Genomic DNA, 126,562 nt, shown 5'->3' on the forward strand with positions numbered 1-126,562 from the left:
GCATCAAAATTTCCAACCCAAAAAGATACAAGACTGAAGTACCTCAATACTGATTTATTCAATTAAGCAGCTTTTCCGGAACACACGTCGCTGAAAAAAAATTCGAATGAATATTTTTCTGATCCACTGATCGCAACGAAATCCCGAAACAAAAAGTTCGCTCGGAGATAACACCCATAAAAATACGCGTATTTTTTACACACCTCAAAAAATACATGACAGATCCCTTGACCCAAAAAAAAACCGAGCGTGTAAATTTTCAACCCCCCAAAAAATACGTCGGAGCCCCCCGTCATGTATACTTCGAGTACCCCCCCCCCCCCCCCTGGGCTAATTACTTCATTTTTGGGGTGCATACTTTATTATTACACTTTATTTAACGCTACATCCGGAACTACATCTGATTAAAATAACGGGAAAAAGCATTCCTTTCCTCTTTGCTGAAAAAATGTTTGGAAACAAAGTACAAAAAATATTCAATACCCCCTGCAATTCTCCAGTACACTCTGAAGCAACTTTTTCTTGAAATCACCCCCACCTCTTGAACAACCTAAACTTAGTCCGCAAATGTCGATCACAAGTTCATTTCAATGCATAGGAAAAGATAAAAGCGACATAAGTCTCAAATCTGGAGTCCTTTAACACAGAAGAACTGACAACACTGCAACAAAATAAACGAGGAACAGATCAACAGTCAAGGCAGACAACCCGTTCTTGGGTTTGGTTCCTTTTTCTCCGAACAGTTTTTCCACCAGCTTGTCATTTGGGTTGGATTTGGCATCTGTTAAATTCAACTGCAAGCAATCGGTTTCCTTGTAGACAAAGGTCGTTCCCCATATACTCTCGCAAAGATCTTTGCCACTGGTGTAATAATCGCTGAAATTCCCACATGGCTGTTTGCACGTGTTAATACCACTGGTCCAGTTGAACCCGGTCGCCCAGTTCTTAGCACAAGTCAGGTCCTCTTTGCAAGCTTCGAACCAACCATCACAGAAACTCGCACAAATCGGGGCTTTCAACATTGCCGATTGATACTGGGGATTCTTCCAGAAGATCGCGTTGTGTGAACTGCGGTAGAAACACTCTACGTCGACCATGAACGCCTGACATTTGCGACTCAATGTTTTGTTGCACGGAGTCCACGAGAAATTGCCGATTTTTCTGATCGGGTAGCTAGCCAGCTGTTTGGTGAAATCACTTGTGCAACAGGAATCGCTTTTGTACGCTTGACACGCGGACATGGACTCCTCAGCGGACGGTGCTTCCTTGTGCTTTTCACCAGGCAGGCATTTGTCTTGTCGTTCAAGGCACTCGGTGCTCACAACCAAGGCCGAAGTAAAAATTAACACTGCTGCAATCTTCATGATCTCTCAGAGATTTAAACCTCTCTCTTACCAGCTGGATTTTACAGATAGATATTGTAGATATTGATTCCGCAACAAGACTATTGTCACGCTGTGACCATGGGACGTTTGCCAAAAAAACGTCACATGGGAAGGGAAAAATCAATCAATCAATCTTATAACACAGGAACCCCAAGCTCTATGGGAGATATACGGTAGACTGTGTGACCTTTGTTCAGCGTTGTGTGAGTGTTGTTAATTGAGCGTCACGGCGGCCGTTGGGTAACAGCGAAATTATAAGGATTTGTATGGGAAATAACGATTCCTGCTTTAATTTAAAAATGCGAACTAGTTTTCAATAAAAAAAAACCCTACCTAAAGTCCTCTGTCTGTTTTTCTTTCTCCTATATATATATAGAGAGGAAGGCAATGGAACTATAACTCACTGGAATCCTGCTAAATCGCTCCAAAAACCACATTATTATGTAGGTTTTTTTTTATTGAAAACTAGTTCGCATTTTTAAATTAAAGCAGGAATCGTTATTTCCCATACAAATCCTTATAATTTCGCTGTTACGCAACGGCCGCCGTGACGCTCAAATAACAACACTCACACAACGCTGAACGAAGGTCACACAGTCTATATCTCCATAGAGCTTGGGGTACCTGTGCTTATAATTTACGAAATACGCATGGACAGCGGAGCATTTTTCCAACTGGGGGGGCTGACTAGTGACTTGAAGTGGGGGGGCTTAAGAGACTCTTCTCTTATTAATTCTTTTTTTTTCTGTAAAAGTGGGGGGGGGGGGCTAAAGCCCCCCAGCCTCCCCCTCCGGCTCCGCCGTCTCTGCTACGAGGAGATAAAAAGCAGTGAGCATGTACAGATGTAAGTCACTTTCTATCAAAACAGTGCCTTCAGACTCTGTCACTCTTGCTCGGGCTCTTGCTGAACCCTTAAACAACATTGCTCTCTTTTTTTCCTAACATCCGATAGATCCCAGTTACGCAGTGATACCACACGTAGAAACAAAACAGAGCTGACTGTTTGAACAACATTTGTGATATTTTTCTTCCGAATTGTGACATACTACGCTATAATAATAAATAAAATTCCTTATCAAGAATAACCGGAACAGAAAAGCTCAGGGCAGGATATCTCCCTGCAATGTTGATAAATAGCATTCAAAACTATATTCACGGTATACCGTGATCTACACCCTTTATATAAATGTCCAAAACTTTGCAGCCGGTGACGCCAACTCGCCTGTGGCTCGTGGCTCCACCTAAGGTTTGAACATTTTATGAGTTTGGTCGATTTGAAGCCTACTCCTTTGATTCTCGAATCCCAATCACCAACATTTACGCTCACCGAAAGCGAAAAATAACAACCTTGTTGTTATGTACGACAGAAAACATAAACATAAGCGCCGAAGCACAGGCTCAAGGGTGTCTGCACATGAATACGATAAGGGTAAGCGAACGGAAAATCGAACGGCGAAGCCACGTGCTGCGAATAGCGTGGGTGCAAGAAGGAGAACTGTTTTTCCGGTGTCTGCGACACTCGCTACACGTCACGTTACACGCTTTACTCGCTACTCGCTACACGCGGCTCGAGGCCTAGCCGCACCTATTGTACACCTAATTGAAGAAATGTTGACCGTGTACTGAAAAAGCATAAACCATGAACGATAAGATCGAGTGGCATTCTGGGTAGACAGCCTTGGTAAGCTTAGTAATATTCCTTTTATTGATGATCAAGATATTTTCTTCTTTTGCGGCCTTAAGAGCATGATAAATGCAACCTGTCATATCATAAGGTTTATTTTGTCTCAGATGAGGATTATTTTTTCCCGACTTCCAAGTAAACATTTGGGGCGCATCGTTCATTGCTTAAGCTATTCACAGGGCAACGTTTCGTCAATCAGGTATATTGCCTGCTTGCTATTTGTGCGTTCGACTCCACGAATATTTAGAGTAAAAGAGAGACTCGGTGTCTATCTGAATATTGGCACAACTACTGACAGACCCACTGGCAGGCATACATGTGTCCTGCGGCTTTTGATTTTCTAGTCTGTTTAATTGTCTGACTCCTCTCAGCTTTCGTATGCACGACATAAAATGCAATACAGTATTTGGGTTCGACGTAGGAGAACGCAAGCCTAATCAGAAGTCTATACCCCTAGACCAAGTAAATTTAAAATTTTTAGGTAGTGCACTATCATTGCCCCTCCCCTCCTTGACTTTGGCGAGGGCCATGCAACCACATTGCAATTGTGTAGATGTCATGCACTTCAGCTGCTGTTGTTTTCATATTGTTTGTTTTCAGCTTTTGGACATTCGTACGCGCAAACGCAACCTGTTTAGTGTGTCATTGTAAGAAAACTAAGACTACTATACCCTCAAGCGCAAGGGTAACTTTGGGACTAAGGTCACCCTCCTGCTTGTAATCAGAGCCTAAGAGTTACCCTAAACGAAAATAAAGTTAATTAAGCTTTTGTCACGATTAATAGAAAAATAATAAAAAATGCGTACCGTTTACTACTAAAGGCGCTACTGACTGAGCCTTCCCAGGATGTTTTTTATTGAACAACGATACACGCACAAGTTAAACAGATGTTTCGGACGGTCCTCTTTTACAATTGTATTTTTTTGAATTGAAGCAATAATTATTAGAAACGCTAATTGCAAAAATGCAAAAATGGCAGTGAGCTCAAGGAGTAATCTGCATAAAATATGTGAATACCCCACGTTGTTAGTAACAGAAACACTTTCTAGTTGGGACAGCAGACGGATTGGTTTCTATTCCTTAGTTGGTTACAAGTGATTTTTACGGGGAAGCTTATTGTTTGTCGTGAGAATTCAATTGAAATTCTCAAGGCAGGAAATATACTTAAAAACTCAACAGCGCTCGTCATAATTACGTCAGCTGTCACAAACTATGGTAAACTGTTACTCTATGGTTGGCCGACTGATCTTTGTTTTTTCTGACATAGTAGAAAAGCGGTACTTTTCAGAACGAGGTCTCCTGCGTTTGGCCAAACTGTTTACGGTATTTATGTGCAGAAACTTATCACTTTTCTCCAAATTGGGAGTATTTCGTTGCCGAAAACAAACTTCAGAATAGTGCCCTTGTGCGTTCACTCTGCCAGTAGTAATAAGGATATTTTCTTTTGCACGGAAGAACAGCTACATTTAGTTTAACGTATATTTGGATTTAAAGTTACAAGCATCTGCTATTCGACATTATTACGTTTACAATTGTTTACACTTATTTCCACACATCCCGTTATGTCAGATAGAAGTCAATATGTCTAACAATGGTTGGAATGGATCATTTGTAACGTAAGTACTCTACGTTGGGCCGTATTTTAGTAACCTTTTTAAAGAGATTGAATATATAATTGTGTGCAAAAGTTGTTCTGGGTGTAAGGTGGATATGCCGTATCAAAGAAAGACCATTTTGTAAAGCTATATGATGCCTACAATTCAATATAACACTATTGTCATCAGAAAACTGAGGCAAGAATCTCAGATAGCAGTTTTAAGTATTGAGACTTGTCGCTTTTAGTCTATAACAGGCATATGGTACAATCATTTTAATCTTTGTTCTTCTCCATATGTTGTCGTACTTCTCACTATCCTTTGTTAGATTGAGTTAAGGCAATTAAATTTTAAATAAATCAAGTTGGCTCTTAAGTTGAGCGAGATAAATTGTTTTCTCAGCCCAAGAGCTATAAAACGTATCACATGATCTAATTAGTAATAGTAATTGGACTGAGTGGAGTACAATTCAGGGAGTAATCGGGCGAGTCATTTCGAAATCGGCCGAGCGCGCAGCGCGAGGCCGATTTGAAATTACGAGCACGATTACTCTCTGAATTGTACGACACGAGGTCCAATTACTAATTAATCGTGTCAATAACAAAATTCGAGGTTAGGGAGTCTTTAGGAACCTTTTCTGTGAGGAAAAGTCAAAGGTGAATACAGTTGGTTGCACAAAAAGTTAGAAAACAGCAAGAAAAAACCCATTCAAATGCGCATGATTGACGCGCGGATGGCGTAGGTGTCCAATTACAGGTATCCAATTTGAAGTTGCTCAAATTGGATACATACCTGTAATTGGACACCCACGTGATCGCGCGCCGATTACGCGACAAATAGGCGCGCGCAGAACCAATCAAAAACGAGAATTTTGTTATAGATACGATTATGTGTAAAAGATGTTCTGGGTGTAAGGAGGATATGCCGTATTAAAGAAGGACCGTTCTGTAAAGCTATATATTATAGCTACAATTTAATATAACACGGCGGTTATTAGCCGGAAAACTGAGGCAAGAATCTCTATAGGCACTTTTCAGTATTGAGGTTTGTCACTTTCAGTTCTGCTACAACAGGCATATGGCATAATCATTTTAATCTCTTCTTAGTATTCATATCTTGTCGTACTTCACGTCCCAGTATCCTTCGTTAGAGTTATTTTAGTTAATTTAAGATGATCAAGTCGAACAGATAGCTTGTAAAATATAAGTTGAGCAAGAAAAATTGTTTGGCTTCAAATATACCAGTTTTTTACGTTTATTAGCCTAAGTGTTACAAAATGTATCAAATGATTTCAAGTTGAAATACTGGGTTTACAAATGACGTCACAGGAGATTGTCGTGAAAATGGTGTTATAAGTTTGGTCCGTTGAAGAGATATGACATTTGTCAACGGACCAGACTTATAACATCATAGACTAACAACACCTTTTCACCTGACTCTGAAGATGGCTTCTGCTCAAGTTGTCGTAATTAATTATAACGTCAATTGAATTGTCGAATTCGTGTTACATCCCCTCTAAAGAGGTCTGTATTCCGAGAAATTGTGACAAACGAAAAAGGTTCCAGAAAAATCACTGCTTTGTTAAAAGTTAAATTTCTTGTGCGAAATGAATGAGCTCCGCTTATAGGTTTGCCTAAATCTTTATGTTATTTATTGATGGAGGAAACCCCAGTTCAGCTGCGGATTTGTCGTTTTGTCGTTAATTTTCCATGGAAACTATGATTTGGACAGGCAAGTTATTAATTTTGCTGCTTTTTAATTTAAATTCTTCTCTTTACAGGAATAATTGTCACAGAAGCGTGGATCAGCCTTTCGTGTTGTAAACAGAGTATACTTGCTCACCATGATACTGCTTCTATTGCTGATAATGTCAATGAGGAATCATGCTGCCTTAGCTGCCAAAGGTTCGTAACATAATTGTTTTTCTTCACCACAGAACAATGTCTCACAAAACCCAATTTTACTTGTTTGATTTATTCCCAACCCTAAGAATCAGGACCGCTGGAAATGGGTAGTTCAATCGTTTATAATTTCGGGTTAATAACCCGCTGGGTGTTACTAAGGGCGTTTTTCGATTGACTCAGCCCCCCCCCCCCCCCACTTTTACAGAAAAAAATAAAAAATTAATAAGAGAAGAGTCCCTTAACCAAACCCCCCCCACCCCACCCCCCCCCCCCTTTAAATCACTATTCAGCCCTCCCAGTTGGAAAAATGCTCCGCCGTCCATGTGACTGTATCCGGAATATAAATAACAATTAAAATGTAGTTCGGAAAATCATTGATGTAGGCATGTTTGCCTGTTATATCTGCCAAAACGTGCTAACAACTTAATAACACGTGATGTGTTTTGTGTTCTAGTGACTTTAAAAAATTCTTATACGACGCAGTGGAGACAAAACGCTTCGAATATTTTTCCGACGTTGTGCAACTGTTTTAATAGTAATAACAAAACTCACTGCATGCAAGTTTCAGTCTGATAACATTAAATTTATAAGAAAGCTTCTGTTAAAGTTCTGTTTGGCTGTTTAGTTATTGAGTTTATACAACAGTGTTTTGCGGTTATTTTGCAATTTAATAGGTTCATTAACATTTTCGGTAACTGATTAATTTTATTACAGCTTATGTGTTTATTTGTTCTGGTGTTACTTTTTCTTTTCGTAGAATTCAGAAGACGTAGCTTTTTCTCGATCTAGGTTTCCACTCAAATGTTATATATAATATATATATGTTATTTGCCGGCTGGGAGGTCCGTATAGTGAAAAACTGTGACCGAGGTCTTGAAAATGCTGCCCGAGGCCGCAGGCCGAGGGCAGCATTTTCAAGGCCGAGGTCACAGTTTTTCACTATACGGACCGACCCTAAGCCGGTAAATAACTTATTTAATTTTTTCCTACTTTAATGTGTTGGATAAAAAAAAACACCTAAAAAACCTACAAAGACTTTCTTGCCAAATGTGTTTGTATTTATATACGCGCGCATCCAATGTTGAGTCGATCGCCATAAGCTACGGCAAGAGTAAATAATGATCTGTTTGCTATAAGAGCTCACTGCCAAACAAAATAAATTCACTAAAATGAACAGTACTCAAGGAAAATTTCATCTGAAAAAAAAAAAGAAAAAAAGCATCTGAAATAATAGAAAAGCACAATGTAGAACAGAGCAATCAGCGAGTTGCGAAACACTTTTAACTCCATTTCGGCTTGTGAGTTCTTTAGTTAATTAAACTTACTTTTCGGACTGGAAAGCACTTAGCTATTTACATTTGTATTTAACGAGTCAAAAACCTCTGTGTTGATTCCCACAGTATTCTGTTTTGACAAAAAGTTTGCGAAAGTGAAACTGAATGAAGCTGAAATGTGTAGTTTTGTCGCCTGCACAGTGACGGCAAAATATTGCGAGAATTAATTTGACTGTTTTTTAATAAAGCATCTCATTTTCTTGAATGGCGATTAGCAGTATTCGGTTTTGGAGAAAAGTAGCAGAGAAGCAAGGTGTTTGAAAGAATAAATCGAGTCTGTAAACCGGCGACTTGCAGTTAACCGCAATGGCGTGAAAATCAGTGCGAATGCACAAACAACGATCGGCAAACCACGGCCATAAAACTATAACTTCATTTTGTCACTAAAGAGAATAAATACTCGCCTTTTGGAGAACTTCAAAGCCTTTAATTCCACTGCTAATTTTCCCTTTCAAATTTACAACGGTTGGTGAGCAACTACATCGATTTAAATCATTTTGGAGAGCAAAACTGTCATGGGTTCGTTCGTCTCGCCGCGAAATGAAACTCACGAAAGCGTTACCGTGGCCCGTGGGCAGAGATAGGAGAATCTTGCCCGCGCTAATAACCAATCAGATTGCAGGGTTCGTTACCGTGCCCTCTTGGAAAAAAATAATGAACTATATTCTATTGTTGGTTTTTCCCCATGTTAGTATTGTATTTTCTTTTAATAGGTTGTGACTCGTTGATCAACAACTCACTGAAAAGTCCTCGATATCCAAACAGCTACCCAAACAATATGGACTGTAGTTATTCTGTTCCTATTCCATATGGCATGGCAATGAACATTTCTTTTGTCGATTTCAATTTGGAGGATGATCGATTGTGTAGGTAAGTGACTATGCGAATTGTGAAAAAAACCCTCACTGGATCCTGATATATGTTTATTTGTGTTTATTTATGTTTATTTGTGTTTCAACAATGCAATTTTTACGTCTGATAGCGGGAATGTCCGTGAGCAACTCTTTTTGTTTAAATATAGACTGATAATACAAATTTAAATTAAAAAAAAACCCTTTACGTGCGAAGATGGAACAATGTGCCTGTGGCAGTGTTGTTGTCGTTGCTGTGGGTGGCAGCCGTGAAGATGATGATGATGATGATGCTGATGACGATGATGATGACGATGATGATGATGATGCTGATGACGATGATGATGATGATGCTGATGACGATGACGATGACGATGATGATGATGATGCTGATGACGATGACGATGACGATGACGATGATGATGCTGATGACGATGACGATGACGATGACGATGATGATGATGATGGCGATGATGCTGATGATGATGACGATGATGATGAAATGATGATGATGACGACGATGATGATGATGATGACGATGACGATGATGATGAAATGATGATGATGATGATGACGATGACGATGACGATGATGATGTATGATGATGATGATGACGATGCTGATGATGACAGTATTTTGGTAATTTCACATTGTTGTTGTGCAGAGAGCAGCCAAGATATGTACCAAGATTCAAAACGCACGTGCAGAGTTATTGTTCTGCTCGTGAAACCTTTTGTTTATTGGCGTAAACAACAAAAGGTCACCGTTATCACTGTTTGTTGTTTTGATGCCCGGAAGACTTCAAAGGAGCAATCAAAATGCAAATATAGCTATTGTGTTTTGTGCACGGTCAAGACCAAATCATGCGAACTAAACAATGAACTTTGTCAAGCTATTCACTACGCCCTAAGCAACCATTCGATAGCTACTGCGCAGTCTTGGTTGCCCGGCACCGCTATGATTACTTTTTGAGTCGTGTAACAAAGGAAGTTTCTCTCCCCCCTCCCCCCCCCCCCCCCAGTTGCCATTACAACTTATAATTAAGAAAAGACATGTGACATTGCAGAATCAACAAAGTTTGCTGTTGCCCGTTGCATTTCCCAAATACCTACTCCCATGCCCTTTGTGACGATTCTTTACTACTAGTTTTTATTTTTTTCCAAGAGGGCACGGTAACGAATCCTGCAATCTGATTGGTTATTAGCGCGGGCAAGATTCTCCTATCTCTGCCCACGGGCCACGGTAACGCTTTCGTGAGTTTCATTTCGCGGCGAGACGAACGAACCCATGACAGTTTTGCTCTCCAAAATGATTTAAATCGATGTAGTTGCTCACCAACCGTTGTAAATTTGAAAGGGAAAATTAGCAGTGGAATTAAAGACCTTGAAGTTCTCCAAAAGGCGAGTATTTATTCTCTTTAGTGACAAAATGAAGTTATAGTTTTATGGCCGTGGTTTGCCGATCGTTGTTTGTGCATTCGCACTGATTTTCACGCCATTGCGGTTAACTGCAAGTCGCCGGTTTACAGACTCGATTTATCCTTTCAAACACCTTGCTTCTCTGCTACTTTTCTCCAAAACCGAATACTGCTAATCGCCATTCAAGAAAATGAGATGCTTTATTAAAAAAACAGTCAAATTAATTCTCGCAATATTGTGCCGTCACTGTGCAGGCGACAAAACTACACATTTCAGCTTCATTCAGTTTCACATTCGCAAACTTTTTGTCAAAACAGAATACTGTGGGAATCAACACAGAGGTTTTTGACTCGTTAAATACAAATGTAAATAGCTAAGTGCTTTCCAGTCCGAAAAGTAAGTTTAATTAACTAAAGAACTCACAAGCCGAAATGGAGTTAAAAGTGTTTCGCAACTCGCTGATTGCTCTGTTCTACATTGTGCTTTTCTATTATTTCAGATGCTTTTTTTCTTTTTTTTTTCAGATGAAATTTTCCTTGAGTACTGTTCATTTTAGTGAATTTATTTTGTTTGGCAGTAAGCTCTTATAGCAAACAGATCATTATTTACTCTTGCCGTAGCTTATGGCGATCGACTCAACATTGGATGCGCGCGTATATAAATACAAACACATTTGGCAAGAAAGTCTTTGTAGGTTTTTTAGGTGTTTTTTTTAATCAAACACATTAAAGTAGGAAAAAAATAAATAAGTTATTTACCGGCTTAGGGTCGGTCCGTATAGTGAAAAACTGTGACCTCGGCCTTGAAAATGCTCCCCTCGGCCTGCGGCCTCGGGCAGCATTTTCAAGACCTCGGTCACAGTTTTTCACTATACGGACCTCCCAGCCGGCAAATAACATATATATATTACAGTAAATATGGTTTTTTGCTGTAAGTACAGAAAGCAAAAATATATTATATTATTTTTTCTTTGTTTATGAGCGGGTGGTATTCTACAAATCCTGCGATCTGATTGGTTCCGGGAGCGGGCGGTATTCTCAAATCCGGCCCGCTCAGCGGGCGGTATCCGATGCGAGATGAATCGTCGAATGTGTTTTCCGCGCGAAATCATCAGTTTTTCCCAGTACGGACCTCCCGGCTGGTGAATAACCTATATATCTTATCATATGTTTCTTGATAGATCTGACTACCTGCAAATTTCCAGTGGATACAGCAGTAAACTGCGTGTGTATTGTGGTCAGAAGACCGGACAGACGGTTCTATTAACTGGAGACAATGTGATGATTACTTTCCACACAAACAGTAAGAAAAGAGAAAAAGGATTCTTGCTATTTTTCACTGCTGTTCCAATTGGTAAGTAAAATCAGAACAGAATTTTGCTCTTCTTAACAAAGGGATGATAATTAATGGGTTAGGTGATAGGGCCAGTTAGGTACTTATGGACTTTATGAAGAGAGCCAGTTCACTTTTGGATGGACACGTGTCAACAATTGTGTCATATCAAAACAAAATGATGACGTGGTTCACCTGCCCAGAGCCCGTTTTACTTTTGGTCAGCACCAAGAACGAGATCTCTGGCCAAGTTAGATCGATTCAAGCTACTTCCTAGCCTGCGTGCAGCCAACTCTACAATTCCACTGTACGTGGCTGCGGACCTCCGTTCATAAATGCTCAAACCTGATTGGCTGGTAGTCGTAAATGAGCCATCTGTGCATGCTCAAAAAAATGGTCCTGCCAAAATAAGATTGGGCTGTGGGAAAGAGACTGGGTTCGATTGCAAAATCAGCCACCTTGTGTCAGCCATCCGGTTATTCTTTTTTATTATATACGTACTGAGATTTACTCAGTGAAGAGCCGCTAAGTAAATCTTCGTTCGCAAACCGATATAAACCAATCAAATGGCGAGTATCGCTTTTTTCACGTGCGAGAAAAAAATGATACGTCCAATCAGAAGCCACGTATCATGTTTTTTTTTGACGTGTGAGACGTATCAAGTTGAAGTTTTCATTCAAGGCTGATTGGCGGCGTTTCGCACGCAGGCCATTTCTTGGCGTAGCTATAAAGCTATATTTTTACAATTATCATTCCAACGTTTACCTTGAAACTTTTTCGGTATTCCTGAGAAAAACAAATGTGAAAAGCCCACGGTTCTTTGGCATAAGAATACATCGAAAGTCAGAAAAACAAGAACACACAAGATAAAAGCAAAGCGGACGTGAAACTGTGGAAGAACTGAACAAGTATCTTGCTGGTTATCCGCTTCAGTTGATTTGGACAATCAAAACAAAAAGAACCAAAAAAAGAAGGCCGTGGAAGCAAATACAAAGCTGCTGGACGTGCCGTTGACCGATGAATACTTTGAACTGCTTTAGGCTGTTTACGAAAATAACTTGCTTGGACTGTTGGAGTATCTTCGACTGAATTGAATGTGTTGTTCACTGAATGACTTCAGTGAAAATCTCAGTACGTATATAATAAACACAATACCACATGGAAAGTGCTTTGTACGGTATTTACGCACGAGTTGTTTTGTATCAGAAATCTCAACTCGTTCGCTCCGCTCACTCGTTCGATTTCTGATACTTCACCAACTCGTGCGTAAATACCGTACGCACATTCCATGAAGTACAATATGGGGCCCAGTTCTCGGCCACTTTGGACGTAAACTTGAATTTCTTTCCTCAGAACTACTAAAGAAACTTGAAATATTTCTCCCAGAGCTAGCGACATCATTTAGCGTTTTGGTGTAAAGCTATCGATCTGTCAATAATAAATTTGCCCGAGCAATAATAAAAATAAAAGCACCAATTGTGGGCCCAGTTCTCGGCCACCCGGGCCCAGTTCTCGGCCACCAAAAAGCTTGTGCGTAATTTTCTGTATAAAAAGGCTTAATTAACTTTCACAGTCACAAAACCACTCTGTAAACTTATTTATGTTATGTCGATCCCAAAGTATTTTTATGAGGCTTTGTTTTACTTTAGAAAAGAAGGTTTTTAACGCGCCTAGTTGCTTGCCTATATATAGGTTTTGGCAAAACCGCAGAATTGCGTTGTGTGACCAATGCATTTAGATGGCTTATTTTGCAGTGAAAAGGTCTTACAGTTAGGTGTTGTAGAAATAATAGACAAGACAAGAGTCAGCTCAAAACTTAGATATTTAATTGAAAATTATTTTTAAATTTTTCTTTCTTTCACTCTGGCTACAGCAGATGAAAATATATTAAAAACCAAAGCGCTACGCTGTGATAGCGAGCAGGGTGGCCGAGAACTGGCAAATACGCAAAAGTCGAACGAAAAAAATTCGAAGCAAATTAAGACCAAAAAATACAACGCTTTAACGAAAAGTTAACGTAAGCAGAAAGCTGAATTATTCTGCGTTTCACATGCCAAAAATTAATTCCTTTGGTAGGGGCTTTTGTATAAAATACGAATTTAACTACATCCATGAATTTTAAGGAGCCGTAAACAAACAAGTTTTCGGGAAAACAAATTCACCTACCTCCGCTTAAACTCGACGTGTGAGCTTTCTATAGTGAATTGAAGGATCAAACTCAAGATACTTAGAGCACAAGTATCAGTCTATCGTTTGATGGAAATAACTTTTTCTTTTAATTCAACTGGGGCGTGAAAAACCGCGTTGAACACAAAGTGGCCGAGAACTGGACCCGGCCGAGAACTGGGCCCCATACTGTATTCTTTATTTTTAACTTCATACGAAATCGCACAACACAAATTTACAACAGCTTTTTTCGACCAGACTACTTCGAGATAAAACGCTCCAAATATCGGCCCGATGCGTCAATTTGTTTAATAACTGAGAAGTGATGTTTTGATGGTTTTCAGCATTATATTCGGTTGTAGTGGGAGTTCTTATGAAGTTTCGTTCTGTCGCATGCATTTCTATAGTTTTATTTTTTTCAAGTCCATTTTGGAAAAAACCTGACGTTTTTAAAAAATATGTAAACCATGATAGTAGGCCTTATGTGTGACGTCCATCTGCAAGTTTGTTTCTGGAAGTCCTTAGCTGCAATCATGCAGCATTCGACTGGGGAGAGGGGGGTATTTTGTAAAAGTTTACTTTAAAATCTTGCGATGAAAATGCCGTAAAAACCTCTATGAGAAGTTAATGTGTCAACTACTTTTGTCTAAGATGTTAGGTTTATATGACGTCAAAACTGACCCGTGATTAAATATATAAATAAATACAAAAATATATAACAGGGGTAAGAAAAATGGAAAAACCCAGGAAAGAAAGGTCGAACGTTATTGTCGTTAATTTTGTTTTTGTTTCAATAGGCCGTCTTTCTATGTCTAATAACTCACTGAACAGTCCAGGATATCCAGACAAGTATCCAAACAATTTGGACTTTTTCCATTTTGTTCCTATCCCACACGGCTTGGCGTTGAATATATCGTTTGATGATTTTGAAGTTCAGAATGGGAATGGATCATGCAAGTAAGCAGCGTGATTACTTCTAGACCATCTACCGTATTTACTCTGAAACCCATAAGGGTTGAAACGTGTAACGCGCGCGCACAGCGTTTGAATATTCATTTTGCTAAGTACCATATTAGGAAACACGAAGAATTTGTACGCGAATGTTTTATACACGTAATGACACACGCAACATAATTTTTGGTTTTGCGGTAAGTTTTTTGAATTTCGACCTAAACGCCGTAAATTTCTTACAGAAACTAAAGAAATACATTAAGTGTATCGAAGCAAAGTTTTCCAGACTACTTCAAGAAGTTGAAACAGGAGAATTTAACCAAATTTAGCTATTCAACCAAGCTTGAAATTTAATCCAAATATAGTATTTTTGATTGGTGAAATGGTTCTCGTAATTTTCCAAATATGGTACTTAGTGTAAACGAATATGCGAAGGCTTTGTACAATATGAATCATAGGGAGTTACACGTTTCAACCCTTGTGGGTTTCTGATTTACTCGAATAAGCGCCACCCCGAATAAGCGCCGCATTTGGGAGAAAAAAGTTAAGCGCCGCCCCCAAATAAGCGCCGCATGGATTGCCCGCGATTTCCCGCAAATTTGTTGTTGTTGTTGCCACCGGCGACGGAGCTTTCTTTTGTCGGGGGCGGCGACGGCAAACGAGGAATGGACGACGGACCCAAATCTCCATCAAATTATAAAAGACCACGCAAACTTCAAAAGATTAGCGAACTTTATTAAGCTGCCTTACAAAAGATCGCAACTTGGATCAAAAGATGCGAAATTCAGTATTTTGTGGAGCATTTCTTGCGATCAGTTAAATAAAGCCGAAGTCAGCCGTTACAAATTACAGTAAATGTATGAGATCAAACAGCGTCTCCTTAGTGGCCTCAAACAGTCTGGATAGCGAGACGTGCACTATCAATCCCATAACGCAAAGCGCACTGCGCTCGACAAAGGAGGAGGATACCTGGGGACGAGAAGGATTCAACCGATGTCAGGACAGCTGTGCAACACTGACAAGCAGGCAGTTCCTCTGCGAAGAATCCAAGGATTGTGACTGACGGCCATTCGGAATGAACTAAATACTTCATAATTAAGAACTCTCATTTAAAAAAAAAAAAAATCAATCTACTTTTTTAATAATTATAACCTTAAGCAGCGCAAAGGAAAACGTTTTCTGTTTTCTTGCCTCTTGCTTTCGTTTAATCAAATTGCGACAAAGAACAGCTGAAAGAAGTTCGAGCGGTCGTTCGTGCCTTTTACTGATTTCCTTCAGGTTACAACGAAGAGAGTTATTTCAGTTCTAATTTATGACTTTATTGCCCATAGAGCAGTTTTCAATTGACTGTCGTAAAACCAAAACCAAAAAAACCAAAGTAATTACTCTAACCAATCACAAAAAACACAGACAATTCAGTGAACCAATCAAAACTCAACGCAAATACATGTAGCCGGCACGAAGCGCGGGAAATCGTGCGCGCGCGAGTCACGATTGGTTTTGGTTTTACTTCTGATTGGCTGAGAAAGTGGCGCGAGAGTTTTACACCAATCACTAAGCGTAGCAATGCAAAACCAAAGCAAACGCAATTAACTTTCGACACTCAAGTGAAAACTGCTCTAATTTTTATAATAAATCCTTTATTGATCACCAAGCTTGTTCGGTCAAGAAGCGGGAAATTGGCCTCGTTTTTTTTGCGTGTTTATGGACTTCGAATTCGTCTCGGAAACACTACAAAAGTCACTGTTTAGCTATTACAACAACAAAGGTTTCTTTGTATATTTTCGAGGAAATTGTATATCTACATGTCCTCTCTATTGTCCTGTCAAGAGTGAAGATTATTCCAGGGTAATGGCCGAAGTTCCAGTTTGAGTTCAGTTATAAACGTTATTTCGTGATTTCGAGATTAAGCATGACGTTATACGGCAAATGCGAGCTTGCAGCTGCCTTTCATTTTGTTACCTTTTTATCTCACATTCACGACAAACACAAAACTACTCATTTCCGCGTTCTAACGGCAGACGGCAGAAGATGAATTTTTGCCGTTCGCAGGAAAAATAAACGACAAATATTGACTAAAGGCAGAAACTCGACTAGCAGATGTTCTTTTGATCTCTTCTAACACAAATTAAGTATTTAGTGTTATGCGTACATATGTTTTTGAAACTTAATACAAGAAATGTATGTTTCGAGAAACGAAACTGTTAAGCGTATAGTCGCGTGCTCCTATTTTAATTGTTTTAAAAGATGATGTTAACGTAAACTTGATCTACAGTTTGTACAACACCGTTTCGTTGAAGACAAAACGATTTTTTTGTACCCCATGGGTACGTACTTTCATAACCTTATTGTTACTTATTTTCGCAGGAACTTAATTTCGTGAAAATGGAACAGGCATATTTCGCGGGACTTAATTTTCGCGATTTAGCCAAAAATACGTAATTAACATAAAAAATAATACAATAGAAAACGTTTCAAATAAATATTTGCGGGTCTTTAATTTCGCGATTTTCAAAAAAAAAAAAAAACGCGAAAATTAAGTCCCGCGAAAATAAGTAACAAAAAGGTAGCTAATATCTCGGGTGGGGAGGGGCATTCCCTATAGTGGTCTATACGGGAAGCTCCGCCCGAATGGGGTACCTTTTTCAGGCGTAGGTACGTATAGAAAAGGCTAGGGAATTCACGATGGAGAGTTAGACTATACAAAAGGGTAAAGAAAAAATGTAACTTGGGTATTTCGAACGTACCCAGCGAACGGTCGAGTCATTTAGTATCTTAAGGAGTTATTCAAGTGAACAATTAAGAAAACAGACAAAGCATCCCTTCTGTATGTATGTGAAAGAGGTACCATCTTCTATGGAAGGTATACTAAGGGGTTACTTTTTCTGCCAAACATGGTTTACGAAAAAGTAAGAGTTTGGATCTCAGGAAGGAGCCCCCCCCCCCCCCCCCCCCCCCCCCCCGTATTATATAAAAGTTAAATTACCGTGCCTTGTAACTCTTTAGGTTGGTGCAATTGACATTTATGGTGCCTGGTAACGGTTTTCAGCACTTTCGAGCTCTAATAGTTTGTTCGATCAATCTTTCCATTGTCTATTAGTTGACGCTACAAAAAGTGACATGAAGCAAACGTCAAGATGATTGGTGAACATAAGTTTACCGTAGCAACAGTAGTGCCTGCATGTCTTAAACGCCCTGCGACGAGAGAAGTAAGCGCAATTGACTTACAATTGTTAAAGGCTATTTCAAATCTGTATACTAACCATAAATGTAACACGCTTTAACGAAAAATGTAATAAACCCAGTCAGCCTTTCTGTTTTTAAGTTGTTTGTATCTCCACATTTTGCTGATCAGATCCACTAGGATCCGGATTTGCTTTCCACGTTTTGAAAAAAATAACAACAGTTTGTGTTGGTCGTGGACAGGATTTACAATGCGCAGAAGTACATCTAGTCCAGTAGCCTGAATTTCAGACATCCCTCTGTGCTCGCCTGCTTGCCAGAAGGGACGTCTGAACACATTCGGGCCTAATGCCGTCCGGTGACGTCACTACGCTTTGGTGTTAATTCATGCGGAAAAGTTTCTGTCGAGGCCATGAAATTGTTAAACAAAAATCGCTTAAATAAAGGATTACAGGGTATAAAATTGTTTTAATAGTTAACTATTAAAAACTTGAGACAAATGAATGATATTTTAATCGACTGCAGGCTATATTCTTTTACGGAACCGATTTAATCTAAACTGATTTGCTTTATCTAGCGATCAAAATATAATATGTTACGCAACGGACAAATACAACACACTCGTGAGTAATTTAATAAATGAATCAATTTCGACGGTTTCAGAGGCATCAAGAAACGGAATTCAATACAAAAATATCCTACTTGACCGTGGGCACTGAGTTCAGAAATCACTGGCTCATCGAGGCTGCAGGACATAAGCGTCGCGCGGCTTTGTTGACAAAACAAGATTACATATAAATTTGGCAAAACACTGCACTGCATGTCGAAGCGACGAATGCCGCCAAATTAAAACCTACCGATTTCCATTACTATTCTTCATCCGTAGGTAAACTAATAAAGTAATAAACTCAAGGTAAATGACTAATAAATTCATTTCTGGGAAGGTGAACTCTTTCGAACTCTTTCCAAACGTTTTCAAATTACAATCCTCGCGCGGTAAAATTCAGTCATAATTTCACATAATTATGCAAATAATTTTTAAATCAACCAATCAAAATCACTACCCGGTTTTCGGGTAGTGACGTCTGTACTGTCGTGAATTGTAATAACGTCGTGAATTGTAATACCTGTCGTAAATTGTAATAACAGTTGTCGTGATTTGTAATAGCTGTCGTAAATTGTAATAACAGTTGTCGTAAATTGTAATAATGCACCTATCGCAAATTGTAATAACACACTGCCGTAATTTGTAATACTCTGAGCTGTCGTAAATTGTAATAACAAATTGCCGTGTTTTGTAATAATTCTATAAAATGCAGGTCCGTAACCAGACCATTGCCATAAACGAGGCAAGATCTTGCTAGTGGGTTTGTGGGGCATGCCCTCCAGAAAATTTGAAATCTAGAAGCTATGAATCTCTTTCAGAGACATTTTTCATGAGTTATTTCTTGAGAAAAATATTTTGTTTTTAATTTTGGGTAAAAATTTAGACAAGGCAAGTGCCTCGTCTTGCCTCTTGCTAGTTACAGCCCTGAAATAAGAATTAGGAAAAAAATCATTGAGAAATCTCATTTTCGTTATCTATAAGGAATAACAGTTAAAGAACGCGTGGCATAAATTTATTTTACTGCTTGATATCGTCTTGAGGGCTATCCAACATTATTAATCTTCTCACTGGAACAAATTTGCAGCAAAGCACATAAAGGGAAACGAAAGTTTTCATTGTAATTTCTCTATTCGGTCCCTTACAAGTCACTGGTCTTTATTTTTTAAAGTGGATAATGGGTTTTATTTCAAATATTACCTTCTTTAAAGGAACTGTGTCACGGCTGAGTTAAGTTTATTTTTTAAGTTTTGCCAAATACTTGCTATGAAACTTTCATGTTTGCAAAGCAATTACTCCTATGCATCCAAATGACAAAACCATAGCTTCATTGCATTGCAACCAAATTTGTCTCCCAGGCGTTATTGAAAACTGTTCAGCCCAATAATATTTCAAAAAACCCATATTGCAATCAGATTCAATCTTTATCACTTTTGGCCATCCGTACCTTCTTTTGTATTTGCTGAAAAAAAAATAAAAAAAATAAAAAAATAAATATGTTTATAGTGGTCATGCACTTAGCTTCATATCTCAACGAGATAGCTAGTTTACAGGCATGCCACTGAAACATTGGAAACAAATATTTTTAAATAAACATAACAAGGTTAAAAATAATCCCAACTGGCAGGGGGCAGACCAGTTGGCTATATACAAAGCGTGGTCGAGGATTTGAACTCGGGACAACCGAAAAACAAATCCAGCTAGTGGCAGAGACAGGTCTTGAACCGGGGATTACAAGATTATTGATTACATTATTGAAATGTTCCTTCACTGTTTTAGGGGCTATTATTATATTTTACCGAACTTGGTGGTCATTTCCGATGCCTAATTCTGGCTAAAATCCATGACATAGTTCCTTAAGTTTAATCAAAATAGAGTGATTTCACTAAACCCGTTAGTTATTACACTTTTTGATACTATTAGACACTTATTCCATTGTTTTCTTTTGTATATTTTTGACTATTACGCACTGACTGGTAGATAGTGTTTCACGGGTTAAATGAAATCACTCTAATGCACATTTTTATTAAAAAGAATACCGGAACCTCTTACTGACTCCCTTCGCTGTGAAATGCTTGCAATTAATAGATAAATAGATTTCCAGAGTTAAATGGCAAAATAATATATGATAATACTGGTTATTACAAAACACGGCAATGTGCTATTACAATTTACGACAGCTCGCAGGCGCGTAGCTGAGGTTTTAGGAAGGGTGTTCGTTTTTACAGGAATATTTTTTTGGGGGTTTTTAAATAGGCCCCAAGGGGGCGCCGGGGGGGGGGGCCCCTATTTTTTTTGGTTTTTTTTTTAAAATTTTTTTAAATTTTTTTTTTTAAAACCCCCCCCCCCCCCCCCCCCCAGGGGGGGGGGGGGGGGGGGGGGGGGGGGGGGGGGGGGGGGAGGGGGGGGGGGGGGCCCCCGCTCGGCGTATTACAAATTACGACAGCATGTTATTACAATTTGCGATAGGTGCATTATTACAATTTACGACAACTGTTATTACAATTTACGACAGCTATTACAAATCACGACAACTGTTATTACAATTTACGACAGGTATTACAATTCACGACGTTTATTACAATTCACGACAGTACAGACGTCACCGGACGGCATTAAGCCCAAATGTGTTCAGACGTCCCTTCTGGCAAGCAGGCGAGCACAGAGGGATGTCTGAAATTCAGGCTACTAGTCCAGTGGGTTAGTACCAAATTTTGCGGAAATCGTTACACACTGGACAAAAGCACCAAACTTGGTATACGAAGACCTTTGAACATAAAATTTCCAAAAATCCGATGCTCCAAAAAAATCGTCTCACTTGGAGGGTGAAAGTGACGTCATTTTTTACGTCAGACAGGTATTTTTGGTTGTTTTGTTTAATATGACAATGATTGGAATTTAGAAAGGGCTTCCTGACTTTCATGAAGACAGGATAAGCAAAACAGTTTGACAATCCTTTAAAATAACTGTCAATTAAAAGCATAGTCCTGTTTTGAAAAAAAGTTGTTTCGATAAATAAACTTCAGCGGATCATACTTACAGACAAACTAGATAAGAACAACCGACTTGGAAACTTGTGTGTGACTGGCATGGTTTGCTGCAGCATGCATAGAAAGATAGCAAACATTTAAGCTCTCTTTAAACAAAAATTAACAAACCACAGAATTCAGTAAAACGTGCCGCAATTGTATGGGGAAAAGTTCCTTATTGTGCCTGGAGGACTCAGTGCCGACTGCATATCGAGAAAACGCTGCGGGATGCCCTTGGGGCTCTGTTGCGTGGTACTGGTTGTGTAAATGGTTTGAAGAATCGGCGGATTGGTTTTTGAAAGCAACGCATATTACTCGGAAATTACTAATACATTATAAGGCGAGGAAACTAGTGCAAGCGCACCTTAATTAACAGGAGGGTTTCACGTAAAGCTGGAGGTAAGATTACAAAAAATGGCGACACGCAACGACAGTCTTGACAGAAGTATGTGCAGAAACAGAAATAGTTCCGTTGGCATTGATACATTCGCACAGAGAACGAGACAAGAGTATCTTCAAGACCTAGAGCATCTTCAACAACTTACGTCCCTCTTCTTTGCTTAGACAAAGAAGAGAAAAAAGCCAAAGTCAAGAGCACTGGAGGGGGTTGTGGAGCTAACGGAGAACCTATGTATCCCGTCTTATAGTGCACTATCAAAGAATTTGATTGTGAAACGACAATACAATTTAAACGTACCGTAAAGAAGAACTGTATAAAACTACGAAATCAATCACCCAATCAGCAAATCGAATCAAAACAAGCGGGCATGACGTATGCCGGTATATCAGTAGCAAGCAACGTAAAGGCGACCTTAGCATATTTTTCGCCCATAAAAACCACGCGTTTCCACCTTTTATACGATTATGACAATTTGGACGTCGATTTGTCTACTCAGAGTAACACAAGATACCGGGAAAACCCTGTGAATGCAGGGTTGAATGTGAAGTGTTTGACGGTAACGTCCTGATTTACAATCCTAGCCAAACATTACACAATTGTTTTCAGAGTATTCAGAACAAATCTTTCTGCCAATCGTATAAAAATTGGAACTGAAAACTGTCAATTGAGTGGAGGTATTGTAGGATCGCTGTCTGCCAGAGAGAGCGAGGAATGGCACAAAGGAGAAATATGGGCCTGGTGCTTAAGTAAAAGTAAGTCCCCTATAGGCAAGAACTGGAATGCCTTCTTCGCGATACCAAAAACAAAGATGAGTAGTTAAACTTTCTTTCAAAAGATAGGACTTGTGTAGAATGAGAACAATCAAAAGAAAGGGGATGGCACAAAAAGTACTTCGGTGGTTGCAAAGGGTAGCGACAAATTGATGATGGACTTCACTTATAAACATGTATAAAGAAGCTGATATCAGAGGAATAATTTATTTGTTAGACGCACTTGAAAATGGGCACTGTTTGGCCAATTCTTTAATATACAAGGGACGTCTCCGCGAGTAAACTGGCATATTGGTGACGTTTGGAATTGGTACACATTTTCTGAGAAGTCAATTACAATTCTGTGGAAATTTAGGCATGGAGCAATCAAAGCCAATTCGTCCTCGTAAATTAGGCACTCAAACTTTCCGCGGCATTTCTTTAGGATGGCAAATTGGCTGTGAAGGTCGATCGGCTTTTGATTGTGTTGTTCTTGAAGGTGTTTACCAATTACGGAGTATCTGTGCTCCTCGATGTGCAGGTGACGGTGGCGACTCGTGTAGCCAATATAATTCGCATCGCACGAATTACATTTATATTCATATACTACACTTTATTGGTTTACTAGAGAGGGCTTTGTTTCCGTGAACTTCAATTCTTCAGAGATTTTCTTGCTTGTGAAGACTGGTGTTATTTCACGATCTATTTTCTTTCCTAAAGATCCTTAAGATTCTTAATTAAAATTAAGAATCTTAACACTATCCAGACCAGGGGGCGGAAAGTTCCCGCGCCGACTTTGAACGTTTATAACTTTTTCAACATTCAACCAAACACTGCCAAACTTTGCAACTTGATCTAAAATACATTTGGAAATAATTTGATATGACAGGTTGCTGTATTAGAGACTTGATGTTGCCATGGAAACGGCATTTTGAGAGACATGTTTTATCAAATTTGCAATTTTTGTGTTTTTATAGATGAAAATTAACTTTAATACAAATATTTTTACCTTTTGGGCATTTTTTGCACCATTTTATTGTTTTTCAGTACTATTTAGTAATTTTTGGTGGTTTTCTTACATTTTGGAAAAATTTTCAAATCCAAGATGGCGGAAAGAAGATAACAAATATGTTGTCGATTTCTGTGATGACGTAATTGTCCTTTCTCGCGATCCATGTTCTTGGAGCATCGGATTTTCTTAAAGCCCATGCTTCAAAGTCTACGTGTGCCAAATTTGGTTCCTTTGTCCGGCTTGTAACGATAAGTTTGCTAACCCGCTAGACTAATCATAATCTTAATCTACTTCTGCAATGCGCAAATGTTATCGTTATCCGCAATGCGTTTATTAAATTTACTGACTTAATTGTAAAAGTTAATATTACAAGTTAGTACAAATATAACAGTAATATTTGTCTAAATGCATCAAAAGAGAGAGACTTGCCAGATATATATACGAAATTAAGGCACCATTCAGACAAGATATAAATGTAATGTGTTTTGTTGGTGACTTTGTTCCATAACTTGTTTAATATTGGTATTGTTTTAAAAGAAAGATTCATTTGAAGATTTGCTATGGTTAAATTATATTTTCGTGGCTAGTCTGACACGCATGTTTCGTCTCTGCCAAGAGACTCATCAGAGACCTTTCGGTGAAGTTAACTCGTCGAACATCGCGTTCGAAGTCCCGCTAGCGTTGAAATGATTGGCGCAAATTCCGGATATAAGCCCTGGGTTTATACAACTTTGAAAGGGTTTTGGGTGGGCTTATAAGCAGAGGGGCTTATATCCGGGAGGGTTTATAAGCGGAATAAAAATACCGTTTCGAAACGAGCCAAGGAGTGTTGATCGAAATACATTTTTAAGTTAAAAACGCATAATTAAGCAACATTTGACCCTGTTCAGTACTGTCATCAGGTAGAGGGGGGCTTATATCCGGGGGGGGGGGGGCTTATAATCTGATGTATTTTTTTTCAGGTAGTTGGGCCTATAATGGAGAGGGCTTATAAGCGCGGGGGGGGGGGGGGGGGGTCTTATAACCGGAATTTTACGGTAAGTGGTTTTCAGTGTCACGCAACTGTCACGCCGCAAAAAATATTAAATAAATAAACAAATAAATAAATCTAAAACTTTTGAGTCCTAAAAATCTTTGTAGAAAGTTACTAGATAAACTACTTGTCCAAGTCTCAGGTCTGTATGGTATTCCTTACTGGAGTTATCCGTCAAAATGTTCCACACAAATTTAGAGAGCACAGTATAGAGGAGGAAGAGGGATTTTTTTAAGCATTCGTGACAACCTTCTGGGTCTTCTGGCAGCCGTCTTTGACTTAAAAACCTTATCAACAAGAAGATATATGGACGTCTAATAGCCAGTGAAGGATAAAAACTCAGGGGTCGTGCGATTCTGGATTTTGGAATTTTGATGACGTCACGTGAAAACCATGAGTAAAGTTGAACAAATTTGTGTAGGCTCAAAATTTATTTATCGCCACGTTTGTTTTCGCCTTGGGCGAATGATGTTTTGAAAAACCCAGCTTTACACACTGCACTGAATTTAGCCTGCGAACAGCTTCCGCTTTCTAACTTGCCCCATCACTAGCCTGTTCCAGGCTCTAGGCATGAATAGATTGTGCTAGTAAATTCAGGAAAAGTTGCTTCACAATATACCCAAAAGTTGCTCTTAAGTTGCTCAAATATCAAAAAGTTGCCACCACAATTTAGAAAAGTTGCTTGCTCTCTAGAGTGAATTTTGCGTTTTTTAGAAAATTGAAACACTTGCAGGTTTACTAAGAGTTGCCACAGCGTCTATGGCAACCTCAATGTGGTCAATGTCTAAATTATGTCCATTTTCCTCGTCTGAAATTTCATCTGATTGCGTTGCCATAAGTGACTCGCACTTCAGTTAATACCAAAATGGTCCAAGATGGCCGGCGGCAGGCTCTATGTTGCAGCGAATAACCGCTGGGTTTAAGCGCCCGTTAGATAGATAGCCGCTGTCTAGATTTCGTGGGCGTAAAGCAAGTGTTATTTTATTGTCATTTTATTGTATTTCCTTAGTTTTAATAAAATCAGTTTTGATTAAAACAGTTTTAATCAAATCCGTAAATTACCTTTTATGGTTTGGATCGGTTTTATATCAATTTGTTGCTGAAAGTATGCCAAGGAAGGAAAAAGTTGCCCTAGGTTGCTGGTACTACAAAAAGTTGCTCAAAACGCTAAAAGTTGCTCAAAAGTTGCCGAGCACAATCTATTTATGCCTACCAGGCTCTCGGTAGTTATGGGAGAGCGAATAACGCGCGCGGGTGAGCGAGGAAAAAATGAGACGGGACGAAGGCGTCCCCCCCTCGTTTTTTTCTCGCTCGCCCGCGTTTTTCGCTTTCCCCTTCAACTACCGAGAGCCTGGAACAGGCTACCCCGTCACTGAATTCGGCAGAGAACTACTGACTTCATCGCTTAATGACTGACGTCATCGCGGAAAAATTACTCTCATGACTCTCATGATCACATCTGCATCGTTACCGGTGTGCCAAAAATAAACGCACGATTCTTAGTTACCAGCTCCCTACCGTCCAAATCCCAAACAGAGTCTTATATAAAGTGCTGTACCCTTGTTCCTCTTACAGTGTTAGTAATAATTTAACAAGTCTTCAGGTGCTACAAATGGGAGGTGCACAGTCTAACTTGCCTCCTAGACCACTGGGTTTTGAATATATGTGTATAGCTGTTCGCCCGTCAGATAAACTCCGTGTCATTTATGGAACAGACTATGAAATCAGCATCATTCGACAAGTAATCCAAGAAACATGGCTTCCGGGAATACAGAGAGAGACTGTCATGCTAAATGGGGTACACGAATTCAAGTTGAGGGGTTATCCATTTGCCGTGAACATTTCATCAAACGATGCTGTGCTGTCGAGGAAAATGGCCGGAAGTGTTTTGCACAGGCTCTATCGTGATGGATGGAAGCTTCTGATCTCGAGTGACTTGACAAGAACAATGGATCTTACGACGTGGATCTTCAAGAAAATGCCAGTTTCAGTGTTTTCCTCTCAGCCGTTTATGGTCGTAGGACTTAGCAGCACTGATACCTTAATGGTGCTTAATGCACCGGCCGATCTTCATCAAACATTCAAGGACGTGATCGACAAAACATGGCCTCGTGGTATCCAGAGATGGTCGTATGAAAATTCCGTGTTGTTGATCAAGTTGAAAGGTACCCCCTGGCATCCAGATGGCGATGAAACCGTTCATTCAAGACAGCTTCTACAGACACTTGTGAATGATTTGCAAGCTAGGCAGTGGAGTCTGTATGGAAATTCCAACCTTAAAAGTGGTACCAATACTCTGTTCTTTGAACACAACCCAAACATTGCACTTGGGCAGCCTTCCCCACCACACTTCACCATTAGCCTCAACAAGCATGACACACTTAGGCTGATTAGCACCCCAGAAAGCTTGATTTCTGCCGTCCGTGACGTCATCCAAACCTCCTGGCGAAGAGGAATCCAACAAGAGTCGCGCTACTTTGAGAGCTGGGAGTTCAAGCTGAGGGGAAACCCTTGGTGGGCATCTGGGGAGGAGGCTGTGGACTCCAGATATCTGATTCTAAAGCTGATTGAAAGCATGCAGGCCTATGGGTGGAGCATCATTGCCAGTATCGACAGCTCCAGGAAATTGTCAGATAAAAGTGCCCTGCTCTTCAGGCAATCTCAACCAAGGCAGTCTCCAGTTTTCTGCATGAGCTTGAATGAGACAGACAAACTGCGACTGATAAATGCACCAGAGGACGTCACAAAGGTATGAGCTAGAGAAGTGAGATGGTTACTCAAATGTGTTGTTCTGTTAAAAATAATTGTATTTTTTTCAACGGAACTGCACATAAAGGCATATAATAATTATTATAAAGGTAAATGCCTTTATTGTGACATGTACATGTTTTTAGGGTCCCTGTTTAACAGTGTACATGGATGTAGGATTAAGGTGACAGCAACATGTGACAGTGGTAAAATTGAAATCTGCAGACACATTGGGTATCTGTAGATCTTTACATGTAGTCCTTCTTTTCTACATAGATACATTAATGTAATGTTATTCATTGATTATCTCAATATTTCTCTATGGATTACAAGTTCGGGGTGCAGTACCTCACAAGACAAATATTATAAACTAACTAGCAGCTTCATTAAGCAAGCCTTTCAATTTGGTTAGATTTCTTATAGTAGAAGTTACAGATCTAGCTCAGGGGGGGGGGGGGTGCATATGATCATGAGTGCTGCAGACGCAATAGCAATAATCCTATTCGTTTAATGCTATTGAAACTGGGATAAACTCTGGCTGTATGGGCCACTTGGCTTGGACACAGACTTTACCTTTACTATTGGCAACTTCATTAATCAAGCCTTTCAATTGGAGACTTAAATTTCACAGTATTGTTGACATCAGATGTGGCGTGAGTGTTTGGCATTTCCAAAATCTTGTTATTTTGGGGTGTTACATGTTAATTTTTATGTGGGTGTTTTTGGAGCATTTACTCACAGCTTCTTTTTGGGCTCCTTTCTTCATGTACATCATTTTGATGTTAAATGAGTACCTCTAACCCCCAATGTTGTGAGGGTAGCAAAGGGTACATGTATATATGCAATATGAGTGATAAGGGTAAAAATTAGACTATGGCACATGAAATAGCTACAAGAGAAATGTGATTCATGAATTTGTGACAAAATCTGTTTTTTAACACATGAGTGTGAAGAAGGGATCATGACCTCCTCTCCGGCACAACAACTCCCCCTCCCCTTGGAAACCTGGTTCAGCTTGGTGTAGCAGACAAAACTAAACACTGTCTGCGGTGCACCACTATCAGTAGTCACATTAACTTACAGTAATTTTTATAAAATAATTAAGATACTACTCGCGCTCTCATTGGTCGATAGATGTGTTTAGATGAGAGTATGTAAACACGGTTGTGACGTCACGCTTTCTGTGTTTCCTGGCACAATTTAAAAACATTATAAAACTGCCAAAAAGACTTGCAAAGTAATTTCAAGGACTATATTAAAGAAATGGGAAACAATACCAAATTTTGATATGTGTTCCGGCTTTCTCTTCCCATATGAGCCCGAGAAAAAAAAGCAAAAGAAAGAAGAACCACAGCGCTTTGCCTGGAGTAAGCTCAAGCGAACGACAAAATATGCAACAAAATACGCAGTAAACATTTTTCAAGTATGTTTTTTGCGTTTAAGTACTACAATAAAATTCCCTACAAGTCATTCTTTATTAAAAAAAAATATAGGTCAACGCAAACGAAACTATAAGCTACAAACTTAAACTTTGCATGGCCGATCGGTTGCTGTGTTTTTACCGGCAAATCTGCTTAAAATGCCGCCGCGATTAAAATGACGCTTAAAATATATTTTCTCTGAGACTTTCCCAGCGTAAAAATTCTACTGTTACATTGGCAATGATAGTCGTGAACTTTTTTCATTCAAAATGGGCTTGGGGAAGACGAAAGAATGGAAATATTTGTCAGAAAACCAAAGCAGAATTTGTTGTCAATTTGAAGTTTATTCTACGCTTGAAGCACATTACAAAGACGGAGGAAACGACAGTAGAAGAAACTGGACCCGTTTATATCGCTATCTGAACAATTTACCGTACAATAAATGCATACCATTGCTACCGACCTCGCTAGATCCGCTGCTTGTGCTATGATTCCTAATTATCCAGCAAAACTTCACAAGACACGATGAGACTTTTCAACCGTGTTATCGGGCTGCCAAATCATTCAGGCAAGTTCACTTCACTTTCAAGGGCGATCAAGCGCAGTGACATTCATTTCCAGCTTAAATAAACTCCTCACCTTGAAGTTCTTTCTTTACAGAGCCGTATTTTTTAGCATTTCTTTTAGTTTTTGCCAAACTTTCCGTATTTTTCTGTAAGATTTACGTGGAATCGCTTTCGTCAACACGGCGCTACTTGCCACAAATTTTACTTGAACTCTTATAACACGAATTTTGATTGGTTCACGTGTTGTCAAATGCGCGTTTTGAGAAAACCTATTTCAATCAAGAAGTAAATAAGCCAAATCCCCTTCATTTTTCGAATTATTTAAAAAATATATATTTTATAAAAGCAATATAGAGGACTTTTTTCCGTGTTTATACATAGCCTCATCTAAACACTCGGGTAGTTGGGAGAATTCTCGAAAGTTATGCAAACCCGAGACGCAGTCTCGGGTTTGCATAACTGTCTCGAATTCTCCCAACCCCCCTCGTGTTTAGATGAGGCTATGTAAACATGGAAAAAGTCCTCTATTGCTTAAATGCATAATACTTTAGTTTACTTGTATAACTGGGCTGCATTTATGGGTGGAGGAAAACCTTACAATAATGATAATAATAATATTGATTTTTTTTTATTTGAATTGTTTAGATATGCCAAGATGTCATTCAAGCTCAGTACCTTCTTGGTATTCAAAGGGTACAGCGCTATGGCAACAGTCTTGAGTTCAAACTACTGGGTAATCCTTGGGGTGATGGAATAAGTGGTCATGACGGACTCCATGGAAGAAGTCTGATATGCCATTTATTTCTTGCTTTGGCTAACCACCATTGGAGGCCTGTGACATCCGCAGATGTGTCAGCAAAGTACGTCCACCAAGACAAAGGTCCTGATTATCCAATAGATGTGGACAGCATATTCTTCACCTTTGATCCTGCAGCTGTACAGCCATCAGCACCACCTCCACATCAAGTGCCTTACTATCAGCCATATTCCCAGCCATTTGCCCCACCACCTTCATATGGGTTTCTTCAGGACAGTGCTCCACCCCCCTATGAGCCACCGGCCTATGGTGCTTTTTCTACTTAGTGATGTCAGTGCAAGTTCTATCTTATTCAGGTTTCTGCATATTTTCAATTAACACTGTGACATACAGTACGTGTAATGCTCAGCATGTAAAACTGTTATAATGAGTCTAACTTTTTATTAGGTAACAAGTACGCAATGTGCACATACAATCATTTGTATGGCTTTAGTCATCTGAACAAATATTTAAGTCTGTTGTTATACTCTGTCAAGAGATAATTATATTTAGGTAATATACTCAAACAGTGGAATGACGCGTGCTGATTGGCTACTCAAACTCCAAATATCTTTTGCTATTCACCTCCGCAAAGCGTGTGAGAAGTTTCAGAACTACTCTCACCCGGAAGGTCACACTATGTGAACTAAAATAATGTCATGTTTTTTCCTACTGAAGTACAGTGAACCATTTTTTTGATATACTTATTCTTTGATACAAAATGTAGATCAGCATCTGTGGTAGGTCAAACATTTATATTGGACTGCTTCCTCTTGTTTTCAATCAAATTTACAAAAGAAACAATGAGCTGACAGGCTTATAATATTATTATTACAGAAGTCACGGTTGATGGTGCAATTTTAAGGGCTTATTGGCTTATGTGACTACAAATACAATCTGTTGTCTTAACTGATTAACAGCAAAATATGTTTGCCTTTGTAGTAGTGAGTAGGCACTAAGTGCTTCACATTTTTAAAATGGTTTTTCAAAATGTTCGATAATATATATTAGAATATATATTAAAAATATATGTTAATATTATAAAATATAATAACATTATAAATATTATTTTGTTTAATTTAAATTAGATAGTTATGTAATAACCAGGCATAACTAATCGATGACATCAATGAAATCAATGAGTAATCAATGAGTAATCGATAAGTAATCAGTTGATTAGTCATTGATTATTGCCGATGATCAATGAGTAATCGATGACTAATGGATAGGCCACAAAATGTTTGGTCATCGATTAGTCATCGATTGCATCGATCAGTCATTGATTGCATTGATTACTCATCGATATAGTCTCGTGGTTGAAAGCCGTAACTTGTAAAAGTATATATAACACGCTATAACAATCTAACAATATTATTGTAAAACGTGAAAAAAGCACAGAAAGTAAAAGTGCTTGCAGCTGTTCCGGTGCGTAATGTAAGTGCTTATATCTCCCTAAGCCGAAGCAGTTTTACTTTGCTGACAAACATCCACCGAACAAAATCTATAACCATGTAGTCGATTCTTGTCTCCGTACTTGTTAGTTTCATTTCCAGACTGGGTTGGTTTTCCTGTTCAATTGTTTTGTTATTAAATAAAGAGTTGGGTAAAGTGAAATATTGAAATATCATCTGTATTTGTGATTATCCCTTCACGTCCTGATGCCGGAAGGTTATTTGACCTTTTGTGAGGGCGTAATTTCGTCAACAAGAATGCCAGTTATAAAGCAAAATATGACTAACATAGATAAAAAAATCACAAAAGAATGGTACAAGAAAGCAAGGAATGTGTCTTTTGTGTGCAGTATGATAGTTGATTAGTAATCGATGGGTCATCAATGAGTAATCAATAACATCAATAGGTAATCAATGAGTAATCGATGTCATCCATGAGTAATCGATAGGCCACAAAATTTTTGGGTTTCGATTACTCATCGATTACTCATTGATCATCGCCAATAATCAATGACTAATCAACTGATTACCCATCGATTACTCATTGATTACCATTTGATGTCATTGATCATCGATTAGTTATGCCTGGTTAATAACCACGTATTCTCTGGTTGGCTAAAAGGCTACATGATTGAATGTGTTATCAGCATATAAAAATATGGTAAATCGTGCTTTAAAAATTTACATGTACCAATTTAAAAGCAGAATTATATTAAAAAAAGCAGCATTATATTTTGCAGTATTCCAAAACACTCAGTTTTATAGGAAGGTTGCTGCTTTTTTGACAGCGAGAGCTGTTTATTAAGACTATCTTTTTATGGTTAATAAAAAAAGAAAAAGCATTTTTGTGTGTTAAAGAAATTAAAGCAAATAAAGCAAATTGGTTCTATGAATGTGAGTGCATGCAGACTTATGATTTTACACTACAAGTGCAATTTTAGAGAATTTTCATCGTCACAACTATAATAATCGGGCACTAATTTATCTTGTTAGTGGAAATCTTGCGCATACTGTGACATGATGGTTAATGCATCAGACTTCAGGCAGAAGCTGACTCGCCCCGCAGTCGTCTCGTATGCGACAATAGGCCATTTCCGAGTTATCCTTTGCCTCTGTTTTAAACCGAGTCTACGTGCGAAACCATTCAAATGAAAATGAGTTTGATTTGCATGAAAATGGACCTGTAGGTGAAACTTATTATCATATGAATGGTTTCGCACGTAGACTCGTTTTTAAACAGAGGCATAGGGTACCTCGGAAATGGCCTATTGCAAGACGCGAAGGATACTTCCCATGATTCCCTCCGTGTTCAGCAGTCGACTCAGGACGGACTCAAAAGACGACTGGGGAAGAGTCAGAGGCAGGAGCAAAATGGGTTCTGGCAAATCGTCAAATTATTGTCATAGAATGGCAGGGCAGGGGTAATGCTCGGAGAACCCAGTGAGGGTTAAGAGTAACATGTGATAAACAAGCATCTCTTTAAAAGCTTTGGCACCTTCACAATCATTTTACTTTTTTTCTGCCTTTGAAATTTCTTAATGAGAAACTTTACTGGTCCGCACTTTGAAAACAATGGTTGGTGATTAAAACTAGCTAGTCTGAAATAGGTATGCACAAGAGCGGTATACATGTACTCCAAGCAAGCAAGTATAGTCCAGTTATGACGTCAATCGTCATATCTTGGCACATGCGACGTTTCGTGTGTTATCGCGGTCTTACTTGAATTTTTACCTAGTGCTCAACCCCACCCCTTCCCCCCAAAACCGTCCTCTTTCTACATCAAAGTAGAATGAAGAGAAAAGGGTGTTTGGCGCTTTGCACCTGTTAGAAGAACCACGCATAAATTCAGAAAAAAAAAAATTCGGTCTCCTAACTAGCACACATGAAACTACATGAGACTAGGTAACTGCTGTCTCTACTGAGATTACCTCAAAAAGAATGGATCGCGTCTTTTGGTCTTAGATAATTATTAAGTACAAAAGAATATTTTGTGACACGTTAGAGAAAATGGGAGATTGTAAAACAATAAACGATGTACTGAAAACATTTACCCTAATTTATTAGTCCTCCCCTCTCCCCTTTCAATAAGCCCACCACGGCCATATTGATGCTGAAATTAATGATTTGGATAAAAGGCAAATTCTATTTTTTTCTAAAGGATTGCTTTAAAGAACGTATCTCTGGGGTTAACATTACAACTGACCATGGGACAGCTACAGGACGGGAAGGATCCCGGGGGTCAGGGTACTCGGGATTTTAAGTGACGGGGCTTTGAAATTTTCGATTTCGGGATTTTTGGGGTAGGAAAATTTGGCAATCTTTTCTTGATTTTTGCCTCCATTCGATGAACCCCGTCACTTAAAATCGGCGCAGAGGTGGGGTGGGGAGATTCATATAAAATGCTAGATTGTAATTCTTTTTAAAGCTTTAGTTGGCCGTGAAGTAAGATTCTGATTCAGACTTTTTGTAATTATATATAATTGCTGGCAAAATAATATTTCTGCAGCAATTTTAAAAACTCTCATCAAGCATAAATACAATATATACTGCAGATTTTTAAGTTTATTTGTTATTTATTAACATCATTGTCATATTTTCAGATTAGACTACCAGTCTTTATTCACATTTAAATATTATCGTGATTTAGCTAACGGTCACTTTTGAAGAAGTATATTGAAGCATACGAAGCGTTAAGATCTTAGAATCAAAGTTTTCTATTTTTATTGAGGATAAAATAGCCTAAGAATAAGAATTCGAATGTCTACGAAGTACAGTGTATGTCATATTTTAAGCAACCTTTGCCTGTCAAGGAGTTAATTTAGAAAGAAATTGTGCAGTAGAAACCTGTAATCTGTACTTATTTAAGGCTATGCAACACGAAATAAGAACAGGGCAGTTTTTTTAAATAGGGAACCGACATGCGGAATAACAGTTAATAAATCTATGAAACTACATTAACATTTGCAAATGCTTCAATTTGACGGCACAAGTTCTAAACTAACTCAACTGTAAGATTGCGAGTTGTCAACGCATTTATCTTCTGTGGATTTCGTGTAACAGTTCTATTTAGTTTAAGTTTTACTCTTTCATTGTATTAGTTAATTAAACATTCATTGTAAGACTTGTAATAATAACAAAAGAAATTTAATTAATCAAAACAGAAAAAGTACCACTTCTTTTGGTTTTGCTTGACTAGTTCGAGTTCTTTTATTTCGTTGTTTTTCACCCTCCTCCCACAAAAAAATAGAAACCAAAAACTTAATATGAGAAAGCTGACGGGGGAAACTTATTTGTGTACTATAACACAAATAAAATTTTTTGAATATTAAACGGCGGACAGGCCTGCATGGGGCCCGTTTCTCGAAAGCCCCGGAATGGGGCCGTATTTGATAACAGCTAGTTAGTCGAACGCGAAACGCCTAATCTCTTTCTGTAGTACAGCTGTACTACTAGCTTTGCGAGCGTTTACTCGCATGACTCCGTTATTTTCTCCACAAGAACTCATCTTTCAGCACCTAGTCTATTCTCGGGAAAGGAGAAACGGATCGACTACCGACCAGAGAAGGAGATCGGAATGACTGAATGTGATGCTCGCTCGTTTTGGCGCGAAAATTCTTTTACTTTGCACTTCTCACACTCGCCCGCGCCCGCAAAAGGGTGAGAGCCCCTGAAAGGACTGGGCGCCAGTATTTGCATACTGTTTACAAGATGGCCGCTCTCCTCGTGGTTGGAAGTGGAAGTTGACTGCTCTTTAACAGATCAGTTTATTGACTGTGTCGCTTCAGTAAAGGTACGTATAGGGTTATAACAGCACGTGTAAAAGGAAGTATAGTGTTAGGTAGAGTCTTGGTCAGTAAAATGAAGTCTTTCGCGTTCGATGGCCGAACAAATCCCAAGTCCACACAAACTTGATACAGCTTATTTCCACTGGAGACAGTTTTAACTCCATATCAACATGTAAGTCAGTGAGCGCAATAGTTTTTTTATGCTGTACTTCTCATGTAGCAGCTCTCACAAGGTGTCACATGAATGGCTCGCTACCCTTCGTGAAAAATAATAGAACAAACAACAGGAGTGACGTCCCTACATGTAGATCTAGACACAGAAGGAGGGGTATCAAATGGTCTTTGCGAGCATTTGCGAGCATGCGAGCACAGCGTTTTTCTTTGCGAGCACGAGCATTGACAAAAATTAGCCTTGCGAGCAACGAGCACTTTTCAAAAACCTACCTTCACTAAAAACCGAGCATGGGAGCACTTGTAAAATTGTGCGAGCACGAGCAAACGAGAACCCACTAAAATTTTGCGAGCATTTGCGAGCATTGCGAGCACTGCGACATTTTGAGGGACCATTCATGAACCCTACAAGGCACCGGTCAGTATAAAACACGGACTGCAGACTACGTACTAAGGATGTATACTTGAGCGAAAAATAATTGTTGTTTGCGCCAAAAACTGTGCGGATGACCCCATGTAACGCAACGGCTCGTATTGCGCTTTTATTTGTTATCAAAGAAAGTGAATAAATCTTGTTCAAAGTTTCTTCGTTCGTTGAACTTCGTGGGAATTCACCATGAACTATTAACAGGATCTTCCTCTGCAAAGTACCTTAATACAGTCAAAACAAGCTACAGTGTACCTTGCCTTTACAGTCAAAACAACAAAAGTGTTTTCTTCAAGAGTAAATTATGGTATTAAATTGTGAAGAACAGCTCCCGCTAACTGACTGTCGGTCAACTGTTGGCCGACAGGAATCCGGTAGTTTCGCTACAAGTATTTTCGCCTCGGTTATCGCTGTGTCGCTTTTTTTTTTTTTTTACCAACAGACTACCAACAGGCCACCGACAGGTTACTGACAGTTTCCCAAAACAGACATTTTACTGTAAAACTGAGCAGTAAGCACAGAAGTAAACCCGACGCAGAAAGCGATTGTAAAACGGATAAGACTTATAAACATTGTATTTCATTGTACTACGGTACTTTCTACAAAACAAATCGACTCCTCGCCAAGATTTTCTTTTATACTAACTTCAATCTCTTATAAATATATCACCTACGTAACTTTAAGTCCATATAAAGGCAAGCAATGAAATCACATTTGAAGATGATTTTATCCAAAACTCAGGCCAAAAGAGTGCAAAAACTCCACATACCCACTCGCTGAAGTCGCCCTAGAATCCTTTGCCACCCCTTCCAAGGGGGAATGAGACTAAGTTAACCAATCCAATATGGCGGAGAAAAATGGAGTAGCTGTGTTCGCGTAAATTCTCCGGTCGATTTCAGCAGCGCAGAAGCTAGTTTTAGGCTTTGATGACCGAAACTCAGGAGTATATACCTTGCCTTTCAATTTCTCATAAATTTTGGGGTCCGTTACGGGTAGTAACGAAAACGAAGACCCCGAAAACGAAGACCTAAGACCTAAGACCCATACGAAAACTAAGACACGAAAACTAAGACCTAAGACCCATACGAAAACTAAGACCCGTACGAAACTAAGCCCCTAAGACCCATACGAAAACTAAGACCCGTACGAAAACTAAGACCCGTACGAAAACTAAGACCCATACGAAAACTAAGACCCGTACGAAAACGAAGACCCATACGAAAACGAAGACCCGGCCAAAACCAGCGTTACCCAGAGTTGCGTGACATTAATAATAATGACAGAATAAGTACCATTATCGCCCCTCTCTTCCTGTAAATGAAACAACGGCACCGACCAACAACAGCAAAGATAGGTCCAAACGCCACATATATAGTGAAATATTTCACAACGACAACCCATTTATTCTCCACCTGTTACCATCTGAAGCAAAGACCTGCAAGGGCTGCGGCAACGACTTTTGCCACAGGCAGCGGCACGTGCCGAACGATTTAGTCTTCAAGCACAAGGAACGGTACTATTTTCCCCTCAACAAAAACTGGAAAACGAAGCAAGCCACAAACAAAGAAGCAAGCCGCTACTACCATGCGGACAAGGCGTGCCTCATGACGCGATTTCCTTATTTCACCAACGACTATATAGAAATCCCAAGCACAGTAAGAGCCTCGCTTCGGGATTCACACAAAGTCTATTTAAAGAACATGTTTTCTTTAGCTGTCTAGTTGGCATTTAAGAAAACAACGTCAATTTTGTTGTAAGAGTCGGTAATGCTAGGTTAAATTCCCATTGTTACCCTAAACCCGAGCACACCTCAGGGGTTTTGCCCTCCTTTTCTCAATCGGCATCATTGTCAAAATTACACCTTCGGGAATCCTAAAAACTAGCCTGCATAGCAGGCGTCTGTGTAGTTTTTAGCGCGTTTAAAAAAATGCGCGATCGCGAGAAGGCCACGCGAGGAAAACTCGAGGAGAAAACTCCTCGATTTTTTCCTCGCGTGGCCCTCTTGCGCCTTTCGCGTTTCTCCCATACGCGCGCTAGAAACTATACGGCGCCTGCTACCAGGCTACCTAAAAACCAACTTGTGCACGTAGTTTCGTAAAAAACGCCAAAGAATCTATTACGTATTCTAAGAAGACATGCACTCATTTCGCTCATGCCAGGGTTATGAAACACACCTTGTTTAATTTGTTTCTTTCCCGCGTTTCCTTAACTTTACAGTATTAACACCCTTGCGGCTTTTTGTGATCAAAATTATTCTTAGGAAAACAAATGTTTTCTCTAAGCAGTTCCTTTCAAAAGGATTTCTCAGCAAAGAATACGCTAACTGAGTTATGTCTAACTGTCTCGTTTGAAGCCAAACCTGCTCCCATTATACCTCAGTGTTTATGATCCCGTGGGTAACATTAGGAATTGAACCATGTATGAACGATGAGCGCTATACAATCCTTTTGTCTTCCAACTTTTGGTGCTTTGTTTTTGTTTCTTTGCCAAGTATAAATGAGAGGTATTCAAGACTAGTACCTTTTAAATCGTTTTCACGCGTAACCGATTTATCAGATGATGTTTTCTTTTATTTGAAACTAGAAACGCGTCATCTTTAGTGTCCTTTACATTGTCGATATTGTTGTTTACATGAACGTGTGCCATCGTTATTCGTTTCGAAATGTCTCGAACTGTCATGTATATGATTTGACATTGAACGAGTACATTTCATTTTCTTCGCAGTTTTTTGGATCGAAACCGCAATGTCATTAATTAAAGGGATGGATCAGCCAGTAAGAATACAAACTGGACACATCTGTTTGAACTGTACTGTGCAGTTGGGATCTGCACAAGTCATTGCGACAGTGTAGTGTCGTATATTTGCCAAACAGGGCTACATTGTGTATAGATCTCGTCAGTTTGCGAGGTTATCTAGTTTTACTTAGAGTTGTTTGTTTCAGTTTCAATGATAATGAATGATAGATTTTTCTAAATTTAGTAAATAAAGGTTTTGTTAGTGCTTCTTATGTGTAGGCCAAGATGTTTTAATTTTACTCATGTAGCGCGTAACGAGGCGTACTCACTTCAAAATTAAAGACAAATATTTGTAGGATTTCAATGAAACTTGATCGATACGTTCTCAGTACTCGTCTGCTTCAATGTTATTCCAATCCAACACTGATTCGTAGAGTACAAACATCGCGCAAAACGAGTACAAATGTCACTCGATATTTGTGCTTGTCTCATTTCCCCGACCAAAAGATTAATCAAAGTCTCTTCGAGATATCGACGTTTTTGCATGAAGTATGAGTCGAAGGTTTATCCTGTGCATTGTTCTTCGAACTTATCATTACAGTTTCTTTGTAGTTTAATTTAACAATTTCCTATCTTCGTGGAGGAAATGCAGCCATATAATTTTGTCAAAAATGGCTCGTTCGCGCCGGGTATTTATACACATATTCCTTAACATTACACAAATAAACAGTGCAAATTTCAGCGAGATCTGACAATTCTATACTTTAAAACTGCAAGGACCTTTCGAGGCAGTCGATTACGGCAGCGAAATTAGCAAATGAAACAGCAAAATATGCGTTCGACGCTTTGTTTTTGCGACGCTATATTTGAATTGTTATAGGTAGACCGCCGTTCAATGTGTTCAAGGCCGTATCGTTACGATTGCTCCATGAAAAAGCACGAAAAAAAATACGGATATTTCCGACTACTGTCGGAGAAAACATTGCGTAAACAAATCGTTACACTCAAGCTGCGTTTTGTCTAGGCTCGGCGAGGGTCGGATATCAAGACCCAGGATTAAACAAAAGCCACATATACAGTGAATGCTTTCGAATTATATTTGAAGATGAAATACGAAAGAATTTTGCTGTCTTTGACTGAAATTCCACTCGAACTGCGTAGATACGATCGCATGTTGTAAAGCCGATTCATGCAACATTGCTCTCAACGCGATGTAAGTGCTAGTGATTATTTATTCGTGTTTTAGTTACGCAATCCATTGTTTGTGCGACGCTTTTTATAGATCGCCTCTCAGACACACGTGCGTTGAGATAAGAAAGCTGACATGTCACTTTTAAAATTGTTATATAACGTTTGTAAATGTGACAAGTCACGTTTTTTCCACGAAATCGCAAGTGATCACCCACAGCGGAAAGTAATCCCTTGAGAAATTAAAAAAGTCCCTTGAGAGTTTACAAATATGTGGTTCCAAATTTTGTCTACTAACCCCTATTCTACCATTTTTGCTTGTACGTCGAAAAAACCTTGGCAAGTCATGTGTGACCTAGGCTCCCGCAGTGCTATCAGAATGGAATTTTCAAAAGGAACAGCATCTTTTCATTCCGTTTACGTGTTGAAATAACTGTAGCGTTCCATTTGTCGAAAAATTCTCACCGAAAATTCCATGTAAATGGAAAGCGCTCATTGATTTTCGATTTCAGTAGTACGTTCTCAGTACGCTCAGTCTGCTTCAATATTATTCTGTTATTATTATTAATGTCACGCAACTCTTGGTAACGCTGGTTTTGGCCGGGTCTTCGTTTTCGTATGGGTCTTCGTTTTCGTACGGGTCTTAGTTTTCGTACGGGTCTTAGTTTTCGTACGGGTCTTAGTTTTTGTACGGGTCTTAGTTTTCGTACGGGTCTTAGTTTTCGTATGGTCTTAGTTTTCGTATGGTTTAGTTTTCGTACGGGTCTTAGTTTCGTGCAGGTCTAGTTTTCGTATGGGTCGCGTCGGGTCTTAGTTTTCGTACGGGTCTTAGTTTTCGTATGGGTCTTCGTTTTCGTACGGGTCTTAGTTTTCGTATGGGTCTTAGTTTTCGTACGGGTCTTAGTTTTCGTACGGGTCTTAGTTTTCGTATGGGTCTTAGTTTTCGTACGGGTCTTAGTTTTCGTATGGGTCTTAGTTTTCGTATGGGTCTTAGGTCTTAGTTTTCGTATGGGTCTTAGTTTTCGTATGGGTCTTAGGTCTTAGGTCTTCGTTTTCGGGGTCTTCGTTTTCGTTACTACCGTCCGTTACGGAGGAAAAACATAAAGAAATAAAAAGGTTAGTGTTACCGTATAACCGACAACTTACCGACATCTTACCGACACCTTACCGACACATCACCGCCTGTCGGCCGACAGTTGACCGTCATCATAGTCAAAACCTGTCGGCAGGTTGTCGGCCGACAGACGACCGACAGACAGCCGACAGGCGGACGACAGACGGCCGACAAACGACCAACAGTCCACCGACAGTCGGTTAGCGGGAGCTGTTCTTCACAATTACCTAAATTATTTGGTTTAGGAATTTTATTTCATTTTTTCTTCAACATCCCATTCTCGAAATGTATTATTCCTTGTTAAAACGGCAGCTTGATATCGCGATTCAAAACTCTGGTTCCAAACTCGAGTGTTGAGTGGATTATTACAGACACGTATGAATTTTGCCGAAATTTGCTTGTTTTTGCTACACTAACACACGGTTTGTTTTCACGTTACGCCATTTGTTTATTTCAACACCCCTCAGACCCCTGTAATGCCAAAAAAGAGGTACGAAATTTCAAGTACTGAAGAGGCTAAAAATTTCTACTGGCAGAAGAGAAACAAAAGGGGGGAAAAACGTCTGACCCGGTTTTTATTCTCACGTGCCTGCCGCTTAAGGCTCGCCAGATATACAGTTGAATAACGATAACTCGAACCTTCAAGGGAGATCAAAGAAGGTTTGAGATATCGGGAGTTCGAGTTAGCGAGGGTAATTAATTATTAGAAAGCAAAAACACCTGGAGGGGAATTGGAGAAGGTTTGAGTTTAGCAGGAGGTTCGAGTTATCTGTAATGAAATCAACAACATTATATAAAGTTTTGGGTTGAGTCTCCACTGCAACCCCGATCCAAGAATCAAAGACTAAAGCGAAGGGAGCAGAAACAAATTTTAAGTTCCTCACAATTGGAGGAATTTTAAGGCGTTTTGCCGTAACTTACGAGCAAGCTTTCTGCAGGAAAAACGGCTAACTTTATCGACGTGAAACAACTTTGATGCTTTCAGCCTGGCTTCTAGTTATTTTGAACGTCAGGTCACGTTTGTAAGCATTTTGAATGCTTAGTCCACATTTTATACCGTAGTCCATGTTTTATACCTAGTCCGCAGTTTGAGTCCGCATTTTATACCCCAGTCCGTGTGGGGGTGGTTGGAGGTTATCTGAAATTCTCTTCATGGTAGGGGTATGGATATTTTCTGGAACTGCACAATAGGTAATCCTTGAATAGTCATCTAAGAAATGATTTATTTATTCTTGTGATTACTGACCTATCTCTGAGAAATCAGAGAGAAAACAATGTGGGTTACATGTATAACATCAGTTCATGTTGTATTGATTGTTCAATCGCAACATCAAATACATGTATGATTTTTCATTGATTACTCCCCTCTTTTGCAAATATTTTTGAGATACTGTTCTTAAATTCTTAAGCTATAATTAAACGTTTCATTATTATATAATATAACTGAAGTTGTTCTTATAATTATGGTTCCTACAATAACATGTAATCAAGTACTGTAAATGGTCACCGCTCGAACATGAAGTCTAAACATAGCCAAATTCATATTTATTAGTCAAGAAACATATCTAACCAAGATGATAAAAATCAGTTAAAATAAATTTGAAGTGGCTTTGCACAGTTTTTATTGCCTGTGTGTCATTTATCTTTTTTGTGGAAACTGTTCATATGAAAGAGGTTTTTTTTAGTGTTGTCCAACTGAACTACATTTTTATAATCAACAGTATGACAACTACAACAATTGCTTATAGATGAAATTGATTCAATACATCAGATATTATTTTTTTGGTTGCATTTACATTTATTGAACAAATCACAACTTAAATAAACAAAACAGAGCTTAAATTACTTTCAGTTAAATTAGTTACAGCCAAAACATTAATAAAGAATAAGAAATTAAAAATAAAAACACAAGATGCACAAATTTCAAATAAGGGCTTCAAATTATATCCTGGAAGGTTCTTTTTTTTTACATGATTAGCCAGAAAAATTGTACATTCATACATGTATATAATACAAGTTTGTTTTTCTACTTACATGATGACTTACATAACAGTTTAAAACTTACTGCCTAGTTAATAGTACATTCATAGGAAATTTATGGCTACACTGTAGCTTACATTTTATTTAAAAGATGATTTGTGATTTGTATGTACTCTTTTCAATAGATACAGTGTAGTTTACTTTTAAAGAAATGCATGTAGTACTATTTTTGTTCTCTTGAAGCGGAGTAGACGTAAATACATGTACTTGGTGATTATTATGCAGAGGTTTAAACCTAGTTTTTGGCTAGTTCAAGTGAATACCACCAGTGAGAAATACAATCATGTACTTTGCCAGAAGGCTTTTATGTGTGGGCAGGAAACAAAAATATGATGTAAAGTTTGTTTTTGATCACAAAGATGACATTTGTCTTGTTGAATGATCATGTCTCTGAAAAGAGTTGCATTGGTTGGCAAGATGTGATGTACATAAAATTTTGAATTTGTATATAGCGAGCCCAATATTCTTGATCACTTTAAAAGGAATGATGTAGATAGTTTCTATAGTTTTCTTATCAAAGTTTGCTTGCGACGTTCTTTGTTCTGCTGTAGAAGATACAAATTTCAGCCCGATAAGGAGGCTAGAAGCTCATTAATATGAAAGCTTGTTTTAAGGAATTTTCTCTGCATATTCAAAGCCAGTGGGTGCATTTGAGTTAAATTATTTTAAAAAGCAGATCCAGTTTTCGGGGGATAGAGTTGTATAGGCTATAATAAGTAACAAAATTTTATTTGATTACAAGTGAATGTGCAGCAAAAGTCATGAAATGTTAGAAAGTTGTTTTCATAGAAAATGTCTTTGATTCTGGAATTTTGGAATAGTCTCTTGACAACAAAAAATGCTAAGTGATTTACACCAGGAATTTTAAAGTAACTGTTCTAAAAGTAAAATGCAGATCAGGTGTAATATGCAGACTACTGGTAAGAGAAAACAGCAGAGTAAGTTTTCTGCAAAGCAATATTTTCAGTATTGTTTGTTATGAAACAATTTTACTGCCCAGGTAGGGTTTAATAAAGGTTTCTCAACACAATGACAGCATGACTCGTCTACTGTTAAATCTCCCTGTTCATCAGATTTCTTCACAGCTGGGCAAAAGTAAGTAGGTGATGGGAGGGGATGGGTGGTAAGACAAACATTGGAGATTTAACTCAGAGATGTAGTGCTTTATTGAAGAAAAACTCATAACCTGGCAAAGCAGAGCGGGATGTTGGTCTTGCTCCCCTTACAGGAACAGCAAGCCCAATGCTGCAGCTGACAAACATTTATCATAGTCCAGTAAAGCATTTATCAGTAATTAGAGTGAAATCAAAATGATGCCAAAATCCATTGGCATGGCAATGTCAAAGTAGGCCAGAGATACCCTATTTTCAGCCATTCGAGGCTAATAAGTTAACTACTTGTGGAGAGTTTTTGTTTATGATATACATGTATGTTTCTCTAATTGAGGAAAAAACCATTATTTTTTGCACAAACTTTAAAAATATTCTGTATGTAGTGTTCAGAGCTACCTTAAATTAAGTAAAATATAACATTGCATTGCACCCTACACGTACCTACAGTTTTTGAACAATCTTACCAATATATTAGACAAGAACATGTCAAAAACAAGATCCTTCACCATGTAGTTTTTAAGTTATTACATGTAGCCTCAAGAGGTCATAAAGTGGTATCTTTTGGCCACAGTGCCCTCAATTTGTTCATTAGAAGTAAAACGTATACAAATTTGAACAAAAAGTATTCCTCAACAATATTGGTGTAGCTGTGATAGAACACCAAAGACAGGCATGTCTAATCCTAAAACTACAACGATCAGGAATAAATAATGGCAACAACATTAGGTTATTAAACTGAGTGAATGATCTCGAAGTATGTTACAGTCTAATAGGTATTAGTAGAAACTCAGCTGTGTTCTATTGGAAATCCGTGAATCTGATTGGTTCTCCCACTGTTTTCTATTCGCCGATAGAAAACAGTCGCGCGCGCGTAGCTCTTTAAGCGGTAAATTTTCTTGATTTTTGTCTTCAAAGTGCACAATATTGTATGTTTTGGACTGCAATCCTTTAGTTAATTGTAAAAGCTCTATTAAACCCTGGGGGAGGGGTGGGGGTTGCTTATTTATTTTCAAGACATTTTGAAAGGGAAGGGTCCTTATTAGAGAGCTGGGGGAAGGGGGCAGGCTTATTTCAACGCACAAATCAGGTAGTTTACATATAAAAGAAATAATTAAAAGTGGACTTTTCTATGTTTGAGTGCTTTTTAGTAACATTTCTCAGGGAAGGGTAGGCTTAACAAAAAGTGGGGCTTATTAAAAAAAAAAAATTGAACTTCCGGATGGGGGCTTAAAAGAGACCAGGAGCTTAATAAAGCTTTTATGGTATATGAACAGCTTTACCAAATTTAAATAAAGTTGCTGGGTGTTATTGATCAGGCTCCCAAAGATTATGAATATAATATATTTTATGTATTGTCCGAAGACTGGTTCTCGCTAGCGTTAGGAAGCATTAGAAAGCTAGACATTATTAGAGTACTGTAGGACAATTTCAATAAGGACAGTAGCGACATATATGTGTATAAAGATTTTATCTGTACATGTAGATCATTATTAGTGATTTAAAAGTTGGTTCGCACACAGGAAGTTTGGAGAGTACGAAAGAGACATACATGTAACAAGCTTCTTGAGTGCTCTCCAAACTTCCCAAGTGGTTTCATAAATCGATGCACGCACAGCTTAAAGCATGAACCAATTCTTTTACAGTAGAACCCCGATATAACGATATGCCAAGGGAGCAGTAAAATATATCGTTATATCGAGGTATCGTTATATCGAAACTCCCGATATAACGATATGACCGTGTAATAGCCGAAAATATCGTTTTATCGGGGTAAAACTAACATGTACTTTTTCACTGGATACAGGGGTTTAGAATAAAGTATCATTTTTGTATACCATCGTACAAAGCTGTTATCAGAAACGTTCGAGATTACTCGATTACTGTTATGCTACTGGATTAAGTTCGATATTTTGCTTAAATTGTGACTGTGTACTGATAATATCGGGGAAGATTTTCCGTTCGGTACGCTAAATTCTCATCGTTATATCGAAGATCGTTTTATCGGGATTTTGTCCCATACATTTTACTGGAACTTTTGCCGGGACATAGAATATTCATCGTTATATCGGGAATATCGTTATATCGAGGATCGTTATATCGGGGTTCCACTGTATAATAGTATAGCAGCTACAAAGTTGTTCGTGAATCTCAGAATGTTTGCCGTTGTATGCTAACGATTAAGAATCTTCTATTTTACTGTGAAGACTATCGGAAAGTGAGCGACGGGAACTCGCAGCTAACAAAACTCGACAGAGCTAAAAATAATGCAACTGCAGACGTCATCTTCTGTACACACGGCCGTGCGTATGTTGTGTTATACGCCATGATGGCTTTTAAGCCATCATGGTGCAAACAGTATAACCTGGTTTTAATGTTTGATGTTAGAAACATGTGGACAGTTTGCCCTGTAGGTGTGGTGATCCTGACAGAGACATTTGTACTTGCAAAAATGATATCTGCTTTACGACTGTGACACTAGTTTGTAAATGAAGTGAAAAAAGCAAGAGAACCCATTTTTTTATGTGGTTCTCCTAAAGATTGTTTTGATGCTGAGAAATGACGTGTTTCTGTTGTAGGTCAAATTAGTTTTCAGATTAAATTCGTTTCCAACCTACGTAGGTTGGACTGTTTCAACTTGAATATAACACTCTTACAATGACATATTAAAATACCCATTTATTATTTCAACTTGTTTTCAATGACATAAGAGTGTTATCTTCAGATTAAAACAGATTTAACCTGAAAACCAATATGGGCTACCACATTTCCATCACCAGTAGCTTGACGCTGTGTCTGTCTTTTCTTTTGTAGAGCCAAAGCGCAATGCACGACAAGAGCGTCGTTTCACCTGGCAATCTGAAGAAACGTGCAACACCTAAATCGAAAGAGACACCGTTTAAGTGTATTCACTGTTTCAAGTGTTTCAGCACTGCAGGAAATCTCAAAACTCATGAAATGATACACAGAAACGAAAAGCCTTTTAAATGTAACCACTGCGACAAGTCTTTTAATCAGCAAGCAAGTTTACAACGTCACATAAGAACACACACTGGAGAGAAACCTTTTGATTGTAAACAATGTGGCAAGTGTTTTCGACATGTGGAAACTCTGCGCCAGCACGTACGAACTCATACAGGAGAGAAGCCGTTTGAATGCAAACATTGTGGCAAGTGTTTTGGACATTCCACGGCCTTTCGAGTACATCAAAGAATACATACAGGAGAGAGGCCTTTTAAATGTAAGGAGTGTGGCAAGTGTTTTAGGCAGTCAGGGCAGCTACACCTGCATCAGAAAATGCATGCAGGGTTGAAGCCTTTTGAATGTGACCACTGTGGCAAGTGTTTTTATTTGGCCGGAAATCTAAAGCAACATAAAAGAGTGCACACAGGAGAAAGGCCTTTTGAATGTTACGTGTGTGGCAGTTGTTTTGGTCACAGAACAAGTTTAAAGTTACATGAAAGAATCCACACAGGAGAGAAACCTTATGGATGCAACCATTGTGGCAAGTGTTTCGGTCGATCTAAATATTTGAAGCGACATGAAAAAACTCACAGCACGGGCAAGCCATCCAAGCGGCGTGGAAAGCATTTGAACTCCTTCCCTAATAGAACTACATGTATTAACTCGGGAAAAAACTCCTTTAGAATGCCAACAGTGTTACAAGTGTTTCAGCACTGCAGGAAATCTCAAAAAACATGAAATGATACACAGAAACGAAAAGCCTTTTAAGTGTAACCAGTGTGACAAATGCTTCAATCAGCAAGCAAGTCTAACGCGTCATATAAGAACACACACTGGAGAGAAGCCTTTTCAATGTAACCAGTGTGGCAAGTGTTTCCGGCATGTGGAAACTCTGCGCCAGCACGTACGAACACACACAGGCGAGAAGCCGTTTGAATGCGAACAGTGTGGCAGGTGGTTTAGACAATCCACGGCTCTCCGAGTACATCAAAGAATACATACAGGAGAGATGCCTTTTAAATGCAAGGAGTGTGGCAAGTGTTTAAGGCAGTCAGGGCTGCTCCATCTGCATCTAAGAGTGCACACATGACAGAAGGAAAGCCTTTTGATTGTTACCACTGTGGCAAGCATTTTAACAAATCTGAAGATCTGAAGAGACGTACAGTCATAAACGCACAACTCGGAGATACCTCGGAAGATTAGAAATCAGTGAACCTCCTTCAGAAAAAAACATGCGTGATCAATTATTTATTTAACTAATCAGGCTTCACGACGCGCAATGAAGACGTGGCAATGAAATGCTGCACCAAAAAAACTTTGCCAAACCAGACGTGCACAATGTTTTATTTTAGTTTACGACGAATGGCAAAATATTTAAGTTGCGTAAATAGATAGATATGTGGTTGTGGAAAATGTTGCAGTACTTTTTTTTTTGAGTCTTGATAGGGCTGTTCGTCGTGTTCTTGTTCGTTTTTTAGCGTTTTGATAGGGTTGTGCATTGAACAATTACCGTAGTTTTATTTTTTTAAGTTCCGTGTATAAGCCGCACCTTTCTTCCTCTAAATTCAAGTCAAAAAACTTCCCTCTTTTTTTTTTTTTTTCTTTTTTTTTTCGGGGTGCGGCTTATCTACGGCACTGAAACATCTCTGGTTGGAGTTCTCAAAGGCCTAATCAACTTCTATCTATATAAACAGGCCCTTAGGAAGTTAGGAGAGCACTGATAAAGTTGGAGTTGTTCTGTTTTCTCGTCATCCATCAACTTTCCACATGCATACATCTACAAAACTAACTTGGATCGCATAACTATTCTTTCAGTCCCATAACAAACAAAAGACCAAAGAAAACTAAAAAATACGATAATCAAATACAAGAAAAAAGTTTAATAACACACGTTTAGAAGATTACAAATAACAGTTGGAAATGGAGCTGTAAGTTAGCTATAGCTGTAATATCAAACTATTCCTAATTTGTTTACATGTACAAATCCAATGTTGACAAGAAATCTCGACATAAGTATTGATGAAAAACTACCCACGATTACTAATATGACTAGTTATCAATTACATGTACATACTAAAAAGACGTCAGACCTAGCAGGCACAATAGCTATACTAACTTAAGTTTGATGTTTTATCTTTAACCGAAAAAAGTAACTACTTTACAACGATATATCCTGTATTTCACCTATTTTAATATTTGTGAAAAACAATTGTTATATCGAAAATCCCTCAAAAGGTAAAAAAAAAAGATCATCCCACCACTTCTAAACCTTCGAAAATCTACGAAACCTTTATAAACATTACTTTTTCGAGCTAAATACTTTTGTTTAGCCTTTTAAACTAATTACAAAGAAATATACTACCACAGACATTCAATGATTACTTTTTACAAAAGAAAACATCTACAATGGTATAACACGAGATTCGCAATGGGGCTACACATAAAAATAATGTCGTACGAAAAAGATTTTTTTAAATTTTACCTGAAAGCCACTTGGAGGTATCGTAATGTGCAGTGATGAGGCAAGAAAAAACTCAGCGAAATACTTGCCAGACAAAAGAAAAGTGGACGAAAACAAAAACCACAGGCAAGTGTTTTCTCTACTTTCTTACCCTACTCAGTTCTTTGCAGCAAAAATATAATATAGCATTACTTCTTTTCCTATTGGATTCAGTAAGGTTCGCTTTTTATTTTCAGCTCTTCAATTCAGTTGTCATCGTACAAAGCATAAACGTCAGTACATGTCTCACCACTGTTATTATTCTCGGAATGATTTGCCAAGTCCTGTGAATACCATATTTGGAACTGTTGGCCAACTGATACAGTCAGCGAAATGGGAAGATAATTAAATACAAGAGTTTCGGAGTTAACATCAGCTGTATCAAGGTGATATCCATATGCTGGTGTATTACTAACTAAAACGTATTCTGCTAGTGGAAGGACAGTTCTGTTCATATAGGTTATCAAAGTCATAAGATTATTCATTCCAAACTTCATATTTAAGCAGCCCCAATAGGTTGATGCGTGCTGTTCGTTGCACTGCAAGGAACCACTTATATGAACGAGTTTAAAAGTGTGGATTTGTCCCTTTTCTTGGATTACAAAAGCCCCATAGTTGTCATCTTTAGCTCCAAAGCAGACAGGTTCAATGTTGATCTTTTTCCAGTTATCTGAAAAGAATTTTGTTTGGGTTCTTGTTAATAACAGTCCTTCTATTTTTTTATTCAGCTTTTAGGGTGGAAAAGAACTTTAACTGCAAGAGTGTTTAATTTATAGTGTTCAAGTGGTAACCCTATTCATAAACTGCTGTCATTTGTTCTCAACGTTTGGAATGTTATTTTGAGAGACGAAACTACTCCAAGTTTTAAAATAAACAAATAAATAGGTAAAAAAATAAATGGATGAACGACTGAACGGAAAACCAAACGAATGAACGAAGAAACCAACGAAGAAACAAATAATATAACTGACCGAACGAACGAACGATTAAACGAACGAGCAAACTTAAGAGTTAACCAACCAACCAACGAACGAACGAACAAATTCGTAACGAACGAACGAACGAACGAACGAACGAGAGAAAAAACCGAAGAACGAACGAACGAGAACGTCCTTTAGAGCTTTTTATCCATTGTCGTCCATTGGGTTATATCCTAAACCTCGATAGGAACACAGTACTAGCACGAGCTATTGACGTAACTTATGATGACACGAGCAGAGAGAGTTTATATTGTGATAATTGCATTGTAAAATGAGCAATTTTTCTCTATTTTATCGCCGTGTTTTTTAAAAGCAACAAACTATTTCTCTGTGTCACTATCGAGCTCCAGAAAAGCTAGAGGGGTTTGGGAGAACTCGAAAAAGCTGTGTCAGCACTTGTCTGCCGCTCGCTCTCCCATCGCAATTCTTGTTCTCCCAAACTTTCACTAATGCACGGCTTCTTTATCATAAATTTTTACCTTTTTCGCATTGTTCTCCTGTGTAACCAGGCTGACAATCACACAAATATCTCTTGTCTGTAAATCCATTCAGGAAGTTCCATTATGACTGCAAGGGCTACTGGAGCACGGATTCTGGAACATGGAAGGTAATAAAAATATTGAATGATTTCTCTCAACGTTGCCTACTCTTCTAAGAAGATGAAACTAAAAAACATTTTCCACTTCTAGTGTATAACTCGGTGCTTCTGTAGACAAAGCCTTCTCGCGGTATAAGATCATCAGGGTGTTGAGTGTTGTCAGAATCACTTAGTTCGCACACCATTCTGTCATTTATCGGTGGACCAAGGTTGAATGACACACAGCGACTCTCCATCGTACAAAGATCTTTACAAGATGCATATATTCCTATGGAAAGGTTTCTTAACATTTGACCTTGAAGAGCAAAGCCTTGAATTGGTTGGGTAAACTTGAGGTGACGGCATAGATCTGTAATGTTGAGGACAAAAATATAATACATGTAGTTAAGATACTGCCTTCAAGTGTAACAGAAGAGGATCATAATTATAAGTTCTTCAACAAATTCAGAATTTCGTTAAGGGAAAACTAAATAGCAAAACAATTAACTATTGACTGAGACCTGAAAAGGTGATAACGAGTAGCGATTCAGGGAAATATTTAGAAAAATCGCATTGTAGTAAATTTGAGATTCAGGATTGTGTTTTCAGTAGCACCTGTTTCATCACTGAGATGTCACTAATGTCCTCAACATGAAAACAATACTGCTTAAATTTGTTTTCGAAGGGACGAAAATATTGTTTTTTAATTAAGAGAAAAACTGCTTGTTGGGATGTTTGAAAGGAATTTTAATTCCCAACGGAGTTTATTTCGAGGGGTTTATTTAACGGAGTATATTTTTGACAAAAGTATGTTGAAATTCGGAAAGTAAACTCCGTTACCTAACATTTAGTTATAAACATCAGAAAATAGCCACGTTTGTGAGTGAAGCCTAAGTTATCAAGGAAGTTGCTTTTTAATTATCCTAAACAAATTCGGTTGCGGTACAGTGTGAGTCTTTGGAAAGATATACTAAACAATAATTAAAAATAAACTAGTAGATTTTTTACCAATAACGATTTCTTCACTTAACCAAGCGCCTGCAGGTATCCTAAAATTTTCTTATGATCACAATAATACAGTTAATCATGTTTGGAGGGCCTGTTAACAGAGTCTTGTAGCTAAGTTGATGATTTTTGTTTTGTGCCTATCCCGTAGACTAATTCAGTTTTTTCTTCCATTTTGAAACTAAGGCTGACGTGTCAAAATTCCGCAGGAAACTCTGCAGCGTGATTATGAAAACTGAAAACGCAACACGGGACGCTAGAAACAATTCTACACTCTTGAAATTTGTAATTGATGAGAAAAGTTAAATTAAAATTACACAAGTTCGCCAGGTGTCTTAATTTTGGGCTGTGAATATCTCAGAAATCAGGTCTAAAAAATTTAAGTCAAGGTTCAACCTTTTCATGTTTCAAGATTTTACACGGCGAAAAATAGCACCGGCTGGTGTAGGTTGTCTTTTAATACGACATAGCTAACCATTAGTTTGGACAATGATTTATTTTCTATCTCAATAGCCAAGCTACTAACAAAATAGAACAAGCCGAAAAGATAAGTTTCCCAGACTTATGATGATCTACCAGCGTTTTTCAAGTCAAAAGGTTTTGCTATAACACATTGTTAAAATTAAAAGAAAACTCAGATTTCTTTCACGTCAAGCATTGAAATGTTTACTAGGAGTAGTGTGATGTATAACAAAACAAATATATCTAAACTTACCTCGCACGCTTTGAAAATTGCCATTTGCAATTATAACCAAAACTAGAAATAAAAGAAAACCAACTGGGAACCTCCAGAGGCTTTTGGAATAGATCAGAGCACGAACGATCTTCATACCTAAAACTTTTACAAAAGTTAAAGCAATGAAGCAATGAATTCAGAAAGTCTGAAATGAAATGAATAATTTAAAAGCTCTAGAAATTATATTTCTGTCAATCACACAACTAATTAAAAGTAAAACTCGATAGGACTTTTAAACAATGTGTAATTAAAAAAAATTTCTCACAAGGATTTTACCTATAAATTGAAAACGCTCGACATTAATAGAGGGTCCTGAAGGGGTAAAATGGGAACTGGGATTTGCCTATTTTGACTGGGATTTGCCTATATTTTCACTGGGAAAATGGGATTTAGGTAACTGGGACTGGGATTCGAAACAAAAAATGGGAATGGGAAGCATGTCAGTACATGACTAAACCTGCATATTTTACGCTCTATAGTCCGGCATAGAATAGCTAAGACGCTGAAAATTAACTCTGAAACGAAACCACTACACTGCACGAGTGTCCATCAAGTGTCGATCAATTTCTGTGTAAGTAATTTTAAAAGTTACTCAGCAGAACTGCTATGACTGAGCATGGGCACAAATGGAATATTTAAAGGAAGTGATAGTAATTTTTGCAGGGTAGTGGTAAGTAAGGGATAAAAACTTGATAGCTTTAGTTAAAGCTACTGAAAATTTCTATCATTCTCTACAAGACAAACGAACAAATGAAAAGTGATGTTCTCAACAGCATTGGTGATAATATAACAAGCAGAACATGATTTTGGATAGTCCATTCCCTGAACTATTCCTTCTTCTCTCCCAGGTGCGAGAAGGGACAGTCTAGGATAACTTGCATGTGCATGCTTAAAACAAACCAATGAAAAACCACAGAGACGTGTGGCGTTTCTTACATGCAACGTGTGCGATAGGGTAAAAATAGCTCGTTAAAATGAAAAATTCAACTACGCAACAAATTAGCTCGACATCTGCAAGAAAAATTGTCATAACCTTTGTCTAAAGCCGTAATAAATAGGTAATAAACCCACAAGTACTAAATTTTTAAATTTAACATCTGTGCGTGCGTTTCCAAAGGTGCTGTCGATTATGGTTTGGTTTCTTCAGCTTCCCCCCTTTTTTGGGGGGGAGGAGGGTGTGGCTGACAGATTTCTGAGAATGCGCATGCAGGTCAATATTTCTGGACTCGCTCAATGACGCCTGTGCCTGGGTTCACCGAAGGGAGAGTTCAGGGAGTGGAATACATTTAGGACAATCAAAACAACAAATATATTACGCTTAAGCCCGATTTTCCATACACTGGGAATTTTACTACCGGGAATGGGATTTGGACAAAAAAATGGGCTGGGAAATGGGATTTGGGCAAAATTTGGGCTGGGAAATGGGATTTTTTACCTCCCCCCCCCCCCCCCCCCTTCAGGACCCTCTTAATATAAATGATCTTAAATGCGTAGTATACTAACCATAAATATTGTTTTATTTTCTCCTTACCACAGATGACATGATTAAATCTTACATGTATGAACTGGCTACAATAGGTTTTTCGGCTGCACGAAAAAGATAAGAAGGGGATGAGCTAATTCCTACGGTGGCCTGGAAGGGACATCGACTTCTTTTTTTATTCGCGACTTCTTTTTTTCTTCGCGACTTCTTTTATTCATCCGCGACTTCTTTTTTTCCATCCGCGACTTTTTTTTTTCGATCCGCGAGTTCTTTTTCCTGTCTTGAGCGGACTGCGGGCTCAGCAATATGGCGACGGCAAGCGATGGTCGGACAGACACGGAGGGGAACGAACAATGGTAAATAAATAAAGGTGACGGGCCTACACGACTCCTAGGTTCGTGACATTAGAACATTTGCCGTTAAATGTTTAAATTCGGTCTTTTGACCTTATTTGCTTCTGACTTCTCTCTTAGGGTACTGTTTTTATTTGGAGGCATAAGGGCCGCAAGATTGCATTGTGGCCAAGGGAGTGTCTAGAGGTCATTAGTCCGCGCTGCGTGGTTTCCGTTTGTAGAGTTTTAAAAATGACACCTCTAAATCTGCACTTTGCCACAAGTTGGCACAAGTTGTGCTAGTTTAGTTTGTTTTGGCTGAATTCTATTTGCAAGATATGCTTTAAGTTCTCAAAATGTCAGCCCTGGAAGGACAAGATCTGAAATGTTCCGTGAAAATGTAAACTTCTTGTATTTTATTGACGCCAGGCCCGGCATTTTTAATCAATAATGTTGCAAGATGTATTGTCTTGTCACGGATTATCTTGGTCCGGTTACGCCAGAGACTGTTTCAGCTTTACTATGAAAAAGCTGAAAGTTGGTTTCAGGTTATGCTTCTTGCATTATTTTGAGCTCGATGTTTAGGAATTTTTACCTCCTTTGTTCGTTGCGTTACTTTGGCACCACATGATTCAATAAGAAGAGCCGCGGACTGGGAATAATATGTAAATTTTAAAAAGAAGTCGCGGATAAAAAAAGAAGTCGCGAATGGAAAAAAGAAGTCGCGGATGGAAAAACGAAGTCGCAGATAAAAAAAGAAGTCGCGAAGAAAAAAAGAAGTCGCGAATAAAAAAAGAAGTCGATGTCCCTTCCAGGCCACCGTAGGAATTAGCTCATCCCTTTCTTATCTTTTTCGTGCAGCCGAAAAACCTATTGTAGCCAGTTCATACATGTAAGATTTAATCATGTCATCTGTGGTAAGGAGAAAATAAAACAATATTTATGGTTAGTATACTACGCATTTAAGATCATTTATATTAATGTCGAGCGTTTTCAATTTATAGGTAAAATCCTTGTGGGGAATTTTTTATAATTACACATTGTTTAAAAGTCCTATCGAGTTTTACTTTTAATTAGTTGTGTGATTGACAGAAATATAATTTCTAGAGCTTTTAAATTATTCATTTCATTTCAGACTTTCTGAATTCATTGCTTCATTGCTTTAACTTTTGTAAAGTATGAAGATCGTTCGTGATCTGATCTATTCCAAAAGCCTCTGGAGGTTCCCAGTTGGTTTTCTTTTATTTCTAGTTTTGGTTATAATTGCAAATGGCAACTTTCAAAGCGTGCGAGGTAAGTTTAGATATATTTGTTTTGTTATACATCACACTACTCCTAGTAAACATTTCAATGCTTGACGTGAAAGAAATCTGAGTTTTCTTTTAATTTTAACAATGTTATAGCAAAACTTTTTGACTTGAAAAACGCTGGTAAGTAAGTAAGTAAGTAAAGTCTTTATTTAACGAGGGTAGCACTAAAATAGCATAAAAACACTAACAAACCAGTGGCCCTCAATAATTACTTACAATAAAATATAAAAATACACAGAACAATACGAATATTAAAACTATGGATAAACTATGAAATATTACGAATAAAAATACAAGAAATACGAGATAAAATATTAAAAAGGTAAAAAGAGTAAAAGTGTAACTAAATTACAAAATAAAATGATTTAAAAGCTGCTGTTCTTTAAAAATTCTCTTCCAAAGAGAGTTCCTAAAAGTGTGGTAGATCATCATAAGTCTGGGAAACTTATCTTTTCGGCTTGTTCTATTTTGTTAGTAGCTTGGCTATTGAGATAGAAAATAAATCATTGTCCAAACTAATGGTTAGCTATGTCGTATTAAAAGACAACCTATGTACTGTCGTAAATTGTAATAACATTTGTCGTGATTTGTAATAGCTGTCGTAAATTGTAATAACAGTTGTCGTAAATTGTAATAATGCACCTATCGCAAATTGTAATAACACACTGCCGTAATTTGTAATACTCTGAGCTGTCGTAAATTGTAATAACAAATTGCCGTGTTTTGTAATAATTCTATAAAATGCAGGTCCGTAACCAGACCATTGCCATAAACGAGACAAGATCTTGCTAGTGGGTTTGTGGGGCATGCCCTCCAGAAAATTTGAAATCTAGAAGCTATGAATCTCTTTCAGAGACATTTTTCATGAGTTATTTCTTGAGAAAAATATTTTGTTTTTAATTTTGGGTAAAAATTTAGACAAGGCAAGTGCCTCGTCTTGGCTCTTGCTAGTTACAGCCCTGAAATAAGAATTAGGAAAAAAATCATTGAGAAATCTCATTTTCGTTATCTATAAGGAATAACAGTTAAAGAACGCGTGGCATAAATTTATTTTACTGCTTGATATCGTCTTGAGGGCTATCCAACATTATTAATCTTCTCACTGGAACAAATTTGCAGCAAAGCACATAAAGGGAAACGAAAGTTTTCATTGTAATTTCTCTATTCGGTCCCTTACAAGTCACTGGTCTTTATTTTTTAAAGTGGATAATGGGTTTTATTTCAAATATTACCTTCTTTAAAGGAACTGTGTCACGGCTGAGTTAAGTTTATTTTTTAAGTTTTGCCAAATACTTGCTATGAAACTTTCATGTTTGCAAAGCAATTACTCCTATGCATCCAAATGACAAAACCATAGCTTCATTGCATTGCAACCAAATTTGTCTCCCAGGCGTTATTGAAAACTGTTCAGCCCAATAATATTTCAAAAAACCCATATTGCAATCAGATTCAATCTTTATCACTTTTGGCCATCCGTACCTTCTTTTGTATTTGCTAAAAAAAAAAATAAAAAAATAAAAAAATATATGTTTATAGTGGTCATGCACTTAGCTTCATATCTCAACGAGATAGCTAGTTTACAGGCATGCCACTGAAACATTGGAAACAAATATTTTTAAATAAACATAACAAGGTTAAAAATCCCAACTGGCAGGGGGCAGACCAGTTGGCTATATACAAAGCGTGGTCGAGGGTTTGAACTCGGGACAACCGAAAAACAAATCCAGCTAGTGGCAGAGGCAGGTCTTGAACCGGGGATTACAAGATTATTGATTACATTATTGAAATGTTCCTTCACTGTTTTAGGGGCTATTATTATATTTTACCGAACTTGGTGGTCATTTCCGATGCCTAATTCTGGCTAAAATCCATGACATAGTTCCTTAAGTTTAATCAAAATAGAGTGATTTCACTAAACCCGTTAGTTATTACACTTTTTGATACTATTAGACACTTATTCCATTGTTTTCTTTTGTATACTATTACGCACTGACTGGTAGATAGTGTTTCACGGGTTAAATGAAATCACTCTAATGCACATTTTTATTAAAAAGAATACCGGAACCTCTTACTGACTCCCTTCGCTGTGAAATGCTTGCAATTAATAGATAAATAGATTTCCAGAGTTAAATGGCAAAATAATATATGATAATACTGGTTATTACAAAACACGGCAATGTGCTATTACAATTTACGACAGCTCGGCGTATTACAAATTACGACAGTATGTTATTACAATTTGCGATAGGTGCATTATTACAATTTACGACAACTGTTATTACAATTTACGACAGCTATTACAAATCACGACAACTGTTATTACAATTTACGACAGGTATTACAATTCACGACGTTTATTACAATTCACGACAGTACAAACCTACACCAGCCGGTGCTATTTTTCGCCGTGTAAAATCTTGAAGCATGAAAAGGTCGAACCTTGACTTAAATTTGTTAGACCTGATTTCTGAGATATTCACAGCCCAAAATTAAGACACCTGGCGAACTTGTGTAATTTTAATTTAACTTTACTCATCAATTACAAATTTCAAGAGTGTAGAATTGTTTCTAGCGTCCCGTGTTGCGTTTTCAGTTTTCATAATCACGCTGCAGAGTTTCCTGCGGAATTTTGACACGTCAGCCTTAGTTTCAAAATGGAAGAAAAAACTGAATTAGTCTACGGGATAGGCACAAAACAAAAATCATCAACTTAGCTACAAGACTCTGTTAACAGGCCCTCTAAACATGATTAACTGTATTATTGTGATCATAAGAAAATTTTAGGATACCTGCAGGCGCTTGGTTAAGTGAAGAAATCGTTATTGGTAAAAAATCTACTAGTTTATTTTTAATTATTGTTTAGTATATCTTTCCAAAGACTCACACTGTACCGCAACCGAATTTGTTTAGGACAGTCAAAAAGCAACTTCCTTGTTAACTTAGGCTTCACTCACAAACGTGGCTATTTTCTGATGTTTTTAACTAAATACTCGATGCTGCAAAATGTTAGGTAACGGAGTTTACTTTTCGAATTTCAACATACTTTTGTCAAAAATATACTCCGTTAAATAAACCCCTCGAAATAAACTCCGTTGGGAATTAAAATTCCTTTCAAACATCCCAACAAGCAGTTTTTCTCTTAATTAAAACAATATTTTCGTCCCTTCGAAAACAAAAAGCAGTATTGTTTTCATGTTGAGGACATTAGTGACATCTCAGTGATGAAACAGGTGCTACTGAAAACACAATCCTGAATCTCAAATTTACTACAATGCGATTTTTTTAAATATTTCCCTGAATCGCTACTCGTTATCACCTTTTCAGGTCTCAGTCAATAGTTAATTGTTTTGCTATTTAGTTTTCCCTTAACGAAATTCTGAATTTGTTGAAGAACTTATAATTATGATCCTCTTCTGTTACACATGAAGGCAGTATTTTAACTACATGTATTATAAATTATTTTTGTCCTCAACATTAACAGATCTATGCCGTCACCTCAAGTTTACCCCACCAATTCAAGGCTTTGCTCTTCAAGGTCACATGTTAAGAAACCTTTCCATAGGAATATATGCATCTTGTAAAGATCTTTGTACGATGGAGAGTCGCTGTGTGTCATTCAACCTTGGTCCACCGATAAATGACAGAATGGTGTGCGAACTAAGTGATTCTGACAACACTCAACACCCTGATGATCTTATACCGCGAGAAGGCTTTGTCTACAGAAGCACCGAGGTATACACTAGAAGTGGAAAATAATTTTTAGTTTCATTTTTTTAGAAGATCTAGAGTAGGCAGCGTTGAGAGAAATCATTCAATATATTTTTATTACCTTCTATGTTCCAGAATCCGTGCTCCAGTAGTCCGTGCAGTCATAATGGAACTTGCCTGAATGGATTTTCAGACAAGAGATATTTGTGTGATTGCAAGCCTGGTTACACAGGAGAACAATGCGAAAGAGGTGAAAATCTTACTTTTATACAATATTTCTGTAGATTCTTACGTTTTTACCTATTTTAGTCTGTTAATTTACAAGTAAAAAGGGGATTACAATAGGAAATAAGGTTTACGAATAAAAGTTCAGTTTCTAATTGTAACTTTTACTTAAATTTCCTGTTATTGAAAAACTTTAACGAACTTCTTTTCAGAGAATTGGAGAAAGATCACCACTGATCCAGTTTGCTTTGGAACTCGAGGTGACAAATACGGTACTTTTACAATCCAAGAAGACGGTCAAATCTACACTTTCAAACTCATTCATAGAAATGGTTCCTTGATTTGTGCCACAGAGGTCCCACCCTCCAATTGGGGATGTCCTTCTCTGAATTATGGAAATGATACTCTCATGACTTTGATCACATACGTGAATAAAACTGTCCTTCCACTTGCAGAATACGTACATACTAGTGGATCAAAATATAGATATCTTCTCGAGACAGTTGACGTAAACTCAGAAACTCTTGTATTTAACAAACTTCCCATTCCCATGTCTGTATCAACTGGCCAGCAGTTCCAAATATGGTATGCACAGGACCTGACAAATGAATTAGAGGATAATAACGGTGGGCAGACATGTACTGATGTTTATGCTTTTTACGATGAAAACTGAATTCAAAAGCTGAGAGGGGAAAATTGAACCTTGATTGAGAAACACGAGAAAAATAGCTGCACACTTGCCACTGCTTGACTGTTATTAAGAATAGCGAAACTCACCTGAAAACTGCCCGTTCAGCCAAATAAATGAATAAGTGCCTCACGGTTCATTTTTTACTTTCGTTCATCGCAGTAACATATAGTATTGGTAAACGGGAACATTTGAGGTTTAATATCGTTTAACCAACCCACATTTTTGCACTAAGTATTCTCTTGTATAGATAAAAAACTCACTACTTTCCTTAACCGATTTTCTGAATTAAAGCAAGGGAAATTTATACTTGCATGATTAGTATGAGTGAAGTTGGTTTTAAAACTTTCTTAGCTTGTATGTTTGGTTCGGTCTTGGTGGCGAGACGTTACTTGTTTTAAGATCGACACCAAAAATCGCAAATTGTAGTTTATTTTGGACTGTCTGGACTGTTTGGACAGTACACGTGCAGTGCATGACCGTCTCAGTAATTAGCCTTTTGTCAGGCGCACCGTGTGCGTCTGAACGATCATTGAAGATGGCCTCTAGCCTTTTCCGGCGACCTTGGTTGTGAGTAGAAGAATGCTTGGGAATGCGTTTTCTCTTTTATGTGTGTCAAAAATAGAAATTTCTATATATAGTCGTGTTTATTCTCGCAACTCAAAAATTCAGAGCCCTGCGTATTTAATATTCTCGCGTAATTAACCCCTTGAAGTTTCTAGGTACGTGTAACCTTCATTTCCTAGGTAGATAACACCCTAGCTAATTTTACCTAGAGAAAATTCTACTGTGTAAATCAAGTTTACCTAGGGTGGTGTAACCGCAGCTATTGTTTTCGAGTGTTTGGAACTTTAAATAACACAAAAAAGTATTGGGTGTCAATTATTCTCCGGTGACGCTAATTCAGTCTTCCCATAATTCCGTTAAGTCGTATAGTTTATATTTTTTTCAATCAGACATACGTTGAACATAGAGGGACAAGCGATGCTTGAAAGATAATACTAAGAGAGTCTTGCCCGATAAAATCCAAAAGTGTGCGTGCAGCCAAAAAACCTATCGTCACAAAGCCACTCGCTGACTGGATTCTCATTGTTTCAGATATCATGTGAGTACGGGACAGTACCGTATTTTCTCGATTAGACGCCCCCGGCGTTTATTACAAACTTGACCCAATGGACCCGGCGTTTATTTGACCCCTGCAGTTTATTCGAGGCCGGATTTCATTTAGCAACGGTTTTTATTCGTTGATTTTGACAAAAATGTATCTGGCTGATAAAGCTACAGCTTATTAGACCTTAAATAAACACTTTAGAGGCCTATTTTTAACTAAACCTTGGAGACCCGGCGTTTATTCGGTTACGGTACTTATCGTCCACATTGCTCCCCTACCCAGACTACCCACGGGCAAAGCTTCTTTAGCATTAATTGTTTCTTTCACTTCTGCGTGATGTTAGGTTCCCAAACGTGTCAATCAATTAACAGGTAATGATTAGAACACCTTCATGTATCACGAGACCACGAAATGATAGCTTTTCTATGATCTAATATATGTATTTACTGGTATTGTGGCAAACATGAATGACGGAATAAAAAAGCTTTTTCTGAGTAGACAATTACTGAGTTATTTTAATAAAGATGCAGACACTTACCTAATCTTCCATTTTGGTCTCTTGTTTCGTTGACACCATACATCCTTCAGTTCGGTGTGTCGTTTCTATGTCTATAAACAAATGCGTAGTTCGATCCTGTATGTGGTGTTTTGTTTTTTAAACAAATACACCTTATATCAGTGGCATAATTATCCTGTCTTATGTTATTATTATGTTATTAAAGAATATGACGGTAAGGCTTGTGAGTAGTTGCCTGAATGTTAGACGTCTTCCTTCGGTTGCGCGCTCCCGAGAAAAAGTCTTTTTTTTCGGGGGCGCTCAACCAGAGGAATTCATATGAAGTTCAGGCTACATGGTTAGTGCATTATACTTCTGACTTAAAGGTTGAGTTGGGCGTTCCATCCAAACTTTGCCTTTATGCTGTGCTCTTGGGTTCTTGGACACTTTACCCTCACAGTTTGTTTATCGATCAAGTGAAGGAGCATATAAATGAATACTGTTTCAATATAATTTTCAAACTTTAACTCGAGAGACTTTAAGATTAAACAAAAATTACATTTTGGTACAGGGATGAATAAATAGCTGTTTTGTTTTGTTTGTCATTCCACAAAGCGTCAGACCCAGGGAAGATTTTTAATAAATCGAAATTGGACTACTGTAGAGACAGTGCTTTATAATACAAAAACTGAAGTTGCGGTTAGTACTACGCATTTCATTTCATTTCGGACTTTCTGAATTCATTGCTTCACTGCTTGTACGTTTTAAAAGGTTTTTAAGTTTGAAGGTCGTTCGTGGTTTGATCTATTCCAAAATCCTCTGGAGGTTCCCAGTCATTTTGTATAAGGAAGCGCGGAGGCATAATGGATTGCTGTTCGCATGAGCGGTCCGGGTTCGAACCCTAACCGGGGCATTGCGTCAGTGTTCTTCGGCAAGACACCCTATTCTCATAGTGCCTCTCTCCACCCAGGTGAATAAATGGGTGTCGGCGAATTTAATGCTGGGGTAGCCCTACGATGGACTAGCATCCCTTTCCAAGAAGGAGTAGAACTACTCCCAGTCAGTGGCTTCATGCTTCTGAAAACCGGGTAAGCTCCAGCCTGATGCATATGGGACACTAGGGTCGAGCGCAGTCTTCAACGTTTTCCATCTATAGGAAAAATCCTTGTAGGTAATTGTTTATTTTTATACGCAATTTAAAAGGAATGTTTACAGACAATACAAAGTTTACTTTTGATACGTTGCGTGATTGACAGTGAGATAAATTCTGGAGCTTTTAAATTATTTATTTCATTTCGGACTTTCAAAATTCATTGCTTTGTGCATAAACCTTTCTAAAGCTTTAGGTATGAAGATCGTTCGTGTTCTGATCTATTCCAAAAGCCTCTGGAGGTTCCCAGTTGGTTTCCTTTTATTTCTAGTGTTGGTTACAAATGGAAATTGCCAGAGTGTGCGAGGTAAGTTTGGTTATTTTTTGTTATACATCACACTGTTCCAAGTAAACTTGTCGATGCTATGGGAGAAGAAACCGCTTTTAAGACAGTTAGATTTCAGTTTTTCTCATCATGGCTGATAACTACTTTTGTAAAAATTAAAATGCAAGCACAGATTAAGTACTTTTCAAACTGAATTATAATTAAAAAGCTCGACTAGAGAGAAATCAGAACGTTCTTGTGCTAATATAAACAATAATTCAATAATAATAATCTACTGCGCCGGTTTTTGGGAAAAGTATAGCAAAGCCTTATGATTTAAAACAGTTATGTAGGTCATCATAAAAAGGAGATAATGAAAGAAAATAACTCTATAGACTGAAAGTTAACGTAAGCTTGGCAGCTGCGAAACTTCTCTTTTCAACTTGTATTATTTTATTATTAGTTTGGCTATGGAGGGAAAAAACATTTACCAGAAGTATGGTTTGCTTAAGACAAGCTACAAGCTTAAATATTTTAATCGTAGAGTTTTCTTCTAGAACGATGCAAGCGCAAAATAAAATATTTTTTTTAAAGAAGAAAGGGAAGGTCGAACCTTGATTCAGAATCTTTTATGAGATATTCACAGTCCAAAATTAAGACACCTGGCGAACTGATTTAATTTATTTTACTCATCAAATTTAAGAGTATAGGTTTGCTTCAAATGTCCTGTTGTGTTTTCATTCTCTGTAAAATTTGTTGCGGACTTTGACACACAAGAATTTAGTTTAAAATTAATGGGAGAAAAATTTAATCTAAACCAGGCTACGGGATGGACACAAAATAAAACGCAACTGACAAAAGACACAATAAGTGTAACAATTTAATAGCAATCTTCAAGATCTTTGGACAAAGGATCTTATTTATGTAAACATTATCAACTGTATTGTTGTGCTCATAAAAAAAACATTAAAGAAACCCAGCGGCTTGTTTTTTATTCATAAAAAATGAAGAAATAACTAAACCATAAACAAGTAAAAAAAATCCACACAATTTTGTTTATATGTCTTGTCATTGGCAAAAATTTAAGAGTAAATTAATATTTTAGGAGCAGCTTATACCTGTTCGATTTATTATATCAACATATATAACTTTCCCACGTCTCACCTTTTGTGAAACCGAATTTATTTGGGATAATTTAAACGTGACTTCCTTAAACAGTCATAACAGAAGCTTCACTTATAAACTTCTTTCTTATAGCAATTTTGCCACCGTAAAAGTTATCTTCTGTTTAGATTTTTTAGCTAAATACTCAAAGCTGCAAAAATGTTAGGTAACAGAGTTTTTCCCGAATTTACAACATACCTTTTCCAATAAACTCCGTTGAATAAACACTTTGAAATAACTCTGTTAAAAAGAATTAAGATTCCTTTCACAATTTCCAGCAAGTAGCGTTTCCCTTAATACCTAAAAATCGATAAAAAGACAGCATTTTCGTCCCTCCGAAAACAAAAGGCTCTATTGTTTCAAGGTGAAATCTTAGTCTTCTAAGGTAAGGTGCCCCAATTTCTTTCTCAAATTAACTATAATTTTTCTGATACCGTTCTGTTCACATGAAGGCAGTATTTTAACTACACTATATTTTTTTGTCCTCAACATTACAGATCTATGCCGTCACCTCAAGTTTACCCCACCAATTCAAGGCTTTGCTCTTCAAGGTCACATATTGAAAAACCTTTCCATAGGAATATATGCATCTTGTAAAGATCTTTGTACGATGGAAAGTCGCTGTGTGTCATTCAACCTTGGTCCACCGATAAATGACAGAAGGGTGTGCGAACTTAGTGATTCTGACAACACTCAACACCCTGATGATCTTATACCGCGAGAAGGCTTTGTCTACAGAAGTACCGAGGTATACACTAGAAGTGGAAAATAATTTTAGTTTTTTTAGAAGAGTAGGCAACGTTGAGAGAAATCATTCAATATATTCATTACCTTCCATGTTCCAGAATCCGTGCTCCAGTAGCCCCTGCAGTCATAATGGAACTTGCCTGAATGGATTTACAGACAAGAGATATTTGTGTGATTGCAAGCCTGGTTACACAGGAGAACAATGCGAAAAAGGTAAAAATTTATGATAAAGAAGCCGTGCATTAGTGAAAGTTTGGGAGAACAAGAATTGCCATGGGAGAGCGAGCGGCAGACAAGTGCTGACACAGCTTTTTCGAGTTCTCCCAAACCCCTCTAGCTTTTCTGGAGCTCGATAGTGACACAGAGAAATAGTTTGTTGCTTTTAAAAAACACGGCGATAAAAAAGAGGAAAATTGCTCATTTTACAATGCAATTATCACAAAATAAACTCTCTCTGCTCGTGTCATCATAAGTTACGTCAATAGCTCGTGCTAGTACTGTGTTCCTATCGAGGTTTAGGATATAACCCAATGGACGACTATGGATAAAAAGCTCTAAAGGACGTTCTCGTTCGTTCGTTTGTTCTTCGGTTTGTTCTCTCGTTCGTTCGTTCGCTCGTTACGAATTCGTTCGTTCGTTGGTTGGTTGGTTGGTTAACTCTTAAGTTTGCTCGTTCGTTTAATCGTTCGCTCGTTCGGTCATTTATATTATTTGTTTCTTCGTTGGTTTCTTCGTTCATTCGTTTGGTTTTCCGTTCAGTCGTTCATCCATTTTTTTTTTACCTATTTATTTGTTTATTTTTAAACTTGGAGTAGTTTCGTCTCTCAAAATAACATTCCAAACGTTGAAAACAAATGACAGCAGTTTATGAATAGGGTTACCACTTGAACACTATAAATTAAACACCCTTGCAGTTAAAGTTCTTTTCCACCCTAAAAGCTGAATAAAAAAAATAGAAGGACTGTTATTAACAAGAACCTAAACAAAATTCTTTTCAGATAACTGGAAAAAGATCAACATTGAACCTGCCTGCTTTGGAGCTAAAGATGACAACTATGGGGCTTTTGTAATCCAAGAAAAGGGACAAATCCACACTTTTAAACTCGTTCATATAAGTGGTTCCTTGCAGTGCAACGAACAGCACGCATCAACCTATTGGGGCTGCTTAAATATGAAGTTTGGAATGAATAATCTTATGACTTTGATAACCTATATGAACAGAACTGTCCTTCCACTAGCAGAATACGTTTTAGTTAGTAATACACCAGCATATGGATATCACCTTGATACAGCTGATGTTAACTCCGAAACTCTTGTATTTAATTATCTTCCCATTTCGCTTACTGTATCAGTTGGCCAACAGTTCCAAATATGGTATTCACAGGACTTGGCAAATCATTCCGAGAATAATAACAGTGGTGAGACATGTACTGACGTTTATGCTTTGTACGATGACAACTGAATTGAAGAGCTGAAAATAAAAAGCGAACCTTACTGAATCCAATAGGAAAAGAAGTAATGCTATATTATATTTTTGCTGCAAAGAACTGAGTAGGGTAAGAAAGTAGAGAAAACACTTGCCTGTGGTTTTTGTTTTCGTTCACTTTTCTTTTGTCTGGCAAGTATTTCGCTGAGTTTTTTCTTGCCTCATCTCTGCACATTACGATACCTCCAAGTGGCTTTCATGTAAAATTTAAAAAAATCTTTTTCGTACGACATTATTTTTATGTGTAGCCCCATTGCGAATCCCGTGTTATACCATTGTAGATGTTTACTTTTCTAAAAAGTAATCATTGAATGTCTGTGGTAGTATATTTCTTTGTAATTATTTTAAAAGGCTAAACAAAAGTATTTAGCTCGAAAAAGTAATGTTTTTAAAGGTTTCGTAGATTTTCGAAGGTTTAGAAGTGGTGGGATGATCTTTTTTTTTTTTTTTACCTTTTGAGGGATTTTCGATATAACAATTGTTTTTCACAAATATTAAAATAGGTGAAATACAGGATATATCGTTGTAAAGTAGTTACTTTTTTCGGTTAAAGATAAAACATCAAACTTAAGTTAGTATAGCTATTGTGCCTGCTAGGTCTGACGTCTTTTTAGTATGTACATGTAATTGATACTAGTCATATTAGTAATCGTGGGTAGTTTTTCATCAATACTTATGTCGAGATTTCTTGTCAACATTGGAATTGTACATGTAAACAAATTAGGAATAGTTTGATATTACAGCTATAGCTAACTTACAGCTCCATTTCCAACTGTTATTTGTAATCTTCTAAACGTGTGTTATTAAACTTTTTTCTTGTATTTGATTATCGTATTTTTTAGTTTTCTTTGGTCTTTTGTTTGTTATGGGACTGAAAGAATAGTTATGCGATCCAAGTTAGTTTTGTAGATGTATGCATGTGGAAAGTTGATGGATGATGAGAAAACAGAACAACTCCAACTTTATCAGTGCTCTCCTAACTTCCTAAGGGCCTGTTTGTATAGAGAGAAGTTGTCCCTGGTAAGACGGTTATCATCCCTTCCTAGTCATTGTTTTACTGACAGTGGCCGTTAAATGAACCTCGAAAATCTCTGAGCACACAGCAACGGCACAAAATGCGAATCGTGCTCCAGAATACGGATACTGTATTTACAGGCGGTAGAAATGCCATTGTTCTATTGCTCTATTAAAAATATTGATTGAAGTGGAGGGGAAGTGTTATTTTCGAGAAAGAATTATCACTAGAGGAAGGGGAGGGAATAGCCCAATTTCGATATATTAAAATTCAGCATAAACAATAGACCTCACTACGAGGCTCCGAGGACTAAACTATAGAGTTTGTGGGGTTTATTCCCCGGAGCCTCGTAGTGATGTCTATTGTTTTAGGCTGAATTTTAAAATATCCAAATTGGGCTATTGACGGTTTCTATCTGTAAACAAAGGCTAATTTTTTTTTTTTTTTTTTTTTACTTTGCAGACTCAATGTACATTGTAAAATGAATAATTATATCGGGTTTTACAAAATCGTGGTATTAAATTTTGTGTATAATAAAGGCTAAAATGTAATTCAAGATCTAAAAACCAAAACGTTTTCGACCGTACGGTCGTCATCAGTGGTAGTGTAAGTTCAAGTGTTCTGTATAGTGAAGCAATGCCTTGAGGTAAATATGTTGTCATAATATTTGCTTCGTAAAATGTTGTGGTGTAAACGTTTGAACTAATACAGAAGCTAATTGTTCAATGCACAACCCTATCAAAACGCTAAAAAACGAACAAGAACACGACGAACAGCCCTATCAAGACTAAAAAAAAAGTACTGCAACATTTTCCACAACCACATATCTATCTATTTACGCAACTTAAATATTTTGCCATTCGTCGTAAACTACACATTGTGCACGTCTGGTTTGGCAAAGTTTTTTTGGTGCAACATTTCATTGCCACGTCTTCATTGCGCGTCGTGAAGCCTGATTAGTTAAATAAATAATTGATCACGCATGTTTTTTTCTGAAGGAGGTTCACTGATTTCTAATCTTCCGAGGTATCTCCGAGTTGTGCGTTTATGACTGTACGTCTCTTCAGATCTTCAGATTTGCTAAAACGCTTGCCACAGTGGTAACAATCAAAAGGCTTTCCTTCTGTCATGTGTGCACTCTTAGATGCAGATGGAGCAGCCCTGACTGCCTAAAACACTTGCCACACTCCTTGCATTTAAAAGGCATCTCTCCTGTATGTATTCTTTGATGTACTCGGAGAGCCGTGGATTGTCTAAACCACCTGCCACACTGTTCGCATTCAAACGGCTTCTCGCCTGTGTGTGTTCGTACGTGCTGGCGCAGAGTTTCCACATGCCGGAAACACTTGCCACACTGGTTACATTGAAAAGGCTTCTCTCCAGTGTGTGTTCTTATATGACGCGTTAGACTTGCTTGCTGATTGAAGCATTTGTCACACTGGTTACACTTAAAAGGCTTTTCGTTTCTGTGTATCATTTCATGTTTTTTGAGATTTCCTGCAGTGCTGAAACACTTGTAACACTGTTGGCATTCTAAAGGAGTTTTTCCCGAGTTAATACATGTAGTTCTATTAGGGAAGGAGTTCAAATGCTTTCCACGCCGCTTGGATGGCTTGCCCGTGCTGTGAGTTTTTTCATGTCGCTTCAAATATTTAGATCGACCGAAACACTTGCCACAATGGTTGCATCCATAAGGTTTCTCTCCTGTGTGGATTCTTTCATGTAACTTTAAACTTGTTCTGTGACCAAAACACCTGCCACACACGTAACATTCAAAAGGCCGTTCTCCTGTGTGCACTCTTTTATGTTGCTTTAGATTTCCGGCCAAATAAAAACACTTGCCACAGTGGTCACATTCAAAAGGCTTCAACCCTGCATGCATTTGCTGATGCAGGTGTAGCTGCCCTGACTGCTTAAAACACTTGCCACACTCCTTACATTTAAAAGGCCTCTCTCCTGTATGTATTCTTTGATGTACTCGAAAGGCCGTGGAATGTCCAAAACACTTGCCACAATGTTTGCATTCAAACGGCTTCTCTCCTGTATGAGTTCGTACGTGCTGACGCAGAGTTTCCACATGCCGAAAACACTTGCCACATTGTTTACAATCAAAAGGTTTCTCTCCAGTGTGTGTTCTTATGTGACGTTGTAAACTTGCTTGCTGATTAAAAGACTTGTCGCAGTGGTTACATTTAAAAGGCTTTTCGTTTCTGTGTATCATTTCATGAGTTTTGAGATTTCCTGCAGTGCTGAAACACTTGAAACAGTGAATACATTTAAACGGTGTCTCTTTCGATTTAGCTGTTGCACGTTTCTTCAGATTGCCAGGTGAAACGACGCTCTTGTCGTGCATTGCGCTTTGGCTCTACAAAAGAAAAGACATACACAGCGTCAAGCTACTGGTGATGGAAATGTGGTAGCCCATATTGGTTTTCAGGTTAAATATGTTTTAATCTGAAGATAACACTCTTATGTCACTGAAAACAAGTTAAAATAATAAATGGGTATTTTAATATGTCATTGTAAGAGTGTTATATTCAAGTTGAAACAGTCCAACCTACGTAGGTTGGAAACGAATTTAATCTGAAACTAATTTGACCTACAACAGAAACACGTCATTTCTCAGCATCAAAACAATCTTTAGGAGAACCACATAAAAAAATGGGTTCTCTTGCTTTTTTCACTTCATTTACAAACTAGTGTCACAGTCGTAAAGCAGATATCATTTTTGCAAGTACAAATGTCTCTGTCAGGATCACCACACCTACAGGGCAAACTGTCCACATGTTTCTAACATCAAACATTAAAACCAGGTTATACTGTTTGCACCATGATAGCTTAAAAGCCATCATGGCGTATAACACAACATACGCACGGCCGTGCGTACAGAAGATGACGTCTGCAGTTGCATTATTTTTAGCTCTGTCGAGTTTTGTTAGCTGCGAGTTCCCGTCGCTCACTTTCCGATAGTCTTCACAGTAAAATAGAAGATTCTTAATCGTTAGCATACAACGGCAAACATTCTGAGATTCACGAACAACTTTGTAGCTGCTATACTATTATACAGTGGAACCCCGATATACATGTAACGATCCTCGATATAACGATATTCCCGATTTAACGATGAATATTCCCGGCAAAAGTTACAGTAAAATGTATGGGACAAAACCCCGATAAAACGATCTTCGATATAACGATGAGAATTTAGCGTACCGAACGGAAAATCTTCCCCGATATTACGATATTATCAGTACACAGTCACAATTTAAGCAAAATATCGAACTTAATCCAGTAGCATAACAGTAATCGAGTAATCTCGAACGTTTCTGATAACAGCTTTGTACGATGGTATACAAAAATGATACTTTATTCTAAACCTCTGTATCCAGTGAAAAAGTACATGTTAGTTTTACCCCGATAAAACGATATTTTCGGCTATTACACGGTCATATCGTTATATCGGGAGTTTCGATATAACGATACCTCGATATAACGATATATTTTACTGCTCCCTTGGCATATCGTTATATCGGGGTTCTACTGTAAAAGAATTGGTTCATGCTTTAAGCTGTGCGTGTATCGATTTATGAAACCACTTGGGAAGTTTGGAGAGCACTCAAGAAGCTTGTTATGTCTCTTTCGTACTCTCCAAACTTCCTGTGTGCGAACCAACTTTTAAATCACTTATAATGATCTACATGTACAGATAAAATCTTTATACACATATATGTCCCTACTGTCCTTATTGAAAATGTCCTACAGTACTCTAATAATGTCTAGCTTTCTAATGCTTCCTAACGCTAGCGAGAACCAGTCTTCGGACAATACATAAAATATATTATATTCATAATCTTTGGGAGCCTGATCAATAACACCCAGCAACTTTATTTAAATTTGGTAAAGCTGTTCATATACCATAAAAGCTTTATTAAGCTCCTAGTCTCTTTTAAGCCCCCATCCGGAAGTTCAATTTTTTTTTAATAAGCCCCACTTTTTGTTAAGCCTACCCTTCCCTGAGAAATGTTACTAAAAAGCACTCAAACATAGAAAAGTCCACTTTTAATTATTTCTTTTATATGTAAACTACCTGATTTGTGCGTTGAAATAAGCCTGCCCCCTTCCCCCAGCTCTCTAATAAGGACCCTTCCCTTTCAAAATGTCTTGAAAATAAATAAGCAACCCCGGCCCCACCCCTCCCCCAGGGTTTAATAGAGCTTTTACAATACATGTACCTATTAGACTGTAACATACTTCGAGATCATTCACTCAGTTTAATAATCTAATGTTGTTGCCATATTATTTATTCCTGATCGTTGTAGTTTTAGGTTTAGACATGCCTGTCTTTCGTGTTCTATCACAGCTACACCAATATTGTTAAAGAACACTTTTTGTTCAAATTTGTATACGGTTTACTTAGATAATGAACAAATTGAGGGCACTGTGGCCAAAAGATACTCCTTTATGACCTCTTGAGGCTACATGTAATAACTTAAAAACTACATGGTGAAAGATCTTGTTTTTGACATGTTCTTGTCTAATTGGTAAGATTGTTCAAAAACTGTAGGTACATGTAGGGTGCAATGCAATGTTATATTTTAGGTAGCTCTGAACACTACATACAGAATATTTTTAAAGTTTGTGCAAAAAAGAACGTTTTTTTCCTCAATTAGAGAAACATACATGTATATCATAAACAAGAACTCTCTACAAGTAGTTAACTTATTAGCCTTGAATGGCTGAAAATAGGGTATCTCTGGCCTACTTTGACATTGCCATGCCAATGGATTTTGGCATCATTTTGATTTCACTCTGATTACTGAGAAATGCTTTACTGGACTATGATAAATGTTTCTCATCTGCATCATTGGGCTTGCTGTTCCTGTAAGGGGAGCAAGATCAACATCCTATTTGTATGATGAAGGAAGCCTTTCGATCACACAAAGACGCGGAATCATTAAACTCATACCAAAAAAAGACGCAGAACCACATTTAATTAAGAATTGGAGGCCACTGACTCTCCTTAACTGCGACTACAAAATAGCCGCAAAAGCTATCGCAAATCGAATAAAATCGGTTATCCAAAAAATTATCAACAACGACCAGACGGGTTACCTAAAGGGTCGATTTATTGAAGAAAACATAAGATTGATAGATAACATCATTAACCATGCTTCCCAAAAAAATATCCCAGGGCTATTGCTTTTTATAGATTTTGAAAAGGCCTTCGACTCGCTTGAATGGTCTTTTATTGAGCGCACGCTCCAGTATTTTGGGTTTGGCCCTTCTCTGATAAGCTGGTTCCAAACATTTTACAATAACATCGAAAGCTGTGTCTTAAACAATGGCTGGGGGAGCTGTTTTTTCCGAAAACAAAGGGGCGTTAGGCAAGGTTGCCCTCTTTCGCCTTATCTATTTATATTATCTGCTGAAATCTTAGCTAAAGCAATCAGATCGAACAAGAGCATAAAAGGAATACATGTAAACAACTCAGAAATCAAAATAAGCCAGTACGCAGACGACACAACCTTCATTCTTAACGGCACTAGGGAGTCATTATCCGCCACACTTAGGACGATCGAAACTTTTGGAAGTATGTCTGGTCTCAGACTTAACAGCAAAAAGACCGAAGCTCTATGGATTGGATCAATGGTGGGAAATAAGGAAAAACTTTTTCCTGAGAAGAACTTTAAATGGCCAGAAAAGAAAGTTAAGGCCCTCGGCGTCTGGCTTTCTACTGATCCTAGCATCACATTAAACATAAATTATAGGGAAAAAACGGACAAAATTAGAAACATTTTAAGCAATTGGAAATATCGCCGGCTAACGTTACTCGGCAAAATCCAAGTAATCAAAAGTCTAGCAGCATCTCAACTTACGTACATTCTAGCCCCTTTGGCGACAAATCATAAAATTATCAAAGAAGTAAACGATCTCTTCTACAGCTTCCTTTGGGACAATAAGGGTGATAAGATTAAGCGAAGTGTCATGATAAACGACTATAAAAACGGAGGTTTAAAAATGGTTGACATTGTTTCTTTTACCAAACTTGAACTTGGGAAGTATGGCGGCAAACTAGTCTTCAGATGCAACTTACATAAACGTGACATTTCAAAGTCGAAATCGGTCCAAGACCCTTTTCTACAAGAAATTTTAGAAATATGGTCAGAGGCTAACTTTGATGACAAAATCAAAACCGAGCAGCAATTTCTGGAACAACACATATGGCATAATTCACTAATTAGAATCGAAAACAGACCGGTTTTCTACAAACATCTTTTCCTGCATGGAATTACTAAGGTAGGCCAGTTAATGACGGACTCGCGCAGTTTTCTCCCTCTTGCAGATCTTATCAGCACTTACAATATACGAATACAACCTATAAAGTATCTAGGCCTTATTTCAGCCCTTCGGCACCATTACAATTCTAACTGTCTTGGCAAAGAATCTTGTAGCACAGAAAATCCCAATACCTTCTCCGAGACTTTTATTAAGAACGATAAAGCGAACAGAGTTGTGTACCAGAAGCTCCTCTCTTCCAAAAGAACCGCACCTTTAAGATGCCAAGAGAAATGGAACGACAGTATCAAATCTAATGAAAGATGTTCTGCTGACTGGACTAGTGCCTATTGTCTGGCAGCTAGTTGCACAAAAAGCACAAAACTCGTAAACTTCCAATTCAGATTTCTTCATCGTATTTTACCAACGAACCTTTTCCTAACAAAAATTGATATAAAGCAGGACCCAAACTGCTCTTTTTGTACCAACCATCCCGAAAACCTGATCCACCTGTTCTGGAACTGTACAATAGTAGCAACCTTTTGGGAAACTTTGACTGAAAAACTTAAACAGGTTAACCTAATAACGATAGACTATCCAAAACACGCCGCCATATATCTGGGTCTGAGACCAGACACCACCAAGTTTTCACTTCAATTAAATTTCTGCTTTCTTCTAGCAAGACATTATATATGGAGCTGCAGAGTCAACAAGAAGATCCCGGTTTTAACAACTTTTCTTATGTCCCTTAAATCGCAGTTTCATATAGAGTCCAACAACCTAGATACTACCTCTAAGAAATGGAATCTTTTACTTCCACTTCTCGACATTACGTAGTCTCTTTTGCCAAAAAAAAATAAAAAAAATAAAAAAAAAAACTCTCTCGTATATTAACCTTCTTTAAGCGAACCAAGGCCAAAGTGCATTTGAGGGATAGATATACATTTTTTGTTTTATATTACTTATCTAGGATATCTTTCTGCACCAATTATTATCAATTATTATCAACTATTGACTATAAATAACATTTAGGATTAAATATTAATTATTAGTAACTGCTGTTAATCAAACTGAACTATATGAAGTAGCTATTGCGTATAATATTTGTTAAAAAATAATAATAATGAACTGATGTAATAATAGGCAAAAGGAAACCTTTTTAGGCAGAGGAGTCGCTCTTTTATTTATTTATTTAATTTTTCTTTCTTGTATGTTGTTAATGTAAGTAATATTTTACGTAGTTTCTTTTCGTGTAATAAGTGTTATTGTTTTTGTGAATGAATTAAAAAAAAAAAAAAAAAAAGATCAACATCCTGCTCTGCTTTGCCAGGTTATGAGTTTTTTCCACTGCAAGTAACAAGCAATCACTTCTCCAGTTTTACTGTATGTCTTCAATAAGAATTACATCTCTGAGTTAGATCTCCAATGTCTGTCTTACCACCCATCCCCTCCCATCACCTACCGGTACTTACTTTTGCCCAGCTGTGAAGAAATCTGATGACCAGGGAGATTTAACAGTAGACGAGTCATGTTGTCATTGTGTTGAGAAACCTTTATCAAACCCTACCCAGTAAAATTGTTTCATAACAAACAATACTGAAAATATTGCTTTGCAGAAAACTTACTCTTCTGTTTTCTCTTACCAGTAGTCTGTATATTACACCTGATCTGCATTTTACTTTTATAACAGTTACTTTAAACTTCCTGATGTAAATCACTTAGCGTTTTTTGTTGTCAAGAGACTGTTCCAAAATTCCAGAATCAAAGACATTTTCTATGAAAACAACTTCCTAACATTTCATGACTTTTGCTGGACATTCACAATCAAAACAAATTTTCTTACTTATTATGGCCTATACAACTCTATCCCCCAAAACTGGATCTGCTTTTTAAAAGAATTTAACTCAAATGCACCCACTGGCTTTGAATATGCAGAGAAAATTCCTTAAAACAAGCTTTCATATTAATCAGCTTCCCAGGGGGGGGGGGGGGGTACTCCGGCTTGTTAATGACGGGGATGATCGTAGGATTTTTTTGGGTTTGAAATTTTCGATTCCGGGATTTTTTTGGGTAGGAAAATTTGGCAAGTATTTTATGGGTATCTTGATTTAGATAGGGGATTAGGGGATTTTTTGGGTATTAAAAACGAACTTATGTGCCTTGGCGTATTTATGGTATGATGAATAAACAAAACGAGCGTTCTTTGTGTTATTTTATTGCACCTCCTGACAATTTAGGTAATTTGACAAGGGATTTTTTTTTTTTTTTTTGGGGGGGGGGGGTTATTTTTGGTTCAGGGATTTTTTTGGGTCCTGAATTTTGCCTCCATTCGATCATCCCCGTCATTTACAAGCCAAAGTACCCCCCTGGGATCGGCTTCTAGCCTCCTTGTTGGGCTGAAATTTGTACCTTCTACGGCAGAACTTTTAAAATGACCAAGAATATTGGGCTCGCTATATTTAAATTCAAAATTTTACATCACATCTTGCCAACCAATGCAACTCTTTTCAGAGAGACAATCATTTAACAAGACAAATGTCATCTTTGTGATCAAAAACAAACTTTACATCATATTTTTCTTTCCTGCCCGCACATAAAAGCCTTCTGGCAAAGTATTTCTCACTGGTGGTATTGACTTGAACCAACCAAAAACTAGGTTTGAACCTCTACATAATAATCACCAAGTATTTACATCTACTCCGCTTCAAGAGAACAAAAATAGTACTACATGTATTTCTTTAAAAGTAAACTACACTGTATCTATTGAAAAGAGTACATGCAAATCACAAATCATCTTTTAAATAAAATGTAAGCTAGCCATAAATTTCCTATGAATGTACTATTAACTAGGCAGTAAGTAAGTTAAAAACTGTTATGTAAGTCATCATGTAAGTAGAAAAACAAACTTGTATTATATACATGTACCGGTATGTACAATTTTTCTGGCTAATCATGTAAAAAAAAAGAACTTCCCAGGATATAATTTGAAGCACTCATTTGAAATTTGTGCATCTTGTGTTTTAATTATTTCTTATTCTTTATTAATGTTTTGGCTGTAACTAATAACTGAATGTAATTTAAGCCGTGTTTTGTTTATTTAAGTTGTGATTTGTTCAATAAATGTTCTTGCAACCAAAAAAAAAATATCTGATGTATTGATTAACAGAATCAATTTCATCTATAAGCAATTGTTGTAGTTGTCATACTGTTGATTATAAAAATGTAGTTCAGTTGGACAACACTAACAAAACCCTCTTTCATATGAACAGTTTCCACAAAAAAAAAAGATAAATGACACACAGGCAATAAAAACTGTGCAAAGCCACTTTAAATTCATTTTGACTGATTTTTATCATCTTGGTTAGATATGTTTCTTGACTAATAAATATGAATTTGGCTATGTTTAGACTCCATGTTCCAGCGGTGACCATTTACAGTATTTGATTAAAATGTTTATGGGCGGCCGTTACCACCAAAAATACAAGGATTTCAAATAGATCAGTAAACATATGAATGGTCTAGGGATCAGTTGCAGAGTGGTATAGCCAATAAAGAAATTGTTTAGCCAAGTTATGAACGGTGTAGGCGCCTGTGTCGAATTAGATCATGACATTGTGAAATAAACTAGCCTAAATGGGAGTAGCTTAGCTCTTGCTTGTAAAACAGTATAAGATAAAGAGAAATGGTCTAGGGAAACCAAAAATGGGCTAGCATTCAATGTTGCAACAGCACAGCCTATTTTTGAACGGTCTAGCGTGACATCAAATGACACAGCGTTGTGTGAAATAGCGTAGCATGACATCAAATGGTCTAGCGTAGCATGAAACGGTATAGCCTTGCGTTAAATGGTATAGCATATCACAAAATGGTTTGGTTTAGTTTCCAGCAGCTTAGTGATGCATTATTGGAACAGCTTTTCACCAAATAGTCTAGCGTCAATGAGTTGCATGGTTCAGCGTGACAGCGAATGGTCTGGCACCGAAACCACCAAAAATACAAACTGCAAGTTGAACAGCCAAACGTGAATTGGAACAGCAATCTGCGGGGGGGCATGACGTCAATGAATGTGAAAATTGGCGCCAAACCATCACAGTGAGACGCGAGCGTACCACTTAGTCAATGTGTGAACGTCGCCATTCAGTGATATTTCGTTAAGTTTTTTCCTCTGGTTGCTCCACTGACATTATATTTTTTTCGTCATTGTTCATTATCAATGATACCCGAAACAATTTCTAGCACTGTTTGCCGGTCGCCAGCTTGTGATACAGTAGAACCGGTCCGACAACTCGAACTCTAAATAGAAGGGAATCGAAAAACAGTTGGAGTTTTCGGGGTTTCGAGTTATCGGGGTAGACTGAATATTCAATTTTCCATGTTGATAATTGTTTTTTTTTACTGATTGCAAGCATTTTAGTGTACAGTACAGTGCAAATAAAATTTATTTCCTAATATAAGAAACTCTCACACGATCAAACATTTTTATGGAGTGGAACATGACTGTCAAATACGAATATCTGTTCGTTGTTCAATTAAAATTAAATCTGCTACAGTGTTTGTTTTAGTGTTTAAATTTAAATACAAGACAAAAAGAGCTGGTAGAATATTTCAATGGGCATCAGTGGCGAGTTGCAAGAACCAGAATTCGAGTAATCTGGGTAAATTTGACCAAGATAAACAAAAGTTCATAGTTCGAGTTAGCGGGGTTGTTCTAGTCAGATCCGAGTTCGAGTTATCACGGGTTCTACTGTAGTTTATAATTTATTTCGATGGTGCACGAGTCAGACACTTTGACCAAAGCAATTTTTACACTTAATGTCCATTTGTAGAGCTCTTTTTCCATTGTAAACCGAGCTTATTTTCATGAATTTAAACTTTAAAAATCAGCGGCAGAGAAGACCATGGTGAGCAACCTGATAACTGTTATCTTGTCATTTGTCACGCAAAGCATATGATGTGACCGCTCGATGCGGATTTGAGAGAAGGGTAGCCAGGATAGGAATAGCTTTCTATGTTCATTTTTAGGCGAGGACGTAGTCTCGAGCCTAATGTTATCATGTTAGTATAAAGCGATTTTGGATTCTTCGTGTTAAGATGTGATGATTCGAACCGAAGAGGACTGGTAACTAAGACCATGGTTTGAGATTTGTTGACGTCCGCCATTTTAGAGTGTTCGGTCGAGCATTAGCCTGCGTGGCCGGCGTTCCTTCGCGCTCTCTCCTCGCACCTCACGCTCGAACTCCCCTTCTCCTTCCCTTTTGAACGCCGGCCACGCAGGCTAGTCGAGCATGTGAGAATTTTTCGCAGCCAGAAGCCTTGACTCGATTAGTAGCTGATATTTTTTTCGCTCACTTACAAACTTTTTGTGATATCAAAGTACACAAAAACGTTATCGACACACCTATAAGTCGAGGGACTAAACTATTTGTGATTTGAACTACTGCCTGGCGACATTGTAACCTGAGCTTTAACTGAAGACGAGAAGTGCAGAAGACGTTCTGGGACAACTGCAGCTGAGGTGAGCTATCTAAAGTTTATTTTGCTTGTACTTTATTGAATACCGTAGTGTTGGAATAACATAATTGTCAAAGTATTTATTGAATCGAAATAACGATTTTAAAAGTGAAATATCTGCCAGATGTTGTTATATTTAATTTGCTATTAAAAATTTATAGATCAGAAAGCTCATTCGCGATCCCTTCTGTCGACAGAACGTTTTCACTCTTACTACTAGGTCAGATTTCAACATTGATTTTAATAGTGGTGTACAAAGCAGCAGTAAATCTATATTAACAAATGATTGTAAAATATGGATACAAACAAACTTATTTCAGGCTTTACCACTGGTCACCACTGATAACAGAACTACAATTGATCATATATTTATACAAATCTAAATAAATCAAGAGTCCAAACTGGTGTTCTAGAGACACACCTCAGTGCCCTTAAGCTGTGTGGTTAACAACCAAAAAAGAGTATATACATTTATTTTTGTAGGCTATGATAACTAGTAAATGATTTAAGAAAGATATAATGTACATGTAGAAAGATGTGTTTCAGAAAAAAGAAAAATTTAAGTGAATTAAGTAACTACTTATGTTGCATTAAATTGTTGAAGTTAATCAGTCTTGGTGTCTAAACAAATATGTGTTTCAACTATTGATTCTTTCTTTCATTATGTTTACAGAACAGAAATAAAAACAACAACAACAGAAAACATCCAAGATACAGTTTTCAAAGAATCCACTGATTGCTGTGCTTTGTCCTAATTGCTTCAATATGTTTAATCTGCACTTTGTCAAGAAGCACCATGAATGTGTGAATGTAGCTATTGCATTGGAGCTGGTTATTGGCCTCTATTCTGCCTCTATGCAATATGTACATAATAAAAAGCCCAATCCTCACTATGAATGGCAGATATATTTTAAGCAAAACACAGCGAAAACCATGTAGCAATAACACCAAAGTTAAAAAACGGTGTAAAACATCTCTGGATATACTACTGAAAGACCCTCAATACAAATTCATCACTGGCAAACCACTGTATCATCTCTACTTCCTAGTCTCCACTTGTACTGTATCAAAATTTTGGACTTATTGGACTTGCTTGCATCACAGATTGTACAGATAGTGCAAACAACTATCAGCCCCATTTAAATTTAACAAGAGTCAATCAAGATATTATATCAACTTTTCTTCCTGGAAATTTGTACTTCCCTGCACTGTGTTTTACCTGTAAATGATATTAAGTGTTTGGACCTACTGGACAAAGGGTACGTTACAGATTGTACAGTCAGTGTTATTGCAAGACAATATTTTTATGCCAAACTCGTGGAAGTTTCCTTGCTGTCTAGTACAGTTACAAAATATGTTGCATTCCATTGTCAAAAGTCGTGATAAAGGACATCATATTAGAATTGTACAAATTAAATTGCCAATTTTGTGATCAAAGCAGCTTATTATTTGCCTTTTATTAATTAACGTTGGTTACAAACTAACCATACCTTGGAATGCACAACTAAAAACACCACTGGAAAACAACGTGCTGTATTTTAAAATTCTATTTACCTGACAAACCCATTTTCCCTCCTTTATAGCAAATGACTCAGTGTCTCAACTTTCGACTTAGAGCGAGGAGCCCAAAAAGGTGACCACTTTTAATGTATTCATATTCTTTCTTGCAGGTTTTATCCAATCAGAAGCTCGTCACAGCTTCTCATTGGAAAACGGCTACATGAAAGAATGTGAATTAATTAAAAGTGGTCACAAATGTGGGCTCCTTGCTGTAAATCACACTTTAATCAACGATATCAATTTCGGCGTTCAATTACTTGGATATCTTTTGGACTCACAATTTACTCAATAGACATTTTTGGCTTTGACAGTGTAAATTGCCATTTCAAACCACATGATGCTGCCCAGAGAACTTGTTTTTTTTTAAAACAAGTAAAAAAAACTAAAACTATCTGAATACCAAGAGCATTTGTTTGAATTTGAAAGAAGTGATTCTCAAGAGTGATGCCACATAGTCTGAAAAGGGACAACAAACAAACAAAGCCCAAAAGGCCTATTCTCAGTTCTTTGTCTGGAATTTTTAACATACTGACTTGCTTAACTGGAACGTCCTCGCCTTAGTATGCATTGCATACCGGTTATTAAAATCAGATTTACATCTTTGTTTCCTTTTTTTGTACAATATTTAATCTGTGTTGTCGTGTAAAAAAATTGGCAGTATTTCAAAATCGTTTGCGAGTGAAGATGAGAGACGCTGGGAACGAGGTTGACTGTGATGGTTTGGCGCCAATTTTCACATTCATTGACGTCATGCCCCCCCCCCCCCCCCCCCCCCCCCCCCCGGATTGCTGTTCCAATTCACGTTTGGCTGTTCAACTTGCAGTTTGTATTTTTGGTGGTTTTGGCGCCAGACCATTCGCTGTCCCGCTGAACCATGCAACTCATTAACGCTAGACTATTTGGTGAAAAGCTGTTCCAATAATGCATCACTAAGCTGCTCGAAACTAAACCAAACCATTTTGTGATATGCTATACCATTTAACGCAAGGCTATACCGTTTCATGCTACGCTAGACCATTTGATGTCATGCTACGCTATTTCACACAACGCTGTGTCATTTGATGTCACGCTAGACCGTTCAAAAATAGACTGTGCTGTTGCAACATTGAATGCTAGCCCATTTTTGGTTTCCCTAGACCATTTCTCTTTATCTTATATACTGTTTTACAAGCAAGAGCTAAGCTACTCGCATTTAGGCTAGTTTATTTCACAATGTCATGATCTAATTCGACACAGGCGCCTACACCGTTCATAACTTGGCTAAACAATTTCTTTATTGGCTATACCACTCTGCAACTGATCCCTAGACCATTTATATGTTTACTGATCTATTTGAAATCCTTGTATTTTTGGTGGTAACGGCCGCCCATACATGTTATTGTAGGAACCATAATTATAAGAACAACTTCAGTTATATTATATAACTAGTAATAGTTCTCACTATAAAGCTGCCCCCGCCTTTTTATAATTTGTTTTTTGTCGCCTTTAATTAATTATTAATGCCGATGGACTGCACAATTATGGTGGATTTCCACTGACGCGTAACTTTTTACGTGCGTAAAAAAATTAGAGACAATGTATGAACGGCTTGCGTATACGTTTATGCAAGCCGTTCATACATTGTCTCTAATGTTTTTCACGCACGTAAAAATTTTCGCGTCAGTGGAAATCCACCATTAGGCTTCTTTTTTACTGTGTCATGCGGAATTTCTTGTTGTGTGACACCGTTGCGTTCTAAAAATATTCACAAGTTCATTATATTACCTAGCGCGCGTAAATAACACCTAGCGGAAATAACACATAACACATTATTCGTGATGACGACACACAAGCTTATTCCCGGGCTTATAACATTCAAAATAAACTTACAATAATTTCCAGGCCAAAAAGCCTAAAAAATTCCACGAGTAACAAAATATGGCACATTCAAAGATTTGAGAAAACAACCCACTCTTTGGATCAAATAATCTGACAGTTTGTTAGCGAAACGAATTACGTTGTACCTTGTACTATACTACATGACAAAGTTCACGCTTTTGTTTATTACTCGTTGTAACTTGTAAGATGTATACGATACAACAAACCTCCGAAAGCAAACCTTACAAATGTAACGCTTGGAACATAGGTAGCCGGCACGTAGCCAAGAACACGAAACCAATTGCTCGAAATCTTTCGACGTATTACCAACATTTGCTTCAAATATCACTTAACACAACCAAAGCAGAGAAACCGCTCGAACAAATCTGTGAACACGCGTAGGCCAAAACCGGAAAACAAAACGCTGCTAGCAGATGGTGAAGCTCGAAACGCGAAGGTGACCAAACGCGACCTCGTGGTTGCAAGTACCCGACACCACCGTGCGCGCTTGCAAAAATATTACCCGTCACGACCGTGCGCGCCTAGTTTCGTCAAATCGAGAATGCTTCGCCCAATACAGACACATTTATTACTTTTTCAACAAATATTCATTGTCCTTGTATGTATACACCCGGGGACTCCTAGTGTGCCTCCTCGGGTTTTGGCCTCTGGGCCAAAACCCTGCGGGGGCAATAATGAAACGTTTAATTATAGCTTAAGAATTTAAGAACAGTATCTCAAAAATATTTGCACAAGAGGGGAGTAATCAATGAAAAATCATACAATATGTACTTGATGTTGCGAATGAACAATCAATACAACATGAACTGATGTTATACATCTAACCCACATTGTTTTCTCTCTGATTTCTCAGAGATAGGTCAGTAATCACAAGAATAAATAAATCATTTCTTAGATGACTATTCAAGGATTACCTATTGTGCAGTTCCAGAAAATATCCATACCCCTACCATGAAGAGAATTTCAGATAGCCTCCAACCACCCCCACACGGACTGGGGTATAAAATGCGGACTCAAACTGCGGACTAGGTATAAAACATGGACTACAGTATAAAATGTGGACTAAGCATTCAAAATGCTTACAAACGTGACCTGACGTTCAAAATAACTAGAAGCCAGGCTGAAAGCATCAAAGTTGTTTCACGTCGATAAAGTTAGCCGTTTTTCCTGCAGAAAGCTTGCTCGTAAGTTACGGCAAAACGCCTTAAAATTCCTCCAATTGTGAGGAACTTAAAATGTTTCTGCTCCCTTCGCTTTAGTCTTTGATTCTTGGATCGGGGTTGCAGTGGAGACTCAACCCAAAACTTTATATAATGTTGTCGATTTCATAACAGATAACTCGAACCTCCTGCTAAACTCAAACCTTCTCCAATTCCCCTCCAGGTGTTTTTGTTTTCTAATAATTAATTACCCTCGCTAACTCGAACTCCCGATATCTCAAACCTTCTTTGATCTCCCTTGAAGGTTTGAGTTATCGTTATTCAACTGTATATCTGGCGAGCCTTAAGCGGCAGGCACGTGAGAATAAAAACCGGGTCAGACGTTTTTCCCCCCTTTTGTTTCTCTTCTGCCAGTAGAAATTTTTAGCCTCTTCAGTACTTGAAATTTCGTACCTCTTTTTTGGCATTACAGGGGTCTGAGGGGTGTTGAAATAAACAAATGGCGTAACGTGAAAACAAACCGTGTGTTAGTGTAGCAAAAACAAGCAAATTTCGGCAAAATTCATACGTGTCTGTAATAATCCACTCAACACTCGAGTTTGGAACCAGAGTTTTGAATCGCGATATCAAGCTGCCGTTTTAACAAGGAATAATACATTTCGAGAATGGGATGTTGAAGAAAAAATGAAATAAAATTCCTAAACCAAATAATTTAGGTAATTGTGAAGAACAGCTCCCGCTAACCGACTGTCGGTGGACTGTTGGTAGTTTGTCGGCCGTCTGTCGTCCGCCTGTCGGCTGTCTGTCGGTCGTCTGTCGGCCGACAACCTGCCGACAGGTTTTGACTATGATGATGGTCAACTGTTGGCCGACAGGCGGTGATGTGTCGGTAAGGTGTCGGTAAGTTGTCGGTTATACGGTAACACTAACCTTTTTATTTCTTTATGATTTTCCTCCGTAACGGACCCCAAAATTTATGAGAAATTGAAAGGAAAGGTATATACTCCTGAGTTTCGGTCATCAAAGCCTAAAACTAGCTTCTGCGCTGCTGAAATCGACCGGAGAATTTACGCGAACACAGCTTCTCCATTTTTCTCCGCCATATTGGATTGGTTAACTTAGTCTCATTCCCCCTTGGAAGGGGTGGCAAAGGATTCTAGGGCGACTTCAGCGAGTGCGTGTGTGGAGTTTTTGCACTCTTTTGGCCTGAGTTTTGGATAAAATCATCTTCAAACGTGATTTCATTGCTTGCCTTTATATAGGCTCGATTTCCAGCCGTTTTTCGGGAAAATGAGCCCGCGCTCCTCCCCCCGAAAGCACGGCTGGACGCGTGAGGTCTCCTTTGTTTGCCTTAGCCAATCAGAATTCCGCCTGTAGATTTTTGTCAGGCCGAACAAGCCGCATAAAAAATAATCTTGTCCGACAAAAAGATGTTCAAAATGACGAATGTTGCGTGTGGCACGTGAACGGATTTTAGAGACGTTTATTATAGCAAAACGCGATAGAAAAGCAGGTTAGCGGCCAGGATGTCTTCGTAGTCAGCCAACAGGGTCAGGAAAGTCGCTGATCTACATTCGAATCTTGTACGTGGTGCCAAAGTAACGGAACGAACAAAGGAGGTAAAACCCAAACATTGAGCTCAAAAGACAAAGCGCTCGATCACAGAATGTCTCTCTGAAACCAACTTTCAACTTTCTAGTCTTTCTAGAAGTAAAGATAGAACAGTCTCTGGCGAGACCGGACAGAGATAAATCCGTGATTAGACAAAATACATGTACATCATCAATTAAATGCAAGTATTAAATCATCATTTTTATTTTTATGAAATATGTCAGATCTTTTCCTTCCAGAGCGAACACTTTAAAAGCTTAAAGCATATCTTGCAAATAGAAATGAGCCAAAACAAACCGCGCTAGCGAAACAGAACCAAAAGTGTTAAACTCTTCAAACGGAAATTCGTGCAGCGCAGACCGATGACCTTTAGAAATTTGCTAGACCAGTTTTTCGGCTTTATTTTAAATCAACACATACATGATACCTCCAAATAATACAGCATATAGTACCCTTCAGAAACAACTGGGAAGCAAAAAAGGTCGAAAGACCGAATTTAATATCAACGGCAAATATACGAATTCACCTCCCATGACATATGAGAACGCATAAATTACTATAATTTTTTAATTACGTCACAGACATGGTAGGCCGCTCACGCGTCCAGCCGTCTCTCTCGGGGAGGAACAAAGACCGGACTCGAGGAGGCGGCGGAAATCGAGCCTAGCCTTTATATGGACTTAAAGTTACATAGGTGATATATTTATAAGAGATTGAAGTTAGTATAAAAGAAAATCTTGGCGAGGAGTCGATTTGTTTTGTAGTAAGTACCGTAGTACAATGAAATACAATGTTTATAAGTCTTATCCGTTTTACAATCGCTTTCTGCGTCGGGTTTACTTCTGTGTTTACTGCTCAGTTTTACAGTAAAATGTCTGTTTTGGGAAACTGTCGGTAACCTGTCGGTGGCCTGTTGGTAGTCTGTTGGTAACCTGTCGGCCGACAGTTGACCGACAGTCGGTTAGCGGGAGCTGTTCTTCACAATTTAATACCATAATTTACTCTTGAAGAAAACACTTTTGTTGTTTTGACTGTAAAGGCAAGGTACACTGTAGCTTGTTTTGACTGTATTAAGGTACTTTGCAGAGGAAGATCCTGTTATAGTTCATGGTGAATTCCCACGAAGTTCAACGGACGAAGAAACTTTGAACAAGATTTATTCACTTTCTTTGATAACAAATGAAAGCGCAATACGAGCCGTTGCGTTACATGGGGTCATCCGCACAGTTTTTGGCGCAAACAACAATTATTTTTCGCTCAAGTATACATCCTTATGCACCTATCAATGGTTTGCCCCAGGATGGGGGGCGGGCAACCCACGGGAATTTGACATCGAGAAGCTCTCCCAGGGAAGCGATTTTGGCATGTAAAATGGTCTGCTGGGTTAGAAATTTAAGAGGAGATATGTGAAATTTGACATTTGCTAGGTGCCCAGGGGTGGGGAATTCAACTCTGGATTCCAAAAAATGTCAAATTCCCCTGGGGTTGCCCGCCCCCCCCCCATCCTGGGGCAAACCATTGATAGGTGCATTAGTACGTAGTCCGCAGTCCGTGTTTTATACTGACCGATGCCTTGTAGTCCTTCTGTGTCTAGATCTACATGTAGGGACATCACTCCTGTTGTTTGTTCTATTATTTTCACGAAGGGTAGCGAGCCATTCATGTGACACCTTGTGAGAGCTGCTACATGAGAAGCACAGCATAAAAAAACTATTGCGCTCACTGACTTACATGTTGATATGGAGTTAAAACTGTCTCCAGTGGAAATAAGCTGTATCAAGTTTGTGTAGACTTGGGATTTGTTCGGCCATCGAACGCGAAAGACTTCATTTTACTGACCAAGACTCTACCTAACACTATACTTCCTTTTACACGTGCCATTATAACCCTATACGTACCTTTACTGAAGCGACACAGTCAATAAACTGATCTGTTAAAGAGCAGTCAACTTCCACTTCCAACCACGAGGAGAGCAGCCATATTGTAAACAGTATGCAAATACTGGCGCCCAGTCCTTTCAGGGGCTCTCACCCTTTTGCGGGCGAGTGTGAGAATGGCCTGCGTTGCAGACGAACAAAACCCCGGTTATAACCGGGGTTTTATTCGTCTGCAACGCAGGCTAGTGTGAGAAGTGCAAAGTAAAAGAATTTTCGCGCCAAAACGAGCGAGCATCACATTCAGTCATTCCGATCTCCTTCTCTGGTCGGTAGTCGATCCGTCTCTCCTTTCCCGAGAATAGACTAGGTGCTGAAAGATGAGTTCTTGTGGAGAAAATAACGGAGTCATGCGAGTAAACGCTCGCAAAGCTAGTAGTACAGCTGTACTACAGAAAGAGATTAGGCGTTTCGCGTTCGACTAACTAGCTGTTATCAAATACGGCCCCATTCCGGGGCTTTCGAGAAACGGGCCCATACAGGCCTGTCAGCCGTTTAATATTCAAAAAATTTTATTTGTGTTATAGTACACAAATAGGTTTCCCCCGTCAGCTTTCTCATATCAAGTTTTTGGTTTCTATTTTTTTGTGGGAGGAGGGTGAAAAACAACGAAATAGAAGAACTTGAACTAGTCAAGCAAAACCAAAAGAAGCGGTACTTTTTCTGTTTTGATTAATTAAATTTCTTTTGTTATTATTACAAGTCTTACAATGAATGTTTAATTAACTAATACAATGAAAGAGTAAAACTTAAACTAAATAGAACTGTTACACGAAATCCACAGAAGATAAATGCGTTGACAACTCGCAATCTTACAGTTGAGTTAGTTTTATTAGAACTTGTGTCAAATTGAAGCATTTGCAAATGTTAATGTAGTTAATACAATGTACTTCGTAGACATTCGAATTCGTACTCTTAGGCTATTTTATCCTCAATAAAAATAGAAAACTTTGATTTTAAGATCTTAACGCTTCGTATGCTTCAATATACTTGTTCAAAAGTGACCGTTAGCTAAATCACGATAATATTTAAATGTGAATAAAGACTGGTAGTCTAATCTGAAAATATGACAATGATGGTAATAAATAACAAATAGACTTAAAAATCTGCAGTATATATTGTATTTATGCTTGATGAGAGTTTTTAAAATTGCTGCAGAAATATTATTTTGCAAGCAATTATATATAATTACAAAAAGTCTGAATCAGAATCTTACTTCACGGCCAACTAAAGCTTTAAAAAGAATTACAATCTAGCATTTTATATGAATCTCTCCACCCCACCTCTGCGCCGATTTTAAGTGACGGGGTTCATCGAATGGAGGCAAAAATCAAGAAAAGATTGCCAAATTTTCCTACCCCAAAAATCCCGAAATCGAAAATTTCAAAGCCCCGTCACTTAAAATCCCGAGTACCTGACCCCCGGGATCCTTCCCGTCCTGTAGGTGTCCCATGGTCAGTTGTAATATTAACCCCAGAGATACGTTCTTTAAAGCAATCATTTAGAAAAAAAATAGAATTTGCCTTTTATCCAAATCATTAATTTCAGCATCAATATGGCCGTGGTGGGCTTATTGAAAGGGGAGAGGGGAGGACTAATAAATTAGGGTAAATGTTTTCAGTACATCGTTTATTTTTTTACAATCTACCATTTTCTCTAACGTGTCACAAAATATTCTTTTGTACTTAATAATTATCTAAGACAAAAAGACGCGATCCATTCTTTTTGAGGTAATCTCAGTAGAGACAGCAGTTACCTAGTCTCATGTAGTTTCATGTGTGCTAGTTAAGAGACCGAATTTTTTTTTTCTGAATTTATGCGTGGTTCTTCTAACAGGTGCAAAGCGCCAAACACCCTTTTTTCTTCACTCTACTTTGATGTAGAAGGAGGACGGTTTTGGGGGGAAGGGGTGGGGTTGAGCACTAGGTAAAAATTCAAGTAAGACCGCGATAACACACGAAACGTCGCATGTGCCAAGATATGACGATTGACGTCATAACTGGACTATACTTGCTTGCTTGGAGTACATGTATATAGCTCTTGTGCATACCTATTTCAGACTAGCTAGTTTTAACCACCAACCATTGTTTCCAAAGTGCGGACCAATAAAGTTTTTTATTAAGAAATTTCAAAGGCAGAAAAAAGTAAAATGATTGTGAAGGTGCCAAAGCTTTTAAAGAGATGCTTGTTTATCACATGTTACTCTTAACCCTCACTGGGTTCCCCGAGTCCATTACCACCGCCCAGTCCCATTCTATGACAATAATTTGACGATTTGCCAGAACCCATTTATACTCCTGCCTCTGACTCTTCCCCAGTCGTCTTTTAAGTCCGTCCTGAGTCGACTGCTGAACACGGAGGGAATCATGGGAAGTATCCTTCGCGTCTTGCAATTGTCGCATACGAGACGACTGCTGGGCGAGTCAGCTTCTTCCTGAAGTCTGATGCACTAACCATCATGTCACAGTATGCGCAAGATTTCCACTAACAAGATAAATTAGTGCCCGATTATTATAGTTGTGACGATGAAAATTCTCTAAAATTGCACTTGTAGTGTAAAATCATAAGTCTGCATGCACTCACATTCATAGAACCAATTTGCTTTATTTGCTTTAATTTCTTTTACACACAAAATTGCTTTTTCTTTTTTTATTAACCATAAAAAGATATTCTTAATAAACAGCTCTCGCTGTCAAAAAAGCAGCGACCTTCCTATAAAACTGAGTGTTTTGGAACTGCAAAATATAATGCTGCTTTTTTTAAAATATAATTCTGCTTTTAAATTGGTACATGTAAATTTTTAAAGCACGATTTACATGTACCATATTTTTATATGCTGATAACACATACAATCATGTAGCCTTTTAGCCAACCAGAAAATATGTGGTTATAAAATAACTATCTAATTTAAATTAAACAAAATAATATTTATAATGTTATTATATTTTATAATATTAACATATATTTTTAATATATATTTTAATATATATTTCGAACATTTTGAAAAACCATTTCAAAAATGTGAAGCACTTAGTGCCTACTCACTACAACAAAGCAAACATATTTTGCTGTTAATCAGTCAAGACAACAGATTGTATTTGTAGTCACATAAGTATACCTGCCACTTTTTTTGGTGGGGGTTTTTTGTTGGGTTCTTTTTTTTTTTTTTTTTTTTTTTTTTTTGGGGTACTAAGATAGCCAATAAGCCCTTAAAATTGCACCATCAACCGTGACTTCTGTAATAATAATATTATAAGCCTGTCAGCTGAATGTTTCTTTTGTAAATTATTTTGATTGAGACAAGAGGAAGCAGTCTAATATAAATGTTTGATCTAGCTCAGTAGCCGATCTACATTTTGTATCAAAGAATAAGTATATCAAAAAATGGTTCACTGTACTTCTAGGAAAAAAACATGACATTATTTTAGCTCACATAGTGTGACCTTCCGGGTGAGAGTAGTTCTGAAACAATTTTCTCACACGCTTTGCTCGGAGGTGAATAGCAAAAGATATTTGTAGTTTGAGTAGCCAATCAGCATGCGCCAAAATGCTTTCCACTGTTTGAGTATATTACCTAAATATAATTATCTCTTGACAGAGTAAAACAACAGACTTAAATATTTGTTCAGATGACTAAAGCCATACAAATGATTGTATGTGCACATTGTGTACTTGTTATCTAATAAGAATTTAGACTTACTATAACAGTTTTACATGCTGATCATGAACATTACACTGTATGTCACAGTGTTAATTGAAAATGTGCAGAAACCTGAATAAGATATAGACTATCCACAGCCCCCGGGGGGGGGGGGGGGACTCCCATATTAAAGGGACGGGGATGCTCGTCGGAAATTTTTAAAAGAGCCCCTAAAAGAGACAAATTTGGGCGTGGCTCAAGCTTTTTTAGACCCCTAAACGATACCAAAATTCGGAAAAAGAACTTATATTTGTATTTTTCTTCCAGTGCGAACCTTAACGAGACCCTGGCGGCTAAAAACATTGCCATTTTCCCCACAACACCCTAAGCGAGACCCAAAGTCTGAATTTGATACCCCTAAGCGAGACGACGAGCATCCCCGTCACTTTCATATGGGAATCCCCCCGTCCCCCCCCCCCCCGGGCCACAGCCCTCTATTTTTTCATGTTTTTTTCGATGAAAAATCGAGAGGCTGTGGACAGTCTAAATAAGATAGAACTTGCACTGACATCACTAAGTGGAAAAAGCACCATAGGCCGGTGGCTCATAGGGGGGTGGAGCACTGTCCTGAAGAAACCCATATGAAGGTGGTGGGGCAAATGGCTGGGAATATGGCTGATAGTAAGGCACTTGACGTGGAGGTGGTGCTGATGGCTGTACAACTGCAGGATCAAAGGTGAAGAATATGCTGTCCACATCTACTGGATAATAGTCTTCGGGGACGTACTTTGCTGACACATCTGCAGATGTCACAGGCCTCCAATGGTGGTTTGCCAAAGCAAGAAATAAATGGCATATCAGACTTCTGCCATGGAGTCCGTCATGACCACTTATGTCATCACCCCAAGGATTACCCAGTAGTTTGAACTCAAGACTGTTGCCATAGCGCTGTACCCTTTGAATACCAAGAAGGTACTGAGCTTGAATGACATCTTGGCATATCTAAACAATTCAAATAAAAAAAATCAATATTATTATTATCATTATTGTAAGGTTTTTCTCCACCCATAAATGCAGCCCAGTTACACAAGTAAACTAAAGTATTATGCATATTAGTAAATTACTGTAAGTTAATGTGACTTCTGATAGTGGTGCGCAGCAGTCAGTGTTTAGTTTTGTCTGCTAAACCATATATATGCATGCTGAACCATGTTTCCAAGGGGAGGGGGAGTTGTTGTGCCGGAGAGGAGGTCATGATCCCTTCTTCACACTCATGTGTTAAAAAAACAGATTTAGTCACAAATTCAATGAATCACATTTTTCTCTTGTAGCTATTTTCATGTGCCATAGTCTAATTTTTACCCTTATCACTCATATTGCATATATACATGTACCCCCCCCCCCCCCATATGCAACTTATGCAACGTCGAACACCAAACTCTGCAACACCTACTTATAAACTGCACTCTATCAGTTGACTTCTGGACACTGTTCCAAAACTGGTGGCACCAAAAGACGAATGAAACAATAAAATTATCCGCAACCCATGTACTTTACGGCTGGCTTGATAGAACAAAGCATTGGCAAGCTCTCAATTATTGTCTACTTTTAGCTAAATACTGTATTTTTTGCACAAGCATGCGCGGAGATGTCCTAGATTTCCAATGCTTTCTATTGTTACTTTATGGAAAACTTGAAATTCTTAAAGAAATCGCGACTGAAAAAAAAGCACTTCCAAAATATTTTCGCATTTGGGCTGTTTCACTTCAATAAAAAAAAAATGTTGTCGCTGTACACGTGCAATTTTAAACAGGTTGAACGTTAATGTAGTGTATCAAAAGTAATATTGTGAAACGTAATGTAATGTATTCTACAATTTGTAAACTTTTGCTGGTGTAGCGCTTTCGTGAATTTGTAACTTGTAATTTGTAACTAGTGCCTGTATGTTTGAAATAAATAAATAAAATAAATAATAATAAAAAAATATATATATATAATTATATATATACATGTACCCTTTGCTACCCTCACAACATTGGGGGTTAGAGGTACTCAAAATGATGTACATGAAGAAAGGAACCCAAAAAGAAGTCGTGAATAAATGCTCCAAAAACACAGTTCTACATAAAAACTAACATACGTGTAACACCCCAAAATAACAAGATTTTGGAAATGCCAAACATTCACGCCACATCTGATGTCAACAATACTGTGAAATTTAAGTCTCCAATTGAAAGGCTTGATTAATGAAGCTGCCAATAGTAAAGGTAAAGTCTAGCCTGTGTCCAAGCCAAGTGGCCCATAAAGCCGGAGTTTATTCCAGTTTCAATAGCATTAAACGAATAGGATTATTGCTACTCCCCCCTCTCCCCCTCCCACTTCGCCCTGGATGGGATGCTAGTCCATTGCAGGGTTTCCCCACAGCCGGCACCCATTTATACACCTGGGTGGAGAGCGGCACTGTGAGAGGTTAGCGTCTTGGCCAAGAATGCAACGCTGCGCCCCAGCCAGGGCTGGAGCACAGGCGGTTCGACTCGGAGTTGTGCGCACTAAACATTAGGCCACCGCGCCTAGCCTACCAAAGCCGCCAAAAAGTCATGGTACGTGTCTTGTGAGGCAAGGTTCCTTACTTCTAAATGAATACATGTAACATTTCAAGTATTTCATTTCGAAAGAAACTACACAAGCTCTAGCCAGGGATTTAGCAGATTTTTGGTCTAAACTGCTCTGAAATTAGTGGTAGCCAACTTAACCCAAGGAAATCACTATCTTTGAACATCTAAAGGAAGATATAACCGTAATTTGCTGTAAGGAATCCAAACCACAGCTAAAAATATTGAGTTTTTGAAGATGCACAGAAATTATTTGAAAAATTAAGCCTTAATTTTTCAAATCACAATCCATTTCCATCCATGCATCTGCAGCCAAAGACAATTGTTTACAGTTTCAATGCTCTAAATTAGAGCAATTGTTAATGAAAATGGACCGTTATTGTTATGTTTCTTACGACACAAACAGGAATTTTGGCTGTTTACAAATTTGGTAAAATCTGTGACAAAGCCCCTTTAATACAACCTGTCCTCTATTTAGGTTAAATAATGGAATTTGAAAATGTTGGTTTTTCAGGAGGGAGGATATTTACCAGAGAACCAAGAGAAAAACCCTCCGAGTATGGCAAGAACCGACAACAAAGTCAACCCACATGCGGCAGCTGGCTGAAATCATAACGCCGGTCACATAGGTGGACCATGGTAGCTACAGGCCAGTAGGGAGGGGGGTGAGATGGGTGCATCTGCACCCCCCCCCCACCCCACAAGCCTTGGAAGTCCACTCATTGTGAAAAAAATGAAAATAAATAAATAAAGGGAAATGGTATTTCTGTACTTCGACTATTTACATTCAATTTGGTCCTTTGGGTTGAAGGTCCACCATTTGTACATTTGTGTGATATATTTTGGACCAAATTGTGTGATTCTAGATTAATTTCAACGAAACATTCTACCTAATGTCCTTAATAGTCCAAACATTTGAAATACCATTAATATTCCCAGGCACTACCAAAAAGAGAGGAGACTGGGTACTTGTTAGCTCGGAAGCACCCAAGAAGCTTGGAGCTTGCTACAGTGCTAAAAGATCAACAAACCGACTCTGGCTGATTTTTGTAATTACCATTTGACACCGAAATGAAGAAATCTATCTTTTTCCTGTCTTCCTTCTATGTGCTGTCGTCACTGTTAGCTAAATAAATTGTAAATTACATTTTCAAGGTTCTGTTTCGAAAATAATGATTTGAATTTAAAAAATGTACCAGAATTATTGTTGTTGTTACCTTAATTCACTTTTACCTGCCTTTTTCCTAAAAAAACACACGAAACGCTGTCTCAGAAAACATATATTTTTTTTAAAATTTCCTGGGGGAAGATACCCCCAGACCCCCCCCCCCACGTTATCGCGTCTGCAGCGCTCATGGTCATACGCACCCCCCCCCCCCTCATGCAAAATCCTGGTTACGGGCCTGAGCCAGATCTTTAACATCTACTATAAGAAATCTAACCAAATCGAAAGGCTTGCTTAATGAAGCTGCCAATTAGTTTATAATATTTGTCTTGTGAGGTACTGCACCCCAAACTTGTAATCCATAAAGAAATATTGAGATAATCAATGAATAACATTACATTAATGTATCTATATATGTAGAAAAGAAGGACTACATGTAAAGATCTGCATAGGCGTACCAGGCGGGGGGTGAGGGGGGCTGCAGCCCCCCCAGTGCCGAAATTTTTCGGGCAAAATGCTTGGATTTCGGGCAACAAGCCTAGCGAAAAAATAGAAAATAAGCCGACAAATCTCAATATTACGTTCAAAACTAATTACATCAACAGAAAAAGTATTGGAAATCTACCGAGCTTTGTGGTTCAAAAGTCCAAATTTCCCATTCACCTGCTTTCCTTTCCTCTTGCTGTAATCATGTTCGATTTTCCTTGCAAATTCTGCGTGACCACTCAGTTTGATTCAGTTGCAATCAGCTTTTCTATAGCTTGAGCGTTTGCGCGCGGTGGACCCAGTGTAAGACCTTGAAACAAAGCTGTTATACAAACGTGATGGAGCTGATGCTTTTCACAAATGTTAAGTTCTCAGGGCAAGCTTAAAACTTTCGACCGATTCATCCCTTATGGTTTCACACGCTTTTGTGTAACTTTCAAGTGGGTTGAAAACAATGTAAATTGGCTTGCCCAAAGTACTTTAATTTTCGCTGAACTAGGGTGAATACTTAGATAAAATATTACCGAAGAAAAAGGAATCAGTGCATTGACACCTTCGGGCAAATTGCCACGAAATTAATTAAAGAACTATCGTTTCCTTTAAAGTGAGTAAAATTATTATTAAGCAAGCAGGTAAGGTTTTTTCACAACTATTTTAATGCACGTTTTGTTTTGCATATTATATAGGCCTCTTTATTCAACCCATGCCAATTTTTTTTTCGGGCAATAAGGTCTCCGCCCCCCCCAGGTCCGAAGGTGCCCGTACGCCTATGAAGATCTGCAGATACCCAATGTGTCTGCAGATTTCAATTTTACCACTGTTACATATGCATGTTGCTGTCACCTTAATCCTACATGTACATGGAAGTGTCATTTGAACAGGGACCCTAAAAACATGTACATGTCACAATAAAGGCATTTACCTTTATAATAATTATTATATGCCTTTATGTGCAGTTCCGTTGACAAATATACAATTATTTTTAACAGAACAATACACATTTGAGTACCGTAAAAACTCGTGTATAAGCCGCACTCGTAGATAAGCCGCACCCCCAAATTTCAAGCATGATGTTGAGAAAAAAATTAAACCTGGCGGAAAAATGCCCAGTTGATTGTTTCAACAAATAATTTGTTGAAACAATCAACTGGGAATCAACTTTAGCTTTATTGATTATCAATAAAGCTAAAGTTGATTCCTTGAGCCTTTCCGATCAATGTGCAGGATGTACTAAAAACACAAACGGAAAACACTTCAGTCTTACCCAGAATTTTAGAACTTTATAGAATAAACATCATTTCTGCCAACTTTAACATTTTTGATCTTTTTCTGCCATTCGTTGACAGGTATTTCTTCGTTCATCACTGTTTTTAACTTATTCGTAGGATAAGTTGTTGTGTGTGGTGGCATTTGTGGACATTAAATTGCGTGGACGGAAATTAAACTGAAATTAAATATTGCTTAACCGGAAATTAAATTCAGTCTGGCTCGCAATGCATGCTGGATCTACGTTCTCTGCACGGCGGCCATCTTTGATGGGGGATTCTGTCTCCAGCTGTTTTGCCGTCCTTTGCCGTCCTTTTGGACTTTGGGGTGAGTAACAATTGTTTTCTTGTGGTTTAAATAGCTGAGCTCTAAGGCATACAGCGCAAATATCAATCTAGCGGCCAACAGTCAAACTGAAACCTTAAAGATGAATTACAGTCCGTACTGCGCAATCTCGGCTGCAATGTTTATGTGAGCCTCACAAACAAAGCAAAACTAAAAATTACGTGACGAACTTACCTGTTTCTTCATTATTAACGCCAGATATCCTTGCAGAACAAATAATAACAAGTAGAAGAACCTTGACGCTATTTCAAACCGACGTTTCAGCTCATCGGAAATTCTTGAACGATGCGAACTGTAATGGCGGACTAAAAAACTTCATGTATGCTGTCAACGAAGTGTAACGTTTCAACGAATTCAAAACAAAAACGAAAACAAACCCCGAGTCTGCGCAGTACGGACTGGAAATCAGCTTTAATAGAATTCCCAGTTCGATCGGCTTCGATCTGCCTTGACGGTCGCGCTGCAATCAATTGCTAGACAAACCGCTATCAGTCACATTATTTCATTTATAGACGTTATGAAGTATTAAGTCCAAGTTGTACTTCATTGCTCGTAAGGTTTGCTTATTGGTTTGTCAATGACAGGGACATGCGAAGTCGAAGTCTTGGATTTCAGTAGTTCTAAACACAGGTAGCCCAAGCTCGATATATGAGTACAATAAAGATGACCTTTTCATTGTTTCGTAATTCGATCGATTTGCATATTTATAAGGATTTGTATGGGGAAATAAATTTGACCGAAAAGAACGAAAAATTAACCGTTGAATTACAATAAAAATCAGTCACCTTAGCTCCTTTGCTGTTTCCCTCATGTGATGTGTGGTTTTTAGCCGATTGAGTGTGATTCCAGTGAGTTATAGTTCCATTGCCTTCCTCTCTCTATATAAGAGAGAGGAAGGCAATGGAACTATAACTCACTGGAATCGCGCTCAATTGGCTAAAAAACCACACAGCACACAAGGGAAACAGCAAAGGAGCTAAGGTGACTGATTTTTATTGTAATTCAACGGTTAATTTTTCGTTCTTTTCGGTCAAATTTATTTCCCCATACAAATCCTTATAAATATGCAAATCGATCGAATTACGAAACAATGAAAAGGTCATCTTTATTGTACTCATATATCGAGCTTGGGCTACCTGTGGTTCTAAAATGTTTATAGAAAGCAATACTGAACATTCTTGGCAAGCTTCAATATTTGAGTTATATGTCAAGGCTAGGAACTTGGGCGGATACAATTTAAAATATAATTCAAGCAGTTCTTCTTTCTCATAGTTTGAGAATCAACTCTGCACAATCAATTGCAATATTTTTTTTTTCTCCCATTATTATTGCAGATGAAAACTGGATGGCATGTTTCAGTCACTTAGAAAAGTCAAGGGATATAATCTCGAAACAAAGTCAAATAAGATGTCCAGGAAATTAATTAATAGTCCCAACACTCTTCTTAGTTAAACAAATCTTATTTTGAGATTTTCGTCACCTCTGATCTACTAACTATGTTTTCATAGAGGAAAACAGAATTATTATTAAGCCAATGAAGATGAAGTAAATATACTTTGTCACCCTTACTGTTGCTGTTGCTAAAATTCAATAATGCCAATTAAGGTAAAAACTGTGTGTTTTATGATCCTCACAAGGCTGCTCTATTCCTTGGAATGTTATTCTATTGCTGTTGATGACCACAAGCATTTTTGGGATCAAAGAGAACAAAGAAATTTAGTCAACGATGATAAAGAACTCAATATACTGACTTTGTCATCCTCAGTGTTGTTGTTATTATATAATTTAGTTATTCTTGCAATCAAAGGGGACAAAGACATAAGGTTTATAATTAAAGATAAATAACTAAATATGCTCTCATTTGCACTGAATGGATGTAATCTTATTTATAAATAAATGTAGGTTATTTTATTCATCGCAAGTTGATGTTGTTCGCACAAGCTGTACATACATACTTTATTTGAAAACAAAGGTCTATAAAGATGGCAGCCTAGCTAGGGCTGATGTGGACCTTTAAAACTTAATTACAGATAAAAAATAGAAAATAACTTATACAGTTCTTTATATTCTTCTAAAGCTGTTTCTTGTTGTTGTTCAACCATAAGAAAAGTTATGGGAGAGGCTGGACATAGAATGTGAAATTTTTATCGTGGCCACTGTCACAAGCAGGCGGTGTTGGACACGGTTCACGTGACATTTTTCGACCAATCATTTGTCACCTTGGTGGAAGCAATGGCTGACAATTTTGTCGCGGGATTTTAAGAAGGTCTCATCTTTTTCGTGCGATTCCGGCGAAACTTTAACGGTTGTTACGGATTATTTTATTAAGAATAATACCTAGGCAAGTCATCTGTCAAGTTCTGAATTAAGGGAAGCAATTTTTCTCTCAAAACTAGTCGATTGAAATCATGCTATATGGTAAAGGGTTGTTTGGCGCAAGCGTTCGACGTCGATGAACATTTGCTCATTTCTTGACAAACAAGGATCAGTACTGTAGATTATTTTTGCATAGAACTTAAGTTCGATAGTTGAACTTTAAGAAAAGTACGGTGGGCCCGGGCGGGCCCCGCCGTTTTAACGGTCAAATTTGGACTTGAAGTTGGGGTTTTTTCCTTGATATGTCACTCAGTTCTCTTCCATTTCGCGGCATTCTGCGGGAGTTGATGGTGTGATTTCTGTCGATGTTCTTACAGGACAAGGGCTTAATTTGGTACTCATGTTCATGTGTATTTATATTTTAATGTTCACTTGCCATTTTTGTTATTGTAGTGTTTATATCATCCTTTTGTTTGGCCGATATTCGGCATATCGGAGCGATTGCCCAGCCACAGGTAGTTGAACTATAATGCTCCCGCAGTCCCGCAGTCGACGAATAATTATCCTTCGCTCAACATGCTTTATGAATGAGAAACACACATGTATTACTTCGCGCAACACGCTTTAGTAAGAATGAGAAATTTGCATGTATTCCACTTATACTTCGCGCACCCGCTTTCAATTAAGAACGAATAATATACACGTATTCCACTTATCCTTCGCGCAACATAAACAGTGAAAAATATGCATGTACTCCACTTATCCTTCGCGCAGCCCGCTTTAATAGAACGATAAATATACATGTGTTCCACTTATCCTTCGCGCAACTCGCTTGAAGAACAAGAAATATGCATTTGTTCCACCTATCTATTCAAGAAGACGAATATTAAGTGTTTATATCATCATTTTGTTTGGCCGATACTCAGCAGTATATATCAAAACGGCCGTTGGGCCCTCCAAGTAAAACAACTCAGCAAACTGCGTTGGCCAGCAATACATCGACGTACTTTATTCATTACTCAACATTTCTGAAAAGCAAAGCGCCAAAGATAAGTTCAATTTTAGCCCGTTTACTTCGATCACAAACGTGCTAGAATCGAATAATATTTCCAATAGTCAACGAACCGCAATGTTTCGAATCCAAAATATGAGTTGTTCCGCCGTAAAATATCGCCTTTATGAATCCAGCAATACGCATCTATGATCATCTATAGGTGCAACTAGGCTCGCGAAAGATTTGATATGGATTTCCTCCGATATTTCTTTCAGCATTGGAATATCTTCGCACCGCGAAGAGATGTTTACAGATCAGTGATCAGACGATAATGAGTGCAAATGAAAATTTCTTCCGGCATGCTTTGCGAGTCGTGTCCAACACCGCCTGTGTCACAAGCATCAATACGTAGCACAATCCTTTTATGCATCACTAGCCCACCTGCTTTGTTAAACTGCCCCACCTACTGTTGTCAAGAAACTAATCAGGGGGGGGGGGGAGGAGGGTTTCTTAGGCAGGTAGTGGGTATGTATGTGTTACCAAGGTCTTCAATATGAATCTGTATTTCTAGAATAGCACAATTTTTAATACCCTAGTCTAGAAATCTAGTTTATTTCAATGGCCCACTTTCTGGGCCATTGAATTAATATTACACCCTGTTCCAGCAAATGTCTTAAATATTGGATACTCTGTTCTAGAATGGGAGTACTGTATAGATATTTTAGAGATGTACCCTTCTGAAGTAAAAGGATAAGGTTATACGCACAGGTTAACTATTTGGAGTGAGTAGAAGTGAAACATACTACTACTTGTTGGCTATCTTTGCAGATTCACAAATACTTGGAAACCAACTACAAACCCCTTAACCAACCCTACTCATTTTCAGTTCACAATTATGAAGATCCATGCACCCAGCATACTTGCTTGTAGGCATGCATTGCATTGTACGCATGTATTTCAAAACAAGTAAGCAGCAAAACATGTACAAACATTACATGAAGTACATGGTACAAATAAGTTGGCTCAAGGAGCCTTTGATTACATCAAATTTTGCGCTGTGTGAAAGCGTTCGTAGCTTAGTAACCAGGCACTAGTATCCAGGCCCATCGCCAAAAGACACGTGGAACGCCTGGGGGTTTAAAATTATTCACGGACGAAAAGCGTGGTTTTCATCGCTGTTTTGAGAGGAAAAACTTTTTCAAAATGATCAGTCTCCTTGTTATTTTTGTTTGTGAGGATAGTAAAGAGCTGCTTTGTCGCTTATATGGAGCAATCTTTCAGTTTTATGCGGAAAAATGCACAGAAGATACGGAGGATGCAGTGTGAGCGATTTATGCAGATTTATGTGGACCCGCACGGCCGCACCACCGCATCCTGTCAGATCCTGAGATGCCCTGTAAAATTGCATGCAATGGTCTCGTAGATAAGCCGCACCCACGATTTTGAGCCCAAAATTTCGGTAAAAAAGTGCGGCTTATACACGAGTTTTTACGGTAACCATCTCACTTCTCTAACTCATACCTTTGTGACATCCTCTGGTGCATTTATCAGCCGTAGTATGTCTGTCTCATTCAAGCTCATGCAGAAAACTGGAGACTGCCTTGGTTGAGATTGCCTGAAAAGCAGGGCGCTTTTCTTTGACCATTTCCTGGAGCTGTCGATACTGGCAATGACGCTCCACCCATAGGCCTGCATGCTTTCAATCAGCTTCAGTATCAGATATCTGGAGTCCACAGCCTCCTCCCCAGATGCCCACCAAGGGTTTCCCCTCAGCTTGAACTCCCAGCTCTCAAAGTAGCGTGACTCTTGTTGGATTCCTCTTCGCCAGGAGGTTTGGATGACGTCACGGACGGCAGAAATCAAGCTTTCTGGGGTGCTAATCAGCCTAAGTGTGTCATGCTTGTTGAGGCTAATGGTGAAGTGTGGTGGGGAAGGCTGCCCAAGTGCAATGTTTGGGTTGTGTTTAAAGAACAGAGTATTGGTACCACTAGTACTCTCAAGGTTGGAATTTCCATACAGACTCCACTGCCTAGCTTGCAGATCATTCACAAGTGTCTGTAGAAGCTGTCTTGAATGAACGGTTTCATCGTCATCTGGATGCCAGGGGGTACCTTTCAACTTGATCAACAACACGGAATTTTCATACGACCATCTCTGGATACCACGAGGCCATGTTTTGTCGATCACGTCCTTGAATGTTTGATGAAGATCGGCCGGTGCATTAAGCACCATTAAAGTATCAGTGCTGCTAAGTCCTACGACCATAAACGGCTGAGAGGAAAACACTGAAACTGGCATTTTCTTGAAGATCCACGTCGTAAGATCCATTGTTCTTGTCAAGTCACTCGAGATCAGAAGTTTCCATCCATCACGATAGAGCCTGTGCAAAACACTTCCGGCCATTTTCCTCGACAGCACAGCGTCGTTTGGTGAAATGTTCACGGCAAATGGATAACCTATCAATTTGAATTCGTGAACCCCATTTAGCATGACGGTTTCTCTCTGTATTCCCGGAAGCCATGTTTCTTGGATTACTTGTCGAATGATGCTGATTTCATAGTCTGTTCCATAAATGACACGGAGTTTATCTGACGGGCGAACAGCTATACACATATAGTCAAAACCCAGTGGTCTAGGAGGCAAGTTAGACTGTTCACCTCCCATTTGTAGCACCTGAAGACTTGTTAAATTATTACTAACACTGTAAGAGGAACAAGGGTACAGCACTTATATAAGCTCTGTTTGGGATTTGGACGGTAGGGAGCTGGGAACTATTATTTTTGGCACACCGGTAATGATGCAGCGATGTGATCATGAGAGTCATGAGAGTAATTTTTCCGCGATGAAGTCAGTAGTTCTCTGCCGAATTCAGTGCCCGGGTGACGGGGCAAGTTAGAAAGCGGAAGCTGTTCGCAGGCTAAATTCAGTGCAGTGTGTAAGGCTGGGTTTTTCAAAACATCATTCGACCGATCATTCGCCCAAGGTGAAAACAAACGTGGCGATAAATAAATTTTGAGCCAACACAAATTCGTTCAAATTTCAAATTTACTCATGGTTTTCACGTGACATCATCAAAATTCCAAAATCCAGAATCGCACGACCCCTGAGTTTTTATCCTTCACTGGCTATTAGACGTCCATATATCTTCTTGTTGATAAGGTTTTTAAGTCAAAGACGGCTGCCAGAAGACCCAGAAGGTTGTCACGAATGCTTAAAAAAATCCCTCTTCCTCCTCCATACTGTGCTCTCTAAATTTGTGTGGAACATTTTGACGGATAACTCCAGTAAGAAATACCATACAGACCTGAGACTTGGACAAGTAGTTTATCTAGTAATTTTCTACAAAGATTTTTAGGACTCAAAAGTTTTAGATTTATTTATTTGTTTATTTATTTATTATTTTTTGCGGCGTGACAGTTGCGTGACACTGAAAACCACTTACCGTAAAATTCCGGTTATAAGACCCCCCCCCCCCCCCGCGCGCTTAAGCCCTCCCCATTATAGGCCCAACTACCGGATATAAGCCCCCCTCTACCTGATGACAGTACTGAACAGGGTCAAATGTTGCTTAATTATGCGTTTTTAACTTAAAAACGTATTTCGATCAACACTCCTTGGCTCGTTTCGAAACGGTATTTTTATTCCGCTTATAAACCCTCCCGGATATAAGCCCCTCTGCTTATAAGCCCACCCAGAACCCTTTCAAAGTTGTATAAACCCAGGGCTTATATCCGGAATTTGCGCCAGATTGCGCCATCATTTCAACGCTAGCGGGACTTCGAACGGGATGTTCGACGAGTTAACTTCACCGAAAGGTCTCTGATGAGTCTCTTGGCAGAGACGAAACATGCGTGTCAGACTAGCCACGAAAATATAATTTAACCATAGCAAATCTTCAAATGAATCTTTCTTTTAAAACAATACCAATATTAAACAAGTTATGGAACAAAGTCACCAACAAAACACATTACATTTATATCTTGTCTGTATGGTGCTTTAATTTTGTATATATATCTGGCAAGTCTCTCTCTTTTGATGCATTTAGACAAATATTACTGTTATATTTGTACTAACTTGTAATATTAACTTTTACAATTAAGTCAGTAAATTTAATAAACGCATTGCGGATAACGATAACATTTGCGCATTGCAGAAGTAGATTAAGATTATGATTAGTCTAGCGGGTTAGCAAACTTATCGTTACAAGCCGGACAAAAGAACCAAATTTGGCACACGTAGACTTTGAAGCATGGGCTTTAAGAAAATCCGATGCTCCAAGAACATGGATCGCGAGAAAGGTAAAGATAAGATAAGATAAGAAACTTTATTTTTTTCCAAGAGGGCACGGTAACGAATCCTGCAATCTGATTGGTTATTAGCGCGGGCAAGATTCTCCTATATCTGCCCACGGGCCACGGTAACGCTTTCGTGAGTTTCATTTCGCGGCGAGACGAACGAACCCATGACAGTTTTGCTCTCCAAAATGATTTAAATCGATGTAGTTGCTCACCAACCGTTGTAAATTTGAAAGGGAAAATTAGCAGTGGAATTAAAGGCCTTGAAGTTCTCCAAAAGGCGAGTATTTATTCTCTTTAGTGACAAAATGAAGTTATAGTTTTATGGCCGTGGTTTGCCGATCGTTGTTTGTGCATTCGCACTGATTTTCACGCCATTGCGGTTAACTGCAAGTCGCCGGTTTACAGACTCGATTTATCCTTTCAAACACCTTGCTTCTCTGCTACTTTTCTCCAAAACCGAATACTGCTTATCGCCATTCAAGAAAATGAGATGCTTTATTAAAAAACAGTCAAATTTATTCTCGCAATATTGTGCCGCCACTGTGCAGGCGACCAAACTACACATTTCAGCTTCATTCAGTTTCACTTTCGCAAACTTTTTGTCAAAACAGAATACTGTGGGAATCAACACAGAGGCTTTTGACTCGTTAAATACAAATGTAAATAGCTAAGTGCTCTCCAGTCCGAAAAGTAAGTTTAATTAACTTAAAGAACTCACAAGCCGAAATGGAGTTAAAAGTGTTTCGCAACTCGCTGATTGCTCTGTTCTACATTGTGCTTTTCTATTATTTCAGATGCTTTTTTTTTTTTTTGAGATGAAATTTTCCTTGAGTACTGTTCATTAAAGTGAATTTATTTTGTTTGGCAGTAAGCTCTTATAGCAAACAGATCATTATTTACTCTTGCCGTAGCTTATGGCGATCGACTCAACATTGGATGCGCGCGTATATAAATACAAACACATTTGGCAAGAAAGTCTTTGTAGGTTTTTTAAGTGTTTTTTAGTCAAACACATTAAAGTAGGAAAAAATAAATAAGTTATTTACCGGCTTAGGGTCGGTCCGTATAGTGAAAAACTGTGACCTCGGCCTCGAAAATGCTGCCCTCGGCCTGCGGCCTCGGGCAGCATTTTCAAGACCTCGGTCACAGTTTTTCACTATACGGACCTCCCAGCCGGCAAATAACATATATTTATTTAAGTGTCAAAGCCTTATAGCCTGGACAATTACGTCATCACAGAAATTAAGGACAATTACGTCATCACAGAAATCGACAACATATTTGTTATCTTCTTTCCGCCATCTTGGATTTGAAAATTTTTCCAAAATGTAAGAAAACCACCAAAAATTACTAAATAGTACTGAAAAACAATAAAATGGTGCAAAAAATGCCCAAAAGGTAAAAATATTTGTATTAAAGTTAATTTTCATCTATAAAAACACAAAAATTGCAAATTTGATAAAACATGTCTCTCAAAATGCCGTTTCCATGGCAACATCAAGTCTCTAATACAGCAACCTGTCATATCAAATTATTTCCAAATATATTTTAGATCAAGTTGCAAAGTTTGGCAGTGTTTGGTTGAATGTTGAAAAAGTTATAAACGTTCAAAGTCGGCGCGGGAACTTTCCGCCCCCTGGTCTGGATAGTGTTAAGATTCTTAATTTTAATTAAGAATCTTAAGGATCTTTAGGAAAGAAAATAGATCGTGAAATAACACCAGTCTTCACAAGCAAGAAAATCTCTGAAGAATTGCAGTTCACGGAAACAAAGCCCTCTCTAGTAAACCAATAAAGTGTAGTATATGAATATAAATGTAATTCGTGCGATGCGAATTATATTTGCTACACGAGCCGCCACCTTCACCTGCGCATCGAGGAGCACAGATACTCCGTAATTGGTAAACACCTTCAAGAACAACACAATCAAAAGCCGATCGACCTTCACAGCCAATTTCTCATCCTAAAGAAATGCCGCGGAAAGTTTGAGTGCCTAATTTACGAGGACGAATTGGCTTTGATTGCTCCATGCCTAAATTTCCACAGAATTGTAATTGACTTCTCAGAAAATGTGTACCAATTCCAAACGTCACCAATATGCCAGTTTACTCGCGGAGACGTCCCTTGTATATTAAAGAATTGGCCAAACAGTGCCCATTTTCAAGTGCGTCTAACAAATAAATTATTCCTCTGATATCAGCTTCTTTATACATGTTTATAAGTGAAGTCCATCATCAATTTGTCGCTACCCTTTGCAACCACCGAAGTACTTTTTGTGCCATCCCCTTTCTTTTGATTGTTCTCATTCTACACGAGTCCCATCTTTTGAAAGAAAGTTTAAGAGCACAGGTTTCCTACGGTCAAACATATGTCGGTAAGAGTCCTTAAATGGATTTCGCTCATACTCTTACCATGGGTAGGCCTTAATATAAAATAAATCACAGTATACTTTGTTTGGCTAAATATCGATTTGTTTTCGAGAAAATCGATAATTCTAAAATCCAGCAAAATTGACGCTTTCGGAGCTCAAAATTTATGCCGAGTTTGTTAGCTTCGCGTCGAAAAATAAAGCACTCTGGAAGAAAAGTACCTATTTAATATCGAAGAATAACATCAAATTAGTACGTCGAAAGCAATTTCTGCTCTTAAAGTCCTTTTATTTACAAAATATAATTAAGTTTATTCGACACACTTTTGATTTAATTCAAAATGGCGCGTCAAGAAAATTGGATAACAGCTTCGCCGAGGGCTTAGGTTTTGTCGTAAATGAGGAAAACAGGATTTACAATGTATCAGCGAACACCACGGTAAGCAAGTCTATGTTTTTATTTTACTCAGTTGAAGTTCACATGGGGAAAATTAACCTTTGCGTGGAATGTTTACATAATGTTGATAAGATCAACAATGTCACGGTCGGTTAAATTAACGAATTTTAAGCAACTTTGAGATCTGAAAGCATCGCACTAAATCATTTCTCCAGGAAATCCTTTTAGTATCGAAAAGAACAATCATTTATCTGTCTAATACCAAATTTTCAGCCATTTATTTCGCTTCGCTCATACTTAAATAAAGCGATAAGTTTGACCTATTTTGAATTAAATCAAAAGTGTGTCGAATAAACTTAATTATATTTTGTAAATAAAAGGACTTTAAGAGCAGAAATTGCTTTCGACGTACTAATTTGATGTTGTTCTTCGATATTAAATAGGTATTTTTCTTCCAGAGTGCTTTATTTTTCGACGCGAAGCTAACAAACTCGGCATAAATTTTGAGCTCCGAAAGCGTCAATTTTGCTGGATTTTAGAATTATCGATTTTCTCGAAAACAAATCGATATTTAGCCAAACAAAGTATACTGTGATTTATTTTATATTAAGGCCTACCCATGGTAAGAGAATGAGCGAAATCCATTACAGGGCTCTTGCCAAGAATTTAATTTTCATTTTTGTTTGAAATTTGTGCATATAATTTTATTATTTTATTTGAAACGTTTTCTATTGTATTATTTTTTATGTTAATTACGTATTTTTGGCCAAATCGCGAAAATTAAGTACCGCGAAATATGCCTGTTCCATTTTCACGAGATTAAGTTCCTGCGAAAATAAGTAACAATAAGGTTATGAAAGTACGTACCCATGGGGTACAAAAAATCGTTTTGTCTTCAACGAAACGGTGTTGTACAAACTGTAGATCAAGTTTACGTTAACATCATCTTTTAAAACAATTAAAATAGGAGCACGCGACTATACGCTTAACAGTAAGTGCTACTATGATGAAAATCGCATCTTTCCTTTCGTAGCCGTTTTAAAATATTAACAAGTTCTTATTATGAGAAGAAAAATGCCGTTCACTGTTTTCCAATATCACTTTTCTTTCCAGAGATATTCACGTTTTTAAAATATGCAAATTAGCAAAGCGATGACGTCATAGACTCAACCAAATTTTGATCAAATATGAAGAAAGTGATATCTCAGCCAATTTGTATCGGAACTCTCTGATTTTTTGCAGCAACACTCTGCTTGTTGTGTTTCACCATGTGAACCCAACAATTTGGTTACCATGGCAACAAATTAGGTTCTAGATCCCCCCGATGCTAAAGGCTTTTCTGGCCAATTCTGGCATTTTTTATTGTTATTTGTCAATAATGCTTTACATGCGTGATCTGGCAGGCATGTGAATGGATAAGGCAGACATCTTACCGGGGTTTCATTTTTTCGCACTGAAAAATTCTTAAATATTCAAAAAAATTAGCGGGGACTGGAAAAGAGTCAGTTGCCATGGTAACATAATTTAATTATAAGTACATGTGTGTCACCTGCAGAACTATTAGTCTGCCCAGTTTCATTGGTCTCCGCAGAAAAATGACTGAGATAACTCAATTTTTGTACCTGATATAAAATTGGGTTGAGTAGATGACGTCATCAGTCCCCTAATTTGCATATTTTACGATTTTTTTAAGCTTTAATATCTCCGGAACTAAAAAAGATATTTGAAAACGGAAAACGGCATTTTAAATAGTTCCTTAAATACTTTATGAAATGCTAAGAAAAGCAAGGGGTGAAAATTTGATCATAGTAGCACTTTAACAGTTTCGTTTCTCGAAACATACATTTCTTGTATTAAGTTTCAAAAACATATGTACGCATAACACTAAATACTTAATTTGTGTTAGAAGAGATCAAAAGAACATCTGCTAGTCGAGTTTCTGCCTTTAGTCAATATTTGTCGTTTATTTTTCCTGCGAACGGCATAAATTCATCTTCTGCCGTCTGCCGTTAGAACGCGGAAATGAGTAGTTTTGTGTTTGTCGTGAATGTGAGATAAAAAGGTAACAAAATGAAAGGCAACTGCAAGCTCGCATTTGCCGTATAACGTCATGCTTAATCTCGAAGTCACGAAATAACGTTTATAACTGAACTCAAACTGGAACTTCGGCCATTACCCTGGAATAATCTTCACTCTTGACAGGACAATAGAGAGGACATGTAGATATATAATTTCCTCGAAAATATACAAAGAAACCTTTGTTGTTGTAATAGCTAAACAGTGACTTTTGTAGTGTTTCCGAGACGATTTCGAAGTCCATAAACACGCAAAAAAAACGAGGCCAATTTCCCGCTTCTTGACCGAACAAGCTTGGTGATCAATAAAGGATTTATTATAAAAATTAGAGCAGTTTTCACTTGAGTGTCGAAAGTTAATTGCATTTGCTTTGGTTTTGCATTGCTACGCTTAGTGATTGGTGTAAAACTCTCGCGCCACTTTCTCAGCCAATCAGAAGTAAAACCAAAACCAATCGTGACTCGCGCGCGTACGATTTCCCGCGCTTCGTGCCGGCTACATGTATTTGCGTTGAGTTTTGATTGGTTCACTGAATTGTCTGTGTATTTTGTGATTGGTTAGAGTAATTACTTTGGTTTTTTTTGGTTTTGGTTTTACGACAGTCAATTGAAAACTGCTCTATGGGCAATAAACTCATAAATTAAGAACTGAAATAACTCTCTTCGTTGTAACCTGAAGGAAATCAGTAAAAGGCACGAACGACCGCTCGAACTTCTTTTAGCTGTTCTTTGTCGCAATTGGATTAAACGAAAGCAAGAGGCAAGAAAACAGAAAACGTTTTCCTTTGCGCTGCTTATGGTTATAATTATTAAAAAAGTAGATTGAATTTTTTTTTTTTTTTTTTAAAAAATGAGAGTTCTTAATTATGAAGTATTTAGTTCATTCCGAATGGCCGTCAGTCACAATCCTTGGATTCTTCGCAGAGGAACTGCCTGCTTGTCAGTGTTGCACAGCTGTCCTGACATCGGTTGAATCCTTCTCGTCCCCAGGTATCCTCCTCCTTTGTCGAGCGCAGTGCGCTTTGCGTTATGGGATTGATAGTGCACGTCTCGCTATCCAGACTGTTTGAGGCCACTAAGGAGACGCTGTTTGATCTCATACATTTACTGTAATTTGTAACGGCTGACTTCGGCTTGATTTAACTGATCGCAAGAAATGCTCCACAAAATACTGAATTTCGCATCTTTTGATCCAAGTTGCGATCTTTTGTAAGCCAGCTTAATAAAGTTCGCTAATCTTTTGAAGTTTGTGTGGTCTTTTATAATTTGATGGAGATTTGGGTCCGTCGTCCATTCCTCGTTTACCGTCGCCGCCTCCGACAAAAGAAAGCTCCGTCGCCGGTGGCAACAACAACAACAAATTTGCGGGAAATCGCGGGCAATCCATGCGGCGCTTATTTGGGGGCGGCGCTTAACTTTTTTCTCCCAAATGCGGCGCTTATTCGGGGTGGCGCTTATTCGAGTAAATCAGAAACCCACAAGGGTTGAAACGTGTAACTCCCTATGATTCGTATTGTACAAAGCCTTCGCATATTCGTTTACACTAAGTACCATATTTGGAAAATTACGAGAACCATTTAACCAATCAAAAATACTATATTTGGATTAAATTTCAAGCTTGGTTGAATAGCTAAATTTGGTTAAATTCTCCTGTTTCAACTTCTTGAAGTAGTCTGGAAAACTTTGCTTCGATACACTTAATGTATTTCTTTAGTTTCTGTAAGAAATTTACGGCGTTTAGGTCGAAATTCAAAAAACTTACCGCAAAACCAAAAATTATGTTGCGTGTGTCATTACGTGTATAAAACATTCGCGTACAAATTCTTCGTGTTTCCTAATATGGTACTTAGCAAAATGAATATTCAAACGCTGTGCGCGCGTGTTACACGTTTCAACCCTTATGGGTTTCAGAGTAAATACGGTAGATGGTCTAGAAGTAATCACGCTGCTTACTTGCATGATCCATTTCCATTCTGAACTTCAAAATCATCAAACGATATATTCAACGCCAAGCCGTGTGGGATAGGAACAAAATGGAAAAAGTCCAAATTGTTTGGATACTTGTCTGGATATCCTGGACTGTTCAGTGAGTTATTAGACATAGAAAGACGGCCTATTGAAACAAAAACAAAATTAACGACAATAACGTTCGACCTTTCTTTCCTGGGTTTTTCCATTTTTCTTACCCCTGTTATATATTTTTGTATTTATTTATATATTTAATCACGGGTCAGTTTTGACGTCATATAAACCTAACATCTTAGACAAAAGTAGTTGACACATTAACTTCTCATAGAGGTTTTTACGGCATTTTCATCGCAAGATTTTAAAGTAAACTTTTACAAAATACCCCCCTCTCCCCAGTCGAATGCTGCATGATTGCAGCTAAGGACTTCCAGAAACAAACTTGCAGATGGACGTCACACATAAGGCCTACTATCATGGTTTACATATTTTTTAAAAACGTCAGGTTTTTTCCAAAATGGACTTGAAAAAAATAAAACTATAGAAATGCATGCGACAGAACGAAACTTCATAAGAACTCCCACTACAACCAAATATAATGCTGAAAACCATCAAAACACCAGTTTCGCTAATATCACTTCTCAGTTATTAAACAAATTGACGCATCGGGCCGGCCGGCCGATATTTGGAGCGTTTTATCTCGAAGCAATCTGGTCGAAAAAAGCTGTTGTAAATTTGTGTTGTGCGATTTCGTATGAAGTTAAAAATAAAGAATACAGTATGGGGCCCAGTTCTCGGCCGGGTCCAGTTCTCGGCCACTTTGTGTTCAACGCGGTTTTTCACGCCCCAGTTGAATTAAAAGAAAAAGTTATTTCCATCAAACGATAGACTGATACTTGTGCTCTAAGTATCTTGAGTTTGATCCTTCAATTCACTATAGAAAGCTCACACGTCGAGTTTAAGCGGAGGTAGGTGAATTTGTTTTCCCGAAAACTTGTTTGTTGACGGCTCCTTAAAATTCATGGATGTAGTTAAATTCGTATTTTATACAAAAGCCCCTACCAAAGGAATTAATTTTTGGCATGTGAAACGCAGAATAATTCAGCTTTCTGCTTACGTTAACTTTTCGTTAAAGCGTTGTATTTTTTGGTCTTAATTTGCTTCGAATTTTTTTCGTTCGACTTTTGCGTATTTGCCAGTTCTCGGCCACCCTGCTCGCTATCACAGCGTAGCGCTTTGGTTTTTAATATATTTTCATCTGCTGTAGCCAAAGTGAAAGAAAGAAAAATTTAAAAATAATTTTCAATTAAATATCTAAGTTTTGAGCTGACTCTTGTCTTGTCTATTATTTCTACAACACCTAACTCTAAGACCTTTTCACTGCAAAATAAGCCATCTAAATGCACTGGTCACACAACGCAATTCTGCGGTTTTGCCAGAACCTATATATAGGCAAGCAACTAGGCGCGTTAAAAACCTTCTTTTCTAAAGTAAAACAAAGCCTCATAAAAATACTTTGGGATCGACATAACATAAATAAGTTTACAGAGTGGTTTTGTGACTGTGAAAGTTAATTAAGCCTTTTTATACAGAAAATTACGCACAAGCTTTTTGGTGGCCGAGAACTGGGCCCACAATTGGTGCTTTTATTTTTATTATTGCTCGGGCAAATTTATTATTGCCAGATCGATAGCTTTACACCAAAACGCTAAATGATGTCGCTAGCTCTGGGAGAAATTTCAAGTTTCTTTAGTCGTTCTGAGGAAAGAAATTCAAGTTTACGTCTAAAGTGGCCGAGAACTGGGCCCCATACTGTACTTCATGGAATGCGTGCGTACGGTATTTACGCACGAGTTGGTGAAGTATCAGAAATCGAACGAGTGAGCGGAGCGAACGAGTTGAGATTTCTGATACAGACCAACTCGTGCGTAAATTCCGTACAAAGCACTTTCCATGTGGTATTGTGTTTATTATACAGGGGCGTGCTAGCCTATAGGCCCGTAGGCCCGGGCCTACAAACTTTTAGCCCACTCGTATTTTTAAAATGTGCTATCAAGAAAGTATGTGGCCGAAGCACTCAAGACGAAATAGAAAGCAATATCATAAACATCGCAACTACCCTTCTCGATTGATCAAGTCTCAGCAAGTATAAACCGGACGGACTGTACTTAAAGCATAAAAAGATAAAATAAAGTTCTCGTGTTTGAGTATAAGGTGCCAACTTAACAAAATAGCATTCCAGACGTTTCGGGCTTTTTAATAGCGCGACGTCTTATTTCACACCGCCGACAGTAGCCAGCCTGGTCTTCACGTGGGAACTTTCAATGCACGCACGCTGCTGCCGCACCTGTGATCACATTCCTGGCCCCGCCCTGCAGGATCCAAATGCTTTATCGTTACAAGGATACTCACCGCGAAACAACCGGCTCAGTGTATGGCATCCTGCCGCCGTTGTCTGCGATCCTCGCCGAAACTGGCCGCACACCACGGCAACGCTTCGTTGAGCACCTCCGCAGCACGAGCAAACGGCCACAATATTAAGATGCACAAGTCCGTGGCATCATGTTCTGTGATGGAAAAACAACGAAAGCGCAGGAAAAGCGACTCACCATCAAACTGGGAACCAGTCGCCGCGCTGACTAAATGAAAGTCGTTGCGCGCGCAGCAGCGAAGCTCCAACGATACAGCAATGACTTCCACTGATGATGGGCAGCCGAAGCAACGTAGCGACCAAGAACTACGAGACGAGACGAGACGAGTACGAGCCAAACCAAATTCGTGCCTCTTATAACCACATCACACCAGTTGTCCCAACGTATATGTGTAGAGCACAGGAAAGAGAAGTGGGAAAATGTCCGATCAGCGACCCGAAACCCGAACCCTCCCTCCCCGGCCCTCCCGAGCGATCAGGCCACAACTCTTCAGAAAGCTGGCTACGCCCATGTTATATACGTACTGAGATTTTCACTGAAGTCATTGAACAACGCATTCAATTCAGTCGAAGATACTCCAACAGTCCAAGCAAGTTATTTTCGTAAACAGCCTTAAGCAGTTCAAAGTATTCATCGGTCAACGGCACGTCCAGCAGCTTTGTATTTGCTTCCACGGCCTTCTTTTTTTGGTTCTCTTTGTTTTGATTGATGGTTCTTTTTGTTTTGATTGTCCGCTTTGCTTTTATCTTGTGTGTTCTTGTTTTTCTGACTTTCGACGTATTCTTATGCCAAAGAACCGTGGGCTTTTCACCTTTGTTTTTCTCAGGAATACCGAAAAAGTTTCAAGGTAAACGTTGGAATGATAATTGTAAAAATATAGCTTTATAGCTACGCCAAGAAATGGCTTGCGTGCGAAACGCCGCCAATCAGCCTTGATTGAAAACTTCAACTTGATACGTCTCACACGTCAAAAAAACATGATACGTGGCTTCTGATTGGACGTATCATTTTTTTCTCGCACGTGAAAAAAGCGATACTCGCCATTTGATTGGTTTATATCGGTTTGCGAACGAAGATTTACTTAGCGGCTCTTCAGTGAGTAAATCTCAGTACGTATATAATAAGAAAGAATAACCGGATGGCTGACACAAGGTGGCTGATTTTGCAATCGAACCCAGTCTCTTTCCCACAGCCCAATCTTATTTTGGCAGGACCATTTTTTTGAGCATGCACAGAGGGCTCATTTACGACTACCAGCGAATCAGGTTTGAGCATTTATGAACGGAGGTCCGCAGCCACGTACAGTGGAGTTGTAGAGTTGGCTGCACGCAGGCTAGGAAGTAGCTTGAATCGATCTAACTTGGCCAGAGTTCGCGTTCTTGGTGCTGAATAAAAGTAAAACGGGCTCTGGGCAGGTGAACCACGTCATCATTTTGTTTTGATATGACACAATTATTGACACGTGTCCATCCAAAAGTGAACTGGCTCTCTTCATAAAGTCCATAAGTACCTAACTGTCCCTATCACCTAACCCATTAATTATCATCCCTTTGTTAAGAAGAGCAAAATTCTGTTCTGATTTTACTTACCAATTGGAACAGCAGTGAAAAATAGCAAGAATCCTTTTTCTCTTTTCTTACTGTTTGTGTGGAAAGTAATCATCACATTGTCTCCAGTTAATAGAACCGTCTGTCCGGTCTTCTGACCACAATACACACGCAGTTTACTGCTGTATCCACTGGAAATTTGCAGGTAGTCAGATCTAGCAAGAAACATATGATAAGATTATAATATATTTTTGCTTTCTGTACTTACAGCAACAAACCATATTTACTGTAATATAAACTAGTACATGTAGTAAAGAATCGTCACAAAGGGCATGGGAGTGGGTATTTGGGAAATGCAACGGGCAACAGCAAACTATGTTGATTCTGCAATGTCACATATCTTTTCTTAATTATAAGTTCTCATGACAACTGGGGGGGGGGGGGGGAAGGGAGAAACTTCCTTTGTTAATAATAATCATAGCGGTGCCAGGCAACCGAGACTGCGCAGTAGCTATCGAATGGTTGCTTAGGGCGTAGTGAATAACTTGACAAAGTTCATTGTTTAGTTCGCATGATTTGGTCTTGACCGTGCGCAAAACACAATAGCTATATTTGCATTTTGATTGTTCCTTTGAAGTCTTCCGGACATCAAAACAACAAACAGTGATAAAAGTGACCAGTCTGGCAAAAGTACGGCTTCTGAATTATACTAATTAAAAATAACTCAAATGGTTCTGAAATTATTTCTCATTTTTTGGCTGTTAAATTTCAAACGTGACCAATTTTTTGCTTGTTATTCCACGCCACCAAAACATTCTCAGTGACGTGAGACATTAGGTGAGAAATCTGCCTTAAAATGCTAAAAACATCTCAGTGGAGTAAAACAGCAAACGCAAACACTGCGACTATTCGCATTTCACACCCACGCAGTCATTGATATTTAAATCTTTCTGAGAAAACAAAACTTTGGTTTGACGTCTTTCTTAGCAACGGCTTGATTAACATAGAGTCGCACCGTTTCCAGGCACTGCTATGTATTGAAAGAAAAGTGCTGACTTTCTCCCCCCCCCCCCCCCCTGCATGACAACAATCTTTCTTCTTAATTTTAGGGGATGAAGTAAGTAGTTCATAATTTATCTCTAGCCCTTGCAATCAAAGCTGTAAAACAACATCTTTCTTTGTGGTTGTAGAAAATCAAAATGTACAAAGAAAACGAACGTCACATGCATAATGCATGTGTTAATACGTGAACGAGAACGCCAATAAACAAAAGGTTTCATGAGCAGAACAATAACTCTGCACGTGCGTTTTGAATCTTGGTACATTTCTTGGCTGCTCTCTGCAAAACAACAATGTGAAATTACCAAAATACTGTCATCATCAGCATCGTCATCATCATCATTTACATCATCATCGTCATCATCATCATCATCATCATCTTCACGGCTGCCACCCCCAGCAACGACAACAGCACTGTCACAGGTGCATTGTTCCATCTTCGTAGGTAAAGGTTTATTTTTTTTAAATTTAAATTTGTATTATTCAGTCTATATTTTAATTTTATTTAAACAAAAAGAGTACGAAAAAAATTGCTCACGGGCATTCCCGCTAACAGACGTAAAATTTGCATTGTTGAAACACGATTACGAATTTCAGGTGCTGACCTGTAAGATATCAGGATTTAGTTAGGGTTATTTCACAATTCGCATAGTCACTTACCTACACAATCGATCATCCTCCAAATTGAAATCGTCAAAAGAAATGTTCATTGCCATGCCATATAGAATAGGAACAGAATAAGTACAGTCCATATTGTTTGGGTAGCTGTTTGGATATCGAGGACTTTTCAGTGAGTTGTTGATCAACGAGTCACAACCTATTAAAAGAAAAAACAATGCTAACATTTTAATATGTAGGGAAAAATCATAAGCAATAGAATATAGTTCAATATAATATATAACATTTGAGTGGAAACCCAGATCGAGAAAAAGCTAGCTACGTCTTCTGAATTCTACGAAAAAAAAAGTAACACCAGAACAAATGAACACATAAGCTGTAATAAAATTAATCAGTTACCGAAAATGTTGATGCACCTATTAAATTGCAAAATAACCGTAAAACACTGTTGTATAAACTCAATAACTAAACAGCCAAACAGAACTTTAACAGAAGCTTTCATATAAATTTAATGTTATCAGACTGAAACTTGCATGCAGTGAGTTTTGTTATTACTATTAAAACAGTTGCACTTAACACTTAACACATTAGATTTTAGACAAAGGTAAAGGCATTAAATTGAACATGGCAGAATTCTCATTTGCATGATCAAATCAACACACGATCCTGATATGAACGTCTGAAAAATATTCGAAGCGTTTTGTCTCCACTGCGTCGTATAAGAATTTTTTAAAGTCACTAGAACACAAAACACATCACGTGTTATTAAGTTGTTAGCACGTTTTGGCAGATATAACAGGCAAACACGCCTAAATCAATGATTTTCCGAACTACATTTCAATTGTTATTTATATTCCGGATACAGTCACATGGACAGTTTTCCAACTGGGAGGGCTGAATAGTGATTTAAAGGGGTGGGGGGGGGGGGGTTTGGTTAAGGGACTCTTCTCTTATTAATTCTTTATTTTTTCTGTAAAAGTGGGGGGGGGGGGCTAAAGCCCGCCAGCCCCCCCCCCCCCCGGCTCCGCCGTGCCTGAGTCAATCGAAAGACGCCCTTAGTAACACCCATTTCCAGCGGTCCTGATTCTTAGGGTTGGGAATAAATCAAACAAGTAAAATTGGGTTTTGTGAGACATTGTTCTTTGGTGAAGAAAAACAATTATGTTACGAACCTTTGGCAGCTAAGGCAGCATGATTCCTCATTGACATTATCAGCAATAGAAGCAGTATCATGGTGAGCAAGTATACTCTGTTTACAACATGAAAGGCTGATCCACGCTTCTGTGACAATTATTCCTGTAAAGAGAAGAATTTAAATTAAAAAGCAGCAAAATTAATAACTTGCCTGTCCAAATCATAGTTTCCATGGAAAATTAACGACAAAACGACAAATCCGCAGCTGAACTGGGGTTTCCTCCATCAATAAATAACATAAAGATTTAGGCAAACCTAAAAGCGGGCTCATTCATTTCGCACAAGAAATTTAACTTTTAACAAAGCAGTGATTTTTCTTCTTCCATGGAACCTTTTTCGTTTGTCACAATTTCTCGGAATACAGACCACTTTAGAGGGGATGTAACACGAATTCGACAATTCAATTGACGTTATAATTAATTTCGACAACTTGAGCAGATGCCATCTTCAGAGTCAGGTGAAAAGTTGTTGTTAGTCTATGATGTTAAAAGTCTGGTCCGTTGACAAATGTCATATCTCTTCAACGGACCAAACTTATAACACCATTTTCACGACAATCTCCTGTGACGTCATTTGTAAACCCAGTGTTTCAACTTGAAATCATTTGATACATTTTGTAACACGTAGGCTAATAAACTTAAAAAAACTGGTATATTTGAAGCCAAACAATTTTTCTTGCTCAACTTATATTTTACAAGCTATTTGTTCGACTTGATCATCTTAAATTAACTAAAATAACTCTAACGAAGGATACTGGGACGTGAAGTACGACAAGATATGAATACTAAGAAGTAGTGAAAGTGACAAACCTCAATACTGAAAAGTGCCTATAGAGATTCTTGCCTCAGTTTTCCGGCTAATAACCGCCGTGTTATATTGAATTGTAGCTATAAGATATAGCTTTACAAAACGGTCCTTCTTTAATACGGCATATCCTCCTTACACCCAGAACATCTTTTACACACAATTAGATCATGTGATACGTTTTATAGCTCTTGGGCTGAGAAAACAATTTATCTCGCTCAACTTAAGAGCCAACTTCATACTTGATTTATTTAAAATTTAATTGCCTTAACTCAATCTAACAAAGGATAGTGAGAAGTACGACAACATATGGAGAAGAACAAAGATTAAAAGATTGTACCATATGCCTGTTATAGACTAAAAGCGACAAGTCTCAATACTTAAAACTGCTATTTGAGATTCTTGCCTCAGTTTTCTGATGACAGTAGTGTTATATTGAATTGCAGGCATCATATAGCTTTACAAAATGGTCCTTCTTTGATACGGCATATCCACCTTACACCCAGAACAACTTTTGCACACAATTATATATTCCATCTCTTTAAAAAGGTTACTAAAATACGGCCCAACGTAGAGTACTTACGTTACAAATGATCCATTCCAACCATTGTTAGACATATTGACTTCTACCTGACATAACGGGATGTGTGGAAATAAGTGTAAACAATTGTAAACGTAATGTCGAATAGCAGATGCTTGTAACTTTAAATCTAAATATACGTTAAACTAAATGTAGCTGTTCTTCCGTGCAAAAGAAAATATCCTTATTACTACTGGCAGAGTGAACGCACAAGGGCACTATTCTGAAGTTTGTTTTCGGCAAGGAAATACTCCCAATTTGGAGAAAAGTGATAAGTTTCTGCACATAAATACCGTAAACAGTTTGGCCAAACGCAGGGGACCTCGTTCTGAAAAGTACCGCTTTTCTACTATGTCAGAAAAAACAAAGATCAGTCGGCCAACCATAGAGTAACAGTTTACCACAGTTTGTGACAGCTGACGTAATTATGACGAGCGCTGTTGAGTTTTTAAGTATATTTCCTGTCTTGCGAATTTCAATTGAATTCTCACGACAAACAATGAGCTTCCCCGTAAAAATCACTTGTAACCAACCAAGGAATAGAAACCAATCAGTCTGCTGTCCCAACTAGAAAGTGTTTCTGTTACTAACAACGTGGGGTATTCACATTTTTTATGCAGATTACTCCTTGAGCTCGGTGCCATTTTTGCATTTTTGCAATTAACGTTTATAATAATTATTGCTTCAATTCAAGAAAAATACAATTGTAAAAGAGGACCGTCCGAAACATCTGTTTAACTTGTGCGTGTATCGTTCTTCAATAAAAAACATCCTGGGAAGGCTCAGTCAGTAGCGCCTTTAGTAGTAAACGGTACGCATTTTTTATTATTTTTCCTATTAATCGTGACAAAAGCTTAATTAACTTTATTTTCGTTTAGGGTAACTCTTAGGCTCTGATTACAAGCAGAAGGGTGACCTTAGTCCCAAAGTTACCCTTGCGCTTTAGTAGTCTCAGTTTTCTTACAATGACACACTAAACAGGTTGCGTTTGCGCGTACGAATGTCCAAAAGCTGAAAACAAACAATGTGAAAACAACAGCAGCTGAAGTGCATGACATCTACACAATTGCAATGTGGTTGCATGACCCTCGCCAAAGTCAAGGAGGGGAGGGGCAATGATAGTGCACTACCTAAAAATTTTAAATTTACTTGGTCTAGGGGTATAGACTCCTGATTAGGCTTGCGTTCTCCTACGTCGAACCCAAATGCTGTATTGCTTTTTATGTCGTGCATACGAAAGCTGAGAGGAGTCAGACAATTAAACAGACTAGAAAATCAAAAGCCGCAGGACACAAGTATGCCTGCCAGTGGGTCTGTCAGTAGTTGTGCCAATATTCATATAGACACCGAGTCTCTCTTTTACTCTAAATATTCGTGGAGTCGAACGCACAAATAGCAAGCAGGCAATATACCCAATATACCTGATTGACGAAACGTTGCCCTGTGAATAGCATAAGCAATGAACGATGCGCCCCAAATGTTTACTTGGAAGTCGGGAAAAAATAATCCTTATCTGAGACAAAATAAACCTTATGATATGACAGGTTGCATTTATCATGCTCTTAAGGCCGCAAAAGAAGAAAATATCTTGATCATCAATAAAAGGAATATTACTAAGCTTACCAAGGCTGTCTACCCAGAATGCCATTCGATCTTATCGTTCATGGTTTATGCTTTTTACACGGTCAACATTTCTTCAATTAGGTGTACAATAGGTGCGGCTAGGCCTCGAGCCGCGTGTAGCGAGTAGCGAGTAAAGCGTGTAACGTGACGTGTAGCGAGTGTCGCAGACACCGGAAAAACAGTTCTCCTTCTTGCACCCACGCTATTCGCAGCACGTGGCTTCGCCGTTCGATTTTCCGTTCGCTTACCCTTATCGTATTCATGTGCAGACACCCTTGAGCCTGTGCTTCGGCGCTTATGTTTATGTTTTCTGTCGTACATAACAACAAGGTTTTATTTTTCGCTTTCGGTGAGCGTAAATGTTGGTGATTGGGATTCGAGAACCAAAGGAGTAGGCTTCAAATCGACCAAACTCATAAAATGTTCAAACCTTAGGTGGAGCCACGAGCCACAGGCGAGTTGGCGTCACCGGCGGCAAAGTTTTGGACATTTATATAAAGGGTGTAGATCACGGTATACCGTGAATATAGTTTTGAATGCTATTTATCAACATTGCAGGGAGATATCCTGCCCTGAGCTTTTCTGTTCCGGTTATTCTTGATAAGGAATTTTATTTATTATTATAGCGTAGTATGTCACAATTCGGAAGAAAAATATCACAAATGTTGTTCAAACAGTCAGCTCTGTTTTGTTTCGACGTGTGGTATCACTGCGTAACTGGGATCTATCGGATGTTAGGAAAACAAGAGAGCAATGTTGTTTAAGGGTTCAGCAAGAGCCCGAGCAAGAGTGACAGAGTCTGAAGGCACTGTTTTGATAGAAAGTGACTTACATCTGTACATGCTCACTGCTTTTTATCTCCTCGTATCAGGGACGGCGGAGCCGGAGGGCTTTAGTTCCTCCCCCCCCCCCCCCACTTTTACAGAAAAATAAAGAATTAATAAGAGAAGAGTCTCTTAAGCCCCCCCACTTCAAGTCACTAGTCAGCCCCCCCCCCCAGTTGGAAAAATGCTCCGCTGTCCATGCGTATTTCGTAAATTATAAGCACAGGTACCCCAAGCTCTATGGAAGATATAGACTGTGTGACCTTCGTTCAGCGTTGTGTGAGTGTTGTTATTTGAGCGTCACGGCGGCCGTTGCGTAACAGCGAAATTATAAGGATTTGTATGGGAAATAACGATTCCTGCTTTAATTTAAAAATGCGAACTAGTTTTCAATAAAAAAAACCCTACATAATAATGTGGTTTTTGGAGCGATTTAGCAGGATTCCAGTGAGTTATAGTTCCATTGCCTTCCTCTCTATATATATCTAACTTGATTTGATAAAAGGTGTCTCCCGAAATTTGACATGACACCGTAGTTCTGAAGCCCTATTTCTGTAACGAACGCTGAATGAGGGCTAATTTTAGCTCAAGTTTAACGTAAGGTACTCTAGTTTATGTGTTTTTTAACCAAACCAAAAAGACTGCATATACGGCATTTTGTTTAAATCAAGAATTCTATCAATTTAATTAAGAGTGTTTACAACTTGAAATGTGAGTCAAAATTAATACCAAGATAGACATAAGAAAACACTCGGCGGAGAGCTGAACTGTAGCTTTCTTAAAGCATGCACGTCTCAAATAAACTGAACTAAAGCATTCTACATCGACATTCGATTCAACTTTAAGCAAATCAGGCGAAATATCTGAGGAAGCGGGCATGTGTTATCTCAATTGTCAACTGCATTGTCGCGGCCGGAAATGCACACGATCGCATCGCCTCCCACTAGCGAATCACAGAGAACTATGAACTATGAGTGTTAGCTAGGCGGAGAACGCCTAAAATTGAGGGAAAAAGAAAACTACCTTATTGTTACTTATTTTCGCGGGACTTAATTTTCGCGATTTTCGCGATTTTTTGCGAAATTAAAGACCCGCGAAAATTTATTTCAAACGTTTTCTATTGTATTTTTAATGTTAATTACGTATTTTTGGCCAAATCGCGAAAATCAAGTCCCGCGAAATATGCCCGTTCCATTTTCGCGAAATTAAGTTTCCGCGAAAATAAGTAACAATAAGGTATGTACTCACATCAGCGCTTGAAGCGATTCCTTGGCTATCCACTCCGACATGTTTCTTTTAGAAATAACCGACAATGTCCCGGATGTATTTGAATGTCGTCGAGCGCGCAACGCCCGCTCCCCAAACTTCAAAAGTAAAAAACTAAGTCTTTAGCCACGGTAAAGTTCAAGCCAAATATCGTTATGACCGCCTTCAAATCAGCCCGTATAGTCTAGTTCCGAGTCCTAATTGATGTGGCTAAAGACCTTTGCTGTCTAAAGCAAGCTCAACATTATCTGTACCTGGCAAAACGAGCCGACCGGTTATCTGTGTTTAACCGCCTAAAGCTCGGTTTGAGGTACGATAACAGCCGACGCACAACTTGCAAATCGTAAGACTTTCACCTTCACGGGACTTAATGATGTCCTCCGGCAAACTTCCTTTAGACAGCTATAGATCACAACTGTTCTACTAGTTAGCGCGCGCAACTAGAATTCAAATGAAAGAGAGGGGTTGGAGTTAGAGACTGGGCTAGACTAACCACAAGTAATTCTAGGGGGAGGGAGACGGGGGGGGGGGGAGACAGGGAGGGAGAAAAAAAAAGTAAGATTGCATTCACTACATTAGACAGGGCGACATTTCATTGGAAGAAAGCCGAACAATTCTCCGTATCCTCAAAAAAAAAAAAAAAAAATGAAACCCCATACATTCCTTAACAGCCCGATAGCCACCTTTTATCAAATCAAGGTATATATATAGGAGAAAGAAAAACAGACAGAGGACTTTAGGTAGGGTTTTTTTTATTGAAAACTAGTTCGCATTTTTAAATTAAAGCAGGAATCGTTATTTCCCATACAAATCCTTATAATTTCGCTGTTACCTAACGGCCGCCGTGACGCTCAATTAACAACACTCACACAACGCTGAACAAAGGTCACACAGTCTACCGTATATCTCCCATAGAGCTTGGGGTTCCTGTGTTATAAGATTGATTGATTGATTTTTTCCCTTCCCATGTGACGTTTTTTTGGCAAACGTCCCATGGTCACAGCGTGACAATAGTCTTGTTGCGGAATCAATATCTACAATATCTATCTGTAAAATCCAGCTGGTAAGAGAGAGGTTTTTAAAACCTCTAAGAGATCATGAAGATTGCAGCAGTGTTAATTTTTACTTCGGCCTTGGTTGTGAGCACCGAGTGCCTTGAACGACAAGACAAATGCCTGCCTGGTGAAAAGCACAAGGAAGCACCGTCCGCTGAGGAGTCCATGTCCGCGTGTCAAGCGTACAAAAGCGATTCCTGTTGCACAAGTGATTTCACCAAACAGCTGGCTAGCTACCCGATCAGAAAAATCGGCAATTTCTCGTGGACTCCGTGCAACAAAACATTGAGTCGCAAATGTCAGGCGTTCATGGTCGACGTAGAGTGTTTCTACCGCTGTTCACACAACGCGATCTTCTGGAAGAATCCCCAGTATCAATCGGCAATGTTGAAAGCCCCGATTTGTGCGAGTTTCTGTGATGGTTGGTTCGAAGCTTGCAAAGAGGACCTGACTTGTGCTAAGAACTGGGCGACCGGGTTCAACTGGACCAGTGGTATTAACACGTGCAAACAGCCATGTGGGAATTTCAGCGATTATTACACCAGTGGCAAAGATCTTTGCGAGAGTATATGGGGAACGACCTTTGTCTACAAGGAAACCGATTGCTTGCAGTTGAATTTAACAGATGCCAAATCCAACCCAAATGACAAGCTGGTGGAAAAACTGTTCGGAGAAAAAGGAACCAAACCCAAGAACGGGTTGTCTGCCTTCACTGTTGATCTGTTCCTGGTTTATTTTGTTGCAGTGTTGTCAGTTCTTCTGTGTTAAAGGACTCCAGATTTGAGACTTATGTCGCTTTTATCTTTTCCTATGCATTGAAATGAACTTGTGATCGACATTTGCGGACCGGTCAGGGTAAAATGCAGACTGCAGACTGCAGACCAGGGGTAAAATGCAGACCGAGGGTAAAGTAACGAAATGCGATTCACAAAGCCTTTTTCCCCGCCGGTTCCAAAGTTCGAACGTTTCGCATGAGCGAACACGTGAATGAACTGGCGATATTAAAATAAATTTTATTCCGACACAAATGTGTTCAAATTTCACTTTTAATTTCTACAGACTTGTGAGACTTAACCTTTAATTTCAAGTCTTCTGCATCTGTTAACCGGATGAAACTGAATGGTTTACAGCCCTTTTAGCCTGTGCCCTTTCGGAAATTAATTTTACACGCGCACAAACTACATACGTCACATCATTTGTACCGCTCGCTAAACATAAAAGCTTTGTACCTTTTATTTTTATGGTGTTTTATTACGACGGTTGGCGAAGCAAAGCCTTTTTTATAACTTAACTGCGGAAGGGTTTAATCTGTGCCAGTTAAAAACACTTGAAACATTGAAAGAGCTGTGCCGCGGTATGATATGATCGCTGTAAACGTGATCTTGCTGTGATCGACATGGTAAAAAATTAAAATATTTTTTCTAAACCGTTCAGTTTCATCCGGTTTACAAACGTAGATGGTTGTAAACTGAAGTTTAAGTGTCACAAAAATCTTTCAAATGCCTTTGCTGTATCAAAAAGTTAAATTTGATGAAATTTGTGTCGGCATAAAATCTATTTTATATGACATTTATCACCAG

The 126,562-nt window shown here is 38.3% G+C and overlaps 6 protein-coding genes, 1 long non-coding RNA gene and 3 pseudogenes across 10 annotated transcripts in view; 6 read left to right on the forward strand and 4 right to left on the reverse strand.

Moving 5' to 3' along the window:
- The window catches only part of LOC144657522 (riboflavin-binding protein pseudogene), a 1,618-nt pseudogene extending 174 nt beyond the window's left edge, over positions 1–1,444 (reverse strand).
- An 8,460-nt stretch (positions 1,445–9,904) lies between these two features.
- LOC144657555 (uncharacterized) lies at positions 9,905–48,649 on the forward strand (annotated as a pseudogene). Its single transcript, XR_013571568.1, has 4 exons — positions 9,905–10,153; positions 11,352–11,524; positions 14,467–14,626; positions 46,997–48,649. The product of XR_013571568.1 is annotated as an uncharacterized LOC144657555 (transcript).
- On the forward strand, positions 26,020–32,483 carry LOC144657483 (uncharacterized). The gene is made up of 2 exons (XM_078517827.1): positions 26,020–27,379; positions 30,011–32,483. Exons 1-2 carry the CDS (start codon positions 26,243–26,245, stop codon positions 30,446–30,448), a joined length of 1,575 nt encoding a protein of 524 aa, XP_078373953.1. The 5' UTR covers positions 26,020–26,242; the 3' UTR covers positions 30,449–32,483.
- Positions 48,650–50,220: 1,571 nt separating the features above from the next.
- Positions 50,221–53,074, reverse strand: LOC144657542 (uncharacterized). Its single transcript, XM_078517904.1, has 3 exons — positions 52,924–53,074; positions 51,106–51,573; positions 50,221–50,316 (listed from the first exon to the last, which is right to left on the reverse strand). The coding sequence occupies exons 1-2, from the start codon at positions 53,036–53,038 to the stop codon at positions 51,278–51,280; spliced, it is 411 nt and encodes a 136-aa protein (XP_078374030.1). The 5' UTR covers positions 53,039–53,074; the 3' UTR covers positions 50,221–50,316; positions 51,106–51,277.
- Positions 53,075–55,885: 2,811 nt separating this feature from the next.
- Positions 55,886–60,911, forward strand: LOC144657286 (uncharacterized). Its single transcript, XM_078517615.1, has 4 exons — positions 55,886–56,052; positions 59,551–59,801; positions 59,913–60,027; positions 60,215–60,911. Exons 1-4 carry the CDS (start codon positions 55,938–55,940, stop codon positions 60,673–60,675), a joined length of 942 nt encoding a protein of 313 aa, XP_078373741.1. The 5' UTR covers positions 55,886–55,937; the 3' UTR covers positions 60,676–60,911.
- Positions 60,912–63,625: 2,714 nt separating this feature from the next.
- LOC144657512 (uncharacterized) lies at positions 63,626–67,935 on the forward strand. 2 transcript variants are annotated; one of them, XM_078517873.1, is made up of 4 exons: positions 63,626–63,754; positions 65,374–65,624; positions 65,722–65,836; positions 66,622–67,935. In XM_078517873.1, exons 1-4 carry the CDS (start codon positions 63,646–63,648, stop codon positions 67,083–67,085), a joined length of 939 nt encoding a protein of 312 aa, XP_078373999.1. In that variant the 5' UTR covers positions 63,626–63,645; the 3' UTR covers positions 67,086–67,935. The 2 variants fall into 2 exon arrangements, with proteins under 2 accessions (XP_078373999.1, XP_078374000.1); XM_078517874.1 differs by having other exon boundaries at positions 65,455–65,624.
- Positions 67,936–68,548: 613 nt separating this feature from the next.
- LOC144657495 (uncharacterized) lies at positions 68,549–111,989 on the reverse strand. Its single transcript, XM_078517838.1, has 2 exons — positions 111,969–111,989; positions 68,549–70,489 (listed from the first exon to the last, which is right to left on the reverse strand). The coding sequence occupies exons 1-2, from the start codon at positions 111,972–111,974 to the stop codon at positions 69,251–69,253; spliced, it is 1,245 nt and encodes a 414-aa protein (XP_078373964.1). The 5' UTR covers positions 111,975–111,989; the 3' UTR covers positions 68,549–69,250.
- On the reverse strand, positions 91,251–103,601 carry LOC144657484 (uncharacterized). Its single transcript, XM_078517828.1, has 2 exons — positions 102,400–103,601; positions 91,251–92,696 (listed from the first exon to the last, which is right to left on the reverse strand). The coding sequence occupies exons 1-2, from the start codon at positions 103,540–103,542 to the stop codon at positions 92,268–92,270; spliced, it is 1,572 nt and encodes a 523-aa protein (XP_078373954.1). The 5' UTR covers positions 103,543–103,601; the 3' UTR covers positions 91,251–92,267.
- Positions 97,324–99,485, forward strand: LOC144657557 (uncharacterized). Its single transcript, XR_013571570.1, has 2 exons — positions 97,324–97,550; positions 98,903–99,485. It is a non-coding gene; the product is annotated as an uncharacterized LOC144657557 (long non-coding RNA).
- Positions 111,990–124,933: 12,944 nt separating the features above from the next.
- LOC144657519 (riboflavin-binding protein pseudogene) overlaps positions 124,934–126,562 on the forward strand; it is a 3,413-nt pseudogene continuing 1,784 nt past the window's right edge. The window contains exon 1 of the transcript XR_013571540.1: positions 124,934–126,562. This exon is cut by the window's right edge and continues 653 nt beyond it. The product of XR_013571540.1 is annotated as a riboflavin-binding protein pseudogene (transcript).

The sequence above is a fragment of the Oculina patagonica genome, chromosome 6 (assembly GCF_052425735.1).
Source record: "Oculina patagonica isolate OP01 chromosome 6, crgOcupat, whole genome shotgun sequence".
Classification (NCBI taxonomy): domain Eukaryota; kingdom Metazoa; phylum Cnidaria; class Anthozoa; order Scleractinia; family Oculinidae; genus Oculina; species Oculina patagonica.

Coding starts and splice junctions, on each gene's coding strand:
- LOC144657286 (XM_078517615.1), top strand. CDS start 55,938: ATGAAGATCGTTCGTGATCTGATCTATTCCAAAAGCCTCTGGAGGTTC. Junction 56,053..59,550: donor CAACTTTCAAAGCGTGCGAG/GTAAGTTTAGAT, acceptor CAACATTAACAG/ATCTATGCCGTCACCTCAAG. Junction 59,802..59,912: donor TTGTCTACAGAAGCACCGAG/GTATACACTAGA, acceptor TCTATGTTCCAG/AATCCGTGCTCCAGTAGTCC.
- LOC144657484 (XM_078517828.1), bottom strand. CDS start 103,542: ATGGGAGGTGAACAGTCTAACTTGCCTCCTAGACCACTGGGTTTTGAC. Junction 92,697..102,399: donor CACCAGAGGATGTCACAAAG/GTATGAGTTAGA, acceptor TGAATTGTTTAG/ATATGCCAAGATGTCATTCA.
- LOC144657483 (XM_078517827.1), top strand. CDS start 26,243: ATGGGAGGTGCACAGTCTAACTTGCCTCCTAGACCACTGGGTTTTGAA. Junction 27,380..30,010: donor CACCAGAGGACGTCACAAAG/GTATGAGCTAGA, acceptor TGAATTGTTTAG/ATATGCCAAGATGTCATTCA.
- LOC144657512 (XM_078517873.1), top strand. CDS start 63,646: ATGAAGATCGTTCGTGTTCTGATCTATTCCAAAAGCCTCTGGAGGTTC. Junction 63,755..65,373: donor AAATTGCCAGAGTGTGCGAG/GTAAGTTTGGTT, acceptor TCAACATTACAG/ATCTATGCCGTCACCTCAAG. Junction 65,837..66,621: donor AGGAGAACAATGCGAAAAAG/GTAAAAATTTAT, acceptor AATTCTTTTCAG/ATAACTGGAAAAAGATCAAC.
- LOC144657542 (XM_078517904.1), bottom strand. CDS start 53,038: ATGAAGATCGTTCGTGCTCTGATCTATTCCAAAAGCCTCTGGAGGTTC. Junction 51,574..52,923: donor CAATTTTCAAAGCGTGCGAG/GTAAGTTTAGAT, acceptor TCAACATTACAG/ATCTATGCCGTCACCTCAAG.